Source organism: Arachis stenosperma, chromosome 10, assembly GCF_014773155.1.
Source record: "Arachis stenosperma cultivar V10309 chromosome 10, arast.V10309.gnm1.PFL2, whole genome shotgun sequence".
NCBI classification, from domain to species: Eukaryota; Viridiplantae; Streptophyta; class Magnoliopsida; order Fabales; family Fabaceae; genus Arachis; species Arachis stenosperma.
Genome location: NC_080386.1, coordinates 98,879,191 through 99,023,369, shown reverse-complemented (window position 1 = coordinate 99,023,369; position 144,179 = coordinate 98,879,191). Strand labels below are relative to the sequence as shown.

At 38.3% G+C, this 144,179-nt stretch overlaps 6 protein-coding genes, 2 non-coding genes and 1 pseudogene across 9 annotated transcripts; 3 read left to right on the top strand and 6 right to left on the bottom strand.

Moving 5' to 3' along the window:
* Positions 1-7,169: 7,169 nt before the first annotated feature.
* LOC130957390 (uncharacterized) lies at positions 7,170-7,568 on the bottom strand. The gene has a single exon (XM_057884251.1). It carries the CDS (start codon positions 7,566-7,568, stop codon positions 7,170-7,172), a length of 399 nt encoding a protein of 132 aa, XP_057740234.1.
* A 26,255-nt stretch (positions 7,569-33,823) lies between these two features.
* On the top strand, positions 33,824-36,244 carry LOC130956353 (uncharacterized). Its single transcript, XM_057883392.1, has 2 exons — positions 33,824-35,170; positions 35,684-36,244. Exons 1-2 carry the CDS (start codon positions 34,713-34,715, stop codon positions 35,979-35,981), a joined length of 756 nt encoding a protein of 251 aa, XP_057739375.1. The 5' UTR covers positions 33,824-34,712; the 3' UTR covers positions 35,982-36,244.
* Positions 36,245-59,928: 23,684 nt separating this feature from the next.
* On the top strand, positions 59,929-60,032 carry LOC130958260 (small nucleolar RNA R71). The gene has a single exon (XR_009077392.1). It is a non-coding gene; the product is annotated as a small nucleolar RNA R71 (small nucleolar RNA).
* Positions 60,033-76,104: 16,072 nt separating this feature from the next.
* On the bottom strand, positions 76,105-76,212 carry LOC130959174 (small nucleolar RNA R71). The gene has a single exon (XR_009078269.1). It is a non-coding gene; the product is annotated as a small nucleolar RNA R71 (small nucleolar RNA).
* A 14,286-nt stretch (positions 76,213-90,498) lies between these two features.
* On the top strand, positions 90,499-98,218 carry LOC130957389 (ABC transporter C family member 3-like; annotated as a pseudogene).
* Positions 98,219-112,438: 14,220 nt separating this feature from the next.
* Positions 112,439-112,900, bottom strand: LOC130957388 (uncharacterized). Its single transcript, XM_057884250.1, has one exon. The coding sequence runs from the start codon at positions 112,898-112,900 to the stop codon at positions 112,439-112,441; it is 462 nt and encodes a 153-aa protein (XP_057740233.1).
* A 2,915-nt stretch (positions 112,901-115,815) lies between these two features.
* LOC130957387 (uncharacterized) lies at positions 115,816-117,276 on the bottom strand. The gene has a single exon (XM_057884248.1). The coding sequence runs from the start codon at positions 117,274-117,276 to the stop codon at positions 115,816-115,818; it is 1,461 nt and encodes a 486-aa protein (XP_057740231.1).
* A 1,657-nt stretch (positions 117,277-118,933) lies between these two features.
* LOC130954846 (nodulin-related protein 1-like) lies at positions 118,934-120,661 on the bottom strand. 2 transcript variants are annotated; one of them, XM_057881621.1, is made up of 2 exons: positions 120,343-120,661; positions 118,934-119,270 (listed from the first exon to the last, which is right to left on the bottom strand). In XM_057881621.1, exons 1-2 carry the CDS (start codon positions 120,557-120,559, stop codon positions 119,167-119,169), a joined length of 321 nt encoding a protein of 106 aa, XP_057737604.1. In that variant the 5' UTR covers positions 120,560-120,661; the 3' UTR covers positions 118,934-119,166. The 2 variants fall into 2 exon arrangements, with proteins under 2 accessions (XP_057737604.1, XP_057737605.1); XM_057881622.1 differs by having other exon boundaries at positions 119,068-119,278.
* Positions 120,662-120,772: 111 nt separating this feature from the next.
* Positions 120,773-122,309, bottom strand: LOC130954845 (protein SLOW GREEN 1, chloroplastic). The gene is made up of 4 exons (XM_057881620.1): positions 121,613-122,309; positions 121,392-121,538; positions 121,239-121,319; positions 120,773-121,154 (listed from the first exon to the last, which is right to left on the bottom strand). The coding sequence occupies exons 1-4, from the start codon at positions 122,180-122,182 to the stop codon at positions 120,981-120,983; spliced, it is 972 nt and encodes a 323-aa protein (XP_057737603.1). The 5' UTR covers positions 122,183-122,309; the 3' UTR covers positions 120,773-120,980.
* Between the last annotated feature and the right edge of the window lie 21,870 nt (positions 122,310-144,179).

The following is a 144,179-nucleotide window of genomic DNA, read 5'->3' as shown; positions in this document are numbered from 1 at the left end:
AAAATCAAATAAAATAGTGTGAAGAGATTCTCATATATATTACAATGTTAAATTATTTTTGCATGTGCAATTTCTGTATTTTGGAAGTGTTTATGTTCTTCACTGAATTTTGGATGTGTTTACGGGAGTTTTAGTTGTCTACAAAGAAATATTATGTGTTTACGTTCTTCACTGATTTGGGTTATGTAAACGTATAATTTTGTATGTGTAATACTATAAATTTTGGATGTGTAATAGGAATAAATTTGATTTGGGTTGTGTAAATGTATAATTTTGTATGTGTAATACTATAAATTTTGGATGTGTAATAGGAATAAAGTTGGAGCATTTTGTACAAGAGAACGAAATAGAAGAAAACCGTGTACATAAAAGAAGAAGACAATAACTAACTATGAAGTAGGTAGGAAGTTAGAGAAATTTTAGTTTTTGAAATTTAAATTAATCTTAATTACTAATGTGTACCTAAAAAATAGGAATATGTTTTAATTAAAAAATAATTAACTAATATTAAAGACTAACCAAAGACTGAATTTTATTGTATAAATAGTATTTTTAAATTATAAATAACATCTTACAATAAGTAATTCTACTTGAATTGAACATATTTTTTATTTTATACATAAAATAAATGTTAAATTTACGAAAATAAATAATTTACGAGTATTTACTGTTTTAAATAGTCGTATCATATCATGTTTATACTGTAAACGAGATATATATATATATATATATATATATATATATATATATATATAACAACTTATTGAGCATTTATAAAAGGATGTGTACCCCTTGGTATTCTTAAGATACATTTCATATCCCTTCTGTATCTTGTTTCTCTCAAAAACAAAGTTGAATAGCCAGTAACAATCCATTCATAGTTGTGGAGCTTTATCCGAATTGTCGTATGAGAAATGGTGACAACGGGGTGACATTTGAGTGTCAAGATCCGATATGTTTCGCACTCAGCGTGTGGAGACGTTGTCAGATCTGAAAAGTTTGATATTGAACAAGTTTAGGGGGACACAAGTGAGGGAAGTTGGAAGGGTGGCGTACAGGTTGCTGGCACCCATGGGAAATGGAGTCTTCCGATTTCAGCTGTTTCGACTTCACGGGGACGAGCATGTGCGACTGATGCTTGACATTCACGGGAGGATCATGTGTGAACAGGTAATGGAGCTGTCCGCCGAGGTGGGTCACGGTGGTAGTGGGAGTTCCACACAGGACACGTATGTGCAAGATGACTGACCTCTCGCACCACCACCCATTCATGTCGCGATTCCGAAGAATGAGGCAGAGGAGGGTGAGGAGGAGTCAGACGAGGACTACGTGGCAGAAAGTAGAGACAATGAGTCTTCCGATAGCGTCGATGAGGATGAGTTTGTGCCGGAGACACCTGCAGGGGCTGTGCTGCGCCATGTGCTGCCTCCACCTCACCCGATTCTGGCACTATCGGCTTTGCCAAGTCACTATCACAGTCTAGATCTGGATGCCATGCATGAGAGGATCCCGGTTTCTGACACCTGTTGAGTGGATTACAACCTAGACGGCAGAGTGGAGTTTCGGGTCGGACACATGTTTAGAAGCCAAGAGGCAGTGCTTCAAGGTGTGAAGAACTACAGTATTCGCATGAGTGCTGAGTACCGGGTGATCGAGTCTGACCGGTTAAAGTACCATATGCAATGTCATCAGTTTGACAATGGGTGTCAATGGAGCCTCTGACATACGGAAAAATCATCGATCAAGAGTTTATAGAGAAAACAACATTGCAAGTATAGCTCTTAATCAATGTTGATTCCGCGTATCAATTTAGAAGGGGTTGTCACAAAATTTAGAAATAAAATACTGGGAGTATGAATCCCAGGTCGTCTCCCAACGAGTTGCAGAAAGAGTGCTATTTTATTAATCAGAGATTTTCCAGGGAGTTTTTGAGTTTGAGAAACAGAGAAATAAATGATTGAGAATTTATGTAATTTAAATAAAAGCCTTGACCGGGAGAAGATTAAATGGAAGTTCTATCCCTGTTGAACTCTCTCAAGTGTAATAATAAAAGGGTTGTTATCCTATTTAGTTATCCCTTATATAATAAGGGAAAGTCAAGTACTCTCAAACTAATCCTATCGCTTGCGTCCTAATCCTTTCCTAAGAAAGAATTAGAGTCGAAGATAGGAAAATTAGCCAACAACTTCCAATTAATATTAACACTTGAGTATTCCAACTCAAGGTTTTTCTTTTAATCAAGTCCTAATCAAGTTAGGGAACTACTCCATTATCATGAATATAACTTTCACAGAATTAAGAGAGGAATAAAATAAAGACATGATAATTAATAACTATAAGTCAATTAAAAGTAAAAATAGTTCTTTGCATTAATAAATCCCAAATTCATGAACATACTTATCTAAACAGAGTCAATGGACAATAAAAGAGTGAAGGAATAGAAAAACAAACTAGAATGAAGAAGCTCCAACGGAGATAATGATTCTTTCCAATATTCAAGGCAAAGCACTAAAACTCTAAAACTATGAATGTGAAGAAAACCTAGAGGAAGAAGTAGGATTCTCTCTAGATTCCCCAAAACTCTACTAAAACTATGCAAAATGTGTATGTTTCTTGAGTCTCTGCTATTCCCTGGCTCTAGTCTGTGTTTCTGGGCCGAAAACTGGGTCTAAAACTGGCCCGAAATCGCGGCCAGCAATTTTTGCAGGTCGCGCATGTCACGCGTACGCGCCAGGTGCGCGCGCGCGTCGATTGTGCTTTTTGCTTGTTGCGCGTCCGCGCCAGGTGCGTGTGCGCGTCAATATGTGAATGCGCCAATGTGCGCGTGCGCGCCGCTCCTCGCTGGTCAGCTTCTTTGCTTCCTTGCGTTCCTTCCATTTTTGCAAGCTTCCTTTCCATCCTCTAGGTCATTCCTGCCCTATAAAGCTTGAAAACACTTAATGCACGGATCACGGTATCGAATGGTATAAAGGGGAATTAAAAATATATAATTTAAATGTCTAGGAAGTAAGTTTTCAACCATAGAATAAAATAGGGAAGAAATTGTAAAATCATGCAAATCATATGAATAAGTGGGTAAAGAGTTGATAAAAAACCACTCAAATTAGCACAAGATAAACCATGAAATAGTGGTTTATCAAACTCCCCACACTTAAACAATAGCATGTTCTCATGCTAAGCTCAAGGAGACAAAAAGAGTGAATAGGGAAAGTAAGACTCATGCAATGCAACATATGTACATGAATGCAACTATATGATGAAATGTCCATGCCTACTTAGTTAAGAAAATAAACAAGTCCTCCAAGACAAACAGAAGTCAAATTCCACTAATCCAAATCACACAATAAAAGTCAAGTAAACTTGGGAGGAGACAGCTCATGAAAGCTGAGAACATAGAGTGAAGCTTGAACCCTCACTAGGAGCATATATGCACTCTAGTCACTCAGGTGTATAGGGTAATCCACTCTAGTCTCCTCCGTTCACACCTTCTAAAACCTTGTTCTTCATCTAACTAATCAACAAATATCTAATGCACACATGCAAACATCATGAGGTCTTTCTTAAGGTTGTAATGGGGCTTAGGTAAGGGTGAGGGTACATGTATGGCCAAGTGAGCTGAAAATTGAATCCTTAATTATCCTAAGTTCTCACCTAACACACACACACATTCCCTATGCTTCTGAAATCATGCCTAACTACCCATAGTCCCACTTTGTATGTTGCATCTACTCATGCACTTAATTGTTCTTTTTATTTCACCTCATATGCATTGATTCTTTTTATTAAACTTATCATTTGGGGTGCTTTCATTCCCCTAGATTTAAACTGAAATAATCATCTTTTTTTTTTGAAAGCATTGTAGCACAAATTCATTGGTTTTCATAATTTCACATGAGTAGCATTCAGACCATAGATATTTATCAATTAACATACATTCTTATTAACCCGAGTTCCCATAGTTTCCCCACACTTAGCTTGCACACAATCTCTATCTTAAACTAACCAAAGATTCAATTAAGGTAAGTACTTGTTTTTTCTCTTAAGGCTGGTGATGTGATAATATAGAGAATAACAGGGGATATAGAGGTTCAAAGTGGCAAACAAGGGATAATTAGAATGGTAGGCCATTTAGGATAGTGAGCTGATAACAAATGGTGGCCTCAATTATACATATGCATGAATACATTAAATAATGGACATATAGAATGGAATAAACCATAGATTGCAATCATAGAGGAAAGAAAACACACAAGAATAAAATAATGGTTAAATGATGTAACCATATAATTAGGCTCAAAATCTCACTGGTTTGTGTGTTCTAGCTCTAAACCATGTTCCAATTTACAGTCTTCAAACAAGTTTAACATAGGATTTTGGTTTGAATTAGTGAAATTTTCAAAAATAGGGTCTTTGAAAAGGACTTATTATTTTTCAACCAAGCAGAGTACACATGCAACTAATTATTACTATGCAATCTATTCTATCTAAACAAAAAGAAAATTTATCTACTGGTGCTAAGAGAAAGAAAAGTTATCTCTGGAAGTCAGGTACTGACCGACCTTCCCACACTTAAAGCTTGGCACCGTCCTCGGTGCCATCAGTTAGGAGCAAGGGAATGCTGGAAGCGCTGCCTCCAGTGTCTGTTTTGCCTTGGCTGCCTGTGCTACTGGATGAAGGGGAGTCTGAGGTGTCATGTGGTTCTGGAGGTGGGTGTGTACCAACAATCAGCTCGTTGAGGTATGCAAAACGGCGTTTGTTACGGCGCTCCCTGCGCTTTGCCTGTCGGTCCAACCTCTGAAGTATCTGAAGGAGCAACTGATTTGTTGAAGGTGCTTGTGATATGGAAGGAGAAGGGATATCTCTGGCCGGGTCTTCAGTCCGGCTGGCGGTGACTGCTAGGGGTCTGATGTATTTTCCACTCGGAATATATTGATCATCCCGAGGAAGCATGGCTTTGGTGTCTCCAGCTCTATATGGGACTCCAGCTACCAAGACCAAATCTAAAACCAAGGCGGAAAAAGGTAAGTTGCCCGCAATCTGTACGTGTCCCATGGCTTGTCGGATGTGTCTTGGTAAGTTGAGGGGCTAGTCTGTAAGTATATACCATATGAGAACAACCATGTCTGCAGTGAAGGAGGACTCGTGAGTGCTCAGAAAGACGTAACAGGACATGATCTGTGCCCACACGCGAGCCTCCAAGGTAAGTGCGGAAGACAATATGCCCTTAGGCCTGGATCGATGATAACCGTAGATCCACTTGCTGCCATGTAGTGCTATAATTCTGGGAACGTCGTTCCAATCAAATTGGTATCGCTGGCGCTTGAGAGAGGCTTCTTGAAATGCGTTCAATCCTTCTGGAGCAGGGGGGAGATCTAAAACTTGTTGAATGGCCCTTTCGGAGGTGGGGACTTGCTTCTGACGGATATAGACAGATTGCAGATTTGGCATGTAAAAATTGGAGTATAATTCAACTACCCATGAAAGGTTGACTTGCCTTGGCTGCCTCTGTAAGAATCCCCAATGTCTTTTGTCAATGCGGGGCTCCACCAAATCCACAATGTTGGAGGGGAGGATAAGAAGGTACTCATTGTTGTAGTTCCTTGCCGCCAGAATGAGGAACATCTGCTCACAGAAGCAGTTAGTGAACTGCGCAGTGTTCCTTGTTGGGAAGGCTTTCTCAGTCTCCTTAACCTTAATGATCCTCTTTACCCGCTTTGTTGAAGGTTTGACTGATGTTGAGGGTGATTCTTTTGCCATGGCCCTTTTTGTTCCTCTCCTTGCTGGTGGTTTGGTAACTGCTTTTTTTTCCTTTCTTGGTGGCCATCCTGAAAGAAAAAGAGAAAGGTACATGTAAATCCAAGGGTTGGAGCAAGGAAGAGGACAGTACAAGTGATAAACTTGCCAAGATAAAGAAGGATGTCGTTAGCACATGGTTGCGACTTCATGTAAATAGGACATCAATGAAAATATAGCAAGAAAGATGAAGGCAATTAAATGCAAGATATTTATTGGCATGCCGGCAAAGGCATGAGTATCATAGATCAAGCATCAATTGCGAAAAATGTATTATCACTCGTAACAAACTAACAATCACGTTTGTATTGACAATTATAATTAATTAATAAAATATGATGAGGAATTTGTGAAAAACAGGCATCAGAGTAGAAGAATGGAACAATTAGGAATGCATAATGCCATACGGGTTCTTTTCACAAACACTTGGTATGCATGTTTAACATGATAGGGAAAGAATTAAATTGGAACATGCAAGCATCCCAAAAATAATTAATATTAATTGTCAAACAACTCCACAATAATAATCACAAGCAATTAGAAGAAGGTAGTTACCCAAATAGAGTTATAGCACTAAGTAAAAAAATACAAAGAGAAATAAAGAGAATAAGAAGAAAAAAATAGAAAGAGAGAACCTTGAAAAGAGGATAAAAAGAGAGATAATGGATTATGTGAGTGAGAGAGATGTGAGAGGAGAGAAAGAAGAAGAAGATAGAGAAGATAGGTAGAGAAGATGAAGAAAGGCGGAAGAAAGAAATTAGGATTGTGAAAGATAGAATTAGAATTAGGGAGGGGGAAAGAATGAGAACTGGCGGCGCTGAGATTTAGTGGTGCGGCGCAACCGACGCGGATGCACACTGCGTGCGCTCGCGCGTATTGCACAAAGGGAAAAGGACGCGTATGCACCAGGTGTGCGTACGTGTGGGTCAATTTGTGCTTCTAGCACAGTACCCACCCCAGACCAGCACAACTTTCTGGCCAATCAAGCTTGACGTCGATTTTGACATCGATGCGGATGCGCACTGCGTGCGCTCGTGCAGAACGCCAAGAGAGGCAAAGGCGCGCACGCGTACAGTACGCGTGCGCGTGGGATGGAAGGTTCCCAAGGCACATTTCCAGCCCAGCTCCCGGCAACTCTCTGGTCAAATTCAGCCAATTCACTTTCACAAGGGACGCGGACACGCACTAGGCGCTGGCGCGTCAATCTCCTCTTTTTTTTATGCAAATATGCAGATGTAAATGCAGACTATATGCAGAATAATAAGAAGAGTCATTTAAATAAAGCTAAAAAGAGAAAAGAGAACGATCATACCATGGTGGGTTGACTCCCACCCAACATTTTTCTTTAACGTCCTTAAGTTGGACGGTCCACTAGCTCAGTCTTCTGCTGTGGGTGGATCCTCCAAGAGGAAGATCTCTAGCTCCTTACTTTTCTTCATCTGCTCACCGTGATATAGCTTAAGGCGATGTCCATTTACCTTGATAAATTTAGAGCTCGAAGGATGACTTAGGTGAAAGACTCCATATGGCTCTGCCTTCTCTACTCTATAGGGACCTTCCCATCTAGATCTCAGCTTGCCTGGCATGAGCCTTAGTCTGGAGTTAAAGAGGAGAACTAATTTCCCAGGTCTGAACTCTCTCCTTTTAATGTGCTTGTCATGCACAGCCTTCATCTTTTCTTTGTACAGCCTAGAGTTATCATACGCTTCTAGACGAAGGTTCTCTAATTCTTGTAGTTGCATCTTCCTTTCAGCTCCGGCCCTCTCAAATCCCATGTTGATTTCTCTTACCGCCTAGAATGCCTTGTGCTCTATCTCGACTGGGAGGTGACAAGCCTTTCCATAAACTAAGCAGAAGGGGCTCATCCCTATAGGTGTCTTGTACGCTGTCCGGTATGCCCAAAGTGCATCTTGTAGCCTGGTGCTCCAGTCCTTCCTATGAGGCTTGACTATCTTTTCCATGATACGCTTTATCGCTCTGTTAGACCCCTCTGCTTGTCCGTTAGTCTGCGGGTGGTAAGGAGTTGCTACCTTGTGAATAATGCAATGCTTCTTCAGTAGAGCGGTCAGTCTCCTGTTACAGAAATGGGTGTCTTGATCACTCACGATTGCTCATGGTGATCCAAAGCGACAGATAATATGGTTTCTAACAAAGGAGACAACAGTGTTAGCATTATCAGTACGGGTGGGAATTGCTTCCACCCTTTTGGAAACATAATCTACAGCTAACAATATATATAAGAAACCGCTAGAGTTGGGAAATGGACCCATGAAGTCAATACTCCAAACATCAAAAATCTCACAGAACAGCATAGGTTGTTGGGACATGTCATCCCTCTTGGATATATTACCGAACCTCTGGCATGGAGAACAAGATTTACAGAAGACAGCAGCATCTTTAAAAAGAGTAGGCCACCAGAATCCACAATCTAAAATTTTTCTAGCTGTTCTTTGAGGGCCAAAATGTCCACCACTCTCAGAGGAGTGGCAGGCCTCTAAAATGGACTGGAATTTTGATTGAGGCACACATCTTCTAATTATCTGGTCAGCACCATACCTCCATAAATATGGATCATCCCAAATATAATATTTGGACTCGCTTTTCAGCTTGTCCCTCTGATGCTTAGTAAAATTGGGAGGGAATGTATGACTAACTATATAATTAGCTACAGGTGCATACCAAGGAACTACTTCAGATACTGCATGCAAGCTATCAAATGGAAAAGCATAATTGATAGGAGTGGTGTCATCCTTAATGTGCTCAAGGTGACTCAAGTGGTCCGCCACTGAATTTTGAGAACCACTCCTATCCTTAATTTCTAAATCAAATTCTTGTAGCAGCAGTATCCAACGTATTAGCCTTGGTTTGGACTCTTTTTTAGCTAACAAATATTTGAGAGCTGCATGGTCTGAGTACACTACCACTTTAGTGCCAAGTAAATAGGCACGGAATTTATTCAGAGCAAAAACAATAGCTAAAAGCTCTTTTTCAGTGGGAGTGTAATTAGACTGAGCAGCGTCTAAAGTCTTCGAAGCATATGCAATTACAAAAGGATCCTTACCTGTGCGCTAGGCCAGTGCCGCTCCTACAGCATAGTTGGAAGCGTCACACATAATCTCAAAGGGCTGACTCCAGTCTGGTCCTCGCACAATTGGAGCTTGAGTCAAGGTGATCTTCAGCTTATCAAACGCTTCCATACAGTCCTCACTCAGCTCAAATTCAACATCCTTCTGTAGTAGTCTAGATAAAGGTAAAGCTACCTTACTGAAGTACTTAATAAATCTCCGGTAAAATCCTGCATGACCAAGGAACAAACGGACTTCCCTCACAGATGAGGGGTAAGGTAGGCTAGAAATGACATTTACCTTTGCTGGATCTACAGAAATACCAGTATTAGAGACAACATGTCCTAGAACAATACCTTGTTTGACCATAAAATGACACTTTTCAAAATTCAAAACAAGGTTTAATCTAACACACCTGTCTAATACTCTAGATAAACTATCCAAGCAAAGGCTAAAGGAATTACCGTATACTCTAAAATCATCCATAAAAACTTCCATATAATTCTCAATAAGATCAGAGAAAAGACTCATCATGCACATTTGGAAAGTAGCTGGTGCATTACATAGGCCAAAAGGCATTCTCTTGTAAGCATAAGTTCCAAAGGGACATGTAAAAGTAGTCTTTTCCCGATCCTCAGGAGCTATATGAATCTGAAAATAGCCTGTGTAACCATCTAAAAAGCAGTAATGCGATTTACCTGACAGGCGATCCAGCATTTGATCAATGAATGGCAGGGGATAGTGGTCCTTACGAGTGGCCTGGTTGAGGCGCCTGTAGTCAATGCACACCCTCTAGGAATTCTGCACTCTAGTTGCTATGAGCTCTCCTTGCTCATTCTTTACTATTGTGACTCTAGACTTCTTGGGCACCACTTGCACTGGGCTGACCCATTCGCTATCTGAGATGGGGTAGATGATATCTGCTTCTAGTAGTCTGGTCACTTCCTTCTTGACAACCTCCAAGATGGTGCGATTCAGTCTTCTTTGGGGTTGGCGAACAGGCCTTGCTCCCTCTTCTAAAAATATTATGTGCTCACAAACTTGAGGGCTGATGTCTACTATATCTGCAAGCTCCACCCAATTACTTTCTTGTGTCTTCGCAGCACACTAAGCAACTGCTCCTCCTACTGGGCTGTGAGTTCCCTTGCAATGATAACTGGGGGCTTTTGATTATCCTTAAGGTAAGCTTACTTGAGGTGGGGTGGAAGGGGTTTTAACTCCAATTTCTGCTCCTAACTGGGTACTGGATCGTCTGGAGCCAGTGATGATGGCATAATATCCTCATTGCTTTCAAAGGGGTTCCCCACACATGGACCTTGCTCCATGTGCATCTATTCTACTACTTCCTGGTGAACTGCAACCACTGTCTCATCAATTATGTCGCACTGGAAGATGGAATGGTCTTCCGAAGGATGCTTCATAACCTCATTCAGATTGAAGCTCACTGCTCGGCCGTCTACCTCAAAAGAATAGGTTCCTGAGAATGCATCCAACTTAAACTTTGAGGTCTTCAAGAATGGTCTTCCGAGCAAGATGGATGACGATTTCCCTGAGTCATTTTGGGGTATTTCCAAGATATAAAAGTCAATAGGAAATGTGAGCCCCTTGATGCTCACCAGCACGTCCTCAGTAATTCCAACCACTGTAATAATGCTTTTATCTGCTAACACAAAATGAGCTGCCGACCTTTTTAAGGGAGGGAGCCTCAATGCATTATATATAGACAAGGGCATAATACTCACACACGCTCCTAGATCACACATGCAGTCAGAAAATATTACATCTCCAATGGTACAGTTAACCATGCGTGGACTTGGATCACTACATTTTTTGGGTATATCCCCCATCAATGCAGATATAGAACTACCTAAAGGAATGGTTTCTAATTCATTAATCATATCCTTATGTATGCACAAATCCTTTAGAAACATCGCATATTTAGCTACTTGCTGTATAACATCAAAAAGGGGAACAGTTACCTCAACCTTTTTTAAGATTTCTACCATTTTTGGGTCAGGTTCCATCTGCTTTCTGGGCTTTCTTGCAAGGTGTGGAAATGGGATAGGGGTGGCGTCTTTGGTAGCTTTAGCTCCTTCTGGTGCGCCATTCTCTGGTTGAGTTACTTCTTCTTCAACCGTGTCTTGTACTTCATCTTCCTTTTCAACATCCTCCACTTCAAGCATGTTCTCAGCTGGGACATGTTCTAGTTGGCTTGGCTCCTCAGAATTCCACTCTTGCAGTGTCGTTCTGGATCTCAAGGTGATCGCATTGATGCCACCCTTGGGGTTGGGTAAGGGTTGAGAAGGAATTCCACTGGAGCTTGAAGGCTGGTTGTTGGTGTTATTCAGTGATCCAATCTGTGAGACAAAAGCTTGCAAGGTAGAGTTCAGACCATTTAAAGTAGAAGTAAGGTTGTTCTCCATGGTCTTCTGTCTCTGATCAATAGAGTGTAGCAACTTATCATTGGAAGATGAAGAGGGATAAGTGATCTGAGGGGTCTGCTGAGACGCTTGGGACTGCCTTAGATAAAGTGCTCTGTAAGCTTGGTTCTGGTTCTGCTGTTGATAGGTAGGATTCTGCTGATACCGGTTCTGCTGATTGTTGTTATTATTCCACCTCTAATTTTCTTGGCCATCTCTGCCTCCTCTGTTATAGTTGTCCCTCCAACCTTGGTTAAAGTTCCCACCTTGGTTATAGTTGCCGCCTTGTTGATAGTATCCTTGATTCGGGCGGTCATAGAAATTGTGAGTAGCTGCTACGGTGTTGTCCTCATGTTGGATTTGTGGACATTCATCAATGTAATGATTATAATCAGCGCATATTCCACATACTCTCTGAGGAACCAGTTGTTGACCATGTTGTGGCGAAGGGGGTTGAGATTGTTGTTGGCCCAGATGTATCTGCTTCAGTAGGTTGGTCATCTCACATATTGATTGTGTGAGAGCATTATTCTCATTGCCAAAGGAAACCTCTGCCACAGCCTTGGGGTAGTTGTTCCTGTTGTGCTTGTGATTCCGAGCGGACTCAGCTAAGTCGGCGATCAGTTGCCACGCTTCTTCTGTGGTCTTGTACTTTTTCAGAGAACCATTGCTCGCACCATCCAATGTAGTCTTGTCCTGAGGCTTCATGCCCTGTGTGAAGTAGCTGATCAACACCAACTTGTCAATCATATGGTGGGGGCATGCGTCTAGGAGATTATTGAAGCGCTCTCAATATTCGTAAAGAGTCTCAGATTCGCCTTGAATAATCATTGAAATTTCCTTCCTCAGTCTATCAGTAACTTCAGCTGGAAAGTATTTTTCTAGGAATTCTCTTCGAAGCGTGTCCCAGTTAGTAACAACTGCTTCAGGTTGAGTGTAGTACCATTATCTCGCCTTTCCCTCAAGAGAAAAAGGGAAGGCGGCCAGCAGAATGGAAGTCTCAGTTGCACCATTACACCTGACAATAGAACAGGCTGTCTAAAAATTCTTGAGGTACTTGAGAGGCTCTTGAGCATGTAAGCCATGAAAATTTGGCAGTAGATTGATTAGTGCAGTCTTCAGTTCAATATCTGCACCCAGATTTGGATGACACGCTTGGAAAGGTGGTAGTGTAAAGTCCGAAGCTCCTGCTTCCTGGAGAGTAATCCTCCTGGGAGCTTGGTATGCGAAATTGTGATCACTTCTTTTCACAACTCAAATAATCCCTAGTAATGGCCCCAAAGACTTGGTGCTCAATACCATGGCATAAACACAACTTCGCACAACTAACCAGCAAGTGCACTGGGTCGTCCAAGTAATAAACCTTACGCGAGTAAGGGTCGATCCCACGGAGATTGTTGGTATGAAGCAAGCTATGGTCACCTTGTAAATCTTAGTCAGGCAGACTCAAATGGTTATGGATGATATATGAATAAAACATAAAGATAAAGATAGAGATACTTATGTAATTCATTGGTGAGAACTTCAGATAAGCGAATGGAGATGCTTTGTCCCTTCCGTCTCTCTGCTTTCCTACTGTCTTCATCCAATCCTTCTTACTCCTTTCCATGGCAAGCTGTATGTTGGGCATCACCGTTGTCAATGGCTACAGTCCCGTCCTCTCAGTGGAAATGTTCAACGCACCCTGTCACGGCACGGCTATCCAGCTGTCGGTTCTCGATCATGTCGGAATAGAATCCAGTGATTCTTTTGCGTCTGTCACTAACGCCCCACAATCGCGAGTTTGAAGCTCGTCACAGTCATTCAATCATTGAATCCTACTCAGAATACCACAGACAAGGTTTAGACCTTCCGGATTCTCTTGAATGCAGTCATCAATTCTAGCTTATACCACGAAGCTTCCGGTTAAGGAAAACCAAGAGATATCTACCCAATCTAAGGTAGAACGGAGGTGATTGACGGTCACACGTTCATAGGTGAGAATGATGATGAGTGTCACGGATCATCACATTCATCAAGTTGAAGAACAAGTGATATCTTGGAACAAGAACAAGCTGAATTGAATAGAAAAACAATAGTAATTGCATTAATACTCGAGGTACAGCAGAGCTCCACACCTTAATCTATGGTGTGTAGAAACTCCACCGTTGAAAATACATAAGAATGAGGTCTAGGCATGGCCGAATGGCCAGCCTCCCAATGATCTAAGATAGCATAAAACTACTCAAAGATAGCTACCAAGATGTCTAAATACAATAGCAAAAGGTCCTATTTATAGGGAACTAGTAGCTTAAGAATTACAAAGGTGAGTAAATGACATAAAAATCCACTTCCGGGCCCGCTTGGTGTGTGCTTGGACTGAGAATTGAAGCATTTTTGTGTAGAGACTCTTCTTGGAGTTAAACGCCAACTTTTGTGCCAGTTTGGGCGTTTAACTCCCACTTTGGTGCCAGCTCCGGCGTTTAACGCTGGGAATTCTGAAGATGACTTTGAACGCCGGTTTGGGCCATCAAATCTTGGGCAAAGTATGGACTATCATATATTGCTGAAAAGCCCAGGATGTCTACTTTCCAACGCCGTTGAGAGTGCGCCAATTGGGCTTCTGTAGCTCCAGAAAATCCACTTCTAGTGCAGGGAGGTCAGAATCCAACAGCATCTGCAGTCCTTTTCAGTCTCTGAATCAGATTTTTGCTCAGGTCCCTCAATTTCAGCCAGAAAATACCTGAAATCACAGAAAAACACACAAACTCATAGTAAAGTCCAGAAAAGTGAATTTTAACTAAAAACTAATAAAAATATAATAAAAACTAACTAAATCCTACTAGAAACATACTAAAAACAATGCCAAAAAGCGTACAAATTATCCGCTCATCACAACACCAAACTTAAATTGTTGCTTGTCCTCAAGCAACTGAAAATCAAATAAGATAAAAAGAAGAGAATATGCAATGAATTCCAAAAATATCTATGAAGATCAGTATTAATTAGATGAGCGGGGCTTTTAGCTTTTTGCCTCTGAACAGTTTTGGCATCTCACTCTATCCTTTGAAATTCAGAATGATTGGCTTCTTTAGGAACTCAGAATCCGGATAGTGTTATTGATTCTCCTAGTTAAGTATGATGATTCTTGAACACAACTACTTTATGAGTCTTGGCCGTGGCCCAAAGCACTCTGTCTTCCAGTATTACCACCGGATACATACATGCCACAGACACATAATTGGGTGAACCTTTTTAGATTGTGACTCAGCTTTGCTAGAGTCCCCAATTAGAGGTGTCCAGGGTTCTTAAGCACACTCTTTTTGCCTTGGATCACAACTTTATTTCTTTCTTTTTTCTTTCTTTTTCTCTTTCTCTTTTTTTTTTCGTTTTTCTCCTTCTTTTTTTTTCTTTTTTTTGTATTCACTGCTTTTTCTTACTTCAAGAATCATTTTTATGATTTTTCAGATCCTCAGTAACATATCTCCTTTTTCATCATTCTTTCAAGAGCCAACATTCATGAACCACAAATTCAAAAGACATATGCACTGTTTAAGCATACATTCAGAAAACAAAAGTGTTGCCACCACATCAAAATAATTAATCTGTTATAAAATTCAAAATTCATGCAATTCTTCTCTTTTTCAATTAAGAACATTGTTTATTTAAGAAAGGTGATGGATTCATAGGACATTCATAACTTTAAGGCATAGACATTAAGACACTAATGATCATAAGACACAAACATGGATAAACATAAGCATGAAAATTCGAAAAACAAGAAAATAAAGAACAAGGAGATTAAAGAACGGGTCCACCTCAGTGATGGCGGCTTGTTCTTCCTCTTGAAGATCTTATGGAGTGCTTGAGCTCCTCAATGTCTCTTCCTTGTCTTTGTTGCTCCTCTCTCATGATTCTTTGATCTTCTCTAATTTCATGGAGGAGGATAGAATGTTCTTGGTGCTCCACCCTTAGTTGTCCCATGTTGGAACTCAATTCTCCTAGGGAGGTGTTAATTTGCTCCCAATACTCTTGTGGAGGAAAGTGCATCCCTTGAGGCATCTCAGGGATCTCATGATGAGAGGGGTCTCTTGTTTGCTCCATCCTTTTCTTAGTGATGGGCTTGTCCTCATCAATGAGGGTGTCTCCTTCTATGTCAACTCCTACTGAATAACAGAGGTGACAAATGAGATGAGGAAAGGCTAACCTTGCTAAGGTAGAGGACTTGTCCGCCACCTTATAGAGTTCTTGGGCTATAACCTCATGAACTTCTACTTCTTCTCCAATCATGATGCTATGGATCATGATGGCCCGGTCTAGAGTAACTTCAGACCGGTTGCTAGTGGGAATGATTGAGCGTTGGATAAACTCCAACCATCCTCTAGCCACGGGCTTGAGGTCATGCCTTCTTAATTGAACCGGCTTCCCTCTTGAATCTCTCTTCCATTGGGCGCCCTCTTCACAAATGTCAGTGAGGACTTGGTCCAACCTTTAATCAAAGTTGACCCTTCTTGTGTAAGGATGTTCATCTCCTTGCATCATGGACAAGTTGAATGCCAACTTCACATTTTCCGGACTAAAATCTAAGTATTTCCCCCGAACTATTGTAAGCCAATTCTTTGGGTTCGGGTTCACACTTTGATCATGGCTCTTGGTGATCCATGCATTGGCATAGAACTCTTGAACCATTAAGATTCTGACTTGTTGAATGGGGTTGGTGAGAACTTCCCAACCTCTTCTTCGAATCTCATGTCGGATCTCTGGATATTCACTCTTTTTGAGTTTGAAAGGGACCTCGGGGATCACCTTCTTCAAGGCCACAACTTCATAGAAGTGGTCTTGATGCACCCTTGAGATGAATCTCTCCATCTCCCATGACTCAGAGGTGGAAGCTTTTGCCTTCCCTTTCCTCTTTCTAGAGGTTTCTCCGGCCTTGGATGCCATAAATGGTTATGGAAAAACAAAAAGCAACGCTTTTACCACACCAAACTTAAAAGGTTTGCTCGTCCTCGAGCAAAAGAAGAAAAAATAGAGGAGAAGAAGAAGAAAATGGAGGAGATGGAGGAGGCTGTGTGGTTCGGCCAAAGGGGGAAGAAGTAGTGTTTAGGGTGTATGAAAATGAAGGAGTGAAGATGGGTTTATATAGGGGTGAGGGGAGGGGTAGGGTTCGGCCATTATGGGTGGGTTTGGGAGGGAAAGTGGTTTGAATTTTGAATGGTGAGGTAGGTGGGGTTTTATGAAGGATGGATGTGAGTGGTGAAGAGAAAGATGGGATTTGATAGGTGAAGGGTTTTTGGGGAAGAGGTATTGAGGTGATTGATGAATGGGTGAAGAAGAAAGAGGGTGGTAGGGTTGGTGGGGATCCTGTGGGGTCCACAGATCCTGAGGTGTCAAGGAAAAGTCATCCCTGCACCAAGTGGCATGCAAAAATGCGTTTTGAGCCAATTCTGACGTTAAACGCCGGGCTGGTGCCCATTTCTGGCGTTTAATGCCAAGTGCTTGCCCATATCTGGCGTTTAACGCCAGTCTGGTGCCCCTTTCTGGCGTTAAACGCCCAGAATGGTGCCAGACTGGGCGTTAAACGCCCATCTGCTAGCCTTACTGGCGTTTAAACGCCAGTAGGTTCTTCCTCCAGGGTGTGCTGTTTTTCTTCCTGTTTTTCATTCTGTTTTGCTTTTTCAATTGATTTTGTGACTTCTCATGATCATCAACCTACAGAAAGCATAAAATAACAAAGGAAAATAGATAAAATATAACATTGGGTTGCCTCCCAACAAGCGCTTCTTTAATGTCAGTAGCTTGACAGTGGGCTCTCATGGAGCCTCACAAATGCTCAGAGCAATGTTGGAACCTCCCAACACCAAACTTAGAGTTTGAATGTGGGGGTTCAACACCAAACTTAGAGTTTGGTTGTGGCCTCCCAACACCAAACTTAGAGTTTGACTGTGGGGGCTCTGTTTGACTCTGTTTTGAGAGAAGCTCTTCATGCTTCCTCTCCATGGTGACAGAGGGATATCCTTGAGCCTTAAACACAAAGGATTCTTCATTCACTTGAATGATCAGTTCACCTCTATCAACATCAATCACAGCCTTTGCTGTGGCTAGGAAGGGTCTGCCAAGGATGATGGATTCATCCATGCACTTCCCAGTCTCTAAGACTATGAAATCAGCAGGGATGTAATGGTCTTCAATCTTCACTAAAACATCCTCTACAAGTCCATGAGCTTGTTTTCTTGAGTTGTCTGCCATCTCTAGTGAGATTCTTGCAGCTTGTACCTCAAAGATCCCTAGCTTCTCCATTACAGAGAGAGGCATGAGGTTTACACTTGACCCTAAGTCACACAGAGCCTTCTTGAAGGTCATGGTGCCTATGGTACAAGGTATTGAAAACTTTCCAGGATCTTGTCTCTTTTGAGGTAATTTCTGCCTAGACAAGTCATCCAGTTCTTTGGTGAGCAAAGGAGGTTTGTTCTCCCAAGTCTCATTACCAAATAACTTGTCATTTAGCTTTATGATTGCTCCAAGGTATTTAGCAACTTGCTCTTCAGTGACATACTCATCCTCTTCAGAGGAAGAATACTCATCAGAGCTCATGAATGGCAGAAGTAAATCCAATAGAATCTCTATGGTCTCAGTGTGAGCCTCAGATTCCCATGGTTCCTCATTAGGGAACTCATTGGAGGTCAGTGGATGCCCATTGAGGTCTTCCTCAGTGGCGTTCACTGCCTCTTCCTCTTCTCCAAATTCGGCCATGTTGATGGCCTTGCACTCTCCTTTTGGATTTTCTTCTGTATTGCTTGGAAGAGTACTAGGAGGGAGTTCAGTAATTCTCTTGCTCAGCTGTCCCACTTGTGCCTCCAAGTTTCTAATGGAGGACCTTATTTCAGTTATGAAACTTTGAGTGGTTTTGATTAGATCAGAGACCATGGTTGCTAAGTCAGAGTGGTTCTGCTTAGAATTCTCTGTCTGTTGCTGAGAAGATGATGGAAAAGGCTTGCCATTGCTAAACCTGTTTCTTCCACCATTATTGTTGTTGAAACCTTGTTGAGGTCTCTGTTGATCCTTCCATGAGAAATTTGGATGATTTCTCCATGAAGAATTATAGGTGTTTCCATAGAGTTCTCCCATGTAATTCACCTCTTCCATTGAAGGGTGCTCAGGATCATAAGCTTCTTCTTCAGATGAAGCGTCCTTAGTACTGCCTGGTGCATTTTGCATTCCATTGTTCATAGGATTCCTTTCAGAAGTGTACATGAATTGGTTATTTGCAACCATTTCAATGAGCTCTTGAGCTTCTGTAGGCGTCTTCTTCAGATGAAGAGATCCTCCAGCAGAGCTATCCAAAGACATCTTGGATAGTTCAGAGAGTCCATCATAGAAAATACCTATGATGCTCCATTCAGAAAGCATGTCAGAAGGACATTTTCTGATCAATTGTTTGTATCTTTCCCAAGCTTCATAGAGGGATTCTCCTTCCTTTTGTCTGAAGGTTTGGACTTTCACTCTAAGCTTACTCAATTTTTGAGGTGGAAAGAACTTTGCCAAGAAGGCATTGACTAGCTTTTCCCAAGAGTTCAGGCTGTCTTTAGGTTGTAAGTCCAACCATATTCTAGCTCTGTCTCTTACAGCAAAAGGGAATAGCATAAGTCTGTAGACCTCAGGGTCAACCCCATTAGTCTTGACAGTGTCACAGATTTGCAAGAATTCAGCTAAGAACTGATGAGGATCTTCCAATGGAAGTCCATGGAACTTGCAACTCTGTTGCATTAGAGAAACTAATTGAGGCATAAGCTCAAAGTTGTTTGCTCCAATGGCAGGGATAGAGATGCTTCTCCCATAGAAGTCGGGAGTAGGTGCAGTAAAGTCACCGAGCACCTTCCTTGCATTGTTGGCATTGTTGTTGTTTTCGGCTGCCATGGGTTCTTCTTCTTTGAAGATTTCTGTTAGGTCCTCTACAGAGAGTTGTGCCTTAGCTTCTCTTAGCTTTCGCTTCAAGGTCCTTTCAGGTTCAGGGTCACCCTCAACAAGAATGCTTTTGTCTTTGCTCCTGCTCATATGAAAGAGAAGAGAACAAGAAAGTATGGAATCCTCTATGTCACAGTATAGAGATTCCTTGAGGTGTCAGAGGAAAAGAAAAATAGAAGGAAGAGGTAGAAGAATTCGAACTTAGTGAGATAGAGTTCGAATTGTGCATTGAGGAGGAGTGGTACTCCATAAATAGAAGGATGTGAGAAGAGGGGAAAAAATTTTTGAAAATTAAGTAAAAGATTTTAAAATCATTTTGAAAAAGATTTTGAAGAAGATATGATTGAAAACTTTTTTGAAAAAGATGTGATTGAGAAGATATGATTTGAAAAACAATTTAAAAAGATTTGATTTTAAAAATTAATGACTTGCCTAACAAGAAAAGATATGATTCAAACATTAAACCTTTCTCAACAGAAAAGGCAACATACTTGAAATGTTCAATCAAATCATTAATTGTTAGCAAGTATCTTTGAAAAAGGAAAGAAATTGATTTTGAAAAAGATTTGATTGAAAAGATATGATTTAAAAAAGATCTGATTTTGAAAAACTTTGAAAACTTGAAAAAAAATCTGAATTAAAAACAGAATCTTCCCTCTTGTGCCATCCTGGCGTTAAACGCCCAGAATAGTGCACATTCTGGCGTTTAACGCCCAAAGCTCTACCCTTTTGGGCGTTAAACGCCCAGCCAGGCACCCTGGCTGGCGTTTAAACGCCAGTTTTTCCTTCTTCACTGGGCGTTTTGAACGCCCAGCTTTTTCTGTATAATTCCTCAGCTGCATGTACTGAATCTTCAGTTCCCTGTATTATTGACTTGAAAATAGAACCAAGATCAAATAAACAATGCATGCAAGACACCAAACTTAAAATTAGACACTAGACTCAAACAATAAACATAAAATATTTTTGGTTTTTATGATTTTGTAATTTTTTTTGGATTTTTCGAAAATTAAGTGGAAAAGAAAATAAAGGTATCAAAATTCTTAATGAGAATTCTAGGAATCATGCAATGCTAATCTAAGACTTCGGTCCAGGAATTAGACATGGCTTCACAGCCAGCCAAGCTTTCAAAGAAAGCTTCGGTCCAAAACACTAGACATGGCCAATGGCCAGCCAAGCCTTAGCAAATCAATGCTCCAATAGCAAGATTGATAGAAATCAACAAGCTCTTGTGATGATAAGTTGAAACCTCGATCCAATAAGTTTAGACATGGCTTCACAGCCAGCCAGACTTCAACAGATCATCATGAAACTCTAGAACTCATTCTTAAGAATTCTGAAAAATACCTAATCTAAGCAACAAGATGAACCGTCAGTTGTCCATACTCGAAACAATCCCCGGCAACGGCGCCAAAAACTTGGTATGCGAAATTGTGATCACTTCTTTTCACAACTCAAATAATCCCTAGTAATGGCCCTGGTGGACGAAATTGTGATCACTGTTCTTTTCCAACTCGAAACAATCCCCGGTAATGGCTCCAAAAACTTGGTGCACAAAACCATGGGGTAAAATCATGTACACAAAAACTATTGTGTCTCTTGTTCATTCACAATCCCGTTCAACTAACCAGCAAGTGTACTGGGTCGTCCAAGTAATACCTTACGTGAGTAAGGGTCGAATCCACAGAGATTGTTGGTATGAAGCAAGCTATGGTCACCTTGTAGATCTCAGTCAGGCGGATTAAACATGATACTTGATTAGATTCAAATAATAAAATAAGAATAATAAAAAGGATAGAAATACTTATGTAAATCAAGAGTGGGAATTTCAGATAAGCGTATGGAGATGCTGTGCTCCTCTTTGAAACTCTGCTTCACTATTCTCTCTTCCAATCCTTCTTACTCCTTTCCATGGCAAGCTTTGTGTAGGGCATCACCGTTGTCAGTGGCTACATCCCATCCTCGCAGTGAAAGCTAATGCTCACGCACTCTGTCACAGTACGGCCAATCACCGGTCGGTTCCCTCCCCTACTGGAATAGAATCCCTCTTTTGCGTCTGTCACTAACGCCCAGCAGGTTACAGGTTTGAAGCTCGTCACAGTCATTCAATCCTAGAATCCTACTTGGAATACCATAGACAAGGTTTAGACTTTCCGGATCCTCATGAATGCCGCCATCTATCTAACTTATACCACGAAGATTCTGTTGGGGAATCTAAGAGATACACATTCAAGCTCTGTTGCATGTAGAACGGAAGTGGTTGTCAATCACGCGCGTTCATGAGTGAGAATGATGATGAGGGTTATCCAACTCATCACATTCATCATGTTCTTGGGTACGAATGAATATCTTGGAATAAGAATAAATGAAGTTTATAAGATTATAAATAGTAATTGCATTGAAACTTGAGGTACAGCAGAGCTCCACACCCTTAATCTATGGTGTGTAGAAACTCCACTGTTGAAAATACATAAGTGAAAGGTTCAGGCATGGCCGAGAGGCCAGCCCCCAAAACGTGATCACTAGATCAAAATACAATCCAGGATGAAATTATGATAGTTAAATGTTCTATTTATAATAAACTAGCTCCTAGGGTTTACATGAGTAAGTAATTGATGCGTAAATCCACTTCCGGGGCCCACTTGGTGTATGTTTGGGCTGAGCTTGATCAATCCACGAGCTGAGGCTTCTCTTGGAGTTGAACTCTGAGTTATGACGTGTTTTGGGCGTTCAACTCCGGATCATGACGTTTTTCTGGCGTTTAACTCCAGACAGCAGCATGTACTTGGCGTTCAACGCCAAGTTACGTCGTCAATTTCCGAATAAAGTATGGACTATTATATATTGCTGGAAAGCCCTGGATGTCTACTTTCCAACGCCGTTGAGAGCGCGCCATTTGGAGTTCTGTAGCTCCAGAAAATCCATTTCGAGTGCAGGGAGGTCAGAATCCAACAGCATCAGCAGTCCTTTGTCAGCCTTGCTTTCAGAGTTTTGCTCAGGTCCCTCAATTTCAGTCAGAATTTACCTGAAATCACAGAAAAACACACAAACTCATAGTAAAGTCCAGAAATGTGAATTTAACATAAAAACTAATGAAAACATCCCTAAAAGTAGCTTGAACTTATTAAAAACTACCTAAAAACAATGCCAAAAAGCGTATAAATTATCCGCTCATCACAACACCAAACTTAAATTGTTGCTTGTCCCCAAGCAACTGAAAATCAATTAGGATAAAAAGAAGAGAATATACTATAAATTCAGAAATATCAATGAATATTAATTATAATTAAATGAGCGGGACTTGTAGCTTTTTGCTTCTGAACAGTTTTGGCATCTCACTTTTTCCTTTGAAGTTCAGAGTGATTGGCTTCTCTAGGAACTTAGAATTTCGGATAGTGTTATTGATTCTCCTAGTTAAGCATGTTGATTCTTGAACACAGCTACTTATGAGTCTTGGCTGTGGCCCTAAGCACTTTGTTTTCCAGTATTACCACCGGATACATAAATGCCACAGACACATAACTGGGTGAACCTTTTCAGATTGTGACTTAGCTTTGCTAAAGTCCCCAGTTAGTGGTGTCCAGAGCTCTTAAGCACACTCTTTTGCCTTGGATCACGACTTTAACCACTTAGTCTCAAGCTTTTTACTTGGACCTTCATGACACAAGCACATGGTTAGGGACAGCTTGATTTAGCCGCTTAGGCCTGGATTTTATTTCCTTGGGCCCTCCTATCCATTGATGCTCAAAGCCTTGGATCCTTTTTACCCTTGCCTTTTGGTTTTAAGGGCTATTGGCTTTTTCTACTGCTCCTTCTTTTTCTATATACTCTTTTTTTTTTTCGAATGCTTTTTCTTGCTTCAAGAATCAATTTCATGATTTTTCAGATCCTCAATAACATTTCTCCTTGTTCATCATTCTTTCAAGAGCCAACAATTTTAACACTCATAAACAACAAGATCAAAAGACATATGCACTGTTCAAGCATTCATTCAGAAAACAAAAAGTATTGTCACCACATCAATATAATTAAATTAAATTCAAGGATAATTTCAAAATTTATGTACTTCTTGTTCTTTTGAATTAAAACATTTTTTCTTTTAAGAGAAGTGAAGGATTAATGGAATTTATTCATAGCTTTAAGGCATGGTTATATACTAATGATCATGAAATAAAGACACAAAACATAGATAAACATAATACTAAAAACCGAAAAATAGAAAGAAATAAAGAACAAGGAATGAATCCACCTGAGTGAGGGTGGCGCCTTCTTGAAGGTCCAATGGTGCTCTTTGAGCTTCTCTATGTCTCTTCCTTGCTTCTGTTGAATGATTCATAGTAATTTTGGTGTTCCTCCCCTTAGTTGCTTCCAATATTTGTGTGGAGGACCACTTATCCCCTGAGGTATCTCAGGAATCTCTTGATTTGCAGCCACATGTTCTACCACTGAGCTATGACGGCTTATATTTTAGTCTTTCCATCTCCCATGACTTGGAGGTGGAAGCTTTTTGTCTTTCCTTTTTCTCTTTTTTTTTTTTTTTTTGAGAGCCTTTTTCCTTGTTCCTGCTCATATGGGGAAGAAGAGAACAAGAAAAGAAAGAGGAATCCTCTATGTCACAGTAAAGAGGTTCCTTATTGTTAGTAGAAGAAAGAAAGGGGATAAGGAAAGGAGAATGGTTCGGATTTTTAGATGAAGATAAGTGAAGAGAAGTGTTAGTAAATAATTAATTAAATAAAATAAGAAAAGGGAAGGAGAATTTTCGAAAATAATTTTGAAAAATGGGTTAGTAATTTTCGAAAATTAAAACTAAAATTTGAAACAATTAATGAATTAAAAAGAATTTTTGAAAAAGATGGAGGTATTTTCGAAAATTAGAGAGGGAAAAGTAGTTAGGTGGTTTTGAAAAAGATAAGAAACAAACAAAAAAATTAATTAGTTAGTTGAAAAAGATATTAAATTCAAATTTGAAAAGATAAGAGGATAAGAAGTTAGAAAAGATATTTTTGAAAAGATATTATTGAAGTTAGTTTTGAAAAAGATTTGAATTTTAAAATCACAATTAATGACTTGACTCACAAGAAATCACAAGATATGATTCTAGAACTTAAAATTTGAATCTTTCTTAACAAGAAAGTAACAAACTTGAAATTTTTGAATCAAAACATTAATTTTTGATGCAATTTTCGAAAATATGATGTAAAGATAAGAAAAAGATTTTGAAAAAGATTTTTTTTGAAATTTTCGAAAATGATGAAAAAATAGAAAAGATATGATTTTTGAAAAAGATTTTAAAAAGATAAGATTTAAAAAGATAAGATATTTTTTTTGATTTTTGAATATTTTTTTTATGAGAGAGAAAAACACTAAAAATACTCAATGCATGAAAATTTTGGATCAAAACACATGATGTATGCAAGAACACTATGAATGTCAAGATGAACACCAAGAACACTTTGAAGATCATGATGAACATCAAGAACATGTTTTTGAAAAATTTTCAAGAAAAGAAAACATGCAAGACACCAAACTTAGAAATTTTTCATGTTTAGACTCTATGAATGCAAGAATGCATATGAAAAACACCATACAACACAAAACAAGAAAATATGAAGATCAAACAAGAAAGTTCATCAAGAACAACTTGAAGATCATGATGAACACTATAAATGCATGAATTTTTCGAAAATTTTATGCAAGAAAAAGATGAACATGCAATTGACACCAAACTTATGACTTGACACAAGACTCAAACAAGAAACACAAAATATTTTTGATTTTTATGATTTTTCTAATTTTTTTGTATTTTATTTGATTTTTTCGAAAAATATATAGGAAAAATAAAATAAGAAATTCAAAATTTTTAATATGAATTCCAGGAATCATGCAATGTTAGTCTAAAGCTCCGGTCCAGGAATTAGACATGGCTTAATAGCCAGCCAAGCTTTCAATGAAAGCTCCAGTCCAAAACACTAGACATGGCCAATGGCCAGCCAAGCTTTAACTGAAACATCCTATACAGTAGCCAATTTGCTGAGAAAGACAAAGAAGCTCTTCTATAAGGATGAGTGAAACCTCGGTCCAAAAGAATTTAGACATGGCTTTTACAGCCAGCCAGGCTTCAACATGCTTTATGAAACTCTAGAATTCATTCTTAAAAATTTAGAATAATTTTTGAAAATAGATGAGAAATTTTTTGAAAAATATTTTTGAAAATTTTTTGAAAAGAAAATAAAAAAGAAAATTACCTAATCTGAGCAACAAGATGAACCGTTAGTTGTCCATACTCGAACAATCCCCGGCAACGGCGCCAAAAACTTGGTGTTGTTGCCGGATTAAAAATTTGGCACCATTGTGGGTTGGAAACAATTGTTTGAATTGTTGTTCGAAATTGATTGTTCCCCGGCAACGGCGCCAAAAACTTGGTGGACGAAATTGTGATCACTGTTCTTTTTCAACTCGAAACAATCCCCGGTAATGGCTCCAAAAACTTGGTGCACAAAACCATGGGGTAAAATCATGTACACAAAAACTATTGTGTCTCTTGTTCATTCACAATCCCGTTCAACTAACCAGCAAGTGTACTGGGTCGTCCAAGTAATACCTTACGTGAGTAAGGGTCGAATCCACAGAGATTGTTGGTATGAAGCAAGCTATGGTCACCTTGTAGATCTCAGTCAGGCGGATTAAACATGATACTTGATTAGATTCAAATAATAAAATAAGAATAATAAAAAGGATAGAAATACTTATGTAAATCAAGAGTGGGAATTTCAGATAAGCGTATGGAGATGCTGTGCTCCTCTTTGAAACTCTGCTTCACTATTCTCTCTTCCAATCCTTCTTACTCCTTTCCATGGCAAGCTTTGTGTAGGGCATCACCGTTGTCAGTGGCTACATCCCATCCTCGCAGTGAAAGCTAATGCTCACGCACTCTGTCACAGTACGGCCAATCACCGGTCAGTTCCCTCCCCTACTGGAATAGAATCCCTCTTTTGCGTCTGTCACTAACGCCCAGCAGGTTACAGGTTTGAAGCTCGTCACAGTCATTCAATCCTAGAATCCTACTTGGAATACCATAGACAAGGTTTAGACTTTCCGGATCCTCATGAATGCCGCCATCTATCTAACTTATACCACGAAGATTCTGTTGGGGAATCTAAGAGATACACATTCAAGCTCTGTTGCATGTAGAACGGAAGTGGTTGTCAATCACGCGTGTTCATGAGTGAGAATGATGATGAGGGTTATCCAACTCATCACATTCATCATGTTCTTGGGTACGAATGAATATCTTGGAATAAGAATAAATGAAGTTTATAAGATTATAAATAGTAATTGCATTGAAACTTGAGGTACAGCAGAGCTCCACACCCTTAATCTATGGTGTGTAGAAACTCCACTGTTGAAAATACATAAGTGAAAGGTTCAGGCATGGCCGAGAGGCCAGCCCCCAAAACGTGATCACTAGATCAAAATACAATCCAGGATGAAATTATGATAGTTAAATGTTCTATTTATAATAAACTAGCTCCAAGGGTTTACATGAGTAAGTAATTGATGCGTAAATCCACTTCCGGGGCCCACTTGGTGTATGTTTGGGCTGAGCTTGATCAATCCACGAGCTGAGGCTTCTCTTGGAGTTGAACTCTGAGTTATGACGTGTTTTGGGCGTTCAACTCCGGATCATGACGTTTTTCTGGCGTTTAACTCCAGACAGCAGCATGTACTTGACGTTCAACGCCAAGTTACATCGTCAATTTCCGTATAAAGTATGGACTATTATATATTGCTGGAAAGCCCTGGATGTCTACTTTCCAAAGCCGTTGAGAGCGCGCCATTTGGAGTTCTGTAGCTCCAGAAAATCTATTTCGAGTGCAGGGAGGTCAGAATCCAACAGCATCAGCAGTCCTTTGTCAGCCTTGCTTTCAGAGTTTTGCTCAGGTCCCTCAATTTCAGTCAGAATTTACCTGAAATCACAGAAAAACACACAAACTCATAGTAAAGTCCAGAAATGTGAATTTAACATAAAAACTAATGAAAACATCCCTAAAAGTAGCTTGAACTTATTAAAAACTACCTAAAAACAATGCCAAAAAGCGTATAAATTATCCGCTCATCAGGCCCCAAAGACTTGGTGCTCAATACCATGGCATAAACACAACTTCGCACAACTAACCAGCAAGTGCACTGGGTCGTCCAAGTAATAAACCTTACGCGAGTAAGGGTCGATCCCACGGAGATTGTTGGTATGAAGCAAGCTATGGTCACCTTGTAAATCTTAGTCAGGCAGACTCAAATGGTTATGGATGATATATGAATAAAACATAAAGATAAAGATAGAGATACTTATGTAATTCATTGGTGAGAACTTCAGATAAGCGAATGGAGATGCTTTGTCCCTTCCGTCTCTCTGCTTTCCTACTGTCTTCATCCAATCCTTCTTACTCCTTTCCATGGCAAGATGTATGTTGGGCATCACCGTTGTCAATGGCTACAGTCCCGTCCTCTCAGTGGAAATGTTCAACGCACCCTGTCACGGCACGGCTATCCAGCTGTCGGTTCTCGATCATGTCGGAATAGAATCCAGTGATTCTTTTGCGTCTGTCACTAACGCCCCACAATCGCGAGTTTGAAGCTCGTCACAGTCATTCAATCATTGAATCCTACTCAGAATACCACAGACAAGGTTTAGACCTTCCGGATTCTCTTGAATGCAGTCATCAATTCTAGCTTATACCACGAAGCTTCCGGTTAAGGAAAACCAAGAGATATCTACCCAATCTAAGGTAGAACGGAGGTGATTGACGGTCACACGTTCATAGGTGAGAATGATGATGAGTGTCACGGATCATCACATTCATCAAGTTGAAGAACAAGTGATATCTTGGAACAAGAACAAGCTGAATTGAATAGAAAAACAATAGTAATTGCATTAATACTCGAGGTACAGCAGAGCTCCACACCTTAATCTATGGTGTGTAGAAACTCCACCGTTGAAAATACATAAGAATGAGGTCTAGGCATGGCCGAATGGCCAGCCTCCCAATGATCTAAGATAGCATAAAACTACTCAAAGATAGCTACCAAGATGTCTAAATACAATAGCAAAAGGTCCTATTTATAGGGAACTAGTAGCTTAAGAATTATAAAGGTGAGTAAATGACATAAAAATCCACTTCCGGGCCCGCTTGGTGTGTGCTTGGGCTGAGCATTGAAGCATTTTCGTGTAGAGACTCTTCTTGGAGTTAAACGCCAGCTTTTGTGCCAGTTTGGGCGTTTAACTCCCACTTTGGTGCCAGCTCCGGCGTTTAACGCTGGGAATTCTGAAGATGACTTTGAACGCCGGTTTGGACCATCAAATCTTGGGCAAAGTATGGACTATCATATATTGCTGGAAAGCCCAGGATGTCTAATTTCCAACGCCATTGAGAGCGCGCCAATTGGGCTTCTGTAGCTCCAGAAAATCCACTTCGAGTGCAGGGAGGTCAGAATCCAACAGCATCTGCAGTCCTTTTCAGTCTTTGAATCAGATTTTTGCCCAGGTCCCTCAATTTCAGCCAGAAAATACCTGAAATCACATAAAAACACACAAACTCATAGTAAAGTCCAGAAAAGTGAATTTTAACTAAAAACTAATAAAAATATAATAAAAACTAACTAAAACATACTAAAAACAATGCCAAAAAGCGTATAAATTATCCGCTCATCAGAGCTACCATGTTCTCTGCACGTAAATCAACCAAATCAGTAGAAAGGGAGCTTGTTTCTTCCTTAAATGACGTTTCAGGTTCGTCCTCAGACAAGACTAACCGACGCCGAGCCTGCCTTATACGTGAGATAGTTCTTTCAAGTTCAAGATCAAATACGGGTAGGCTCGGATCAGGTAGTGAACGCGTCATTCAATGAAAGAAACATATAGCTCATAGTAGCAAAATAAAATAAAATACAAATAAATAAATTCCAACCAATAAATTAGCACACTATTGAGTAGTTTTGTATGATATGTTATTTTGGTTAGACATGTTGTGTAAGAATATATTTTGTTGTTGTGAGTAGGGAGGTTTGGAGATTTGGTGGACGACACAACTGTCTGGCACCCACCATGTCTCAATACCATCGTCAGTTAGATAGCAGTCTCATATGCAGGGTGATATTGCCCATGATTCAGTCCAACCCATCTGTCAGTATCCCAGTCTTGCAGGGTGCGGTTCACGCAAGCTATCACTTCAAATCCTCATACAGAAAGGTGTGGATGGCGAAGCAGAAGGCCATTACGACGGATCTACGGTGATTGGAAAGAGTCGTACAACAAGGTGCCAAAACTACTTCAGGCACTGTAGAGTTGTTTCCCCGGCACTATTTGTGACCTACGCGTACGGGCCATATCTCATTTACAGTGTAAATAAGATGACATTGCACGTATCTTGTTTACACTGTAAACGAGATATATACGTATCACGTTTACGTATCATATCTCGTGCAATGCCATCTCGTTTACAATGTAAACGAGATACGCAAGGAGAATTTATTTCAATAATTTCTCCCAAAATTATTTATTTTATTTATAAAAATAAAAAATCCTGAATTAAACAAATCTCCTAACATTGTTAAATATTTTGTGTCAAAATTGAGAAATAATTTTGTAATTCATATTTAATATATTTATGTAAGAGTTTATCATTTTGTATTTATATAGTATATTTTTATTTTTAGTAAAATTTACACTTTATTTTATAACATAATAAGATGATAAATTTAATTACAAATATATAAAGAAATAAATAAATTACTTAGGAATATTCTTTTAGAAATAAAATTTATATAAAATAAAATTCTACATTGTCTATCAATCTTTTAACATAGCTTTTTTCTTTTTGAGTTTAATTTTGATATACTGGAAGTATAAAATATTTTATACAATCGTACAATCGCGTCCGTTTTTTTAGAAAAATAGTCATACAGTCAATATAAAAAATAATTATTTTTGCTAATATGGTATTATATGATTAAATATACGTGTAAAATTTCTTTGTTAAAATTAAATTTTTTTCTATTAAATAAAAGCAATAATGAAGAATGTCTTTTTTTTATTTAAAATGAAGAGTGATTTAAATGAACACAAAAGTAAAATTGTAAAAATGATAGGCCAGCAATCAATTGGGTTCAACTTTTTTTTTTTCTGCACCCCATTTCGTGAATCTTAGCAATGAATTGGGTTTTTCCATTGTTGATTTCTGGCTACGCTATTTCATGGCTCTCATTCCTTTTTTTTCTTGGATAGGATGACTGCCATTTCTGAGATTCCACTTCGTAGGTGCTACCGAAAATACTACACATCCAACAATAATTTAGCCTTTAAAAATATTTTAAATTTAATTATTCTATTATATTAATTTTTTAATTAACTAATTAATTATATTTTCTATTTTAAAAGAACCACTGTCAATTTCATCATTATTATAACTATTTCAGTGAAAAAAAACTTCAAAAACACCAAAAAAAAAAACATTTTTTAAAATAATTAACAGAATTAGAGGCGAAGCTACACATATGGAAAGGGGGCAATCCCCCCCCCCAATTTTTAATTTTTGTTAAAAAAAAGAAATAATATAGCCCTTTTTTTATTTTTTAGCCCTCTTTTTTTTGGTACACTTTTTTAGTCCTCCTTTTATTCATAAAAAAAATTAGTCCATTTTTATATAACATTAATAAAGTATAATAGTTTTAAGCTTAGTCTAATAGTTTACTTTATTTAAAAAATAAAATATATTTTTTTTTTCAATATCTTCATTCACTCAAATTTCCTACTTTTACTTTACAGATAATAATTTTAGTAAATTATTAAACACCGCCCCCCTAAATAGTTAGTCTAGCTCCGCTTCTGGCTACAGCGGCCACGAAGACCAAGCTGGAGGCAGCGAGTTCAAGCTGCACCTAGGGAAGGCGACCATTCTGATATCAAAAGGGTAAGTTCTCTCAAAAAATGAGTAAATTATTCTCTATCTTCATTCTATTTCAATAAATTTAGTTTAATATATATATATATATATATATATATATATATATATATATATGTAATTTTAATTTTAGATGTGTTTATAATTTATTTTATGCACAAATATATTATTTTATATGTATTATGAATATTTGATGTAATATTTTAAATGTGCTTACAACATATCCAAAATAATAAATAACAAAATTAACTTATTAACTAAATAGTATCACATCTTTTTTTTTCAATTATATTCTAGTTGAGAAATGTTATTTGTACACCAAAATCAACCATTAAAATCAGCCACTAATATATTTGTGTATGAATATATGTGTGGTTTAATTTATTTTCAATATGTATTTATATTTCAATATATATTTTATACTAGTGACTGATTTTAGTGTACACGTAGCATAACCCATTTTAGTTCTATAGGCATGTGTTTTAACATTATTTTTTTTCTTTTTCTTGCGTGATTATTTTTTGAATAGTTTTTTTTTATTATTTATATACGTCCATAACACATCCAAAATAATAAGATAACATATAAAATCCTTTTGGCATACATCTAAAATTTATTTAAATTTGTGTTTATATTTTTCTTAATATAAATGATTTTTTTAACACATCTAAAATAGTAAGATAATACACAAAATACTTTTAGTATACATCTAAAATTTGTTTAAATTCGTGTTTATATTTTTCCTAATATAAATGATTTTATAAAATTATAAAATTGTATGCTAAATAATTTCTTAATACATCTAAAATTTATCTAAAAATAATTGTGTTCATTGCTTTTGTTAATTAGAACCAAAAAAATTATATATACCAGTCTTAAAAACAAAAATATTGATTTTGATGGTATTATTTTAATTTTAATTTAGTTAGAATTTAATTTTGATTTGTTATTTTTATTTTGTTAAATCTAAATTTAAATTTAAATATTCTAATTTTAAAGAGATATCATTTTAAATTTTAAATACATGAAAAAATATTTGAAATATAATATCTAAAGAAAAATGATAATTATAATAAATAATAATTGAATAAAAGATGAACTATAGTATAGTAGATAGCAAGTTACACAAGATTTTTGTAATGCTTTTCTCTCGTGCGTATCTTGAGAAACAAAACTTTTTTCATATTTTTTTCGGTCATAAAGCTTTCAAATTCTGTTTTAATTTTTTTTAAATTTGTTATGCTAAAAATCAAGGTTTTAAAAATTAGATCAGAGTGATTGGTTCAACTGGATTAATCAAAAATCGATTTTTTATCGATTCGATTAACTTGCAAAATTATTCTGCAAAACATTAATTAAAAAATTGGTCGAATTGACAATTAACCGATAAATCGATTAAACCAACTTGATTTTTTAAAAGTATAGTTCACTCCTCCACAAATCAAATAACGCCGTCTGTTTAAAAAAGTAAAAACAAAACCCAGTAGAAGCGAAGAACACCCTATTTCTAGGGTTGGCAATGGGTAGGGTTTGAACTCTACCTTTATCCTTAAAATTAAAAGAGGAAGTATAGGGAACCAATAGAATATTTGTACAATATGTACAATGGGGGTTTAGGGATATTCGATTCAGTATTAGAGATATAACTATTAGTGTTACCTTTTTCTACCAGCTTAAGTTTTTGGGATGAGTGTTATCATGACATGATATTAGAGCTCTAGTTCCGAAAGAGTTCAATCCTTGGTGAAACCCAAAATCAGCTTAAATTTTTGGGATGATTGGTTTCATAATATGATATGTTTATTATCCCCGGTACCCGGATGGTTATTTTGGATAGTATGGGTGATGTTCATTTTATTCATATTGGGCCAAAGATTTAGCCCATTGTACACATTATACACTTAGACCATTAGCTCCCTAGCAATACTCAAATTTAAAACAATAAAATCTTAAAAAATCCAACATAAAATTACAAATAATATAATCATCAACTAATTTAGTGATTATTTCAAGTTTTTATAAGAAGAAGATTGTGAGTTCAAACCTCTAAGCAAAAGCAGCCTCCACTTGCCACTCAACCATTGCGCTTCTTATTACTATATGTGACAAATATTAATTATATAGTATACATAAATATCTAATTTAATTTAATTTTTATTTTTTCTATTTTTTAAATTAATTATACACCACTATTAATATAAATATAAATTTTACTAAAAATTTATTAATTTACTTTATCTATTTCAATGCTAGTATTGTGATTAAGGTTATTTGTTTTGATATTAGTGTTAAAATCTACTAATATTATAGTTAGCTGATAGACTTTGTGAATTAATTATTTTTTTTATTGTGTCAAATTAAGATACTATTATAGTATTACTGATAAATTTTATGATTTTTTTTATATTAGTTATTTTTAAAAGTTGAGACTTAATTCTTCATGAAATGTTAGTGAAAATATGTATATTTCAAATTTTAATTTTAAGTTTTTAATTATTTTATATTTTATATTTACGTGAGACCGATTTTATCGGTTCAACTAATAATTTATCGGTTGAACCAATAAATCAGTGAATTAGTAGTTTGATCGATTCGATTATCGGTTCGGTTCTGACAACTATGGCGAGAAGCGCAGCCACCATCCACCATCCCACTTCAGAGCCCAAATCACCGAGCCCTTCTCTTCCTTCTCTCTTTCTGTCTTCCTCGCTGTTTGAGCTCTCTCTGTCGTTGCTTTGCTGTGGGTCGTCGCCGCTTCTCCTCACTCAACCGGTTCAATAATCGGTTCGGTTCTCGCATGCTAGAAATTCTGAAACGGCATTCGGTTTTTTAGGAATTTGAAGAGAGATTCTGAAACCTAACCCTACGTCCGATTGCGAAACAGTCAGCCATAACCCATAACCATCAGTCGTCTCTTGTATCGGTTGGAGATGGAGTCATTATTGTACGCAGTTTCAGAAAAAGATGCATTTGCTTTCCCTGTTGCAGAATTGCTTCGATTAGGGAAGAACGAGATCGATAACTCGCATCCCCCCTGTTCTTCCTGCGTCCATTTGTGCCCAATCAAATTTTGGAATGCAACACATGCGCGCTTTCCATCATTCTAACAAAGCTTTCTTACTGGGCAATGGTGAATCCTGGGAACTCCACTGCCACAACAGCAAGCTACGCAGATCAGAGCCTGACTTCATGCATCCACCACCGAGATCTCTGATCCTTATTTCGTTGCAAATATTAGAGGCAACATTTACTTGTTTGCACGCGTGCCCAGTTTAGGTTTTTGGGTTCTTAAATCCGGGACATGGGATTCTTTGCCCGCTCCACCACTTTCTCCTGTTGATCCAACACTCAGGCGCGCTTATAATCTTAATTCTCCTTGGTGTCAATGGTTCGTTTCTAATGACAAGCTTTTCCTGCTTGCATATCAACCTGGAAAAGAAGAAATAGTTGTCTATGACCCCCAAAGTGACGTCTAGGAGAAAGTGGAGGACAAGGACACCCACTTCCAGTTAAGCTCATTTGGTTTTGATTCAATGAGTACTATCTCAGTTCCAGATGTAGGCAACAATTGCAGTGTGGCACTTACATTTAGGGGGGAAAACATTAGAGGAGGGGAATTTGTAAACATCAAACTATATGCTCTGCTGCTGGATAAGCAAACTAACCTTGTCCGTTGCTGTCAATCGCTTGACGAGTGTTCTAATGAGATCCAAGTCCAACAGTCCAAAGTTTGGTGGTATTCCCCAAGCATGAAATGTGTTGACCTTGGCAATGGCATGGTATGTGCTCTCATCATTGGGAGCACAAAATTAAGGTGTCATGCTGGTCTAGAACCTCTCCTTTGGATATTGGTATTTACCCTAGCCTGGACACAAGAGGACCAAAGATTCCTATCTGTTGTTGATGTTTCTGTGAATCAAGTCTACACCAGGCACCTCGCCAATCCCAAGGAGCCTGATTGTCTGCACAGTGCCTTTATTGTAACACCCAAGTAAACTTGCTTTCTCTCACTCAAATTGTATGGTCATTTATGCATTTTGTCTTGTGCTTTCCTAGTCTGATTTCCCATATGTATTCTATAGAATAGTAATTGAAGCACGAAGGTTCCAGTTGGAAATTAGGTGGCTTTAATGGGTTGGGTGGATTCGGGGATCATAATTCAAGTTATGTGAATAGGAGAGAGATTGGGGTATTGAGTTTCTATTTCTCTTTTGGATAACAAAATAGTCTCAAAGTCTTAATATAATGATATATTTTGGTTTATTGAAGGATAGATTAAGGTGGTGTGAAATGATAGAGGAGTTTTGAGAGCAGGCTTAGAGAATATATTGCTATTGTGAGAGTTTAATACTTATAGTTCAAAAGATAAATTAGTTATATATTACAAAAATAATTACTATTTAGAAAGAGGGCGAAAGGGGGAAAAAAGGCAGGGGACTTTGATAAAATTATTCACGATGGCCAACCTACTCGATCATCTGATATGTATATGTTTGTTTTACAGGGATTTTAGCACTGTATTTGTGGAGCAGAAAGACTCACTGAATTGGCCGGGTGACAAGACAAAGAAGGATAGCTCTTCTACTGTGACAAATCTTGATCGAATGGAAGCCGAACAAGAGAATGAAGGCCAAGCTCAACCGCCACAAACATACACCATGAAGGACATTTTGGGGGAACTTCAAAACATGAAGATTATATGGAAGGAAGATTACCAAGTATTGAAGCAAGTCTTGCAAGGCAACAAGATGCTATTGATAATCTCTGCACGCATTTCGGGATTCCGAATAGGTGTGGCATAATCGCTGAACCGCGCACAAGTCAAGGTGACGAGCAATGAAGAGAAAGATGATTGATCATTTTTGGTTTCACATGAGGATTTTTTTCTGATCACTATTATTCTGATCTAACATTAGTAAGCATAGAATTATATAGCACTTAGCTTATGTTTAGGATTTATAACTGGTGGATTATGGCTGTGAATACTATGCATAAAATCATGAATGTTCTTTTTAAAGAATGACTTAAATGTGTGGACTTGGTATCTGTACACTTATTAACTTTCTACTTGAGGGGAATACTACAGTATAGATAGATAAAACTATCTATCTATACCTATAAAAATGACGTGGCCTAGTTTTTAAGTGACAAGTGGTGTTTTATATACTACTTTTGCCAAGCCCAAATAAAAAAACTGTTATGCCTTTGATTGATAACTAACAACACACGAAATAATGTCTACTTAAAATGTAATTAATAATTAGAGTTACTTTCTTCTTTTATATTGAGTCAAACAAAAATTAGACCAATCATAAATTTTAACTAAAAATCTAAAATAATTAAATGTTTTAGGACTACACACAAAAAATGGGATTTTCCCATCCTTCGCTTAAACATAAGCGAGGCACAGTAAAAAGAATGAAATTAAGAAGAAAGCAAAGTTAGAATCATAGATTCTGTTTGGTAGCAATTGCCAGAAGTTCTTCAGGATTCAGAGTGGCGTTCGAACATCCTCCTACACCTTTCTTTCCATATATGCCAAGCAATAATCAAAGCAAAACAGGCCGAGTTCTTACGCACAGATCGGTAACCCGGGACAATAAATTGGAGTCTCCACCAATTGAAAACGGAGATGCATTTCGGATTTGGGGTCAGTTACATTATTGGACTCTTGCTCCAAGTTTCTGAAGCATCTGGACAGTTGAAGATGCAATGTAACAAGGATTCTGGTTCAGCATTGCAAATGGGACAAGTTGGTAAAGTACTTGGGAATCGCTAATTTATGAGCTGCATGACAGGGAGTTTTTCATGGAGGAACTTCTACCCAAATACCTAAATCTTGTGTGGGGCTGTCAGACTCCAAAGAAAATTCTAGATTTTCGGTTGTTGCATGATATTTGCAAAAAATTCTAGACAAACATGGTGGAAAAGGAAGCAACACTATATCCTGAAGCTACATCATATATCTTGTATAAGACTCAGAATTTTCGAAAAATATTATTATGAGTTAATTTCGATTTATTTATTCGTTAAGTACTTTAATCTCGGAAATTATTTTATTAAAGATAATTAAAGTTGATTAATTGAGTTTAAAATAATTTAAGGTTTTATTTGATTTTATAATTATCGAATTATTTTTTATATTAAAATTATAAAGTTTAGTAATTATAAAATAATAAGAATTTTACATGATTTGGTTGAGATTTCAGAATTTAATACTTTAATTTTTTGAGCAAAAAAAGTAATTATATTATTTCTAATTTTAAATTAAAATACTTGGTTAAAAGTTAATTCACAAATTGATAATTAAATAGTACTTTTATAGATATTATTATTGAATTAAGATTGATATCAAATTAATCTATTACCTATAATTTTATTAAAATTACCTAAACTATCGGAAAAAAGATTCCCAAATTGGATCCACTAACCCTAACCTAACTCACCACTGCCTCACCGCCATTCACCAACCACCTTACCCCTTCTTTGCATACACGCTACACAGCTTCAAAAAAAAGAAAGAAACCAAAGGAAGAAAGAAAGGGGAAGAGAGATTGAGATCTGCAGAGAAGGAAAAACGGGGAAGAGAGAGATCTGAGTAGAGAAACCGTGTCCAGCTGACGTGCTTCTCGTCGTCGCCATTGAAGGGAAGAGGGAGATAGAGTGCCGTCACGAATTAGAGCTGAGCCAAGAAAAGAGACAGTGTAAGAGGGAGCTCGTCGCCGCCAGCTTTGTCAGATTTTTGGCGCCGAACTTGTCCCTGCCATCGCAAGCTGTAGCCGTCACAGTGGAGACCAACGCCATCGCAGCCACGCTCGCCGTCGTCCCTGAGCATCAAAGAAAGAAATAGAGCTCGAGGAAGAGAAGGATGCGATGGAGGTGAAGAACGTTGTTCCGCTATGCACCGTCGAGGTTCTGCACTGCGCCGCCGTGGCTATGACCGCCGAAAATTGCCACTGGAGCCCCTGCCTTCTTGGTAAGCATTTTTATTTTCGGAACCTTTTAAAATCAGTATTTCAATATAAGTTGTTAGAGATTCTGAGCTATTTGCTATAACTACTATCTATACCTAAGCTTTTCTTGTCTGTTTTGCTTGTGTTTGTTCTGATGTGGTACTTTCGAGATTATTGGTGATGAGATGATTATTGTGTTGATTGATTATGTGATAAGTTGAAAGCTGTGATTGATTTCTGATTGAGTTATTAGTAAAGTATGAAAAATCAAACTGGTTCAGCATAGACTTAATGAACCTATGCTTGGAACAGGTTGGTCATTCAAACAGTTTAGGAAACTGATTAAGATTCTCTTACAAGAAAAGAAAGGTTTTGTATTTTCTGAAAAATAAATATTGTTTCTTTGAAAAGTTTTAGATTATTAGCCGTTGATTTTTAAAAGATTCATAGGACGAACAATAATCACTACCTTGAAACCAATTCTTTTCTTTATACGTATGTTCTTATAACAATTCTTAAACCCTCTACTGAGAATCCTTTCGAGGATGATGTTCTCATCCCCTACAGAATTTCTTTTTCAGTGACAGGTTCAAGAAGCTTTGGTATGAAGCCGCGATTCGAACTATGGAGCTTTGCATATATATATATATATATATATATATATATATATATATATATATATATATATATATATATATATATATATATATATATATATATATATATATATATATATATATGTTTTCCTTTTCTGTTTATGATTTAGTTTTAGATTTTATTTTACCCCTTGTCATTTGTCATTTGGAGAATTTAGAGGGGCAGGACTTGTATATTAAGAAGTTTTGGATAAGTTTATGTAATTATTATTACACGAATGTGATATGTGACTGCGTGATTTTTAAAGTAAAGGCTTTTCGCTTTCATAATTAAAAATTGGGTTCATATTTACGAAGGCTCAATATTAAATAAATATAGTATCAAAATAAAGGATTAAAGGTAAGTAACATCTGAACTTTTAATATGATCATGAGGTGTTAAAAGTAAGGGTGTTACATTATAGTATCAGAGCAGTTCATCCTGTTTAGAGCCTTGGGAGTGGACTGACTATGCTTCATTGTATATTCTGAGTGTTTGTCATGCTGTAGGTCTTGTCTAGATAACAAGAATTTTGATCTTTAAGCACATGACTATCTTTTGATTAACGATGTTAGCTTACCATTGCATAACTGCTGATGTTAAGTCTAGCCAACTTAATGTTGATGGTTTTTGTATACGAAAAAGTTATCAGGTTATCATAGGCGAAATGGAAGTAATAGGATCGAGCGGTTTGGGGACATTAGGAGCTAATTCTCAAGGTTACTCTGTGATGTGTCTTGAAATTCTGTTGATAACTTGTACCTTATTCTTTCATGATATACCTTGAAAGTCTTTATTTGAGATTATCTTCCAACCCTACCTTCGTTTATATGTATTCTCATTTCATCCTAATTGCATATGTCTGCTTCATTTCCTTGAGGTATCTGCCTTTATCTGTTTAAACTCTTCTTTTTGGTTCACGTACTCTTGATGTAGTTTTGAACTTGTTCGATTGGTCATGTATTGTGAATCCTGTTTGAACTTTTTGACTTAAGTTTCTTTCTCATAATGTGAGTGGATTTCCTTCCTTGTGTCTTTCAATCTGCCTGAATATCCTTATGAGGTTTCGATTTCAAGAATACACTCAAAATTTTAGTTTTAAACATTTTTTTAAAGAAATTTTGGATTCTCTCTGAAGAAATTTCAAGTAAATCTTCTCTTACTTGATTGTATCCATAGTCATTCTTTAAATTTGACGAAAATGTTTTGAGTTTGGCATGCTCATATTTACATGAATTTTTGAAAGCTTATGTATTTAAGACCTTACCTCAAAATCCTCCTTTTTGAACAGGATTTGAATTCTTTTCAACTTTACCACAATTTCATTACGTACCTTTAATTAAATAAATACCTAAATGCCTTTTGAATTTTTTGAGAAATTACTTTTGGTCCTTAACCCAATTAAATTCCATCTTTCAACTTCGCATATTCTATCTTTATCTTAGAAATAGTTCTGACGAAAAACAACTTGATTTTCTTCCGATCCTATTACAATTTTATGCATACCTTTGTTTGGTCATAAACCTAAGCATGCTCTGATATTTTTGAAGGAAAATTTTGTTTATATTCTAAATAACCCTCACTTTACAAACGTCATGTAACTTATTTCAACCTGAATATGTTTCAAAATAATGCAGACATTCATACTTTTGTTAATTCCTTTAAAAGTTTATTTCATGTTTTCTCTTTTTATAAGGTAAGATGATCCTCCACTTAAATTTATTTATTCTTTATGGACATTTCATTCGATTGCATTCTTAAACAATTTCTCGTGAACTTTGCAAATAATGTCTTGACTTTAGTCACTCTCTTCTTATAAATCTTGTACTTTAATTCAGCTTAAATTCAATTCTAACGAAAGCACAGTTTTCTTCTCATGGTCTCCATTGGAGTTCTTTAAATTCTCAATATGTCTGCCTCTTATTCGTAAATTACCATTTGAATCTTTGAGAACGTCTATCCTTGTCATTATACTTCTCTTCATGAATCCTATACTCTTGACATGACATTGAAATTGTCTTGGTGCCACACCAATCTTTAAATTTTGAAAATGTTAAGTGCTTATTTTAATTAGGCAGTATTAGCTTATGCGTTCTAATCGTGTCGTGCAATTTAACGTGTCGTTTATCCTTTTTCTTTTCTTGAGGTGTAAATTTAGATTTCTTTGCTTCACAATCTATACCTTATGTATATCTTGATCTGCTTATATTTTCAACTATGTTAAGACTTGCAACATGGTTGTTGACCTCATATTTCTCTATGAGCTAAGAACCCCTTGTGGTAATCTGAAGTTGTTCTGATGCGATGCGTTGCTATTGTCTTTAACCATTCTTCCTCTATAAAATCTCATACCTCTTCAATTTCAGCTTGAATCTGTTTTAAACTAATACATTGTTTTCCTTATTGATCCTATCAAATATCTTTGATTCAAGAGTTATCCTCAAAGTTTCCAATTGATTCCTTTCCGGCAAACTTCATTGCTTGTGCATCCTTGTATACTTGCAATTTTGTTCATTCTTCCAAAATTCTTATGAGTACTATCTTTGTCACTTGTCCTTCCTTTCTAAAATCTCGTGACCTTTTGAGTGAACTCGAGATGTGTTAGTATCATGTGCGACCTTTAGATATCGCAAGCGATACATTAGTTCTTAGAATACGGTTGGTGGATGCGGAAGGCGAAGCTTCTAAATATGCGATGCCACAAAATGTCGTAGAGCTTTGTTTTACACGAAAGAGTTTTGTTGATATTAAACTTGTGATCGGTAGTGAGTTTGCGAAATAATTGATGAGGTCGAGAATTTTTGAATAAATTGTGCGATAAAATACAGTTGGGAGTTATGATAGTAAGCTATGTTAAAGCCTTTGATGTTGACACCATGTAACCTCTTTGTTTTGAGCCTATCTTGTAACTTTTGTTTTACACCACATTCTTCCCTTATATCCAAGTCTTATGGCTTATCTGGTATATGAAAATTTATATATGTGCCAAAACTTCTTGCTTTTCTAAAGTATTCAAAAGTATGAAATATCTTGTGTATTACTTTAATTTTCGAGGACAAAAATTTGTATAAGGTGGGTAGGATGTAAGGCTCAGAATTTTCGAAAAATATTATTATGAGTTAATTTTGATTTATTTATTCATTAAGTACTTTAATCTCAAAAATTATTTTATTAAAGATAATTAAATCAAATTTTGATTAATTGAGTTTAAAATAATTTAAGGTTTTATTTGATTTTATAATTATCGAATTATTTTTTTATATTTAAACTATAAAGTTTAGTAATTGTAAAATAATAAGAAATTTACATGATTTGGTTTAAATAATTGAGATTTCAGAATTTAATACTTTAATTTTTATGAGCAAAGAAAATTATTTATATTATTTATAATTTTGAATTAAAATACTTGGTTAAAAGTTAATTGACAGATTGATAATTAAATAGTACTTTTATAGACATTATTATTGAATTAAGATTGATTTTTAATTACTCTATTACCTATAATTTTATTAAAATTACCTAAACTACCCAAAAAAAGATTCCTAAATTGAACACACTAACCCTAACCTAACTCACCACTACCACATCGCCATTCACCCACCGTCTTACCCCTTCCTTGTGTACACGCTACACAGCTTCAAAAAAAAGAAAATAAAAGAAAGAAACCAAAGGAAGAAAGAAAGGGGAAGAGAGATTGAGATCTGCAGGGAAGGAAAAATGGGGAAGCGAGAGATCTGAGGGGAAAGAAACTGTGTCCAGTGCCGCCGCCGCCGCCACGTCTAGCTGACGTGCTTTTAGTCGTCGCCATCGAAGGGAAGAGGGAGAGAGAGTACCGTCGCGAATCAAAGCTAGGATGAGAAGAGAGACAGTGCGAGAGGGAGCTCGTCATCGCCAGCTTCGTCAGATCTCCAACGCCGAACTTGTCCCTGCCGCCGCAAGCCGTAGCCGTCGCAGTGGAGACCAACGCCATCGCAGCCACGCTAGCCGTCGTCCCTGAGTGTCAGAGAAAGAAATAGAGCTCGAGGAAGAGAAGGACGCGATGGAGGTGAAGAACGTTGTTTCGGCATGCACCATCGCGGTTCTGGACTACGCCGTTGTGGCTGTGACCGCCGAAAACTACCACTGGAGCCCCTGCCTTCTTGGTAAGCATTTTTATTTTCAGAACCTTTGAAAATTAGTATTTCAATATAGGTTGTTAGAGATTCTAAGCTATTTACTGTAACTGCCATCTATACCTATGCTTTTCTTTCCTGTTTTGCTTGTGTTTGTTCTGATGTGGTACTTTCGAGATTATTGGTGATTGGATGATGATTGTGTTAATTGATTATGTGATAGTTTGAAAGCTGTGATTGGTTTCTGATTGAGTTATTAGTAAAGTGTGAAAAATCAAACTGGTTCAGCATAGACTTAATGAACCTATGCTTGGAACAGGTTGGTCATTCATATAGTTTAGGAAACCGATTAAGATTCTCTTACAAGAAAAAAAAGGTTTTGGATTTTCTGAAAAATAAATATTATTTCTTTGAAAAGTTTTGTATTATTAGTTGTTGATTTTTAAAAAATTCATAGGACAAACAATGATCACTACCTTGAAACCAATTCTTCTCTTTATACATATCTTCTTATAACAATTCTTAAACCCTCCACTGAGAATCCTTTTGAGGATCATGTTCTCACCCCCTATAGAATTTCTTTTTCAGTGACAGGTTCAAGAAGCTTTGGCACAAAGCCACGATTCGAACTACGAAGCTTTGCATATATATATATATATATATATATATATATATATATATATATATATATATGTTTTCCTTTTTTGTTTATAATTTAATTTTAGATTTTATTTTACCCCTCGTCATTTGTGATTTTGAGAATTTAGAGGGGCAGGACTTGTATATTAAGAAGTTTTGGATAAGTTTATGTAATTATTATTACATGAATATGATATGTGACTGTGTGATTTTTAAAGTAAAGACTTTTCGCTTTCATAATTAAAAATTGGGTTCATATTTACGAAGGCTCAATATTAAATAAATATAATATCAAAATAAAGGATTGAAGGTAAGTAATACCTGAACTTTTAGTACGATCATGAGGTGTTAAAAGTAAGGGATTTTACATCTTAGATCTGTTGAGTGTCCATTGAATTTCATCCTCCCCTTCTCCTGGTATTGTAGATAGAACTCTCTAGGCTACATCTTGAGAGAATATTGAAAAATTAGGGACTGATTCCATTACTTATGTGCAAAGAACAGATCACGAACTAAGAAGATTGAATGTCCAGCTTGGGACTGACTTGTAAGAGCTTGTACTAAGAATGGATACGAAGGTAGGAGTTATGGATCTCTAAAGATTCGGATTGCTGTTCTAGAACCAACTCTCCAGTTTAACCCCTTTTCAACGACACTTCTACCTGCAAGGATACTCCTCCATCCCCAAGAACGTAAGGACCCCAACTCTGCATCTAGAATAGAATTATATCTAAAATATTTTCCTTTTAAGATTCTAGATAATAAAGAATTAGAATTAGTGGCAATTCTCCAACATTATTTACTTAGGAGAGCCAGATTTTGTGCACGTAGATCTTTAAATCCAAGCCCTCCTTCTTTCTTAGCCATTGTCATTGTATCCTAACTAATCCAAACGATACGATGTTCTACAGCTTGTTGACTGACGATCAGATTTCTATCGGTAAAGAAATTCACAAATAAGTTCGTGTTGTAAGTATAGTTTCTAAACCAACAGAGAATCCTTTCGTATAAAAGTTTGGTTGTCACAAGTAACAAAACTGAATAAATTTATAAACCGAAGTATTCAAACCTCGGGTCGTCTTCTCAAGGAATTGCAAGGAAGTATGATTTATTATTGGTTATGTAAAAATATATATTTTTGGGTTTTTGAAATAGAGAACAGGTAATTTAAATAGCAGGGAAAATAAATTAATAATTAGAAAAACTCATGGCAAGGTATGAGAATTAGAATTCCTATCCTAGTTATCCTTATCAATAGTGATGAGAATTATATTTTTGCTCCCACTAAGTCAAGTGGTTAAATTAAATTAACACCTAAAGTCATAGTCAACTCCTAAGGAAAGACTAGAGTTATAGGAATCTAAATCAATCAGCAAAGATATCAATTATCAATCACAATGAGTCTGACAATTCAAGTGTTACTAATTAATCAACCAAAGCCAAAAATGTAGAAAGCTAAATAAAAATCATATATCTGAAAATACCTCAAATTACATTAATTAAGAAAATCCTAACATGAAAAGTTCATAAGCCAATTTGGCAACATAAATCAAATAAAAGCATTAGAGTATCTAAGAATGGAAGAGAAACATAAATTAAAGTGACATTGAACCTGTAATTGAAGAGGAAATAATCCTAAATCCTAAAACTAAGAGAGAGGAGAGAACCTCTCTCTAAAAACTACATCTAAATTATGAAAAGTGAATTATGAGTGTTGTATATGAATTGTTGTTGATGAATGGATGGATTCCCCAATTTATTGGCTCTAATCTGTGTTTTCTAGGCTTTGATTTGGACCAAAAAGGGTCCAGAAGTCGCTGGGACCGACTTCTGTAAATTCTGCATATCGCACACGTCACGCGTCCACGTGGGTCACGCGGTCGCGTCATCTGGAGTTTTGCTTTTACACGCGGCCACGTCAGTCACGCGTCTGCGTCAGTTGTGTTTCGCGTGAGTCATGCGTTCGCTTCATGCACGCGTTCGCGCGGTTGCCAGTTTACGCAAAGCACACGTTCGCGTTGTCCACGTGTTCGCGTTGCTTCCAGTTTCTTCAAAATTCCATTTTATGCTTTCCTTCCATTTTTGTATGTTTCCTTTCATCCTTTAAGCCATTCCTGCCCTATAAAGCCTGAAAGTACTCAACACACAGATCACGGCATCGAATGGTAATAAAGGATAATTAAATTTAATATTTCTAAAGCATAGGAAACATGTTTTCACATATGTCATATCATAAGGAAGGAATTGTAAAACCATGCAAATTCATATGAATAAGTGGGTGAAGAATTGATAAAATCATTCAATTGAGCACAAGATAAATCATAAAATAGTGGTTTATCAACCTCCCCACACTTAAACATTAGCATGTCCTCATGCTAAATCCAAGAGAAAAGAGTAAAGGTAAAATGGTGGAATCTTATGTAATGCAATCTATTCTAAATGCAAGCTACCTACATGAATCATGCAATTCTATATATATATATATATATATATATATATATATATATATAGCTTTCATGTGGTTAATTTTGCTTCATATCTTCAAGGAACCATATATGTATAATTAAGGTCAAACCATATTAAAGCACAGTCACAATTGAGTTGGGTTAAGATAGGTCACAAACTTGCAAGACAATTAATAAATTAAACATGGATATATGAGAATGAGATGTTGAACCCTCACTGGATTTTTGTGTTTTACTCTCTAATCACTCAGTGTTTGGGGTTAATCACTCTCTTCTTTTCTAGTCATGCTTTCTAAAACTTTGTTTTTCATCTAACCAATAAACAAATATTGAATATAGACATACAAAAATCATGAGGTCTTTTCCCAGGTTGTAATGGGACTGAAGTAAGGGTAATGGTGTATATATAAGGCTAAGTGAGCTAACAAAGTGAATCCTTGATTAATCTAAGATCTCACCTAACATACATACTCTATATAATTTCAAAGTTCTTCACCTAGCTATCCAAATTTTTTCACTTTTTGTGTTACATGCTCATGCACCAAATTTATTTTTTTACTTTTGTCCCATGTGCATTGATTCTTTATAATTGCATTGGGGTAATTTTTGTATCCCCTTATTTAAATACTATTTTTTTTCAATGCAGATGGTAATTTAATTATTTTTTATTCAATGAGGATGCTTCCAAAATTTTTGAAATAACTTATTCAATTTATTTCCCCTTTCTCCTATCATCCCATGTTTCCACAAAATTCCTCATACTTAAATTATACACAATATCTATCTTAAGCTAACCAAGGATTCAACTTGGGATTTTTATCTTATTTTTCTGCTTAAGGCTAGTAATGTGGTTATAAAACAGAAGAGGGGGTCAAAAAGCTCAAGGGGGTTAACAAGGGTGATTGAAAGGGTAGGCTATTTGGGATAAGTGAGCAAAAATAATTAATGGCCTCAATCATCTCTTGGTATGTATCTATATTCTATATTGGACATATAGATTAAAACAAAATAAAGATTGCAAGCATAGAAAAGAAGTGCAAAATACACAGGAATAAAATTTATGGTTTGATGTAACCATACAATTAAGCTCAAAACTCACAGGTTGTGTGTTCTCTAGCTCAGAAATCATAATCATACATCAGTTATATATGTCATGCAAGTAGAAATCAAGAGTTTTCATTCAACTCAATGTGAATCTTAGGGTGGCCCTTAAAATCTTAGTGTTCTTCCTTGATGAAATGTTGTTAACTAACTCACATTTGTTGCTATATATATACAAGGTGTGTGGATTGTTTTTATTCTGTTATACTAAAGTTTCTAGTTTACTCTTTTATTTTCAATTAAACCAACTTATCATATGCTAAAAGGGTAAACTATACTAATTAATCCACTTAATATATAACTAGTAAGCTATAAGTGCAAATCAAGCTAAATATCTAAGATATGTACAGCCCAAAGTGCAAAATACAAAAATAAAATAAAAATATAGCAAAAGCAAAAGAAAAATGTGCAAGTACTGAAAGATAAAATAAAATACAGAAAATGAACAAAATAAGATAGAAGAGTCTTATAGTGGTTTACCAAAAAATATATGCCAAAGATGGCAACCTCCCCACACTTAAATAATAGCATCATCCTCGATGCTCACTCAAACTGGGTGTGAAGAAATGTCATCTCCGGAAGGATGGGCTGCCGATGTCTCTGCAAGTGGAAGGGGGTCTGTCTGCTGAAGGGGAGGCTCAGTCTGTAGAGGGATCTCCGGGTCAGCTGGCTGGATCGGATGGGGCTCCTCATGGCGTGGTGCAGCCTGCTCAGGAGCTGCCTACGCAGCCTTGGTATGTACCTCCTCCTCATGATCGCTCGCTTCCTCTTCAGATGTCTCTGATAGTGTGTCGGGCTCGGAGGGGATGTCGCCACCGGATCGGATCATCAACTTGAGGTGCTCATAGCGTCGCTTGTGGCAACGCTCAGACCTCTCATAACGTCGCCTGTTGCGACGTTTAGACTTCTCAAATTTCTGCTGGTGGCGGCGCTCCATCTGGTCTAAGTAGTCATAGAGTCGGTGCACCAGAAGATAAACGGGCTCAGGAGCAGGTGGGGTGCAGTGGATGGGGCTGGGGCAGTGGATGCTGAAGAGGCAGCTGAAGACGTAGCTGCCTCAGCAGAGTCAGTAAGAAAAGGAGGTCGGTAGCCTAGAGCCTGAAACTTCCTACTGTGAGGGATGATCTTCCTGCAATCCGCGACGGATGGCTTTTCATCAGCAATTTTCCAAGGCACCTCAGCTCGGCGACCCAACTGAGTAATCAGGAATGGAAACGAGAGGGTGCCTCTGACATGGACCCTGGCCATGTAATACCGGATGAAGCGGGGCAGATATAGGTCCTTACCCTCCATCACACACCAGATGAGGGTAATCATAGCAGCTGGCACCTCTGTCTCATGAATGCTCGGCATTACGTAGTTACTCAGAATCTGCTACCAAAGTCGAGCCTCATCATTTAGATACATCAGCCTGATTCCCTTAGGTACCACTGTGCTTTTTCCCATGACCCATAGGACAGTATGATCAAGAGCTATAGTCCATTTTACTGCATCCCAGTCAAATCTCATGAATCTCATATCCTCTTCAGCGAGCTTTGGTAACCGTCTGGCTGATCTGATTTAGGTGGGAGCTGGAGGATGTCTTCTATGGCTTCCTTAGTAACCCGAATTTGTTTGCCTCTGAGCTATACTGCATCCAGGGATGTTTTAAAGTAGTTACAGTAGAATTTTCTGACCAAGGATGAGTTGATCTCAGTCAAGTTTCTCTCCAAGAAGAACCAGCCTCTCTGTTTAATTTGGTCTGAAGTGTATTGCTTGAGTTCTTCTGGAATTCTGAGTGTCCTTTCCAGGTATAGGTTCCTGGATGTGGCAAAAATTGGGTACTTCAGCTCACAATATTTATTTGCAAAATTTACCGGGTCAGCCGCAGGTACCAACTGATCAGCCTTTTCCTGCGGGGTAAAGTTCTTCTCCCGCCAGGAATCATCATGCAAAATATCAAGGATGGTCATAGAAGATTCGCCACTTTTCCTTTTGCCAGTGGTTGCTTTGCCTTTTCCTTTGCTTTGAGGGTCAGACATCCTAAAAAGTAGAAATTCCAAGATATAATTGAAGAACAAAAGTAGGAAAATAAGTAGGCAAATAGAATAATAGCAATATAAGCATAGAGTGGAAAAAGAGCAAGAGAAGCATGGAATGAGTTAAATATATGTGCATATTGGATTGTATGCGAGTGAAAAAGTCTGAAAAGAAAAGTACAATCCAAAATATATGATAAGCGAAATTCAAGTTAATTAGGAAAAACAATGATCATGCCCTAAGTTAGAAAGTTAAAGTAGTCAGGTAAAAGAGAAGTCAGAAAGTTGAAATGGTTAATAGGTTAAAAGGAAGCTAGAAAGTGAAAGCAGTGAGTTAGTAAAAAGAAAGTTAAAGTAAGTGGCATGATAATGGGTTTCCTAGGTAACAAGAAATTCACAAATTTAAAGAATAATCAACTCATATTCAAGCAAAGATTTCAGTTTATTGATGATAATCCAGATAGATACAAGAGTTGCAAATTAAAATAAAATCATCAATAATGCAGTCTATTAACCAGGGAACCAGAAAGAAATAAGAATGTTAGCCCATGCATTCATGAATTGGTTTAGTTATAGCTAAGTAGTGCAAATCTAAATCACCAAAACCAATACATGAATGCATAGTTGTAAAAACCGGACCGGACCGGCCGGTTCGATCGGAAAACTGGTGAACCGAACCTTGTACCGGTCCGGTTTGGTATATTGACCGCTTAAGGAAATGAACCGGTCAAAACCGGTACGAACCGATCAAACCGGTGCAGTCAACGGTCAACCTGTGTGCCGATGACGTCACGCTGACGTCAGCATGCGGGTTGAGAAATTTGGAAAAATGCATTGTAGGGAGTAGGAGTCAAACTTGGGTCTTCTGAATTGAAGACCAAGTTGACAACCACTACATTAAACCGTTTCTTTAGTATTGCTAATGTGTTTTATAATATATATTTTAATTTTTTATAACTAATACATACATATATATATATATATATATATATATATATATATATATATATGAAAATACTTAACTCAATATTTTTTAAATTAATTATTTTTTAATTGAAGTACAATATAAAAATAAAATAAAAATTATTTATTCTGAGAAAAAAATAATTTATATAATTATTTAATTATATAAAAATATTTAGATCTTGAAATTATTCTTTGGATATAATTCATAGATTATTATTCTTATTGTGTCTAATTAAAATACTATATAGTAGTATAAACTAATTATATGTCTATTTTTGTATTAGTTATTTATAGAATTCGACTTAATTATTTTGAAAATGTTAGCAAAAATATGTATTTTTCAAAATTTAATTTTAGGTTTTTGACTATTTTTATTTTTTATTTGCATAGTACCGAGTCAACCGGTTCAACCAGTGACCCACCGGTTGAACCAATGATCCAGTGACCCAGTGACTTGACCGGTTCAATTATCGGTTCGGTTCTGACAACTATGCATGAATGGGGTAAAAATGAAATAATTTGCAGAAAATTGGGCAGCATTCCTGCTAAAATTGGATGTTCCCGGGAAATAAACGGCAGGAAAAATCAGTTCATATGAGATTAAAAAGTGCTGCAAAGAGTCACAAACAGTAGGAATATTAAAGAACAGTGTAACAACAGCATGAAACATGAAAGAACAGCATATGAACAGCATCATCATTAGAGCAAATTCAGAATTGCGAAATAGATAAAACAGGTAACAAGAACGGCACAATTATCAGGCCTAAATCCACTAACCACATCTTAGCTACCTAACCAACTAGAATCCACTACAATCATGCATCTCTAACTATCCTAATTTGAACAGAATCTGAAAAATATGCAACTAACTAACTAATGATAAAGGAATCAGTGTTCGGCGGAACATGATATGTGTATAAACAGAGGTATGGATCAGAGAGATGGTGGGAGTGTGGTGGTGGTGGTGGCGACACGGCGGCGTAGGTAGGCAGCGTGGCTGCGGTCCGTGGTGGAGGCAGGGGCGGCTCGGTTCTTGGGTTAGGGTCAAAGGAGGTATGGGGGGGAAAGAGGGGGGTGACGGGTTGGGGGTGGTGGATTGTGGGTGACCGGCGGTGATGGGGGCGGCTCGGGTAGTGGCGGCTTGGGTAGGGGCAGTGGCGGAGGGGTGGAAGAGAAAAAAAGGAGGTAAGGGGAGAAGAAGAGACGAAAGAAGGGAGATGAGGTGTCACGGTGGTAGCGAGATGGGGCGGCGCAGCGGGCAGGTGGCTTGTAGGTGGTCGTTGGTTGGAGAGGAGGGGGTGCAGAGGAGGAAGGAAGGGGGGTTCAGGACGCGATGGGGTTAGGGTTCGCGTGATTTGGGTTTAGTGATTTCAAATCCACGCGAATGCGTGGAGCATGCGATAGCGTGATTTGGGGCGAAAGGGGGTTGATGTGGTCGCGTTATTGACGCGATCGCGTTAGTTGGGTAGAGGATAAGTGACGCAAACGCATAAAGCACGCGAATGCGTCGCTGTGAATTGTGCTAGACGCACAGTTCCAGCGTCGTTTTGGCGCAACTCTCTATTTCCATTTAGGGGGCCATAATAACCACGCGTCGCTCACGCTTTCGCGTGGGATGATTGTTGTGCAAGTGACGCGTTCACGTCAGGAACGCGAACGCATGGGCCGTGTTGTGCTAAACGCACACCAGCCGCACGATTCCAACCCAACTTTCTGGGCATTGGATCTATGCGCTGATTTCCATTCGACGCCCACGCTTGGCCTGCGCGCTCGCGTGGGGTGATTTTTTTTATGCAGTATGCAGAATGCAATGAATGTTATGCACAATTCTAGGTTCAATCATAATTCAAAAATAGACTAAACTGAAAAAGGAACGATCATACCATGGTGGGTTGTCTCCCACCTAGCACTTTTGGTTAAAGTCCTTAAGTTGGACATATGATGAGCTTCATGTTATGGTGGCTTGTTCTTGTATTCATCCAAAAATTTCTGCCAATGTTTGGAATGCCAACAGCCTCCGGGGTCTCAAACAAGGTATGTAAAGCCCTTAGGTGAGTTCAAACAGGCTTCAAGGCTCCCGGGGTGTTGAATGTCAGAATAGATTCCAGGATCGCAAACTTTACTTTTACACCCGTTTTTGTCTTGATCTGCATTTTTCCAGCTGGGTGGTGAGCAATCTGAGCTTCCGAGACCCAATCAATTGAGCTTGACACCAATCCTTGCACTTCAGATTGAAGCGTGGAACCTTATTGGATTTTGCATACCAACTCTGAGTACGATCCATTTTCCTCTTACTCTTGAAGCCACAGAGAGCTCTAAGCTAGCCATCTATTTCAAGCAAGCCATATTCAAGTGGAAAAGTAAAGATAAAAGTCAAGGATTTTACCCACTTGAAGTAGGAGTTGGGTGGTAGTGGCCTTAGGGTAGGTGTTTCCAGTGGTTCTACAAGCTCTACTCCCTTGTATTCCTCTATAAATTCCTCCACTTCTTTGCAAACTTCTTCAATTTAAACCATGTCTTGATCAAAGTCCTCGATTTTTTCCTCATCACTAAAGTCATAAGTTGGAGGTTGAGAAAAGTCTACCTCAGCATCGTATTCGTATTCACTTGGGGAAGGTTCTTCTGTCTCAAAGAAGTCACTTGCGGATGTAAGTTCATTACTAGGAGAACTTGACTCGTGATTATCATTATCAAGGAAACTCGCGTCTTGGGTTGTTCCGTCCAGTTCTTCATAAGATACCTGCTTTGGGGGTTGTGCACTGTCCTCCTTAGCATCAACTGGAATTTCCTTGACAAAATTTTCCACAACTCTGGATTCCCATGGAGGTTCAGCATCTCCTAAGTCTTCAACCAATTCTACTTCTTCTTGGATAATTTGGGCTTCCTTCAGTTGTTCCAGTACAAATTCATGCTCCTTACTGTCCACCGGAGTTTCTAGGATCTCCTTCATGCTATGTTCTTCATGAGATTGCCCACATGAAGCCATGGGGGTTCCTTGAGTATCCGAACGTCAGGGACGTAATCGACTTATCGCTTGGTCCAGTTGGCGAAGGGTTGCATTAAGTTTTTCCACTGTTTCCTTGAAACGCTCCCTTGATTCTTGAGGTGATGGGTATGGATATGGTACATAGGGAAGTGGTGGTTCTTGGGAGTAATTGGATTGTAATTGGGGTGGATAAGGGTTATACGAGGGTGAATGGTGAAAAGGGGCTTGTGAGTATGGTGGTCCAAAGCTATGTTGAGGAGATGGTTTATAAGCATAAGGTGGGGCTTGTTGGTAACTACAAGGGGGTTCACCATATCTATTGTCTTGGCATGCATTGTAGAATGGTCTTCGTCCATGGTGTCTGGTGCACGAAAATTACACTCACACTATGTAATTCCGCACAACTAACCAGCAAGTGCACTGGGTCGTCCAAATAATACCTTACATGAGTAAGGGTCGATCCCACGGAGATTGTTGGCTTGAAGCAAGCTATGGTTATCTTATTATTCTTAGTCAGGATACCGATAGGGTTCTGGTGCACGAAATTGTGATCACTACTTTGTCCATATTCAAATAATCCCCGGTAATGGCTCCAAAGACTTGGTGCTCAATACCATGGCATAAACACAACTTCGCACAACTAACCAGCAAGTGCACTGGGTCGTCCAAGTAATAAACCTTACGCGAGTAAGGGTCGATCCCACGGAGATTGTTGCTATGAAGCAAGCTATGGTCACCTTGTAAATCTCAGTCAGGCAGACTCAAATGGGTATAGTGATAAACGAATAAAGCATAAAGATAAAGATAGAGATACTTATGTATATCATTGGTGAGAGCTTCAGATAAGTGTATGAAGATGCCTTCCCTTCCGTCTCTCTGCTTTCCTACAGTCTTCATCCAATCCTTCTTACTCCTTTCCATGGCAAGCTCATGTAGGGTTTCACCGTTGTCAGTGGCTACCTCCCATCCTCTCAGTGAAAATGTTCCCATGCTCTGTCACAGCATATGGCTAATCAGCTGTCGGTTCTCGGTCAGGCCGGAATAAAATCCATCGATCCTTTTGCGTCTGTCACTAACGCCCCGCCTGCTAGGAGTTTGAAGCACGTCACAGTCATTCAATCATTGAATCCTACTCAGAATACCACAGACAAGGTTAGACCTTCTGGATTCTCTTGAATGCCGCCATCAGTTCTCGCCTATACCACGAAGACTCTGATCTCACGGAATGGCTGGCTCGTTTGTCAGGCGAGCACTCATTTGTCAGGCGATCAACCATGCATCGTGTATCAGGAATCCAAGAGATAAACACTAGAGCCTCATATGCTTGTAGAACAAGAGTGGTTGTCAGTCACCTTGTTCATGAGTGAGAATGATGATGAGTGTCACGGATCATCACCTTCATCAAGTTGAAGAACAAGTGATATCTTGGACAAAGAACAAGCGGAATTGAATAGAAGAACAATAGTTATTGCATTAATACTCGAGGTACAGCAGAGCTCCACACCTTAATCTATGGTGTGTAGAAACTCCACTGTTGAAAATACATAAGAACAAGGTCTAGGCATGGCCGTGAGGCCAGCCTCCCAGTGATCTAAGATAGCATAAAACGAAGATAGCTACCAAGATGTCAAATACAATAGTAAAAGGTCCTACTTATAGAAAACTAGTAGCCTAAGGTGTACAAAGATGAGTAAATGACATAAAAATCCACTTCCGGGCCCACTTGGTGTGTGCTTGGGCTGAGCAATGAAGCATTTTCGTGTAGAGACTCCTCTTGGAGTTAAACGCCAGCTTTGGTGCCAGCTTGGGCGTTTAACTCCCATTTTGGTGCCAGTTCCGGCGTTTAACGCTGGAATTTCTTGAGGTGACTTTGAACGCCGGTTTGGGCCATCAAATCTTGGGCAAAGTATGGACTATCATATATTGCTGGAAAGCCCAGGATGTCTACTTTCCAACGCCGTTGAGAGCGCGCCAATTGGGCCTCTGTAGCTCCAGAAAATCCACTTCGAGTGCAGGGAGGTCAGAATCCAACAGCATCTGCAGTCCTTTTGAGTCTCTGGATCAGATTTTTGCTCAGATCCCTCAATTTCAACCAGAAAATACCTGAAATCACAGAAAAACACACAAACTCATAGTAAAGTCCAGAAAAGTGAATTTTAACTAAAAACTAATAAAAATATACTAAAAACTAACTAGATCATACTAAAAACATACTAAAAACAATGCCAAAAAGCATACAAATTATCTGCTCATCACAACACCAAACTTAAATTGTTGCTTGTCCCCAAGCAACTAAAAATCAAATAGGATAAAGAGAAGAGAATATGCAATGAATTCCAAAAACATCTATGAAGATCAGTATTAATTAGATGAGCGGGACTCTTAGCTTTTTGCCTCTGAATAGTTTTGGCATCTCACTTTATCCTTTGGAATTCAGAATGATTGGCTTTCTTTAGGAACTCAGAATCCAGATAGTGTTATTGATTCTCCTAGTTAAGTATGATGATTCTTGAACACAGCTACTTATTGAGTCTTGGCTGTGGCCCAAAGCACTCTGTCTTCCAGTATTACCACCGGATACATACATGCCACAGACACATAATTGGGTGAACCTTTTCAGATTGTGACTCAGCTTTGCTAAAGTCCCCAATTAGAGGTGTCCAGGGTTCTTAAGCACACTCTTATTGCCTTGGATCACAACTTTATTTCTTTCTTTTTTCTTTCTTCTCTCTTTTTTTTTCGGTTTTTTTTTCGCCTCTTCTTTTTTTTCTTTTTTTTTTGTATTCACTGCTTTTTCTTGCTTCAAGAATCATTTTTTTTATGATTTTTCAGATCCTCAGTAACATGTCTCCTTTTTCATCATTCTTTCAAGAGCCAACATTCATGAACCACAAATTCAAAAGACATATGCACTGTTCAAGCATACATTCAGAGAACAAAAGTGTTGCCACCACATCAAGATAATTAAACTGTTATAAAATTCAAAATTCATGCAATTCTTTTCTTTTTCAATTAAGAACAATTCTTAAGAAAGGTGAAGGATTCATAGGACATTCATAACTTTAAGGCATAGACACTAAGACACTAATGATCATAAGACACAAACATGGATAATATAAAGCACTAAAATTCGAAAAACAGAAAAGCAAAGAACAAGGAGATTAAAGAACGGGTCCACCTTAGTGATGGCGGCTTGTTCTTCCTCTTGAAGGTCTTATGGAGTGCTTGAGCTCCTCAATGTCTCTTCCTTGTCTTTGTTGCTCCTCTCTCATGATTCTTTGATCTTCTCTAATTTCATGGAGGAGAATGGCGTGTTCTTGGTGCTCCACCCTTAGTTGTCCCATGTTGGAACTCAATTCTCCTAGGGAGGTGTTTAGTTGCTCCCAGTAGTTTTGTGGAGTAAAGTGCATCCCTTGAGGTACCTCAGGGATCTCATGATGAGAGGGGTCTCTTGTGTGCTCCATCCTTTTCTTGGTAATGGGCTTGTCCTCATCAATGGGGATATCTCCTTCTATGTCAACTCCAACTGAATAACAGAGGTGACAAATGAGATGAGGAAAGGCTAGCCTTGCCAAGGTGGAAGACTTGTCCGCCACTTTATAGAGTTCTTGGGCTATAACCTCATGAACTTCCACTTCTTCTCCAATCATGATGCTATGAATCATGATGGCTCGGTCTAGAGTAACTTCGGACCGGTTGCTAGTGGGAATGATTGAGCGTTGGATGAACTCCAACCATCCTCTAGCCACGGGTTTGAGGTCATGCCTTCTCAATTGAACCGGCTTGCCTCTTGAATCTCTTCTTCCATTGTGCGCCCTCTTCACATATGACTGTGAGGACTTGGTCCAACCTTTGATCAAAGTTGACCCTTCTAGTGTAAGGATGTTCATCTCCTTGCATCATGGGCAAGTTGAATGCTAACCTTACATTTTCCGGACTAAAATCCAAGTATTTCCCCCGAACCATAGTAAGATAATTCTTTGGATCCGGGTTCACACTTTGATCATGGTTCTTGGTGATCCATGCATTGGCATAGAACTCTTGAACCATCAAGATTTTGACTTGTTGAATGGGGTTGGTAAGCACTTCCCAACCTCTTCTTTGGATCTCATGGCGGATCTCCGGATACTCACCCTTTTTGAGTGAAAAGGGGATCTCGGGGATCACCTTCTTCAAGGCCACAACTTCATAGAAGTGATCTTGATGCACCCTTGAGATGAATCTATCCATCTCCCATGACTCGGAGGTGGAAGCTTTTGCCTTCCCTTTCCTCTTTCTAGAGGTTTCTCCGGCCTTGGATGCCATAAATGGTTATGGAAAAACGAAAAAGTAACGCTTTTACCACACCAAACTTAAAATGTTTGCTCGTCCTCGAGCAAAAGAAGAAAGAAGAGAGTAGAAGAAGAAGAAATGAGGGAGAAGGAGATGGCTTATGTATTCGGCCAAGGAGGGGGGAAGTGGTGTTTAGGTATGGTGAAAATGAAGGAGTGAAGAAGTGTTTATATAGGAGAGGGGGGGTGGGGTTCGGCCATTATGGGTGGGTTTGGGAGGGAAAGTGGTTTGAATTTGAAGGGTGAGGTTGGTGGGGTTTTATGAAGGATGGATGTGAGTGGTGAAGAGAAAGATGGGATTTGATAGGTGAGGGGTTTTTGGGGAAGAGGTATTGAGGTGATTGGTGAATGGGGGAAGAAGAGAGAGAGTGGTGGTGGGGTAGGTGGGGATCCTGTGGGGTCCACAGATCCTGTGGTGTCAAGGAAAAGTCATCCCTGCACCAAATGTTGCTCAAAATCACGTTTTGAGCCATTTCTGGCGTTAAACGCCGGGCTGGTGCCCATTCCTGGCGTTTAACGCCAGGTTCTTGCCCTTTTCTGGCGTTTAACGCCAGTCTGGTGCCCCTTTCTGGCGTTAAACGCCCAGAATGGTGCCAGACTGGGCGTTAAACGCCCAACTGCTAGCCTCACTGGCGTTTAAACGCCAGTGAATTCTTCCTCCAGGGTGTGCTATTTTTCTTCCTGTTTTTCATTCTGTTTTTGCTTTTTCAATGGATTTTGTGACTTCTTATGATCATCAACCTACAAAAAACATAAAATAACAAAAGAAAATATATAAAATATAACATTGGGTTGCCTCCCAACAAGCGCTTCTTTAATGTCAGTAGCTTGACAGATGGCTCTCATGGAGCCTCACAGATACTCAGAGCAATGTTGGAACCTCCCAACACCAAACTTAGAGTTTGAATGTGGGGGTTCAACACCAAACTTAGAGTTTGGTTGTGGCCTCCCAACACAAAACTTAGAGTTTGACTGTGGGGGCTCTGTTTGTCTCTGATTTGAGAGAAGCTCTTCATGCTTCTTCTCCATGGTGACAGAGGGATATCCTTGAGTCTTAAACACATAGGATTTTTCATTCACTTGAATGATCAACTCTCCTCCATCAACATCAATCACAGCCTTTGCTGTGGCTAGGAAGGGTCTACCAAGGATGATGGATTCATCCATGCACCTCCCAGTCTTTAGGACTATGAAATCAGTAGGGATGTAATGGTTCTCAATCTTCACCAAAACATCCTCTACAAGTCCATGAGCTTGTTTCTTTGAATTGTCTGCCATCTCTAATGAGATTCTTGCAGCTTGCACCTCAAAGATCCCTAGCTTCTCCATTACAGAGAGAGGCATGAGGTTTACACTTGACCCTAAGTCACACAGAGCCTTCTTGAAGGTCATGGTGCCTATGGTACAAGGTATGGTAAACTTCCTAGGATCTTGTCTCTTTTGAGGTAATTTCTGCCTAGACAAGTCATCCAGTTCTTTGGTGAGCAAAGGAGGTTCATCCTCCCAAGTCTCATTTCCAAATAACTTGTCATTTAGCTTCATGATTGCTCCAAGGTATTTAGCAACTTGCTCTTCAGTGACATACTCATCCTCTTCAGAGGAAGAATACTCATCAGAGCTCATGAAGGGCAGAAGTAAGTCCAATGGAATCTCTATGGTCTCATTTTGAGCCTCAAATTCCCATGGTTCCTCATTGGGGAACTCAGAGGAGGTTGGTGCACGTCCATTGAGGTCTTCCTCAGTGGCGTCCTCTTCCTCTCTTTCCTCTCCAGATTCGGCCATGGTTATGGCTTTGCACTCTCCTTTTGGATTTTCTTCTGTATTACTTGGGAGAGTACTAGGAGGGAGTTCAGTAACTTTCTTGCTCAGCTGTCCCACTTGTGCTTCCAAATTTCTAATGGAAGACCTTGTTTCAGTCATGAAACTTTGAGTGGTTTTGATTAGATCAGAGACCATGGTTGCTAAGTCAGAGGGGTTCTGCTTAGAATTCTCTGTCTGTTGCTGAGAAGATGATGGAAAAGGGTTGCTATTGCTAAACCTGTTTCTTCCACCATTGTTATTGAAACCTTGTTGAGGTCTCTCTTGATTCTTCCATGAGAAATTTGGGTGATTTCTCCATGAAGAATTATAGGTGTTTCCATAGGGTTCTCCTAGGTAATTCACCTCTTCTATTGAAGGGTTCTCAGGATCATAAGCTTCTTCCTCAGATGAAGCATCCTTAGTACTGCCAGGTGCATTTTGCATTCCAGACAGACTTTGAGAAATCAAATTGACTTGTTGAGTCAATATCTTGTTCTGAGCCAATATGGCATTCAGAGTATCAATCTCAAGAACTCCTTTCTTCTGACTTGTCCCATTGTTCACAGGATTCCTTTCAGAAGTGTACATGAATTGGTTATTTGCAACCATTTCAATTAGCTCTTGAGCTTCTGTAGGCGTCTTCTTCAGATGAAGAGATCCTCCAGCAGAGCTATCCAAAGACATCTTGGATAGTTCAGAGAGACCATCATAGAAAATACCTATGATGCTCCATTCAGAAAGCATGTCAGATGGACATTTTCTGATTAATTGTTTGTATCTTTCCCAAGCTTCATAGAGGGATTCTCCATCCTTCTGTCTGAAGGTTTGGACTTCCACTCTAAGCTTACTCCATTTTTGAGGTGGAAAGAACTTTGCCAAGAAGGCATTGACTAGCTTTTCCCAAGAGTCCAGGCTATCTTTAGGTTGTGAGTCCAACCATATTCTAGCTCTGTCTCTTACAGCAAAAGGGAATAGCATCAGTCTGTAGACCTCAGGGTCAACCCCATTAGTCTTGACTGTGTCACAGATTTGCAAGAACTCAGCTAAGAACTGATGAGGATCTTCCAATGGAAGTCCATGGAACTTGCAATTCTGTTGCATTAGAGAAACTAATTGAGGCTTAAGCTCAAAGTTGTTTGCTCCAATGGCAGGGATAGAGATGCTTCTCCCATAGAAGTCGGGAGTAGGTGCAGTAAAGTCACCCAGCACCTTCCTTGCATTGTTTGTATTGTTGTTGTTTTCGGCTTCCATGTCTTCTTCTTCTTTGAAGATTTCTGTTAGGTCCTCTATAGAGAATTGTGCCTTAGCTTCTCTTAGCTTTCGCTTCAAGGTCCTTTCTGGTTCAGGGTCAGCTTCAACAAGAATGCCTTTGTCTCTGCTCCTGCTCATATGAAAGAGAAGAGAACAAGAAAATATGGAATCCTCTATGTCACAGAATAGAGATTCCTTGAGGTGTCAGAGGAAAAGAAAAATAGAAGAAGGAGGTAGAAGAATTCGAACTTGATTAGATAGAGTTCGAATTGTGCATTAAGAAGGAGTAGTACTCCATAAATAGAAGGATGTGAGAAGGAGGGAAGAGAATTTTCGAAAATTAATTAGAGAGATGTCAAAAACATTTTGAAAATTGATTGATAATTTTTTGAAAATTCAAAGTGGAAAAGAAATCAAGTGATTTTTGAAAAAGATTTTGAAATTAGAAATTAAAAAGATTTGATTGAAAACTATTTTGAAAAAGATGTGATTAAAAAGATATGATTGAAAAGATTTGATTTGAAAACAAATTTAAAAGATATGTTTTGAAAACAATTTTAAAAAGATTTGATTTTAAAAATTAATGGCTTGCCTAACAAGAAAAGATATGATTCAAACATTAAACCTTTCTCAACAGAAAAGGCAACAAACTTGAGATGTTCAATCAAATCATTAATTGTTAGTAAGTATCTTTGAAAAAGGAAAGAAATTGATTTTGAAAGCATTTGATTGAAAAGATATGATTTGAAAAAGATTTGATTTTGAAAAACTTTGAAAACTTGAAAAAAAAATTTGATTTGAAAAACAAAATCTTCCCCCTTGTGCCATCCTGGCGTTAAACGCCCAGAATGGTATCCATTCTGGCGTTTAACGCCCAAAATGCACCCTTTTTGGGCGTTAAACGCCCAACCAGGTACCCTGGCTGGCGTTTAAACGCCAGTCTGTCTTCTTCACTGGGCATTTTTGAATGCTCAGCTTTTTCTGTGTGATTCCTCTGCAGTATGTTCTGAATCTTCAATTCTCTGTATTATTGACTTGAAAAGACACAAATTAAAAATATTTTTGGATTTTTAATAATCAAAATGCAACAAGAATCAAATACCAATGCATGCAAGACACCAAACTTAGCAGTTTGTATACTACTGACACTATATGAGACACATAAACACTCAAGTCAAAAGAATTCAAAGATCAGAGTAAGAAATTATCAAGAATTACTTGAAGATCCTTAAGACACATGAATGAATGTATGCAATTGACACCAAAATTAAGATAAGACACTAGACTCAAGCAAGAAACATCAAATATTTTTGGTTTTTTTATGATTTTTTTTTTGTGATTTTCGAAAATTAAGTGGAAAAAGATATCAAAATTCTTAATGAGAATTCCAGGAATCAGTGCAATGCTAGTCTAAGACTCCGGTCCAGGAATTAGACATGGCTTCACAGCCAGCCAAGCTTTCAAAGAAAGCTTCGGTCCAAAACACTAGACATGGCCAAAGGCCAGCCAAGCCTTAGCAGATCACTGCTCCAAAAGCAAGATTGATAAAAAATCAACAAGCTTCTGTGATGATAAGTTGAAACCTCGGTCCAATGAGATTAGACATGGCTTCTCAGCCAGTCAGATTTCAACAAATCATCATGAAACTCTAGAATTCATCTTCAAGAATTTCGAAAAAAATAAATACCTAATCTAAGCAACAAGATGAACCGTCAGTTGTCCATACACAAACAATCCCCGGCAACGGCGCCAAAAACTTGGTGCACGAAATTGTGATCACTACTTTGTCCATATTTAAATAATCCCCGGTAATGGCTCCAAAGACTTGGTGCTCAATACCATGGCATAAACACAACTTCGCACAACTAACCAGCAAGTGCACTGGGTCGTCCAAGTAATAAACCTTACGCGAGTAAGGGTCGATCCCACGGAGATTGTTGCTATGAAGCAAGCTATGGTCACCTTGTAAATCTCAGTCAGGCAGAATCAAATGGGTATAGTGATAAACGAATAAAGCATAAAGATAAAGATAGAGATACTTATGTATATCATTGGTGAGAGCTTCAGATAAGTGTATGAAGATGCCTTCTCTTCCGTCTCTCTGCTTTCCTACAGTCTTCATCCAATCCTTCTTACTCCTTTCCATGGCAAGCTCATGTAGGGTTTCACCGTTGTCAGTGGCTACCTCCCATCCTCTCAGTGAAAATGTTCCCATGCTCTGTCACAGCATATGGCTAATCAGCTGTCGGTTCTCGGTCAGGCCGGAATAAAATCCATCGATCCTTTTGCGTCTGTCACTAACGCCCCGCCTGCTAGGAGTTTGAAGCACGTCACAGTCATTCAATCATTGAATCCTACTCAGAATACCACAGACAAGGTTAGACCTTCCGGATTCTCTTGAATGCCGCCATCAGTTCTCGCCTATACCACGAAGACTCTGATCTCATGGAATGGCTGGCTCGTTTGTCAGGCGAGCACTCGTTTGTCAGGCGATCAACCATGCATCGTGTATCAGGAATCCAAGAGATAAACACTAGAGCCTCATATGCTTGTAGAACAAGAGTGGTTGTCAGTCACCTTGTTCATGAGTGAGAATGATGATGAGTGTCACGGATCATCACCTTCATCAAGTTGAAGAACAAGTGATATCTTGGACAAAGAACAAGCGGAATTGAATAGAAGAACAATAGTAATTGCATTAATACTCGAGGTACAGCAGAGCTCCACACCTTAATCTATGGTGTGTAGAAACTCCACCGTTGAAAATACATAAGAACAAGGTCTAGGCATGGCCGTGAGGCCAGCCTCCCAGTGATCTAAGATAGCATAAAACGAAGATAGCTACCAAGATGTCAAATACAATAGTAAAAGGTCCTACTTATAGAAAACTAGTAGCCTAAGGTGTACAAAGATGAGTAAATGACATAAAAATCCACTTCCGGGCCCATTTGGTGTGTGCTTGGGCTGAGCAATGAAGCATTTTCGTGTAGAGACTCCTCTTGGAGTTAAACGCCAGCTTTGGTGCCAGTTTGGGCGTTTAACTCCCATTTTGGTGCCAGTTCCGGCGTTTAACGCTGGAATTTCTTGAGGTGACTTTGAACGCCGGTTTGGGCCATCAAATCTTGGGCAAAGTATGGACTATCATATATTGCTGGAAATCCCAGGATGTCTACTTTCCAACGCCGTTGAGAGCGCGCCAATTGGGCCTCTGTAGCTCCAGAAAATCCACTTCGAGTGCAGGGAGGTCAGAATCCAACAGCATCTGCAGTCCTTTTGAGTCTCTGGATCAGATTTTTGCTCAGATCCCTCAATTTCAGCCAGAAAATACCTGAAATCACAGAAAAACACACAAACTCATAGTAAAGTCCAGAAAAGTGAATTTTAACTAAAAACTAATAAAAATATACTAAAAACTAACTAGATCATACTAAAAACATACTAAAAACAATGCCAAAAAGCATACAAATTATCCGCTCATCAGGTTCTTTAGTTTCAGTTGTAAAAGGTAAAAGAGCATGAAATTAGTAATTGTTACGCAGTAATGGAGAATATGTTGGAGTTTTGGAGATGCTTTATCTTCTGAATCTCTGCTTTCCCCTGTCTTCTTCTTCACGCACGCAAGGTTCCTCTTATGGCAAGCTGTGTGTTGGTGGATCACCGTTGTCAGTGGCTACCATTCGTCCTCTCAGTGAAAATGGTCCAAATGCGCTGTCACCGCACGGCTAATCATCTGTCGGTTCTCGATCATGTCGGAATAGAATTTATTGATCCTTTTGCGTCTATCACTACGCCCAACACTCGGGAGCTTGAAGCTTGTCACAGTCATCCAATCCTTGAATCCTACTCGGAATACCACAGACAAGGTTTAGACTTTCCGGATTCTCAAGGATGCTGCCAATGGATTCTAGCTTATACCACGAAGATTCTGATTAAGGAATCCAAGAGATATTCATTCAATCAAAGGTAGAACAGAGGTGGTTGTCAGGCACGTGTTCATAGATTAAGAATGGTGATGAGTGTCATGGATCATCACCTTTATCATGGTTAAGTACGAATGAACATCTTAAAGAGAAACAAGTGTGTTTGAATAGAGAACAGAAATATTTGCATTAATTCATCGAGACGCTGCAGAGCTCCTCACCCCCAACAATGGAGTTTAGAGACTCATGCCGTCAAAGAGTTCAAAGTTCATATCTAAAAATGTCATGAGATACAAAATAAGTCTCTAAAAGTTGTTTAAATACTAAACTAGTAACCTAGGTTTACCAAAAATGAGTAAACTAAGATAGATAGTGCAGAAATCCACTTCTGGGGCCCACTTGGTGTGTGCTGGGACTGAGACTTAAGCTTCTCACGTGCCTGGGCTGTTTCTGGAGTTAAACGTCAGGTTGTAACCTGTTTCTGGCGTTTAACTCCAACTTGCAACCTGTTTCTGGCGTTCAACGCCAGAATGCAACATGGAACTGGCGTTGAACGCCAGTTCACGTCATTTATCTTCGTGCAAAGTTTGGACTATTATATATTACTGGAAAGCCCTAGATGTCTACTTTCCAACCCAATTAAGAGCGCACGAATTGGACTTCTGTAGATCCAAAAAATTTATTCCGAATGCAGGGAGGTCAGAATCCAACAACATCAGCAGTCCTTTTCAGTCTGAATCAGATTTTTGCTCAACTCCCTCAATTTCAGCCAGAAAATACCTGAAATCACAGAAAAAAACACAAACTCATAGTAAAGTCCAAAAATATGAATTTTTCCTAAAAACTAATAAAAATATACTAAAAACTAACTAAAACATACTAAAATCTATATGAAATTACCCCCAAAAAGCGTATAAAATATCCGCTCATCACAACACCAAACTTAAACTGTTGCTTGTCCCCAAGCAACTAGATAAATAAAATAGGATAAAAAGAAATCATGAAGCAATAATATCTCAGGGTTTTAAGTGAAGCTCAGATTCTAATTAGATGAGCGGGACTAGTAGCTTTTTGCTTCTGAACAGTTTTGGCATCTCACTTTATCCTTTGAAATTCAGAATGATTGGCATCCATAGGAACTCAGACTTCAGATAGTATTATTGATTCTCCTAGTATAGTATGTTGATTCTTGAACACAGCTACTTTATGAGTCTTGGCCGTGGCCCTAAGTACTTTGTTTTCCAGTATTACCACCGGATACATAAATGCCACAGACACATAACTGGGTGAACCTTTTCAGATTGTGACTCAGCTTTGCTAATATCCCCAATTAGAGGTGTCCAGAGTTCTTAAGCACACTCTTTTGCTTTGGATCACGACTTTAACCACTCAATCTCAAGCTTTTTGCTTGGACCTGCATGCCACAAGCACATGGTTAGGGACAGCTTGATCTAGCCGCTTAGGCCTGGATTTACTTCCTTGGGCCCTCCTATCCATTGATGCTCAAAGCCTTGGATCCTTTTCACCCTTGCCTTTTGGTTTAAAGGGCTATTGGCTTTTTCTACCTCTTTTTCTTCTCTCTTTTTTTTTTTGCTTTTTTTGCTTCAAGAATCAATTTCATGATTTTTCAGATCAGCAATAATATTTCTCTTATTCATCATTCTTTCAAGAGCCAACAATTTTAACATTCATAAAATTCAATATCAAAAATATGCACTGTTCAGACATTCATTCAGAAGACAAAAAGTATTGCCACCACATCTAAATAATTAGAATTTTCCTTATTAAAAACTCGAAAAAATATTGCCTCTTTATTCTAAAAATCTACTATTTTATTTATGTTTGATGATGATGAGAAAAATAAATTATAGCTTAATTGGAGATAAAATCAAGATAGATATACTAATTACTACTACTAATATATAACTTCTAAGGTAGATTCCTAATAAGAACAATTATCACAGAGTTAAGGCAAAGATTAGGACTCAACAACCTTTATTTTGGGAGGTGGATGCTCCTTTAATCTGTGGGGTTCTTGACCCTTCAAGAGACAGCTTCTGATGCTTCCGTTGCTTCAGTTCACGCCCTTGCTCTTCTTATTCCCTAAGCAGTTTGCAAAGCATGCTATTTTGATTTTGCTATTCTTTCATTAGTTGCTCCATAGCTTCTTGTAACTTGGTGACAGATGCTTCAAGATGCTCCCAGTATTCAATTTGAGGGATTTCCAGGAGGAACTCCTGTGCTCTCCTCTTGATGGGGTCGTCCTGCACTTGTTGTCCTTCCATTGACTTTTTGGTGATTGGTCGCTCAACTGAAATATACTCAGTTACTCCCATCTTCACCCCAGCATCTTTACATAGCCAATTTGGCATCTTTGGAGTTCTTGTTTGCAATTGTGTAAAGTTCACAAGAAATCAGCTGATGAACTTCCACTTCTTTTTCCAACATAATGCAATGGATCTTACTGCTCTTTTGATGGTGACTTCAGAGCGGTTGCTAGTGGGCAGTATAGAACGCCCAATAAAGTCCAGCCAGCCTCTGGCGACTGGTTTGAGATCTTCTCTCTTGAGTTGATTTGGGACATCCTTTGTGCTAGTTGTCACTTAGTTCCAGGGAGGCATATGTCCTCTAGAATTTTGACCAAGCCCTTATTTGTTCTCATCATTCTCCTATTAAAGGAGTCTGGGTCATCTTTCAGTTGAGGTAGCTTAAAGACCTCCCTGATTTTGTTAGGGTGAAGGTGAACAATCTTTTCTCTGACCAGAGTTCGATAGTCATAGAAGGCGGCTCCAGCTAATCTCTACCTGTCTGTTTGCCACAGATTAGAGTAGAATTCCTGAACCATGTTCCTTCCCACCTTTATTTTAGGATTAGCTAGGATTTCCCAGCTCCTGTTTCGAATTCGCTCTTGGATCTCTGGAAATTCGTCTTCTTTCAGATCGAATTTAACTTCTGGGATCACTGATCTTAGACCCATTATTTTGTAGTAATGGTCTGAATGTTCCTTGGTTAAGAACTTCCCTTGATTCCAAAGTGGTTTTGGAATATTCTCTTTCTTGCCTCTTGGAGTGGTTTGTTTTCCCTTAGGAGACATGATCTTAGTGGGTATTGGTTTAGTGATCATGGATAAACACACCAAATTTAAAGGTTTGCTTGTCCTCAAGCAAAAGAAAGGAAAGGAGAGGGATAGAAGGAGAGCCTATTTTTTGAATTGTGGAGGAGAGGAGTGAGGCCAAACTAGGATTTAAAGGGAAGGGTGGGTGGGTTTTTTTTCGAAAATTTTGAAGGAGATATGATAGAAGATAAGTATGATAGGAAAAAGATGCAATTTAAAATTGAAAAGATAGGAAAGATGTTTAAAAAAATAAATCTGAATTTTGAAAAGAGGATATAATGAATTTAAAAGAAAAGATTTGAGAAGAAAAAAGATAATTGAGTTTTGAAAAACATTTGAAAAGAAGTTGGAGAGGATTTAAAAAGGATTTGTGTTTCTGAATTAAGATACATTTGATATCTTTGAAAAATGATTTGAAAAATTAGGATTACAAATTTTTGGAATTGAAGTTTGGAATATGAGAGTTTGTAACATGTTTATGCAAGAAATCATGAATTGAAACATAAAAAATGGAAAAAGTTTGAATTGAAAACGAATTTACCTCCTCCCCATAATCTTGGCGTTAAACGCCCAAACGCTGCATGTTATGGGCGTTTAACGCCCATTTGTAGCTTCTCCTGGGCGTTTAACGCCCAGCTGTTGCTTCTGGCTGGCATTAAACGCCAGGAACTCCTTTGTCACTGGGCATTTTTCTGAACGCCCAAGACGCTGTAAATCTGGTGTTAAACGCCCAGAAGATGCTTCTTTCTGGCGTTTAACGCCCAGATAGCTATCTCTACTGGCGTTAAACTCCCAGTAAATGCTTCTTTTGGGCGTTTAACGCCCAAAACAGCTCTTACTGGCTTTTTCGCACCAATGAGCTTCTTTTTGCTGTTTTATCCTCTGAATCCTTTTGTAACTCTATAAACTCATGCAATTGCTATTTTCCCTTGAAGATAATTAACATGAACCTGTAAAATTCAATTAATTAACAAATAAGCTTTGTTAATGGCTGGGTTGCCTCCCAGCAAGCGCTTCTTTATTGTCTTTAGCTGGACTATTACTGAGCTTTAATCAAGTCTCAGTTTTGAGCATTCTTGCTCAAAATTGCTTTCAAGATAATGTTTGACACTCTGTCCATTAACAATGAACTTTTTGTTAGAATCATTATCCTGAAGCTCTACGTATCCATATGGTGACACACTTGTAATCACATATGGACCTCTCCACCGGGATTTCAATTTCCTGGGGAATAATCTGAGCCTAAAGTTAAACAGCAGAACTTTTTGCCCTGGCTCAAAGACTCTGGATGACAACTTCTTATCATGCCATCTTTTTGCTTTCTCTTTGTAAATTTTTGTATTTTCGAAAGCATTGAGTCTGAATTCCTCTAGCTCATTTAACTGGAGCAATCTTTTTTCTCCAGCTAACTTGGCATCAAGGTTTAGGAATCTGGTTGCCCAGTAGGCCTTATGTTCCAGTTCCACTGGCAAGTGACAAGCTTTTCCATACACAAGCTAATATGGAGAAGTTCCTATAGGAGTCTTGAATGCTGTTCTGTATGCCCACAGTGTATCATCCAAGCTTCTTGCCCAATCCCTTCTACGATTAATCACAGTCCGTTCCAGGATTCTTTTAAGTTCTCTATTAGAGACTTCAGCTTGCCCATTTGTCTGTGGATGATATGGAGTAGCTACCATGTGGTTAACTCCATATTGAACCAAAGCAGAGTAAAGCTGTTTATTACAGAAATGAGTGCCCCCATCACTGATCAGTACTCTAGGGATACCAAATCTGCTGAAGATGTGTTTCTGGAGGAATTTTAGCACTCTCTTAGTGTCATTAGTGGGTGTTGCAATAGCTTCCACCCATTTGGATACATAATCCACTGCCACCAGAATATAAGTGTTTGAGTATGATGGTGGGAAAGGCCCTATAAAGTCAATACCCCATACATCAAACAACTCAATCTCCAAGATCTCTTGTTGAGGCATGGCATAACTGTGAGGCAGATTGCCAGAACTTTGGCAACTGTCACAATTAAGTACAAACACTCGGAAGTCTTTATAGAAAGTAGGTTAGTAGAAGCCACATTAGAGGACTCTTGTGGCTGTTTGCTCACTTCCAAAATATCCTCCATACTGTGATCTATGGCAGTGCCAGAGGATCTTTTGTGCTTCTTCTTTAGGCACACATCTACGGATTACTCCGTCTGCACATCTCTTGAAGAGATATGGTTCGTCCCAAAGATAGTATTTTGCATCCGTGATCAATTTCTTTGATTGCTGCCTACTGTACTCTTTGGGTATGAATCTCACTGCCTTGTAGTTTGCAATGTCTGCAAACCATGGCACTTCCTGGATGGCAAAGAGTTGCTCATCCGAAAAGTTTTCAGAGATCTCAGTAAGAGGGAGGGACGCCCCTTCTACTGGTTCTATTCGGGACAGGTGATCTGCTACTTGGTTCTCTACCCCTTTTCTGTCTCTTATTTCTATATCAAACTCTTGCAGAAGCAACACCCATCTTATGAGTCTGGGTTTTGAATCCTGCTTTGTGAGTAGATATTTAAGAGCAGCATGGTCAGTGTACACAATCACTTTTGATCCTACTAAATAAGATCTGAACTTGTCAATGGCATAAACCACTACAAGTAACTCTTTTTCTGTGGTTGTGTAGTTCTTCTGTGCGCCATTTAGAACACGACTGGCATAATAAATGACGTGCAGAAGTTTGTCATGCCTTTGTCCCAACACTGCACCAATGGCATGGTCACTGGCATCACACATTAATTCAAATGGTAGTGTCCAGTCTGGTACAGAGATGACTGATGCTGTGACCAGCTTAACTTTTAGAGTCTCAAACACCTGCAGACACTCCTTATCAAAGATAAATGGCGTGTCAGCAGCTAGCAGATTACTCAAAGGTTTGGCGATTTTCGAAAAATCTTTTATAAACCTCCTATAGAATCCTGTATGCCCCAAAAAACTTCTGATTGCCTTAACATTGGCAGGTGGTGGTAATTTTTCAATTACCTCTACCTTAGCTTGATCCACCTCTATTCCCTTGTTCGAAATTTTGTGCCCAAGGACAATTCCTTCAGTCACCATAAAGTGACATTTTTTCCAGTTTAAAACTAGGTTAGTCTCTTGGCACCTCTTTAGAACAAGTGCTAGATGGTCAAGACAGGAGCTGAATGAGTCTCCAAATACTGAAAAGTCATCCATGAAGACTTCCAGAAATTTTTCCATCATATTAGAGAAAATAGAAAGCATGCACCTTTGAAAGGTTGTAGGTGCATTGCACAGACCAAATGGCATCCTTCTGTATGCAAATACTCCGGATGGACATGTGAATGTTGTTTTCTCTTAATCCTGGAGATCTACTGCAATTTGATTATAACCTGAATATCCATCCAAGAAGCAGTAGTATTCATGACCTGCTAGTCTTTCTAGCATCTGGTCTATGAATGGTAAAGGAAAATGATCCTTTCTGGTAGCTGTATTGAGCCTTCTGTAATCAATACCCATACGCCACCCTGTAACTGTTCTTGTAGGAACCAGTTTATTTTTTTCATTATGAACCACTATCATGCCACCCTTCTTAGGGATGACTTGGACAGGGCTTATCCAGGGGCTATCAGAAATAGGATAAATAATCCCAGCCTCTAGTAATTTAGTGACCTCCTTCTGCACCACCTCTTTCATGGCTGGATTCAGCCGCCTCTATGGTTGAACCACTGGCTTAGCATCATCCTCCAATAGGATCTTGTGCATGCATCTTGCTGGGCTAATGCCCTTAAGATCACTTATGGACCATCCAAGAGCTGTCTTGTGTGTTCTTAGCACTTGAATTAGTGCTTCCTCTTCCTGTGGATCTAAGGTAGAGCTTATGATTACAGAAAAAGTGTCACCTTCTCCCAGAAATGCATATTTCAGGGATGGTGGTAATGGTTTGAGCTCGGGTTTAAGAGGTTTCTCCTCTTCCTGAGGGATTTTCAGAGGTTCTAGTATTCTCTCTGGTTCCTCCAGATCAGGCTGAGCATCTTTAAAGATATTCTCTAGTTCTGATTCAAGACTCTCAGTCATATTGGCCTCTTTTACCAGAGAGTCAATAATATCAATGCTCATGCAGTCATTTGGGGTGTCTGGATGCTGCATAGCTTTGACAACATTCAACTTAAACTCGTCCTCATTGACTCTCAGGGTTACTTTCCCTTTTTGGACGTCAATGAGGGTTCGTCCAGTTGCTAGGAAAGGTCTTCCTAGAATGAGAGTTACACTCTTATGCTCCTCCATTTCCAGCACCACAAAGTCAGTGGGAAAGGCAAATGGCCCAACCTTGACAATCATGTCTTCAATCACGCCTGATGGGTATTTAATGGAGCCATCAGCAAGTTGGAGACATATCCGGGTTGGTTTGACTTCTTCAGTCAAACCAAGCTTTCTGATAGTAGATTCATATTAGCCATTCTTGTGTCTTGTAGTATCTCCTTGAATTCGGCTAGTTGTTTTGTTAAAAAATCTAATTGCTGATTGAATTCAGTAACTTGTTCTGCAGGATTGAGTTCGACAGTTACTGTTTTAGCCTCTTCTTTCATGGAAGGTTCACTGCTTAGGTACAGATGTTGATTTCTGGCAACTGTATCAATGAGCTCTTGAGTTTCTTGAATTATCTTTCTCATATGGATAGATCTACCAGCTGAGTGGTCTAGAAAAATCTGAGCTTTCTTTGTAAGCCCATAATAGAATATGTCTAACTGCACCCACTCTGAAAACATTTCAGAGGGGCATTTTTTTAGCATCTCTCTGTATCTCTCCCAGGCATCATAAAGAGATTCATTATCTCCTTGTTTAAAGCCTTGGATGCTCAGCCTTAGCTGTGTGATGAGCGGATAATTTATACGCTTTTTGGCATTATTTTTAGTATGTTTTTAGTATGTTTTAGTTAGTTTTTATTATATTTTTATTAGTTTTTAGTTAAAATTCACTTTTCTGGACTTTACTATGAGTTTGTGAGTTTTTCTATGATTTCAGATATTTTCTGACTGAAATTGAGGGACCTGAGCAAAAATCTGATTCAGAGGCTAAAAAGGACTGCAAATGCTATTGGATTCTGACCTCCCTGCACTCAAAGTGGAGTTTCTGGAGCTACAGAAGCCCAATTGGCGCGCTCTCAACTGCGTTGGAAAGTAGACATCCTGGGCTTTCTAGCAATGTATAATAGTCCATACTTTGCCTAAGATTTGATGGCCCAAACTGGCGTTTTAAATCAGCTCAAAATTGCCCGGCGTAACGCCGGAACTGGCACAAGAATGGGAGTTAAACGCCCAAACTGGCATAAAAGCTGGCGTTTAACTCCAAGAAAAGTCTCTACATATGAAAGCTTCAATGCTTAGCCCAAGCACACACCAAGTGGGCCCGGAAGTGGATTTTTATGTCATTTACTCATTTCTGTAAACCCTAGGCTACTAGTTCTCTACAAATAGGACCTTTTGCTATTGTATTTTCATCTTGGGACATCTAGTTCTTAGATCAGGTCTTTCGATCTTTGGATCTTTTGATCATGTTTTTATGATTGAACCCTCTTTGGGAGGCTGGCCTCTCGGCCATGCCTAGACCTTGTTCTTATGTATTTTCAACAGTGGAGTTTCTACACACCATAGATTAAGGTGCGGAGCTCTGCTGTACCTCGAGTATTAATGCAATTACTATTGTTCTTCTATTCAATTCAGCCTATTCTTGTTCTAAGATATTCATTTGCACCCAAGAACATGATGAATGTGATGATTATGTAACGCTCATCATCATTCTCACTTATGAACGCGTGCCTGACAACCACCTCCGTTCTACAAGCAAACAAGGCTTGAATGTTTATCTCTTGGATTCCTTAATCAGAATCTTCGTGGTATAAGCTAGAATTGATGGCGGCATTCAAGAGAATCCAGAAGGTCTAAACCTTGTCTGTGATATTTTGAGTAGAATTCAATGATTGAATGACTGTGACGAGCTTCAAAGCGTTAGTGACAGACGCAAAAGAATCAATGGATTCTATTCCAACCTGATTGAGAACCAACAGATGATTAGCCGTGCTGTGACAGAGCGCGTTGAACATTTTCACTGAGAGGACGGGACTGTAGCCACTGACAATGGTGATGCCCAACATACAGCTTGCCATGGAAAGGAGTAAGAAGGATTGGATGAAGACAGTAGGAAAGCGGAGAGACGGAAGGGACAAAGCATCTCCATACGCTTATCTGAAATTCTCACCAATGAATTACATAAGTATCTCTATCTTTATTCTATGCGTTATTCATAAATCAGCTATAACCATTTAAATCTGCCTGAATGAGATTTACAAGGTGACCATAGCTTGCTTCATACCAACAATCTCCGTGGGATCGACCCTTACTCGCGTAAGGTTTATTACTTGGACGACCCAGTGCACTTGCTGGCTAGTTGTGCGAAGTTGTGATAAAGAGTTGAGATTGCAATTGAGCGTACCACATTGATGGCGCCATTGATGATCACAATTTCGTCCACCAAGTTTTCGGCGCCGTTGCCGGGGATGATTATGTTTGGACAACTGACGGTTCATCTTGTTGCTTAGCTTAGGTATTTTTTTTTCAGAGTTCTTAAGAATGAATTCTAGTGTTTCAAGGTGATGTTCTTATCATCACCAAAGCTGATTGATTTTCATCAATTTAGCTCTTGAATGCAATGTCCTGCTGAAGCTTGGCTAGCCATGTCTAATTTCTTTAGACTGAAGCTTTAGACTAACATTGCATGATTCCTGGAATTCTCATTAAGAATTTTGATATCTTTATTTTCTATTCCACTTAATTTTCGAAAAAAACCAAAAAAATTACAAAATCATAAAAACCAAAAATATTTTATGTTTCTTGTTGAGTCTAGTGTCTCATTTTAAGTTTGGTGTCAATTGCATGTTTCTGTTTTTCTTGCATTTTTCGAATTCATTCATGTTTCTTAATTGATCTTCAAGTTATTCTTGATGATTTCTTGCTCTGATCTTTAAATTCTCTTGTCTTGTGTGTTTTGTTATTTCTCATATGCATTCTCATTTTGTTAGTGTCAATAGTATACAAACTTCTAAGTTTGGTGTCTTGCATGCATTGTTTATTTGATTTTAGTTGCATTTTGAATATTCCTCATTATTAAAAATCCAAAAAATTTTTAATTTGTGTCTTTTCAAGTCAATAATACAGAGAATTGAAGATTCAAAACATTCAGCAGAGGAATTACACAGAAAAAGCTGGGCGTTCAAAACGCCCAGTGAGGAAGGAAAACTGGCGTTTAAACGCCAGCCAGGGTGCCTGGCTGGGCATTTGACGCCCAAAAGAGTAGTATTTTGGGCGTTAAACGCCAGAATGGATACCATTCTGGGCGTTTAACGCCAAGATGGCATAAGAGGGAAGATTATGTTTTTAATTCAAATTTTTTTCAAGTTTTCAAAATTTTTCAAAATCAAATCTTTTTCAAATCATATCTTTTCAATCATATATTTTTCAAAATCAATTTCTTTCTTTTTCAAAGATACTTGCTAACAATTAATGATTTGATTCAACAATTCAAGTATGTTGCCTTTTCTGTTGAGAAAGGTTTAATGTTTGAATCATATCTTTTCTTGTTAGCCAAGTCATTAACTTTCAAAATCAAATCTTTTTAAATTGTTTTTCAAATCATATCTTCTCAATCACATCTTTTTAAAAAACCATAACTTTTCAATCATATCTTCTTAATCACATCTTTTTCAAAATAGTTTTCAATCATATCTTTTTGATTTCTAATTTCAAAATCTTTTTCAAAAATCACTTGATTTCTTTTCCACTCTTAGTTTTCAAAAATCAATTATTATTTTTCAAAATGTTTTTAAAATCTTTTTAACTTATTTTTGAAAATTTCTTCCCCTCTTCTCACATCCTTCTATTTATGGACTAACACTATTCCTCAATGCACAATTCGAACTCTATCTTTCTTTGATAAGTTTGAATTTTCTACCTCTTCCTTCTATTTTTCTTTTTCTCTGACACCTCAAGGAATCTCTATACTGTGACATAGAGGATTCCATATTTTCTTGTTCTCTTCTCTTTCATATGAGCAGGAACAAAGACAAAAGCATTCTTGTTGAGGCTGACCCTGAACGTGAAAGGACCTTGAAGCGAAAGCTAAGAGAAGCTAAGGCACAACTCTCTGTAGAGGACCTAACAGAAATCTTCAAAGAAGAAGAACCCATGGCAGCCGAAAATAACAACAATGCCAACAATGCAAGGAAGGTGCTGGGTGACTTTACTGCACCTACTCCCGACTTCTATGGGAGAAGCATCTCTATCCCTGCCATTGGAGCAAACAACTTTGAGCTTAAGCCTCAATTAGTTTCTCTAATGCAACAGAATTGCAAGTTCCATGGACTTCCATTGGAAGATCCTCATCAGTTTTTAGTTGAATTCTTGTAAATCTGTGACACTGTCAAGACTAATGGGGTTAACCCTGAGGTCTACAGACTTATGATATTCCCTTTTGCTGTAAGAGATAGAGCTAGGATTTGGTTGGACTCACAACCTAAAGAAAGCCTGAACTCTTGAGAAAAGCTAGTCAATGCCTTCTTGGCAAAGTTCTTTCCACCTCAAAAATTGAGTAAGCTTAGAGTGGAAGTCCAAACCTTCAGACAGAAGGAAGGAGAATCCCTCTATGAAGCTTGGGAAAGATATAAACAATTGATCAAAAAGTGTCCTTCTGACATGCTTTCTGAATGGAGCATCATAGGTATCTTCTATGATGGTCTATCTGAACTGTCCAAGATGTCATTGGATAGCTCTGCTGGAGGATCTCTTCATCTGAAGAAGACGCCTGCAGAAGCTCAGGAACTCATTGAAATGGTTGCAAATAACCAATTCATGTACACTTCTGAAAGGAATCCTGTGAACAATGGGACCAATCAGAAGAAAGGAGTTCTTGAGATTGATACTCTGAATGCCATATTGGCTCAGAACAAAATATTGATTCAGCAAGTCAATATGATCTCTCAAAGTCTATCTGGAATGCAAGCTGCACCAAGCAGTACTAAAGATACTTCATCTGAAGAAGAAGCTTATGATCCTAAGAACCCTTCAATGGAAGAGGTGAATTACATGGGAGAACCCTATGGAAACACCTATAATTCTTCATGGAGAAATCATCCAAATCTCTCATGGAAGGATCAACAGAGACCTCAACAAGGTTTCAACAACAATAATGGTGGAAGAAACAGGTTTAGCAATGGCAAGCCTTTTCCATCATCTTCTCAGCAACAGACAGAGAGTTCTAAGCAGAACCACTCTGACTTAGGAACCATGGTCTCTGATCTAATCAAAACCACTCAAAGTTTCATGACTGAAACAAGGTCCTCCATTAGAAACTTGGAGGTACAAGTGGGTCAGCTGAGTAAGAAAGTTACTGAACTTCCTTCTAGTACTCTTCCAAGCAATACAGAAGAGAATCCAAAAGGAGAATGCAAGGCCATTAACATGATCCACATGGCCGAACTAGGAGAGGAGGAAGAGGCAGTGAACGCCACTGAGGAAGACCTCAATGGACGTCCACTGGCCTCCAATGAGTTCCCTAATGAGGAACCATGGGAATCTGAGGCTCATAATGAGACCATAGAGATTCCATTGGATTTACTTCTGCCATTCATGAGCTCTGATGAGTATTCCTCCTCTGAAGAGGATGAAGATGTCATTGAAGAGCAAGTTACTAAATACCTTAGAGCAATCATGAAGCTAAATGACAAGTTATTTGGTAATGAGACTTGGGAGAACGAACCTCCTTTGCTCACCAAAGAACTGGATAACTTGTCTAGGCAGAAATTACCTCAAAAGAGACAAGACCCTGGGAAGTACTCAATACCTTGTGTCATAGGCACCATGACCTTCAAGAAGGCCTTGTGTGACCTAGGGTCAAGCATAAACCTCATGCCTCTCTCTGTAATGGAGAAGCTAGGGATCTTTGAGGTACAAGCTGCAAGAATCTCACTAGAGATGGCAGACAATTCAAGAAAATAAGCTTATGGACTTGTAGAGGATGTTCTAATAAATATTGAAGACCATTACATCCCTGCTGATTTCATAGTCCTAGAGACTGGGAAGTGCATGGATGAATCCATCATCCCTGGCAGACCCTTCCTAGCCACAGCAAAGGCTGTGATTGATGTTGACAGAGGTGAACTGATCATTCAAGTGAATGAAAAATCCTTTGTGTTTAAGGCTCAAGGATATCCCTCTGTTACCATGGAGAGGAAGCATGAAGAGCTTCTCTCAAAACAGAGTCAAACAGAGCCCCCACAGTCAAACTCTAAGTTTGGTGTTGGGAGGCCACAACCAACTTCTAAGTTTGGTATTGAATCCCCACATTCAAACTCTAAGTTTGGTGTTGGGAGGTTCCAACATTGCTCTGAGTATCTGTGAGGCTCCATGAGAGCCCTCTGTCAAGCTACTGACATTAAAGAAGCGCTTGTTGGGAGGCAACCCAATGTTATATTTATCTATTTTCCTTTGTTATTTTATGTTTTCTGTAGGTTGATGATCATGGGAAGTAATAAAATCAATTGAAAAAGCAAAAACAGAATGAAAAACAGAAAGAAAAATAGCACACCCTGGAGGAAAGCCTTGCTGGCGTTTAAATGCCAGTAAGGGCAGCAAATGGGCGTTTAACGCCCAGTCTGGCACCATTTTGGGCGTTTAACGCCAGAAAGGGGCACCAGACTGGCGTTAAACGCCAGGAAAGGGCAAGAAGTTGGCGTTAAACGCCAGAAATGTGCACCAGCCCGGCGTTTAACGCCAGAATTGGCATGAAGAGCATTTTTGCTCGCCACTTGGTGCAGGGATGAATTTTCCTTGACACCTCAGGATCTGTGGACCCCACAGGATCCCCACCTACCCCACCACCCTCTCTGTTCTTCACCCATTCATCAATCACCTCAACACCTCTTCCCCAAAAACCCCTCACCTATCAAATCCCACTATTCTCTTCACCACTCACATCCATCCTTCATAAAACCCCACATACCTCACCATTCAAATTAAAACCACTTTCCCTCCCAAACCCACCTATAATGGCCGAACCCTACCCCTCTCTCCACCCCTATATAAACCCATCTTCACCCCTTCATTTTCACACAACCTAAACACTACTTCTCCCCCTTTGGCCGAACCACAAAGCCATCTCCATCTCCTCTATTTCTTCTTCTTCTACTCTCTTCTTTCTTCTTTTGCTCGAGGACGAGCAAACTTTTAAGTTTGGTGTGGTAAAAGCATTGCTTTTTGTTTTTTCATAACCATTTATGGCATCTAAGGCCGGAGAAACCTCTAGAAAGAGGAAAGGGAAGGCAAAAGCTTCCACCTCCGAGTCATGGGAGATGGAGAGATTCATCTCAAAGGTGCATCAAGACCACTTCTATGAAGTTGTGGCCATGAAGAAGGTGATCCCCGAGGTCCCTTTCAAACTCAAAAAGAGTGAATATCCGGAGATCCGACATGAGATCCGAAGAAGAGGTTGGGAAGTTCTTACCAACCCCATTCAACAAGTCGGAATCTTAATGGTTCAAGAGTTCTATGCCAATGCATGGATCACCAAGAACCATGATCAAAGTGTGAACCCGAACCCAAAGAATTGGCTTACAATGGTTCGGGGGAAATGCTTAGATTTTAGTCCGGAAAATGTAATGTTGGCATTCAACTTGCCCATGATACAAGGAGATGAACACCCCTACACTAGAAGGGTCAACTTTGATCAAAGGTTGGACCAAGTCCTCATAGACATTTGTGAAGAGGGCGCTCAATGGAAGAGAGATTCAAGAAGGAAGCCGGTTCAACTGAGAAGGCATGACCTCAAGCCCGTAGCTAGGGGATGGTTCGAGTTTATCCAACGCTCAATCATTCCCACTAGCAACCGGTCTGAAGTTACTATAGACCGGGCCATCATGATTCATAGCATCATGATTGGAGAGGAAGTAGAAGTTCATGAGGTTATAGCCCAAGAACTTTATAAGGTGGTGGACAAGTCCTCTACCTTGGCAAGGTTAGCCTTTCCTCATCTCATTTGTCACCTCTGTTATTCAGTTGGAATTGACATAGAGGGAGACATCCCCATTGATGAGGACAAGCCCATCACTAAGAAAAGGATGGAGCAAACAAGAGATCCCACTTATCATGAAATCCCTGAAATACCTCAAGGGATGCACTTTCCTCTACAAAACTATTGGTAGCAAATCAACACCTCCCTAGGAGAATTGAGTTCCAACATGGGACAACTAAGGGTGGAGCACCAAGAACATTCCATCCTCCTCCATGAAATCAGAGAAGATCAAAGAATCATGAGAGAGGAACAACAAAGGCAAGAAAGAGACATTGAGGAGCTCAAGCACTCTATAAGATCTTCAAGAGGAAGAACAAGCCACCATCACTAAGGTGGACCCATTCTTTAATCTCCTTGTTCCTTATTTTTCTGCTTTTCGAAAATTATGCTTATGTTTACCTATGTTTGTGTCTTATGGTCATTAGTGTCTTAGTGTCTATGCCTTAAAGTTATGAATGTCCTATGAATCCATCACCTTTCTTGAATAAAAAATTGTTCTTAATTGAAAAAGAGAAGAATTGCATGAATTTTGAATTTTATAATAGATTAATTATTTTTATGTGGTGGCAATACTTTGACTTCTGAATGTATGCTTGAACAGTGTATATATCTTTTGAATTTGTTGTTCATGAATGTTGGCTCTTGAAAGAATGATGAAAAAGGAGACATGTTACTGAGGATCTGAAAAATCATAAAAATGATTCTTGAAGCAAGAAAAAGCAGTGAATACAAAAAAAAAGGAGAAAAACGAAAAAAAAGGGGAAGGAAAAGAAAAAGAAAAAAAAAAGAAAAAGAAAAAAATAAAGTTGTGATCCAAGGCAAAAAGAGTGTGCTTAAGAACCCTGGACACCTCTAATTGGGGACTCTAGCAAAGCTGAGTCACAATCTGAAAAGGTTCACCCAATTATGTGTCTGTGGCATGTATGTATCCGGTGGTAATATTGGAAGACAGAGTGCTTTGGGCCATGGCCAAGACTCATAAAGTAGCTGTGTTCAAGAATCAACATACTTAACTAGGAGAATCAATAACACTATCTGGATTCTGAGTTCCTATAGAAGCCAATCATTCTGAATTTCAAAGGATAGAGTGAGATGCCAAAACTGTTCAGAGGCAAAAAGCTAAAAGCCCCGCTCATCTAATTAATAATGATCTTCATAGATGTTTTTGGAATTTATTGCATATTCTCTTCTTTTTATCTTATTTGATTTTCAGTTGCTTGGGGACAAGCAACAATTTAAGTTTGGTGTTGTGATGAGCGGATAATTTATACGCTTTTTGGCATTGTTTTTCGTATGTTTTTAGTATGTTTTAGTTAGTTTTTATTATATTTTTATTAGTTTTTAGTTAAAATTCACTTTTCTAGACTTTACTATGAGTTTGTGTGTTTTTCTGTGATTTCAGGTATTTTCTGACTGAAATTGAGGGACCTGAGCAAAAATCTGATTCAGAGGCTGAAAAGGACTGTAGATGCTGTTGGATTCTGATCTCCCTGCACTCAAAGTGGATTTTCTGGAGTTAGAGAGGCCTAATTGGCGCGCTCTCAACTGCGTTGGAAAGTAGACATCCTGGGCTTTCCAGCAATGTATAATAGTCCATACTTTTCCCAAGATTTGATGGTCCAAATCGGCGTTCCAAATCAGCTCAAAACTGCCCGGCGTTAAACGCCGGAACTGGCACAAGAATGGGAGTTAAACGCCCAAACTGGCATAAAAGCTGGCGTTTTAACTCCAAGAAAAGTTTCTACACATGAAAGCTTCAATGCTCAGCCCAAGAACACACCAAGTGGGCCCGAAAGTGGATTTTTATGTCATTTACTCATTTTTGTAAACCCTAGGCTACTAGTTCTCTACAAATAGGACCTTTTGCTATTGTATTTTCATCTTGGGACATCTAGTTCTTAGATCAGGTCTTTCGATCTTTGGATCTTTTGATCATGTTTTTATGATTGAACCCTCTTTGGGAGTCTGGTCTCTCGGCCATGCCTAGACCTTGTTCTTATGTATTTTCAACAGTGGAGTTTCTACACACCATAGCATCTGCCTGACTGAGATTTACAAGGTGACCATAGCTTGCTTCATACCAACAATCTCTGTGGGATCGACCCTTACTCGCGTAAGGTTTATTACTTGGACGACCCAGTGCACTTGCTGGTTAGTTGTGCGAAGTTGTGATAAAGAGTTGAGATTGCAATTGAGCGTACCATGTTGATGGCGCCATTGATGATCACAATTTCGTGCACCACTGTGTCATCTGTTTTGGAGGGAAATATTGATTCAGAAATTTTTCTGACAGCTGTTTCCATGTTCTTATGCTAGCCTTAGGTTGGTTATTTAACCACCTCTTAGATTGGTCTTTTACAGCAAATGGAAACAGTAATAATCTGTAGACATCCTGATCTATTTCTTTATCATGTACTGTGTCAGCAATTTGTAAAAATTGTGCCAGAAACTCTGTAGGTTCTTCCTGTGGAAGACCGGAATAGTGGCAACTTTGCTACACCATGATAATGAGCTGAGGATTCAACTCAAAACTACTAACTCCGATGGAGGGTATACAGATACTACTCACATATGAAGCAGTAGTGGGGTTAGCATATGACCCCAGAGTCTTTCTGGACTATTCATTTCCACTTAGGTCCATGATGGAGAAAGAGAGATGATGTGGATTTATTTTATTTATTTTATTATATAAGAAAAATAATTTTCAAAATAATAAAATAAAATAAAATAAAAACTAAAATAAAAAAATTAAAAATAAAAATAAAAATAAAAAAATTTGAAAAATATTTTGTGAAGATTTTCGAAAAAGTGAGGAGAGAGAAAGTGGTTAGGATATTTTTGAAAAAGATGTGATTTTTTTAAAAATCTTAAAAGGATAAGATTTTGAAAACTTTTGAAATTGAAATCTGAATTTTTATGAAAAGTTTCGAAAAAATTGTTTAAAAATAGTTAAAAAAATAATTTTTTTTTTAATTTTATTATGAAAGAGAAAAACACACAAAAGACACAAGACTTAAAATTTTTGAATCCAATGCTCCTTGTTTTCGACAATTTTGGAGGAAAAACATCAAGGCACACCAAACTTAAAAATTTTAAGATTAAAACACAAAGAAGACTCAAGAACACCTTGAAGACTCACAAGAACAACAGAACAAAAGAAAGAACACCAAACTTAAAATTTTTAGAAAACCAAAAATAAATTTTCGGAAATTAAAGAAAATTAACAAGAGAACACCAAACTTAAAGTTTAGCACAAGATTTAATCAACGAAAAATTATTTTTAAAAAAAAGTTTTAAACGGAAGATACCCAATTGCCAAGAACATAAGCCAACGCTCTAGCCAACTGAGCTATAAATTTAACGTGTTTTAAAAGGGTATTTAATAAATAAAAATTTTTTGAAAACTAAAAATTTGAAAAATGCACAAGAAAAACAAGAAATAACACAAAACAAGACAAACCAAAGATCAAACAAGAAAAATTGACAAGAACAATTTGAAGATCAAGGAAGAACAAAGAACATGCAATTCGAAAATTGAAAGACAAAGAAAAGCATGCAATTGACACCAAACTTACACAAAAGACTCCAAGAAAAATTAAAAACTAATAAAGAAAAATAATATTTTTGAAAGATTTTTAAAAGGAATAATAGAAGATGCAATCCTAGTGACTCTAAATAAAAAAAAAAAGATAAATTTTTCCTAATCTAAGTAACAAGATAAACCGTCAGTTGTTCAAACTCGAACAGTCCCCGGCAACGGCGCCAAAAACTTGGTGCACGAAAATTACACTCACACTATGTAATTCCGTACAACTAACCAGCAAGTGCACTGGGTCGTCCAAGTAATACCTAACATAAGTAAGGGTAGATCCCACGGAGATTGTTGGCTTGAAGCAAGCTATGGTTATCTTATTATTCTTAGTCAGGATACCGATAGGGTTCTTTAGTTTCAATTGTAAAAAGTAAAAGAGCATGAAATTAGTAATTGTTACACAGTAATGGCGAATATGTTGGAGTTTTGGAGATGCTTTGTCTTCTGAATCTCTGCTTTTCCCCTGTCTTCTTCTTCACGCACGCAAGGTTCCTCCTATGGCAAGCTGTGTGTTGGTGGATCACCGTTGTCAATGGCTACCATCCGTCTTCTCAATGAAAATAGTCCAAATGCACTGTCACTGCACGGGTAATCATCTGTCGGTTCTCGATCATGTCGGAATAGGATCCATTGATCCTTTTGCGTCTGTCACTACGCCCAATACTCGCAAGTTTGAAGCTCGTCACAGTCATCCAATCCCTGAATCCTACTCGGAATACCACAGACAAGGTTTAGACTTTCTGGATTCTCAAGGATGCTGCCAATGGATTCTAGCTTATACCACGAAGATTCTGATTAAGGAATCCAAGAGATATTCATTCAATCGAAGGTAGAACGGAGGTGGTTGTCAGGCACGCGTTCATAGATTAAGAATGGTGATGAGTGTCACGGATCATCACCTTTATCATGGTTAAGTACGAATGAACATCTTAAAGAGAAACAAGCGTGTTTGAATAGAGAACAAAAATAATTGCATTAATTCATCGAGACGCTGCAGAGCTCCTCACCCCCAACAATAGAGTTTAGAGACTCATGCCATCAAAGAGTACAAAGTTCAGATCTAAAAATGTCATGAGATACAAAATAAGTCTCTAAAGGTTGTTTAAATACTAAACTAGTAACCTAGGTTTACCGAAAATGAGTAAACTAAGATAGATAGTGCAGAAATCCACTTCTGGGGCCCACTTGGTATGTGCTGGGGTTGAGACTTAAGCTTCTCACGTGCCTGTGCTGTTTCTGGAGTTAAACGTCAGGTTGTAACCTATTTCTGGCGTTTAACTCTAACTTGCAACCTTTTTCTGGCGTTCAACGCCAGAATGCAACATGGAACTGGTGTTGAACGCCAGTTCATGTCGTTTATCTTCGCGGAAAGTATGGACTATTATATATTGCTGGAAAGCCCTGGATGTCGACTTTCCAACCCAATTGAGAGAGCGCCAATTGGACTACTGTAGCTCCAAAAAATCCATTCCGAATGTAGGGAGGTCAGAATCCAACAACATCAGCAGTCCTTTTTCAGCCTGAATCAGATTTTTTCTCAGCTCCCTCAATTTTAGCCAGAAAATATCTGAAATCACAGAAAAATACACAAACTCATAGTAAAGTCCAGAAATATGAATTTTGCCGAAAAACTAATAAAAATATACTAAAAACTAACTAAAGCATACTAAAATCAATATGAAATTACCCCCAAAAAGCGTATAAAATATCCGCTCATCAGTGTCGTGGAAGGTGTTGTTGCCTAAAGGGTTGATCAAATCCTCGCGGCTCCGTCCATCTTTGATTGTCTTGACCTTGATGCATGTTCCTATTATAGCTTCCATTCCTTTCAACAAAATTATAACCAAACTCAAAACGAGAGGGGTGAGAACTCATAGTAGCTAATAGAAATAAAAAGGGAGAACAAAAACAAATAAACAAGTAAAAAAAAATATTTACAATAACCAATAATAAGGCACACGTTTGCAACTCCCCGGCAACGGCACCATTTGACGATCGAATTTCTATCGGTAAAGAAATTCACAAATAAGTTCGCGTTGTAAGTATAGTTTCTAAACTAACAGAGAATCCTTTCGTACAAAAGTTTAGTTGTCACAAGTAAAAAAACTCAATAAATTTATAAACCGAAGTATTCAAACCTCGGGTCGTCTTCTCAAGAAATTGTAGGGAAGTATGATTTATTATTGGTTATGTAAAAAGATATTTTTTTGGGTTTTTGAAATAGGGAACAGGTAATTTAAATAGCAGGAAAAATAAATTAATAATTAGAAAAACACTTGGCAAGGTATGAGAATTAGAATTCCTATCCTAGTTATCCTTATCAATGGTGATGAGAATTATATTTTTGCTCCCACTAAGTCAAGTGGTTAAATTAAATTAACACCTAAAGTCCTAGTCAACTCCTAAGGAAAGACTAGAGTTATAGGAATCTAAATCAATCAGCAAAGATATCAATTATCAATCACTATGAGTCTGACAACTCAAGAGTTACTAATTAATCAACCAAAGCCAAGAATGTAGAAAGCTAAATAAAAATCATATATCTGAAAATACCTCAAATTACATTAATTAAGAAAATCCTAACATGAAAAGTTCATAAGCCAATTTGGCAACATAAATCAAATAAAAGCATTAGAGTATCTAAGAATGGAAGAGAAACATAAATTAAAGTGACATTGAACCTGTAATTGAAGAGAAAATAATCCTAAATCCTAAAACTAAGGGAGAGGAGAGAACCTCTCTCTCTAAAAACTACATCTAAATTATGAAAAGTGAATTATGAATGTTGTATATGAATTGTTGTTGATGAATGGATGGATTCCCCAATTTATAGGCTCTAATATGTGTTCTCTGGGCTTGGATCTGGACCAAAAAGGGTCCAGAAGTCGCTGGGGCCGACTTCTGTGAATTCTGCATATCATGCACATCACGCGTCTGCGTGGGTCACGCGGTCGCGTCATCTGGAGTTTTGCTTTTACACGCGGCCACGTCAGTCACGCGTCCGTGTCAGTTGTGTTTTGCGCGAGTCACGCGTTTGCTTCATGCACGCGTTCGCGCGGTTGCCAGTTTACGCAAAGCACGCGTTCGCGTCGTCCACGCGTTCTCGTCGCTGCCAGTTTTTTCAAAACTCCATTTGTGCTTTCCTTCATTTTTGTATGTTTCCTTTCCATCCCTTAAGTCATTCTTGCCCTATAAAGCCTGAAAGTACTCAACACACAGATCACGGCATCGAATGGTAATAAAGGATAATTAAATTTAATATTTCTAAAGCATAGGAAACATGTTTTCACATATGTCATATCATAAGGAAGGAATTGTAAAACCATGCAAATTAATATGAATAAGTGGGTGAAGAATTGATAAAATCATTCAATTGAGCATAAGATAAATCATAAAATAGTGGTTTATCATTGATCCCACCAAAATTGATTAGGAATGCCATGGATTTCCTTGATTAGATTATCTGGAAGTTTGAAACAAGACGGGGTATATATCAGGATTGCTTTTCCTACTACCCTTAGTAATACTTGTCTTCCTCCATTAGATAAAAGACATCATTTTCAACTTTCGACCTTTTTGATAACCCTTTCTTTGACAGCAGAAAAGGTTCCATTTTTTATTTATTTACTAAAGAAGCTAGTCCCAAATACTTGTCTTGAGCTCCAATGTGTGAAATATTCATAGTAATAGTAAGTGGTGTACGTATATCATGAGGAGTGTTATTGCTGTAGAAGATCATAGATTTATTAAGGTTAAATCTTTTGCCACTGAAGCTTTTAAAGTCCCCTAATAAATCTAAGATCCTCCCACAATTGTCTTTTGATGCCTTACAGAACAATATAAAATCATCTGCAAAAAATAAATGATTAACCTTAGGACATCTTCTTGTAATATGAATCCCTTAAATTTTCCAGTTTTGCTCTGCTTTGAGTAGCGAGGAGAGGCCTTCTGTACAAAACAGAAAAAAAAAGGAGATAGAGGGTCACCCTGACGGATGCCTCTATTTGGTTTAAAAAAATAATATGGTTGGCCTTCCACAACTACAGAGTAAGCCAATTCATGAATCCAACCTATCCACGTAGAATCAAATCCCATCTTCTTCATGATAAACCACAAAAACTGCCACTCAACCTTGTCATATGCTTTACTCATGTCAGGTTTAAGGGCCATCTTATACTCTAAACCTCTCTTTTTCTGCTTGAGGTAGTGCATGCACTCATATGCTATCAGGATATTATCTTAAATGAGTCTCCCCTTTAGGAATGCGCTCTGATTATGGCTAATAAGTTTATTCATACGCCCTTGTAATCTATGAACTAGTATCATAGAGATGATTTTGTAGAATACAGAAGATAAACTAATGGTTGATACTTGGGACATATCACAAGCATCAGGAATCTTAGGAATGACGTAAATGTTAGTGTGGTTGAAACTCCTTAAAATACGCCCTCCTCGAAAGAAACTTCTAACTACCTTGAATATATCCTCGCCCACAGTATCCCAATAAAATTGAAAGTATTTAGCTGTCATCCCATCTTCCCCTGGAGCACTCTGCGGGTGTACACTAAAGGTATCTTTCTTTACTTCCTCAAACGAGATCAGACGTTGTAGCCTATGATTCATGCTAGCTGTAACCTTAGGCTTAAAGTCTGAGAAAAAAGCCCAGGATTCGCCTGATTGGTGGAAGTAAATATGTCCTTGAAATACTCCTCTGCCACCCTTGCGATGGCTGCATTAAAAGTATCCCACTCTCTATTCTTAGTCTTGAGTCTCCAAATCTTGTTCCTCCTAGATCTAGCCTTAAATTTTCGATGGAAGAAGCTAGTGTTTTTGTCTCCTTCCAATAGAGCTCTTCATTCAAGTAGACCCTTTCTAATTTTTGCTCAAGTTCCATGATTTTAGGACCTCCCATTAAACCCGATGCCCTCATTTCTTCTAGCTATCCTATAATTTCATCAATATATTTTATAGAGTTTGAAAGACTACTCCTCTGCCATATGACCAGTCGATGTCGAACGAGTTTAAGCTTTTGAGCTAGTCAAAACATGGGGAAGCCTTCAATTTCTGTGTTCCAAACCTCACTAATAAAAATTTGGACTAAATCCTCCTCACACCATCGGGTCTGGAATTTAAATCTTCTTTTTAAATGTTCAGTTTGTGGATTAGTGTCAAAAAGGAGAGGGGCATGGTCTGAACCCGTCTCAGATAATCTAAGAACCGTTGGATTAGGGAACAGTTGCAGCCATGTTTCTCCCACTAAAATTCTATCCAATCGTTCTTGACTCAATTCCCCTGCTCTCTGCCTATTACTCCAAGTGAAAGGTCTACCAATCATTCGCAAGTCAAGTAAAGCATTATCACCAAAAAAATAATTAAAATCTGCTATTGAAGACTGTGATTTAAGACTACCTCAACTTTTTTTACTTTGATCAACAATAGCATTAAAGTCTCCCAAAATACACGAACTACGTTGTTGCTGCTGTAAGATTGCTGACACCTCTTGAAATTGTGTTGAACAGATCTGTTCATGGTTGCTGAAATAAACACCAACGAGATTCCATTCCACATTAACGGATGTGTCTTTCACCAAAGTCACGATGAAAAAATCTGAACTATCAATTATTTGCACTACCATATTGTCACTCCAAGCTAGTGCCAAGCCTCTGGTGCTACCCACTGGATTAATAATCTTCCAATTTAAAAAACCACATGACCTCAACTTCATTTCTACTTGTCGAGATTGGTTTTTAGTTTCGCATAAAAAAACCATCTCGGGGGAGTGGGATTGTGACATCCCTTTGAGATTGTGAATTGTTAGGGGTCTCCCCAAACCTCGACAATTTCACGTAATGAGCTTCATATTTCTTCGGATGCCGACTGGCACCCTCCACCCTCATTTCAGCAATCATATCATCAACCATACAGATATTCTCAGCCTTATTTTCATTTTTCTTCCCTTGATTTCTTCTTTTTATTCCTCCGAACAGCTTACTTGAATTAGTCCCTTGTCTAGCAAGTTGTTTCCACTTAGAATCCCTACTGGTCATTCCTTCATTAGGTAAGTTCTATGGGACATATCCATCAGTGTTCATAGTACTAGTAATATCTTGCATGACTAATTCCTCACTAGTCTTCTTAATTGACTACCAAACCACTTCTGGAAAATTATCATCCTCCTTATTACCTTCAGATGTCTCCATAGAGTTATCTTTTGTCCCTTTGACACTCAAGCTGACAAAATTATCTATCAACCAGTTTGGGGTTGGTTTTTTTTTCGGTTGAGGAGTGCTTGAGTTTGAGTTATTGAAACTGAAGTTATCACTAGTTCCTCCACATTCGATCCTCTTGCCTACTTGATCTACTTTGACCCACTCACCAATACGATCCTGTTTAATAGTGCCTGCTGATGAATCCTTCATGAATTTAGAACAATGTTTGGAATCATGTCCTGAATGAGCACAGTAGATACAGAAAATTCCAATCCTCTCGTATCGCAATCCAATTTTCAGCACCTTACCATTTAGTTCAGCCATACGAATACTGTCTTTCACCTTTTTATCACCATCCAGCCAGAGTTTGATCTTGAGAATTTGAGATTCTCTTCCATGAACAGAGAAAAAATCAATGTCTATCACCTCTCCAATTTCTCCCCAAGTCTTTTTTCAACCTGAATAGTTTCGAACTGCTCAGATAGACCCTAGAATTGGATCCAGATTGGAAAACAAGTAATGCTTTTCTTGTCCTGTTCATCCGATTCAACCCATCTTCTCACATGCAAGATATAATCCTTAAAGAATCAAGGAGATCCTTTTTCAATTTTGAGAACATCAAGATCATTCTCAAAGAAGAATTAGAATTGATTAGGACCTCTCTCAATCAATCGGAAGCCCTCTGGTTTATCCCATAAAGGGCATTGTCAATTGTGCCAATTGAAAACACCTTATCTACAAAGAGTCTCCCCGAGAGACTCTTAATACAAGTCTCCAACCCCTGAGAATAATCTTCCGTCTCCAATACCACAATATCCTTTTCATCCTCCTCACTACCTGGATCAATTTTAGAATTTCTCCCTTCACCGAAATTCATATTGGATTGAGAGTGCTAATTGAGGAGTAGTTGATTATAAGGTAACGATAATTAGGAGTACAAATTGTTGTGATCAAAGAAGAAGATAAAAATAGAAAAGTAGAAAAGAGGTGGAAAGATCAAAGCTCTAAATAGAGCACTGATAAAACCCTAGCAGAGCCGTGCTGTTGGAAGTGTTACGCTTATGGCTGTTTATGCTGCTTTAGCAATTGGAAGTTGCATTGGCAACCTTTTCAGATCAATGCTTACTATGATATCTGGATATGAGACTGCAACCATACTCTTCAATAAATTGTATATGTGCCTTTTTCGAGCACCAATGTCATTTTTTGATGCCACCCCAAGTGGGTGAATCCTTAATAGAGTATATCCTAATAATTGATAATGCTTTGCTTGCTATTTTTGAGGAGACAAGTTCTTTGCTATGTCACAGTTTTGTTGATTACTTGACCTTTTTGATGTATCTATCTCTTCTTTTTAATTCTTGAATAGAATTGTTTGCCTAAACTTTAGTTCTGATTTTTGTTGTAGGCTTCAACAGACCAAAGTGCAATAGATATTAACATTCCAAATGTATTATGCGCAGTTACCTACAATCTGGCTTTCGTCTTGGGAAGTATTGCAGTGATGTCTCAAGCTGCATGGCAAGTGTTTATTGTATTTATTCCGGTGGTCGCAGCATGCATTTGGTACCAGGTAGTTTTCTAAATTAGCTCAAAACAAACCTGATGTTTATTTTTATTCTTATTCCTCCTCCATGTTTTTCTGAAGTACGTTTGGATCATGAATCAAATGTTTAAAAGTGCATTGAATTTTATTGCTTGTTCTTGAAAGTTCTTAGAGGTAGAAAAAGAAAAATGCATATGAATATTACTGATGATATTGTGCAGCAACACTATTCAGAATCGGCACGGGAATTGGCACGGTTAGTTGGTATATGCCAAGCTCCAGTAATACAACATTTTTCTGAAACCATTTCTGGATCAACAACCATAAGAGCTTTTGAGCAAGAATCAAGATTCGGTAACATAAACATGAAATTGACAGATAGATATTCCCTACCAAAGATGTTTTCTGCTATAGCAATGGAATGGTTGTGTTTCAGATTGGATATTTTATCCTCCATCACATTTGCGTTCTGTTTGATTTTCTTGGTATCTTTTCCAAATGCAATTACTCCTGGTGAGTTGTTCAAAATTCAAATTACATACATACAACAATCCTTATGACACTTTGGAAGGAAACCTCATTTTACTAATTCACTTTTATCTTTTGTCAAGGCATTGCGGGGTTGGCTGTGACGTATGGGCTCAATTTAAATTCACAAGTGGTTAATATAGTTTGGTTTCTTTGCAATTTGGAGAACAAAATTATATCTGTAGAAAGAATTTTTCAATACACCTCCATCCCAAGTGAACCTCCTCTTGTCATAGAAGACAACCAACCTGATCCTTCATGGCCACCATTCGGGGAGGTTCATATCCAAGATCTACAGGTACCCACAAAGAGTTACTCATTTGTTTTGTTTCAAAGCGACTGCAACTACTCGTCATGAATCATATCTGTTAAAAGTTTTAAAATTTTTGGTAGAAGCATATGAATGAAGAACTGGAAGCGGAAAAACAACTCTAGTGCAAACACTTTTCCGGCTTGTTGAGCCGCTTGCTGGAAAAATATTGATTGATAGATCAATGTATCTTCAATTGGAATTCATGATTTAAGATCCAAACTAAGCATTATTCCACAGGATCCAACAATGTTTGAAGGGACTATAAGGAACAACTTAGATCCATGGGAAGAATACACAGATGAACAAATTTGGGAGGTAATATGGTTTGCCTGACACTTTGAAGAACTAACCTTTGTATTAGTATATACATACTAATATGCTTCGGAAAATATTTTAGGCTTGAAGAGAAGCTGGACTCCATAGGTTTGACTTCTCAAAACCTAAAAGATGAATAAGATCTTACAAGTCAAATTGTTATGTATATTTATAGCAAGAATATATTATAATCCTTTCTGTTGTTAATACTTGTCACGGTATATGCACATTGATTAAGAAGCACATTATCAATATTTGACTATAAATTTGTTTACTTAATAACTAGTTTATGGTGTAAATGCTTTGTTGTTTATTGTGCTTAACATTGTGTGAAGGGTACATTTGGAAAATACTTAATAGATGTGACATTGAAATATGAGAACAATGGATATATTGAACTAAGTTACAGATATTATGAATCAAAAAAATTATTATATTATATTATATTGCATAACATTATGAATTTTACAGTTACCGAGAATGGCGAAAATTGGAGTATCGGTCAAAGACAGTTGGTCTGCCTTGGCCACGTCTTAATAAAGAAAAGCAAGATCGTAGTGCTTGACGAGGCTACAGCATCAGTTGATACAGCCACGTCTTACTAAAGAAAAGCAAGATCCTAGTGCTTGACGAGGCTACAGCATCAATTGATACAGCCACAGATAATATTATTCAGCAAACAGTTAAGCAGATTTTTTCAGACTGCACAATAATACAATTGCTCATAGAATAACTTCAATCCTTGACCGTAACATGGTTGTTTCTTAATCAAGGCAAGAACCACTTCCCTTCTCTTTCGTTGCATTTCTCTTCTTTATTTGCCATACTTTTTTCTCTTGCCGGGAATGAGTTATGTTAATATTAATCCTTCAAGACTTATTGAGGAATATGACTCACCAAAAAAGTTGCTTAAGAACAAATCTTCAGCTCTTGCTCAACTAATTGATGAATACACTCGAAGGTCAAACTCTGGTTTTATTCTAGTTTTGAAAGTTGAGACACCACTCTTGTGTGGAACCAAATGTCCCGTGGCCTATATTTTAGTAATCTTCACATATTTCATTGTTGTTGAGACTTGTATAGGAATGAATGCTTATGGCTGTAGTAGAAATGTAAAATGAGTAAAAGTTCTATTTTATGTGTTATTAATTAATAATAAATTTATATAGTAGTGACATATGTTAAACCATATACACGTTTATCACATATGTATGGAGAATGAAAAATTGAACTAACATCATAGCAAAGCTAAGTAAAATGGCTATCGGTTCCAACTCTTCTTTATTTGAAAATTCTGAATGAGTTTATGAAAATCCTTAATACAATACAATACCCATAACAAACACAATATCAGACATTACATGTATCCTTCTATACTTCTTGAGTCACCACTCTAATATTGCTATGAAGATCATTAGTGATACATTATAATATTACATGCTTTACGCACCAAAACATCTACATATTCTATACCCTCTGTATTGTAAAAACCTATCAAATCAAACTTGTTAGTTTAAAAACTAACATTATGGGGGTCGAAGTTCACAATTGAAAACAGCGTAAATTAAAAACTAACACAGATCGCACCTTCTGAATGCCAATTGCAAAAAAATAAGAATCCCACGCTGACAAGATCTGGAAGGTAATGGGTGTAATGTAGGCAATCTATCTTGATCTAACTGTCAATGACTGATTCTGTAACTTGAACCCGACCTTGAGATTCCACAGAGAGAACGTAACTGTTTCTTCAAGGCTCCTCCTCTACAACTGAATACAACTCACAAAACCAACAACATTAGCAAGCTATGCACCATCATGTAGAGTTTCCATCCTTCCCACATTCATTAGCTGTGGATTTTGTTGCTTAGTTGAGGCAAAAAAGTATAAAGATCACCTGTTGTATACTTAAGATAGCATGCCAGTATATCTGAGATGTGAAAAAAAAATGCTATAGGTTCACCATGTATATGTACCATTTTACCACCTAGACGTATTCACCCAAGAAATTCAAGCAAAAGGGAGAGAATACTCCCACACTACTTCAGTTTTAGTAAAACCAAGACAAATAGGAATACTATAAGAGAAACACACAAGAAGGAAAATTGAACCTTCCCCACCAAGAAGGACATTGTAACATGTGATAGACCAGATTTATATCTAAACCATCAACATCTAAACCTATGGTCCCTAAGTCTCCCCCAATCTCTAGCCATTAGACTATCCCCCATCTGATCCGCTCTCCTTACTAGGTTTTGTAAAGACCTTCTATGAGAAACATACGTGACTCTGAAAAACCATAAGAAACTCCATATTTTTTCCATGTACATTCCTCTGAAGAAATGATGGAAAAACAGTCAAAGAGAAGCTTTCAGCACAATCCATCCCAAATTCATGGCCTCTGAATAGCCACTGAATCACGAGTTCAACTTTAATATCATTTAAAGTCCACAACCACATGCCTCATTCCAGATAATTTTTCATATAACAATGGCACTTAGCAATAGAAAAATTAGAACAACAGAGTATGCAAACTGTAACCAACTAAAGACTCGAAGAAAAGTCAAAAGATATAAAGCAGAAAATCTCAGTCAGAAAATCAAGGCTAACAACTGCGTAAATTCCTTTACAAGCTAGAATATCTTATAACACATAGCTCCAAACCTCTTCCTCCTACTCAATCTTTCCAAAAGAAATTTTCAACTTGACAAACAAAAATTAGCAATCACAACAAAAGAAACAAACAACAAAATATATCTGAGTCAACCGAATGTTGCTGAATGCACCACCCATATCCAGTGCGATTGCAGGAAAAATTGAAAAACTAAACCTAAAACATTTTTCACGATCATCAATAAAGCGCGTTCACTGCATATGATTTCTTTTAAATCTTGAATATGATTTCTTTTCATTTGATCCTGCCAGCTTGTTAGGGAATATGATTCACCAAGGAAACTACTTAGAAAAAATCTTCAACTCTTGCTAAATTAGTTGTACACATGGAAACCAAACTTCTGTTCATATAATTGGTTTAGATGTCCTGGTTTTATTGATTACACAATATATTAATGTATCAAACATCTTAGTGAAATAACGTATTAAGTTAGGATCAAATTTTCATGTACCTCAATGTGAGAGTTATTGCTTCTTCCCTTATGCAATTCATGTTTGTTACGGTGGGTAACCGGAGATTGATGGGCTGGATGGAATTGGTTGGCCCAAATGTGTGAAGGAGGAGGATTCCGAATGGATCTGCAACTCGGGAGGCTCCGTCCGACTTGTTTGTGCGAGGAGATGGGGGTGGTACCTGCAAAGACACTCTGATGCCTAAGTTAGCAAGAGTGTGAGCAGGTCTAGAGAGTATTGGACTTAGAGATACCTGAGGGGTGTCAGTGTATTTATAGCGGTGAACCAATAACCACCGTTGGAGTAGTGCCATATTTTTAGGGTGTTAACCATCCCATTATCTTAGGGAGGTTAAGATATGGCTCGTGGAAGTGGTTAGAGAGATTCTAGGGGCAGTTACTCATTTGAATGAGTGTTTATCCGCCAGCTAATCTCGTGCCCGACTTCTTTAGAATAGGTCGTGGTGAGTACTGACTTCATAGGATGAAGATTAGTACTGGTGAGGCCCAACCCTCTGGATTAGGTCTTTTGCTTGATCTTGGGCCTTTATTATTGGGCCAGGGTATGAACAGTGCCCCTACTCGAGCCCAATTTTTTCAAGATTTGGGTTCGAATATTCTACTCGGGGTCGTAGCCGACTTGTTGGAGGACCGACGTGATTTTCTGAAACCGACGTGACTTTCCGTGTCCTTTTGGTTCTGACAGTTACGTCTAATCAAGCGTCGTGTCCGTTAAGGATGTGCGTAGGTCTTGGTAACGGTGCATTCTCATTAATGACTGCCCCGCTTATACCATTATGCCCCTTAGCATGTTTATAAATACTTTCTCTCTCTTTCATTTTTTCATTTCTGCAATTTTTCAAATTTCTTCTTTCTTCGTTCGTGCTGCATTCTTGTGTTTCGGAGACTACTGCTTCTTCCAACCTTAATTTTTGGATAAAGGTTAGGTTTTCTTCTTTCGTAACATGCTTTGTGTTTGCATGCTTTTATTTTGTAGATAGATAGGTTGGTTTGTAGATTTTGGTTCCGTATCTCCTCCCTTTAGAGACCATGTTTTTGATTTTCCTTTTCTTCTTCTTTTGTAGGTTTTTGTCACCCTTTATAAGAAAAAGAAATGACTTCCGTAGATGTTCTTTCTCAATGGGTTGATGAAACGGTCCTAGGGGAGGAACCCTTGGTTGATGCTGAGTTTATTACCCATCTTCGTACTCACCACAGAATTTGTACTTCTGAGGAGGACGAGCCAAAGTATGAGTTGGTAGTCCCGAGTCCAGAAGACCGGGTTTGTTTTGGGAGGGCCAATAAGGCGGCCCCTCATTTTTTCTTTATGTATGAATGTATGATCACCCGTTTAGGTGTTTTTCTTCCTTTTTCGAATTTTGAGATGTCTGTTTTGCACCACTGTCGAGTTGCCCCTACCCAGCTTCACCCCAATTCTTGGAGTTTTCTAAAAATTTACCAATTTATAAGCCACGCTTTGGACTTTCCGACCTCTTTGAGGATTTTCTTTTATCTTTTCCACATGACTAAGCCCTTCAGTGGGCTAAATAACAAGCAACAATGGGTGTCTTTCCGAGCCATACAAGGTCGGAGAATTTTCACCATTTTTGACGAATCCTTCCACGACTTCAAAAATTATTTTTTCAAAGTGCAAGCTATAGAGGGTCACCACCCCTTTTTCTTGGATGAGAATTCTTCCCCTCGCTTTCCCCTCTATTGGTTGGAGGCCTCCCCCTATGAGAAGTACGGTCTGGACGACCTGGATGAGGTGGAGGCGGCCATTGTGGGGTTTTTCCGAGAAGTGTAGGGGAGAGCCCCATACTTGGATACTAGGAAATTCCTCCAGGGATCGCCGACTTTTGTTCGGTCGCAACTAGGTAGCTTATATATATGTATATATATATATATTCCTTACTTCCGACTTATATCTGCCGTTTTTGAGGTAATGACGACTTGTTGTTTTTGCTATTTGTTTCTTTTGCAGATATGACAAGGAAGAATGCTCAAGAATCTTACCAGAGAGTTCAGGAGGCTAAAGCAAAGTCCCGGGCCAGGGCTGGTGGCACCAGGGCAATCATATCTCCTCCTCCTCCTCCTCCTCCTCAGAACGTGGGGACTCCCTCTCAGCCCATTGTGATTTCTTCTTCAGCTTTACCTCGGCCGCTCCCCTCCGCCCGACTTCTTTCTGAGCCAGAGAAGAAGAAGCGCAAGACTTTAGAGTCTAGCTCTTCTTTCGATGGTGGGGTTAAGGCGGATGCTCTTGCATTCGTCCGAAAAAACATCTATCCTCATATAAGTATGGATGATGTTTCTGTTCGAAACCACCTCACCACTCTGGCTGAGGAGAGTTTTAGGGCGGCAGGTGTTTGTGACAAGCTTTTGGATATTTTTTAGAAGACTCCTCTCAGCTCTTTGGGGTTAACCTCGAAGGTTGAGGAGCTGGAGGGGAGGCTTCTTTCTTATCAGGAGCATGAGAGGGAGTTGAAGGAGGAGGTCGCCAAGCTGAGGGCGGAGAGAGATAGCCTTCGGGAGAAGGAGAGTAAGTTGCGAGCCAATGCAACATGGAGGCGAGTTTGAGGAAGACAGCACAGGAGAGTTATCAGAGTTTATTTCAAGATCTTGTGTCTGTGAAGAAGGATTTGCTGAACTCTCGAAATGCGTATGCCGAGTTGGAGGACTCTGTCGCTGATGGTGCCGAGGAGGCTTGGAGGATTTTCAAGGAGCAGGTCGGAGTTATTGCTCCTGACTTGGATCTTTCTCATTTAGATCCAGACAAGGTCATCATTGATGGTGCTATTGTGGATCCTCCTGCCCCCGTAATCGTTTCCGAATCAGAATTGAAGACTCGGGGGCAGAGGATTATTGAGTCCCCTCCTCGTTCCAAGGACGCTTTGAGTTCTTCTGTTGTTCCTCCGACTTCCTCTTCATCTCCCGTGGTTGCCTCTCTTCCTGATCCTGGTGGCGCTCTTCCTGACTCTAGTGGTGGTGATCCGTCTACTCCTTTGCAGAAATAACTTTTTATGGCTATATGGGGGCTCGGCCTGTGAGTCCCCCCTTTTTTAAACTCTTTGTTTGTTGGTGGCGTTTGGACGATTTCTTTTGGCCTTTTAAGGCCGTAAACAAAATATTTTAAAAGTACCCTTTTTAATAAGGGTTTTAACTTAACAAAATAAATACCCTTTTTTGGATAAGGGTTTAAGTTACCTTATGCGTGTATGCTTTTCTGATTTTTTGAAGTCCCCTTGATCTTTTTCTGAAAACCTTTCTCTTTGGCTTGTCTGTTTTTCTGAACCCTTTTGTTTAAGGACTTTTTGACAGCCTTTAATCTCTTTTTTGTCATCCCTTATACTCAACTTTGTTTTATTGAGTTCTTATGACTTAGGTTATTTTTGCGATTCATTTTCTTTTCTACTCGATTTTTTCCTTTCGACTTATGAGTCGGGATGTTCCCTAGTTCTTTACGATCAACTTTTATAACCTCATTACACCGACTTGTACCTCGTCGTTTTATCCTGACAACCATCTAAGTCGGTTCATGGGATTTTCACGTTTTGTCGAGCTTAAGTCGGCGCGTTTCGTAGAAAGACTTAGAAAATAGAAAGGAGTTTATAAGAGATATTGTAAATGAAAAAAGATCTTTATTGATTGGGGAGGTACCTTCTTGCTACTAAGGGTTTTTAATAGCCTTTTTTCCCTTAGCCTCTACTATGATGCCTCGTTAAAAATCCTTCTCCAGAAAAAACCCTTTGATTTTGGGAAAAAATCATGAAGTTGGGAAAAGAGTACATCAGGGAGTAGAGTTCGCTTTTTAACTGTAGTACCTTTTCATATTACAAGCATGCCACGACCTTGGGAACTCAGTGTCGTTCAGGTCGGTTACTTTATAATAACCTTTTCCTAAAACTTCATTAACTTTGTATGGTCCCTTCCAATTAGCAGCGAGTTTTCCTTCCCCTGATTTGTTGACTCCAATGTCGTTTCTGATTAAGACCAAGTCATTCGGGGCAAATGTTCTTCGAATGACTTTTTTGTTGTACCTTGTAGTCATCCTTTGCTTCAATGCTGCTTCTCTTATCTGGGCATCTTCTTGGACTTCGGGGAGCAAGTCGAGCTCCTCTTTGTGCCCCTGTATGTTTCCGATCTCGTCATGGAGAATTACCCTTGGGCTTTGTTCATTGATTTCTATTGGTATCATTGCTTCTACGCCATAGACTAGTCGGAAGGGTGTTTCTCCAGTGGCGAATTGGGGCGTTGTCCTGTAAGCCCATAGCACTTGGGGGAGCTCTTCAGCCCAAGCTCCTTTTGCTTCTTGTAATCTTTTCTTTAGCCCTGCCAGTATGACTTTGTTGGCTGCCTCGGCTTGCCCATTGGCTTGCGAGTGCTCCACCGAGGTGAACTGGTGTTTGATTTTCATACTGGCTACTAAGCTTCTGAAGGTGGAATCGGTGAATTGGGTTCCATTATCTGTAGTAATGGAATAAGATATCCCATATCTTGTGATAATATTTTTGTAGAGGAACTTCCGACTTCTTTGAGCGGTGATGGTGGCCAGTGGTTCTGCTTCTATCCACTTTGTGAAGTAATCTATTCCCACGATTAGGTATTTGACTTGTCCTGGCGCTTGGGGAAAAGGGCCTAACAAATCCATTCCCCATTTTGCAAAGAGCCATGGAGAAGTGATACTGATGAGCTCTTCTGGTGGAACCACGTGAAAATTTGCATGCATCTGACATGGTTGACACTTTTTCACAAATTCTGTGGCATCTTTCTGCAAGGTCGGCCAGTAGAATCCAGCTCGGGTTACTTTCCTGGCTAGTGACCTTGCTCCGAGATGGTTTCCGCAGATCCCACTATGTACTTCCTCCAATACCTCGGCAGTTCTTGAGGTCGGTACACACTTTAATAATGGTGTTGATATCCCCCTTCTGTAGAGAATATTTCTCACCAAGGTGTAGTGTTGTGCTTCCCTTCGGATCTTTTTAGCCTCTTTCTCCTCTTTAGGGAGGATGTCGAATTTCATGTATTCAACCAAGGGGTTCATCCATCCGAGGTTTAAACCAACTACCTCAAGTACTTCTTGTTTGTCTTCTATTTTTACTACTGAGGGTTCCTGGAGGGTTTTTTGGATCAGGCTTCTGTTGTTCCCTCCTGGCTTGGTACTTGCTAACTTGGATAGGGCGTTGGTGCGCGAAATTGTGAACAATACTTTTTCACAACTCAAATAATCCCCGGTAATGGCTCCAAGAACTTGGTGGCTCAATACCATGGCATTACACAACTTCGCACAACTAACCAGCAAGTGCACTGGGTCGTCCAAGTAATAAACCTTACGTGAGTAAGGGTCGATCCCACGGAGATTGTTAGCATTGAAGCAAGCTATAGTCATCTTGTAAATCTTAGTCAGGCAAACTCAAATATATATGATGATGAACGAAAATAACATAGAAGATAAAGATAGTGATACTTATGTATATCATTGGTGTAAGAGCTTCAGACAAGTGTATGAAGATGCCTTCCCTTCCGTCTCTCTGCTTTCCTACTGTCTTCATCCAATCCTTTCTTACTCCTTTCCATGGCAAGCTTGTGTAGGGTCTCACTGTTGTCAGCAGCTACCTCCCATCCTCTCAGTGAAAGCGATTGCATATGTCCTGTCACGGCATAGCGGAATTCAGCTGTCGGTTCTCGTTCAGGCCGGAATAATATCCATTGATACTTTTGCGTCTGTCACTAACGCCCTAGCCTGCTAGGAGTTTGAAGCACGTCACAGTCATTCAGTCATTGAATCCTACTCAGAATACCACAGACAAGGTTAGACCTTCCGGATTCTCTTGAATGCTGCCATCAGTTCTTGCCTATACCACGAAGACTCTGATCTCACGGAATGGTTGGCTCGTTTGTCAGGCGAGCACTCGGTTGTCAGGCGATCAACCATGCATCGTGCAATCGGAAATCCAAGAGATATTCACTAAGCCTCAAATGCTTGTAGAACAAGAGTGGTTGTCAGTCACCTTGTTCATAGGTGAGAATGGTGATGGGCGTCAATCATCACCTTCATCATGTTGAAGAACAAGTGATATCTTGGTAAAAGAACAAGCGGAATTGAATGGAAGAACAATAGTAATTGCATTAATACTCGAGGTACAGCAGAGCTCCACACCTTAATCTATGGTGTGTAGAAACTCCACCGTTGAAAATACATAAGAACAAGGTCTAGGCATGGCCGAATGGCCAGCCCCCAAATGATCTAAGAACTAGATGTCCAAAGATGATCAAAGGATCAAAAACAATCCAAAAGATTTCCAATACAATAGTAAAAGGTCCTACTTATAAGAAACTAGTAGCCTAAGGTGTACAGAAATGAGTAAATGACATAAAAATCCTCTTCCGGGCCCACTTGGTGTGTGCTTGGGCTGAGCAATGAAGCAAATTTCGTGTAGAGACTCTTCTTGGAGTTAAACGCCAGCCTTGGTGCCAGTTTGGGCGTTTAACTCCCATTTGGGTGCCAGTTCCAGCGTTTAACGCTGGGATTTCTTGAGGTGACTTTGAACGCCGGTTTGGGCCATCAAATCTTGGGCAAAGTATGGACTATCATATATTGCTGGAAAGCCCAGGATGTCTACTTTCCAACGCCGTTGAGAGCGCGCCAATTGGGCTTCTGTAGCTCCAGAAAATCCGCTTCGAGTGCAGGGAGGTCAGAATCCAACAGCATCTGCAGTCCTTTTTGGTCTCTGGATCAGATTTTTGCTCAGGTCCCTCAATTTCAGCCAGAAAATACCTGAAATCACAGAAAAACACACAAACTCATAGTAAAGTCCAGAAAAGTGAATTTTAACTAAAAACTAATAAAAATATACTAAAAACTAACTAGATCATATCAAAAACATACTAAAAACAATGCCAAAAAGTATACAAATCATCCGCTCATCAGGCGTCCGCTCTGTTGTTCAGATCCCGAGTTATGTGTTTAACCACGGTTTCTGCAAAGCGCCCAAGGTGCTCCAGAGTTTTCTCCAAGTACCTCTTCATATTTGGGTCCTTTGCCTGATATTCTCCGCTTATCTGGGAGGTCACCACTTGTGAGTCGCTGTATATCATCACCTTTGTAGCACCGACTTCTTCTGCCAGCTTTAATCCAGCAATCAAAGCTTCATACTCTGCCTGATTATTTGAAGCTGGAAATTCAAATTTTAGGGAAACCTCTATATGGGTTCCTCTTTCATCTACCAATATTATGCCTGCGCCGCTTCCTGTTTTGTTGGAAGATCCGTCTACATAGAGTTCCCATGTAGTTGGTTTTTCCTCCTAATCCCCTGCGTATTCTGCAATGAAGTCGGCGAGGCATTGGGCTTTGATCGCCGTCCAAGTTTCATATCTTAAGTCAAACTCGGAGAGCTCTATTGCCCATTGAACCATTCTCCCTGCAACATCCGTCTTTTGGAGGATTTGCTTCATGGGTTGATTCGTACGAACTCTTATTGTGTGAGCCTGAAAGTAAGGTCGTAGCCTTCGTGAGGCTATTACTAAGGAGTAGGCAAACTTCTCTAGTTTGTGGTATCTTAGCTTAGGGCCTTGTAGAACTTTACTGATGAAATAAACTGGATGTTGTCCGACCTCATCTTCTCTTATCAGGGCTGATGAGACAGCCTTGTCCGCTACGGATAAGTACAGGACGAGGTCTTTTCCAGATACTGGTCGGGTCAGAATAGGAGGTTGGCTTAAAAACTTTTTGAACTCCTGGAACGCCTCATCGCATTCAGGAGTCCATTCAAACTGACATCCCTTTCTCAATAAGGAGAACAGTGGAAGGGATTTTAGTGCCGATCCTGCCAAAAATCTGGAGAGGGCTGCAAGTCGGCCATTCAGCTGCTGGACTTCTCTCAAACAAGTCGGGCTTTTCATCTCTAGGATGGCTCTACACTTATCGGGATTGGCTTCGATCCCTCTTTGTGTTAGCATGAATCCTAGAAATTTCCCTGCCTCCACCGCAAAGGCGCACTTTGCGGGATTTAGTCTCATCCCGTGCAACCTTATGGTGTCAAAGACTTGTGAGAGGTCTGACAGGAGGTCGACTTCTTTCTTGGTCTTTACCAGCATGTCGTCGACGTATACTTCCATTAGACTCCCAAGGTGAGAGGAAAACACTTTATTCATTAACCTTTGATATGTGGCTCCTGCATTCTTCAATCCGAATGGCATGACCACGTAGCAGAAATTAGCTCTGGGTGTGATAAATGATGTTTTCTCCTGATCTGGTTCATACATTGGGATTTGATTATATCCCGAGTAGGCGTCCATAAATGATAAGTATTGATACCCCGAGCTGGAGTCCACTAGGGTATCAATACTTGGCAGTGGATAAGGGTCCTTGAGACATGCCTTATTTAAGTCGGTATAGTCGACACACATTCTCCATTTGCCATTCTATTTTTTGACTAGCACTACATTGGCTAGCCATGTTGGGTACTTGACTTCTCTGATGAAGCCAGCTTTCAGGAGCGCCTGCACTTGTTCTTCTACTATTAGGGCTCGTTCTGGGCCGAGTTTGCGTCTTCTTTGTTGTATAGGTCGGGATCCCGGATAAACCGAGAGCTTGTGGGACATGAGCTCGGGGTCTATCCCAGGCATGTCAGAGGCCTTCCAGGCGAAGAGGTCGGAGTTATCTCTTAGGAGCTTAGTCAATTCTTGTTTTAAGGTTTCCCCTAGGTTGGCTCCTATATGAGTATTTTTCCCTTCTTCTTTACCGACCTGTATCTCCTCGGTTTTTCCTTCCGGTTGTGGTTGCAGCTCTTCTCTGGCCCTTGCACCGCCGAGCTCTATTGTGTGAACTTCTCTGCCCTTTCCTCTCAGATTTAGGCTTTCATTGTAGCATTTCCTTGCCAACTTTTGATCCCCTCTTACCGTTGCTATCCCTGCTGAGGTCGAAAATTTCATGCAAAAGTGGGGAGTGGATACCACGGCTCCGAGTCAATTAAGGGTAGCTCTGTCGATTAAAGCATTATATGTTGACCCCACATCAATGACTATGAAGTCTATACTCAGAGTCTTTGATTTTTCTCCTTTTCCAAAAGTGGTGTGGAGGGGCAAAAATCCCAGTGGTTTTATTGGCGTGTCCCCTAATCCGTATAGGGTGTCGGGGTATGCTCTTAATTCTTTCTCATCCAACCCTAGCTTGTCAAAAGCGGGCTTAAAAAGGATGTCCGCTGAGCTTCCTTGGTCTACTAGGGTTCTGTGGAGATGGGCATTCGCCAGGATCATAGTTATTACTACTGGATCATCGTGTCCAGTGATTATTCCTTGCCCATCTTCTTTTGTGAATGAAATGGTAAGGAGGTCGGATGACTCTTCTCCGACCTGGTAGACTCTTTTGAGATGTCTTTTGCGAGAGGATTTGGTGAGTCCCCCTCCCGCGAACCCTCCTGAGATCATATGGATATGTCTCTCTGGAGTCTGCGACGGTGGGTCTCTTCTATCCATATCGTCTCGCTTTCTCTTTCCATGACCGTCCGACCTTTCTATGAGATATCTATCAAGCCGACCTTCCCTAGCCAGCTTTTCTATCACATTTTTAAGGTCGTAACAGTCATTTGTGGAGTGACCATATATTTTATGGTACTCATAGTAATCGCTGCGGCTCCCCCCTTTTTTATTTTAATGGGTCTAGGGGGTAGCAGTCTTTCAGTGTTACAAATCTCTCTGTATACATCCACTATAGAAACTTTCAGGGGAGTATAAGAGTGATATTTTCTTGATCTCTCGAGACCGAGTTCTTCCTTTTTCTTGGTTTCCCTTTCCCTCTCTTTTGTTGAGGGAGGGGGCCCAAGTCGCCAACTCAGGTCTCTCAACTTAGCGTTTTCCTCCATATTGATGTACTTTTCAGCTCTTTCCTGTACATCACTTAGAGAAACGGGGTGTCTTTTAGATATGAATTGTGAGAATGGACCTTCTCTGAGTCCATTGACTAACCCCATTATGACTGCCTCTGTGGGCAGGTCTTGAATCTCTAAACACGCTTTATTGAACCTTTCCATATAGGCTCGTAAGGATTCTCCGACCTCCTATTTTATTCCCAGGAGACTCGGTGCATGTTTCACTTTGTCTTTCTGGATAGAGAACCTCATCAAAAACTTCCTTGAAAGGTCTTCAAAGCTAGTAACCGACCTCGGGGGGAGGCTATCGAACCACTTCATCGCTGCTTTCGATAGAGTGGTCGGGAAAGCTTTGCATCGCGTGGCGTCGGAAGCATCGGTTAGGTACATTCGACTTTTGAAGTTGCTCAGTGATGCTTTGGATCCGTGGTTCTGTCATACAGGTCCATATCAGGGCTTTTGAAGTTCCTTGGAACTTTTGCCCTCATTATGTCCTCTCTGAAAGGGTCCTCCCCTCCTAAGGGCGGCTCTTCTCGTTCGCCACGGGAGTTGCGACCTTTGAAGGTGATTCTAACGTTAAGAGTTTTCTTTCTAACTCTTTTCGTCGTTCCATCTCCTCTTTTAGGTTCTTTTCAGTTTCCTTTTGTGGCTCCCGTTCTTGTTCTAACTGTTCCAGGCGACTGTGGACTAATCTCATGAGTTCAGTTACATGGGGTGGTCCCTCTTTCTCTGATTTGCGCCCTTCTGAAGAGTTTACCTTCGGATTTTTTACTCCGGAGGTACCTTCCCTGTGTTGATCATTAATTTCCTGTTGGAGGGTGAAGTCCGCATCGTTATTGCCTGTGTCTAGATTCTCTTGTTCAGAATCTGTCTCCACATGACCTTCTTCGTGGGATCTGTCCGCCATCAGTGGTTGATCTCTCGGGTCCCCGGCAACGGCGCCAATGTTACGGTGGGTAACCGGAGATTGATGGGCTGGATGGAATTGGTTGGCCCAAATGTGTGAAGGAGGAGGATTCCGAATGGATCTGCAACTCGGGAGGCTCCGTCCGACTTCTTTGTGCGAGGAGATGGAGGTGGTACTTGCAAAGACACTCCGATGCCTAAGTTAGCAAGAGTGTGGGCAGGTCTAGAGAGTATTGGACTTAGAGATACCTGAGGGGTGTCAGTGTATTTATAGCAGTGAACCAATAACCACCGTTAGAGTAGTGCCATATTTTTAGGGTGTTAACCGTCCCATTATCTTAGAGAGGTTAAGATATGGCTCGTGGAAGTGGTTAGAGAAATTCTAGGGGCAGTTACTCATTTGAATGAGTGTTTATCCGCCAGCTAATCTCGTGCCCGACTTCTTTAGAACAGGTCGTGGTGAGTACCGACTTCATAGGATGAAGATTGGTACTGGTAAGGCCCAACCCTCTGGATTAGGTCTTTTACTTCATCCTGAACTTTTATTATTGGGCCAGGATATGAACAATGTTCAAGCAAAATCTCTACAATCTCCAAGCATATATAGTTAAATTTCTTCAAAAACTGAAGACTATATTAGAAATGCAGACCACAAAAGACACATTATTACAAATTCAAAATGATTCAAATATATATGGTTCAAATATATAGGATTTTTAACACAATTAATGGAGTATAAATTAAAAACAAAAACAAAAAACAGATTAGGGAAAAGGGAAAAAAATTATAAAAAAAAAAAGAAGCCTAGAATTTTAACCTGAATTTTCAAAGCTTCCATGTAATAGCAGGACAATAGTAAAGTGAATCAAGGTATATCATACTTTCTTTATCAGAGAAATCAGAATTCTTACCAACATGAATGTCATTTCACAATGCAGAAAAGAAAATATTAAAATAACATATAAACTCTCTAGGTCAACATAAATAACACTAAATTCAACATTATTATAACAGTAATAACTCTATCACATTAATAAACACAAGTGGCAAAATAAATAGAACTATTATGGCTGATTATTAATGGCATCAAAACATAGTAAATTCAACATGAACCTATCATTTTGATCATCAAACAAATTTGAAGTAAATGCTTACAAACAAGAGTTGAAATCTTAAGCCCCTTGCGGGAATCTGTATTATAAAGAAAATACCGAAATCAAAAATTGCAATTCCAATTTTCTTCAAAATCGAATATATCGACCATTCAAATCCAATCATCATGATCGCAGATAAATCATCAACACGTCCATAACTAAAATACCAATATATATATATATATATATATATATATTATATGTAAAGTTGGAAATTTAATTGCACTCTATTAATTTGAGTTTGAACCCTATCTAAACAATTCTAACAATTCTTTTGCACATATAATAAAAAAAAGTACTACAAAGAGCACGTCGATCTACACATCTAAACCACTCTAAATACTATAGCCGAATAACCGCCTCTGAAAGAAGAAAAATCAGAAACCAAGGAATGTTTTCAATTGGCCATGATGAAGTCACTGCCGAAGGAGTCAATGACCAGATCGGGAGAGTCCGCGGCGGGACTGACTGGAGCGAACATAACGGACTTGGCGGCCATGAGCTTCTTCCGCTGCGGACAGCGAGGTCCGTAGATCCTGGCAACGAAGACCGGGAAACCGTCCAAGGAATCGGCAGCGTTGGCCTGAGGCTGAGCGGTGGCGGTGTCCCGCGGCGCATGCAACGGGGAGGAAGGAGGAGAAGTGCGACGGAGATGGATCCGGTAGATGGAGCCAATCCGGTGAGATCTGGCGCTGATGATGCGCAAATCGCGGATTCGAGCTAGGGCACCCGGTTTTAGGTACTTGTGGAAGCTGTGGTGGTGTTGGGGGATGCTTGTTCTAACCCTTCGGTTCATGGCAACGGCTGTGTGTGTGTGTGTGTGTGTGTGTGTGTGTGTGTGTGTGTGTGTGTGTGTGTGTGTGTGAGAGAGAGAGAGAGAGAGAGAGAGAGAGAGAGAATGGTGAAGAAACAGAGGAATTAGGGATTTTAAGGAAGAGAAGGGGGAAGAAGAGAAAGAGAGGGAGAGGCGGGAAAGGAATGAGGGGGGATAGGGAAAGAGCGGGGATGGGATAGTGAGAGAGGCGGGATTTTACATTTTAGATATTTACCTTTTTTCCTTATAAATCATATGCCACCTTCTAGACCGTCAATTTCATATAAATGGCAGTTTAACTTTTGACAATTCTGATACACTAATAAATCCAATTCTTATATGCATTGATTTGTGAGTGTACCAAAAATGTCAAGGTTACAACCCACAAATAATAAAGATACACAATAATGGTTTAGTATGATGAATAATTTCCAGATAGAGTGCAATGTACATTAAAACGAAAAAGAACCTTCAAATGCAGATCAAATATCTAAGTATTGGAGGGATAAAAAATATACCAGCAACAAATAATTGTGTAATGTCAATAGCACCAACACAAATTCATTGTGCAGTTTCAGTACCGAAAGCAACCGGAAGAGACTGTGCATATTAGATTGGCAATAGAAAAGGTTAGAGCATCAACTTCAGCGTTAGTGAATTTGCAAGACCAAAATTTCTGAAAAAAATTGAAAACATGACCAATTGAAAAAGGAACCCCCCCCCCCACCCCCAAACAAAGAAAGAAAAAATGTTAAGAAAAACATGACCAATTGAAAAAGGAACATCAAAATGGTAACTCAAGAAAGCACAAATTACCATTATTTGTATCGGTTTCTGTTGCTCTAATAGTTAATCTCCTCCCTGAAATCAATTTTCACACAAAAACACCAAAACCATTAGTCCCCATGAAGCCACAAGCACCAAAAAAGCATAAAAATAACAAAATTCGGTGTCATTTGATTCATGCAAAACTAAACCTAAGCAAATTAGTACATGTTACATAAGAACACTAAAAATAGTACTTTGCAAAACCCAATGTTGTACTCTTTCAACAACCAAGAAAACCAGAAAGTGATGTGGTGAGTCAACCTACTAGTGAATGAGAAAGGAAGTGAAGGCACCCTTGTTCTTGTGCATGAGATTGTTATTGTTCTTGGTGGAACTGAAACCATGTTGAGAGAAAGTGAAGCCATTATTTTAGAAAGATAGGAGCTTGTAATTCTGAAACTGAGGAAGAAGCTTCAAAGGTTTCACACCCGGAACACTCTAGAATACAAGCTGTGTGTTCTATGCTGTAAGTGATAAAGTTTTTGTTTTTGTTTTTCTTTATTTATTTATTTTAGGTAGACATTATTCACATTAAACAAAACTTTTAGGCTATGTTTGGTTGGAAGGAAAGAAATAGAGAGGAAAGAAATAGAAAGGAAAGAAATGAAAAGAAAGAAATTGAATGGATTTTTATTTTCTTTAGATGTGTTTGGATGAAAGGAAAATAAGAAGGAAAGAAATGGTATAAAAAGACATATTTACCCTTATATTATAAAATATATTGAAAAAAGTAAAAAGGTAATATTGGAAGTAGAGAGAGAGAATTAGTTTTCTCTCCATTGTTGGAGGGAAAAAAATTAGTGGACCCCACCAATATTTTTCCATCCATTTTCCTTCCTCTCCCATTTCTCTCCTCAACCAAACAAAGAAAAATAATTATTTTCCTTCCAATTTCTTTCCCTTCCTTTTCCTTCCTCTCATTTTCATCTCAAACAAACACACCATTAATGAAAGGGTAAGGTACTTTGAAGTGTACCAGATTTGTGGTGTTTATGCTTATCTGGCGTCATTTGATTGCTTTGTTTATATATACTAAAATTAAATATTAATATAAAATATATATTAAAAATAAATTAAATATATATTAATATATAATAATTAATTTTAATATCTATCTATCTATTTATTTCTATCTATCTACTTAATATATTAAAATTGAGTTTTTTCCCAACTAATAAAAATGAGGTGTTATTTTCTCATGAATTTATTTTCCCTCCAAAATGAATGCATTTAATGAATAATGCATAATTATAAAATATCTTTATTTTAATTATATAAAATTAATATTTAATATATTATTAAACTACTTATCAATTATTAATCAGAAATATTTTTAATTATTTTAATAAATAATGCATAATTATACTAATTTAGGAAAATATCTTTATTATAATTATATAAAATCAATATTTAATGTATCATTAAACTAATTATCAATCAAAAATATTTTTAAATATTTTAATTATATTCATTTTAATTATATTCATATCCTTTTAATTCTTATTCATTATCCAATGATTTTATTAGTAGCAAGTTGTTAACCCATTTATATTGATAATAATAATAATTTTATTAGAATAAATATCAAATTCTATTCCTAATATAAAAAATATAAAATTTAATTCCTTCCATTTTTATTTTATCACTATAAAAGACCATGTATGCTAGAAGAAAATATCATTCGTTTACCAATTACTCTTTCATTTGATGGGGCTGATTTGTTGGTCCTAACTATCTTAAGGACTCACGTTAGTCATTTAGTCTAATTTTTAATTTAAATTGTTAGATCATTTTAATATTATATCTAACGATGTAGATTAAATATAAATTTATATATTTAATTTTATTAAATACTCCCTAATATTTAACATTTTTATAAATAAACCTTTTCATCTTTCTTTTATTATTTTTTTTGCAGATGGGTCTCTTCTTCTTCTTCTTATTCACCATTGCAATGAACCCTTCTTTACCACTGCAATGAACTCCGGCACTAACAGCAACTACCAAATCTGAATTTGTCTTCCTCTTATTATTTGTTTTGCAGATGGGGTCTCTTCTTCTTCTTCTTCTTCTTCTTATTCACCATTGCAATGAACCCTTCTTCACCACTTCAATGAACTCCGGCACTAACAGCAACTACCAGGGTCTGGATCGAGACTACCCACGAACGCATACAACTGTCAAATCCTGGATCGAGATTATTTCGCACCCCTATTCACCCTGCCACTAAAATTTGTGATGTTCTTCTCATTTGTTTGGTCATCGACGTTGTGTGGTATTTTTTGAGGAGGAGGTATTTTTCATCGAAACTACCTCACATACATACACAGAGACATACATTTCACACTTGAGACAGAAAAATCAAAAAAGAAGAAACATGAAAAAAAATATTTGTTGAAGAGAATGGCTTCAAAGGAGACCCACGACTTCCAACCATTTGCCAAGCATCAGAGTCGTTCCTTACTTCCCCAAATAAGGTTTTCTTTTTTCTTTTTTTCTTACAACATTTTTATTTTTATATTTTTTAGAATAACATAAAAAAATATTTTATTGTAATTTCTTTAATTTTTTAACCTTCTTCATCAATAGATCTATAGCTGTAGCTGTTTGGGTTCATAAGATGCTTAAAAGTCTGAAATTGATGGTGTACCGCACAAAAGATCAATGAAAAGATATGCACGAGACTAACTATAAGCTAATAGAATAAATCTAGCCATGAAACAAAAAAAGTTAGTAAATAATCTTGCATTTTTTTTAATGTTGTTGAAACTTATGGTTGAGCAGGACATAATTGAACTTTGTTAATTAGAGGGAGTGAGTGAAGGATTGTTGATGAATTTTTTAATAGCTAATTGGTGTTAAAAATACATTCATGAAAATACTCATATCTCTTTAAAAAGAGTTACTTAATGATAATAATTGAACTTATTTAACAGGGTAAATATGCATGATGTCAATTTTTACTCAATTTAATCTCAAATATGACATATATTGTCCTATTTTATGCATCGAATAGCTTGTATTCACTCATAGATTTTGCTTCTATGCTTACGGAGAAAATGATTGTGAAACTAATGAAAAAAAATAAAGCAAATAGAATCCTAGAAAGACTATTTATAGCTCAAAATATGTTCATACCACATAGAAAATAATGTTAGCACTATGGTTAGGACAACAATAAAGAAAAAGTGATTTTACTAGAATTGGTTTTACTAGAATTGAGTGAAAAAATTTGTATTAAAAATTTGACTGTCTCTGGAGATAGTTGTGATAAATACAACATGTGCTTGTATAATAAGAAAACTGTCAGAGTTCTTTTTAAAGAGTTCATTAATGAGAATAATCAAACCTCCTTATTTATGAGTGAAGGGTGTTCTCTTATATGATAACTGGATTGATTTTAATAGCAACCGGTTAAATTAGTATTTATTCAAGTTCCACTTACTAATATATGGATCCAATTTTTTAAACTGTTAATGAGTTTAGTTCAAAGGAGCTCACGGAGGCAGTTCTATTAAATCAAACTTATGAGTTAGCCAAACTTGTTAGAATAAATGTGTTAAAGTAGTTTTATATTTTATAATAGAGTAAAATATTTTTTACATATATGAGTTAAATTTGTACTTGAGATTAAAGTAGAAAAAAGAAGTTACAATATTCATAAATTTAGTGTGTTATGTTAAATTTATCACACCAAAATAGAGCTCGCAATACCCCTTTAGCATCAACTATGTGCTCATAATAGAGGCTTGTATCTTCAGCTTTCTGGTTTTTGAGGTATTGCAATGCCGCTCTAGCATCACCCAAGACATGATGCCTTCGCCTAGCAATCTCATTATACATATCCCTTAAGGTATAATTAACATTTTCATAACCACCTGCTTGATTAGCTAACATAGCATATATATAGGGTGTGCTAATACCTGCATCCTTCATGTTGTTCATTTGACTAGCATTTCTATGTGTAGGAAGAAAACCAACTAACCTAGGATCAAGACAAACATAATTGTGCGATTCAACAAACAAAGCCATATGCCATTTTTCAGTGTAAGCCACAAAACGAACTACAAATCTAGCCAGGAAACCACAACGAGTCTCAGATTTTGGCTTCCTTTTTCTGTTTTTCATATTATAATATTTTGGCTTCCTTTTTCGTGAGTTGTCTTTGTCGTGTCGTCGTTTCCATGATTGTTTATTCTTGCCATTGTACTAATTGCTAACTTGTTCATTCCTTGTTTGTAGTGGGACTTTTTGCCGAAGTGACCGGCATGGAAAACTTGTTTCAAACTTTCCTTCAGGAGGATGACGCCGAAGAGGCCGGGGGACAATCGGCGACGGTCCCTGAGGTCGAGGCGACCCAGACGGCACCCACACCTCCCGACGTCCCCATGATCACGAGTGTTGCCACTCCGACGTCTGCACCCCCCATTCCTCAGGAAGTGGCCGTTCCAGGGCACTCATTTTCTTCATGTCGGGAGGAGGAGGAGGAGTTGTCTGTCATTCCCACCCCCAAGCGACAGAGGTCGCAGTCTAGTCCCGAGGGGGTCCTTACAGTCATGGAAAGGAACTTTGATGCTGGAGCGTTCATAGATGCTCAGCTGCTCCCTGGCACGGAGGAACATTTCCATGGTACCGACCTCTCTGGGCAGGCACGATGGATGTACCGCACCCTCCTTCGCGGCGCGGCCATAGCCCGGAAGGCTGAGTTCGAGCTTTCGGGTATTGCCTTGCTTCGTCGGAAGCTTGAGTCCTCGGTCGCCGCTAACAACAAGTATAAAACTCAAGTTGAAACACTCCAAGGGCAGCTAGTCGAGGCGGGGAATAAGCTCGAGGCCGCCGAGAAAAAGACTGCGTCGGCCGAGAAGTTAAAAACTGCCGACGCGTCTGTGTCTCGTCTGACGGAGCAAGAGATGACCCTGAAGAGTCAGTTGAGCGCCGCGCAAAGTCGGATGGCCGCTTTGGAGAAAGAACGGGACGACGCGGTTGCGGTTGCTAAGACTGCTCGGGACGAGGCCGATGTGTTCAAGAAAAGGCATAAGGAGGTCAAAGAGCAGGGCAAGAACGCGATTTTCATGACTGAGGAGGCCCTCAAAGCTCAAGTGAAGATTATTGTTCCTGATTTCGATGTGTCGGCAATTGGCGTCTTCAAAACCATCAAGGATGGGAAGGTTGTCGACATGCCGAAGAAATGATATTTGTAATTTTGAACTTTTTGTAGAACCGTTGTTTGGATCGAAACTTTTTGCGCCCGTTAGTGGGTTTGCCGATTTGTTTGCGCATATGTTTGATTTGCTTCTTATTTCGATGTTCGTTGATATGCTCGCCTTTACCGTTAAGTCGGCACTTATTTGTGGTCGCGTTTTTTTTCTGTTATGGCCATTTATTATGTCCTTGGCCTAGGGGGCTCCCGGGGTGATCAGCCCCGAGGCCGTGTATCCTTGTTTGTACGGTGGTCGCTTAAGAGAAAGTAAACATGAAATAACAAAAGTATAGACAAGCATAACGAAAGTATAGACAAGCATAGCAATCTAAGCAGATCTTATTACTGTAACAAAGGTATTGAGGTGTTGTTGCAAAGTAAGTGACTTAGGAGTAAAACCTTCTTAAGTTATCTGCGTTCCATGTCCTCGAGATCTCTTTGCCATTGAGTTTTTCCAGCTTGTATGCGCCCTTGCCGATCACCTCTTTGACTCTGTAGGGTCCTTCCCAGTTTGCCGCCAGTTTGCCCTCTCCCGGGGTCGGCAGGCCGACGTCATTGCGCCTTAGGACGAGGTCGTTTGCTTCAAACTCTCTTTTGAGTGCTTTGGCGTTGTAGCGCAGGGCCATTCTTTGCTTTAGCGCTGTTTCAGCCAAGTGGGCCATCTCCCTGGCTTCATCTATCAGGTCCTTCTCTACAGCTTCCTCTACTCCCTTCAGAAGTAGTCATGGGCTCGGTTCCCCGATTTCCACAGGCATCACCGCATCTAGCTCGTACGTTAGTCGAAAGGGGGTCTCCTAAGTGGAAGATTGCTCGGTTGTGCGGTAGGACCAGAGGACCGAGGCGAGCTCGTCGGCCCAAGCACCCTTCTTATTGTCCAGCCGCTTCTTAAGTCCTAGCAGGATGATCTTGTTTGCGGACTCGACCAGTCCGTTTGTTTGGGGGTGTTCCACCGAGGAGAACCTCTGTTTTATGCCCAGGCCGGTGAGGAATTGTGTGAATTTCTTGTCTGTGAACTGTGTTCCGTTGTCCGAGACGACGGCTTCCGGGATACCGAACCGTGTTATCACTTGCCTCCACATGAATTTCCTGCAATTGGACGAGGATATGCTGGCCAGCGGTTCGGCCTCTATCCATTTGGTGTAGTAGTCAATAGCGACTATGAGGTACTTGACTTGTCCGCGGCCAACCGGGAAGGGCCCTAGGAGGTCGACTCCCCATTGTGAAAATGGCCGGGAAGACGTTAGCAGGCTTAGCTCGGAAGCCGGCGCTCTATGGAAATTGGCGTTTTCTTGGCATTTGACACACTTCCTAACGAATTCCTTCGAGTCTGCCATCATTGACGGCCAATAGTATCCTGCCCGGATTAATTTTCTCGCCAGGGCTTTGCCTCCTATGTGATGGCCGCAGCACCCTTCATGGACTTCCCTGAGGACGTAGTCCGTTTGGTCGGGGTGGAGGCATTTCAGTAGGGGCTGGTTGAATCCTTTTCTGAACAACTGACCCTGGATGATTACATACCTGGTTGCTTCCCTTCTCAGCTTCTTGGCATCGTTTTCATCGTCGGGAAGTTTACCTTTTTCTAAGAAGTCAGCGATGGGGTCCAACCATGAGGGGTTTAGCTTTGAGAGGTGCAGGGTGACTGCCGGCTCCTTCATCATTCCTTGGATGAGAGATCGGTTACCCTCTCCCGGTTTTGTGCTAGCCAACTTCGATAAAAGGTCTGCCCGTGTATTCCTTTCCCTCGGAACGTGGTAGATCGTGACTTCCTCAAACTTCCGGCTTAAATCCTTGACTTTCTCCAAGTACTTTTGTAGTAGCGAGTCCCTGGCTTGGTAGCTCCCGTTCACTTGGGAGGTAACAACCTGTGAATCGCTACATATTTCCAACTTTGTCGCTCCGACCTCCGTTGAGCCTGTCCCACTGAGATCGGCAGGGATATTATTCCATCAGGTTTGATGAAGTGGTCGCCCAACCCAATGACCCCGTGCTGGTGAGTAGATAGGTCGGCGTCCCTTAGCCCCAGTGCGTCAAACACGTTGCGGAACATGATATTCGAATCTACCCCCGTGTCGACAAGGATTCTTTTGACGAGACCGGTTCCCACTCTGGCCGTGATGACCATGGGTGGGTTTTCAGGGGCCTCGTCGAACCATTGGTCTTCCGGGCCGAAAGAGATGAAAGGGGGCTTCTTGGAGCTTCGCACCAACGAGGAGGAGATCGCCAAGACCTTAGCATCTTTTCTGTGCGCCGATCGTGACCTTGGCGCGGCATTTTTGGCCGTCACTACGTTTATCACGGTGAGACCGTGATCTCTGTCCTCTGGCTCCTGTCGCCGCTTTGCTGACCGGGTTTTGCCTTCCTCGTCTTGGTCGCGATGACGCCTCCTCGGCTCCCTTATAAGATGGGAGAATTCTGTTAGCTTACCCTCCCTTATCGCTTGTTCCAGTGCATCTTTCAGGTCAAAGCAGTCGTGTGTTTGGTGACCATAGCCCTTGTGATAGTCACAATAGAGGTTCTTGTTTCCCCCCGTACGGTCCTTGAGTGGTCGAGGCTTCGGCAGGATTCCTTTCTCGACAATTTGCTGATAAACTTCCATGATGGGAAGAGTGAGCGGAGTGTAGTTGGTGAATTTTCCGACCCGGGGGAATGGCCTAGGTGCCTTGCTCGGCGCTCCTTCCCTGGCTTGTTCTTTTTGTCTTTCTCCATTATCTTGCTGCCTAGGTTGGTTGTAGCCGGAGTGCCGTTTATTGGCAGCCACGACTTGGCTGACCTCCTCGTCATTTATGTACTCCTTGGCTACTGTTTGGATTTCATGCATCGTCCAAACTGGTTTCGTGGTAAGGTGCTTTCGAAAGTTCTTGTTGAGGAGGCCGTTCGTCAGACAAAGACTGGCCACCGAATCGGTTAGGCCGTCAATTTCCAGGCATTCGTCGTTGAACCGGTCCAAGTATTTTCTGGTCGGCTCTCCTTGTCTCTGGGTTATCCCCAGAAGGTTGATCGAGTGCTTTGCCTTTGCTATTCGTGTTGTGAATTGGGGTAGGAAGGCACGACTGATGTCCGAAAACCCATGGATGGACCCCTGCAGGAGGCCGTTAAACCATCTGATCGCGGGTCCTGCCAGAGTGACCGGGAAGGCTCGGCATCTCACCTCGTCCCCTACTCCCTCCAGGTTCATCCTAGCTTCGAAGGTGGTGAGGTGTTCCAGAGGGTCTTGAGTTCCATCGTACCTCATGTCCGTCGGTTTGTCGAAGTGCTTCGGCAACCGGACTTTGAGGATGGATCGATGGAATGGGGTGGCGCCCATTATCACGGGTCGCCGTGTCCTCTCGGACCTCTCTCCCTCGTCTTTGCGACCTCGCCCCGCGTAGCGCGTTTCCTTGCCTCGGGAGTAGATGATTGTGTCGTTTCTTCTTCTCGGGATGGGTGACTCTTCGCGAGTGCTCTCCGCTTCCGTTCGGGATGCGGAGGCGCGTCGTAGACGACTTAGGTGGGAGTCTCTCTCTTGGTTTTCAGGAGATGGGGAGTAGCTTGGATCAGTGGTTCGTCGGTCGTGTTCCTGGTCGGCCAGCTACCGTTCCAGGTTCTGGACCCTGTGGCTAGCTCCTGCATTATTATGGCGCTGTCGCCACCAGTTCCCCCGAAGGGTCGCGTCCTTGTGTGTGGTTCAGTGCGTTGACGGGGGGACCTTCGCCGTCCTCTTAGCGAGGCGACGGAGGCTGCCCCCTCTGCTCCGGCTCCCCGGCCTTGGTCTCCGGGGCCCGGCACGATGTCCATTTAGGCGTCCCCACAGACGGCACCAATGTTCGGTTGTTCGGATACCGGACGGTTCGGGTGGAGTAGGGAGCGCTTCGGTCACGGTCGTGCTTGGGTCTGGTCTACCGGGTAGCCGAGCTCTCGTTGTGAAAGGAGGGGGTATCACCTGCAAAGACACTCCGACGCTCTAGTCAGTTAGTGTGCAGGTGAGAAAGTGAGTTAGATGGAGTGTGTGACGTACCTTGGGGAAGGGCAGGTCCTTCCCCATTTATACTGTGTCAGAGGTGGGCCCTGAGGGAATGGGCCCACTTTCCTCGAAGCTTCCTCACAGCTGTGTTGGGGGGCTGGTGAGGACGCGTGTCTAGTCATCATGGCGCATGCGGAGTACCCGACCGCTCGGGTCGGAGCCTCAAGGGGTCGGGTCGGCCGGTGTATATTTTGGGCCAGGCCGTAACACAACCCTATCATTCTGGAAGTCTTATGCTTTCATTAGAGGTATCTTTCCTAATAATCAGTGGTATTCACTCATCCAAATTTAAAATGATAGACAAACTTTGAACCATTTAACTCATAACAAATAAAATTTCGATATACTACATGATCTTGTATCATTTCGTGAGTGCTTTAAGAGTAAAATATTAACTCCAAAAATCGACCTCAATTCACACTCATATAGGTAGACTTTATGAAAAATATCCTATAATTAAATACTTCAACAATAATATACTTGCTATAAGTCTATTAAGAGTAAAGCTCATCCTATTTCTTTGTACCATTATAGTTCCAAGTACTTTTTATCTTAGGATGAAAGAAATAATTATGAGTACTTATAATTACTCTAATAGTACATGCGTATCGTAATAAGTTTTAAGAGAATGAATCAAAGAGCCTAGATAGAACTCAGAACACCGTCACTGACCATCAATCTGATACATATAGACAAAGCAATCATCAGAAATGGATGGCGGTAAGATAAAACAAATTATGATCATGTTTGTGCTTCTTAATGGCTAATTTTAGATTCTAAAATTTCCTTATAAGTCTTCATTAAATATTCAATACAATAAAAACAACGTTAAAAAGTAAAATGGACATACGCTATGAAGAAGCTATTTTATAACACAAAAGAAAGCATTTTTTTTTAGAGATATCTCCATTGCATACAATGCTTTTCCACTTAAGCAAAAAACTGGATTTAATAATAATCACGAGGCACGTGAGAGAAATAATGTTTACAAGGGCACATTCTCTAAGCATTGTACTCAACAATCTACATCTCAATGTATGCCCAAAAATCTGCAATTCTATTATTCTAAGCATCCAAATAGAATTAACAGAAGTACTTTACACCAAAAGTTGATACAGAGAACGAGAATTATTCACAACGATAAAGCAAAGATGACTACAAACTAGATACATACAAATTTCAGACCAAGCAGCTTCAATTCAAACAGGTCCAAAGTCCAAACCTTCTATCTAGGTAACTAATAATTACATGGGCCTTATTCATCAAGATCTGATTCTTCATCAGTTTCTTCAAATTCACTGTTTTCCTTCAGAAATTAGTCAAAAGATTTGAAATGAACGCCAGCTGATGTATTTTAACACAAAAAGGAGTGTCTCCTCAAAGGCACAAATTGCGTGTCACAGGGTCTAATTAAAATATAAATAAATGTTCTTGCACAGTTTAATGAAGAGCTCTGTTAGGAGCGTATAAATCGTTTCTAATGTGACTAGCACCAAAGATCACAGCCATAATAATGCAATTCAGGCAAAATCAGAAAAGGAGAGGCTACATTAAACCTAAACTCATAAGTCATTGTTTTTCATTTCTCTCTACATGGCTTGCCAATCTGAACTAACACAGGAAGGATCAATTACCAAAAGGAAATGCATTAATATACAAATAATAATAAGTAACAACAGCAGCAGCAACAATAATATAGTTGACGTTCATGCAAAGTATACAAACATTTTGCAAATTCTCATGTCTAAAAATAACAGACAATTTTTTAAAAGAAGCAGTGATCACATTATATGTTGTATTTGGAATTTTAGAAATTATAAGAATTTCTAAAATAATTAATTGTGCAAACAAATACTATCTTGCTCCCAGACAAACTAAAAAGATAAACTAGATTAGAAGAAATACTGCTACAATGGATTTTATACATACATCTCGCATTGACTTGCCATCTGGGTTCTGCTCTTGAAATTCATTACAAAAATCTTCTCTTAAGAATCACAAAGGACTTCAAGTAAGCGCAATAAATTTGAAAATTTAAAAGACCTTCCATCAGTGGAAATAAAACAGTTGCTTTATGTACACAATGCTCAAGTAAATTGCGATATATTGAACAAAGAACATTAAAACAAGTTAGAAGCAGGGGAAGGAAACTATGGCAGCAAAATCATGATTAAATGACTTGTGATAAACATGTCTTTTAATATGAATGATTGTCTTGACTCTTGAAAATAACGTACTGATGCATCTAATCGGACTTGTATGCGCACAAACTTTCCATCAAGGGATGGTCATATTATTCATTATTGGTTGAAAATGTTAATGAGAAAGAAAAACGATTTAAAAGGAGAACTTACTAGGGGTGGTACCTACCTGAAGCTAAAAAAGTGATAATCTGATAATCAAGCTTGCCATACTGGCCAGCAGCGTCAAGAAGGTCTCTGGCCGCATTGGCAGCTTTTGCCTTGTCCACCTTGTCTGCCTCCCCACTGATGTTTGCCTGAGCCGTCTCTGCCACCACCTTGGCGCTCGAGAACAGCTCGCTTGTCGAGTGCTGCTCCTCCTTCTTCTCTGGGATCTCGGAAGCCATTGCTGAGTAACTGTTCTTTTTTAATAAGATGCCAAATGATTCAGGTTTTGTGATACTGTTGATGGAGGAGTTGTTATCCGAATTCACAGCTGTGAGGAAGATTTTTACTCTGGAAGTTGTGGTTGCAAATAATGGGACAATTATTCACTTTTGATTTCTTTTCTAGTTCATTTTGATAACCCGAAAGTTTTATACTGTCGTCTAATTCATTCATTTGGATGTAAAAGAAATTATTTTAGTTAATATAATAATACATAATTAACTAAATAATACAAGAAAAAAGACACTGCCGTAATTGTAACTACTAATTAGCTAGCTAATCAATAACGAAACAGTAAAGAGAAAGGTTGTGACATGAAAACAAAACCGATGCTTGCTATACATTGTAGTTCATCACAAAAGCCAGTCAGAAAAGAAGTTTCTATTTCCGATATGAATATTCCTTCATAAACTGTTCTCTGGAAGTTGCTTTTGCTGATAAGGCAACATCATCAAGGAATCCCCTCTGTGGAAACTCTTCAGGCACAAGAGATTGATATGTTTCAAACTGCTGTGCAGCTTCCTCCTTTTTATCGAGCAGACTGTATATAATTCCCTACAGATAGATACAAAAGGGAATAATATTGCAAAAGATAACACAACAATGGCATAGCATAACACAGATAATAAATAAACTTACCTGGCAAAGATAAGGCCTGAAATCTCGAGGATTTTCATTAACCAAATCTTGAAACCTTTTTAAACCCTCCTCCAAATCACCCTAGAATGCTGAATTATTAGCAATGTACCATTACTAATTTTACTATAACAAGCTGAAAGATGAAGAATTCACCTGCACAACAAACATTTGTGCAATTAAGATTCGTATATTCCTCTCCTCTGTAACTCTCTCTTGACGCGAAGCTAGCTCCCTAGCCTTATCCAGCATTTCAAACACAGCACGCCCTTCATGGTTCTTGTGCATCACCATAGCCAAACCCTGTTGAAGAGATAGCAAATTAGCAACCATTGTTCCTTGTATGAAATACACGCAAGAGGATGAGAAAGATTTACGTGGAGAGCTCTGAGAAAAAGAGGCCTTTGGCGCAAGATTTCCTTGAAGAGTCTCTTTGAAGTAGTGAAGTGGCCCATGGTTTCGTAACAGAGGGCCAACAAAAGCCTCCATTCAACTTCGTTTGGCTCCACCTTAATCAAACTCTCTACCAACTTAACCGCCTCTTTGGCCTTCCCTCTCCTAATCTTGCCGTACAGAACCACCTTCAGAGCCTCAACGTTCTTCGGGTCATTCTCCAGAATCTTCTGGCACATCTCCTCCTCCGTCTCCGTCTTCTCCTCGGTGTGTACAGCAGCAGGCGGAGGTGTGAGTGCTGCCATGGCGGCTCTGTTGGAGAAGGAGCCGACGAAGATGAAGGAGCCGATGAGGAGAGAAGCTATGTTTTGTTTCACAAAACTTGATAAGACCCTTGGTGCGGAAGAAACAAGTGCTGGAAAATGTGTGGGGAGTTGAAATGAAATCCTAGGAAGGGAATTGGAGAAGGCATAGCGTGAAGATTTGGAACTGAGAAATTCTGACTGGGAATTCGAACAGATGGTGAAACCAGAGATTGAAGTAGAAGAAGCCATGGTTGTTGCTAAGGTTAGAACTTAGAAAATAAGAAAACACTCTTTGCCGGTAAAAAACACCTCTCCGCCACTCTCCATTACAATCATATCCAACAACTTGCCACAATTTTCTTTCTTTTTGTGTTTTTGGGGAATAACTTGCCAGTTGCCGCAACGCATCCAACAACTTGCCCTAGCAGAAACGGGCCTGCTTCTCTATCATATAGGCCCATTTGAAACAGTTAGCTTACTTTTACTTTTTTCATTGTTAGTAATAAAACTAGTGTATGTCGCGTGTTACACGGGATAATACATAAAATTATATAAAATTTTTTATTAAAATTTAAATAAAAATATATATAATAATTATTATTATAAATATTTTATAATTTAAAAATATTAAAAATAATTAATATTTATTTTAATCAATTTAAATTTATTGAATGGTCATCTCATTTGTTGGCTTAAGTAAGTATTTAGAGTTCGAATCTCACTTTGTGTGTATTACAATCCATTAGTTAGCGACAGGTCCTTAATAAATAGAACATCAATATGTGGTGGATTAATTCTCGACTTGCCAAGTTAAAAAATTTATAGAAAAAAAATTATATTTGTCTTTAAAATAGATTAATTTTTCATTAATAGAAATACTTATGAATTTTTGTCTTTGTTAAAATTTACCTGGGACAATTTTATTTATTGCTATAGTATTCATTCTTGAAATCAAAACAATATGATCAACATTGTTACTTGTTAAAACTTCACATTTTATGAAATAATTTTTAAATTTTCAAATTCATAAACTTATGTCATTACAAAAGTAATTAGATCGATTAATGTTTTTTGGTAATATGGTGTATCGAAACACCATCGTTGAGTATTAGTTAGTTTGAAAAGAAACCGATAACAACTTTTGTTATTCAATATATAATTTATTCTATTGAAAAATAAATTAATATTTTCTAAACTTGTAAATACATTTTCTTTTAATTTCTTACACTATTTTATTTGACCATATTTACCATTAAAAAATAGCAAATGACCATACTATCTTACAATATATATGATGTAAAAAGTAATTTCTTATCTTAAAATTAATTTTGGTTAGTGAGATAAAATTTAAAATATTTTTTTATTTTCTTACTCAAATTTAAATTTAAATTTAGAATTGATTAACAACTCATCATTTTTTAATTTCAATAAAAAATAAATTGGTTAGATACAAAATATTCATCATTTAATAATTTCAATCATTTAAATTTTAATTACCGAAAATTGGATTAAAAATTAATTATAAACTTAATAATCGATAATATATATATATATATTAGTACGTAAATAATAATATCCAATGTATTGATTATTTTTATTTTTTGACAGAATTAATGTATAATCTATTGAGGATTGATTTATTATCCAAAATTTTTTTTATAAACTTTGTAATATGTGAAAATAGTAATCTTATTTTTTATTATTATTTAATATAGTTAATTTATCGTAATAACTTATAGTTAATGAGTTAAAAGAAATAAATCGGAAAACATTCTCAGAAGCATGTTATGTCAGCTTCATCATTAAATATAAAAATTCGATTTTTATATAATAGAATAGGTAAATTTAAATGCATAATATTATTCATATTAAAATTATCTAATTATATTTATGCAACTTAAACTTTTAGAGAAGATTATTAATGACATCTTATTGGTCAAAAAACTTATTAATGACTCTAGAGTCTAGATAACTTGATGTGAATTTCTTTTTATTTTTTACATTAACTTTAGATAAAAAAAATTAGTTCTGACATATATTTGAAAACTTAAAATGCAATTAATAAACAAATTGTATCTATAATTGTTAATGAGATGTAATCTATATATAATGAGAAATAAATCATATAAATAAAAATTTTGCATAATAGATAGAGTTAAATTCAAGGATAACGATGTTTTTTAATTAATTTTTTAATTTATTCGATGATAATAATAATAATAATAATAATAATAATAATAATAATAATAATAATAATAATAATATATTTGTCTAGCTTAATTTAACTTTCTCGTAGACAATTCTTAATCTATTTTATATTCATCTACATTAAAAAAAAGAAAGAAATGAAGAATATACAATCTTTAACACGGTGTTCTTTTAGGTATTTAGAAATCTAGAACAAAAAAAGCCTTGAAAAATCAAATAGCCACCTAACTTTTCCTGCCCTCAATTCTTGTGACCTCACTCCCAAAAACCCAGAAGAATAGAATATTACTTGACTTGCTTTCGAATGTAGTAGAGAAGAACATGCAACTTCTATTTCGTCGCAGTTATTCCACCTACCCAGTCACTACCGTTGTCGTGTCTGCTCTGCCGCCGTGTGCGATGCTATGCGTCATCCAATTTAATGAATTTAATTAGAATAAATAATAAATTATTTATTTTATTTTAGACTTCATAAATGAGAAAACCAATTCACTGATACAATAAATTACAATTAACGTAGTCCAATTAATTAAGTAATATAAATTATAATAAATTATATTAATATTTAAATATCTAATCAAATCAATTAGTTGATATAATTAAGTCATTGTAATAAATTGTATTGAATGAGTTAAAATAATTAGATCGGGAAACACTCTATGGAGCATGCTACGTCAACTCTATCATTAAGTGCATAAATCTAATTTTTATATAATAGAATAGATAGATAAATAGAATAAATAAGTAAGTAAATATTTGCACTATTATACTTCTTGTTCTACATGATGACTTAAGATATTTGTTTTGTATGTTAAATAATATAAAAAATATTTTGTATCTTATATTCATTAAATATTGATATTAAGAGGAGAAAATTATGTAATAAATTTTATAAATAGTAATTATAAAAAATAAATAATTATTTATTATATATAATAATTCTTGGTATACATAGGATCATGTATATATTAGGATATCTATTTTAATTATGTGAGTAATCATTGTTATTTTTACTTTTTTATTATATTAGTAAATAATATTTAAAACTAAAAGAAAGAAAAATAACTAAAAAATTTTCTTAATTTGAATAAAAACTCTCTTATAAATATAGTAAAAATATAAGATATGATCTAGAAAAAAAGCTAAAAGCGACATAAAACTTTACTAAAAATAAAAATATTTTTTTGTTTATTTTTTTAGACACATATCTATTTTGTTCAAGGTATAAATTTTAATTGATATAAACTAATGATAGTTAAGTATACCAAAAAAAAAGTAATCAATAAAAAACTAAAACTTAAATAAGGCAAATATGTTCTGAAAAAAATTAGAATAAAATAAAAACTCCAATTATAACCATTAATCATAATCAGATATATTTATTTTAAGATTTATACTTCAAAAATTCAGAATATTAATATTTTATATTTTATATTTTTTTCAATTTTAGACTATTATAAATATTAGTTGTTCTGTAATAATAGCAATCCTTTTAAAAGAATAAACATAATTAAATAATTTTAAAAATATATAATGATTTTTAAAATAACAAAAAATATACAGTTATCTAAAATATATTATTTTTGTGTAGCAATTGAAATTTAATTGCCAATATAAAAGTTATATATAATATCCTATCATAAACAAATAAGTGTGTAATCAAAGAATTTAATATTTATATAATATAAAAAATAAATTAAAATTTGAGCTTAATCATAGTAAACGCTCAATTTTAAATTTTTATAATTCAAATTTTATCATTATTGATACTCAAATAATAGAAATAATATGTTAATAAATAAAAAATATTATTAAAAGTTAAATATACAGATAAAAAATTATAACTTGCAAAAATATCTCTAGAATTTATTATATAAATATTAAAAGTCATGTATTTATATAAATTAAATTATATTAAATTGTAAGATATTTAGATATTTAATTAAATTTAAAAATAAATAGTATGCCAATTCAAATAATTTAGATTGAAGATAAAAAAGATATATAATCAAATTATATCATATAACATAATATTTCTATAAGTTTCTTTTATAAGAGATTTAATATAAAAATATTTATCATCATCTGTTTAACGTAACAATTTAAATTTAGGTGAATTGTTCCAAAAAATACTTTTTTCAAATTATTTATTGTTGATATCGGGTCAATTTCATAACATTTAATAATGACATAAATGATTATATTTGAACTACAAAATTAGCCTAAAACAAAATATAGAAATGGATGAGAACAAAATATTAAGACAAAAAATGATTAGAAGCGTAAAAATAGAAAAAAAAATCAAATTTAAATAATGTCAAAAAGAATCTAATATATAAAGATGTGAATTGTAAAAATAGAGGGATGCATATATAAAGAAGAATAGCATGCATGCATAAAACGTTTTTTCACTATATCATAATTTGCTTCAGCTATACAATGAATTCAGCGGCAGTCGGCAGCTCCAAAAGTTTGCATCGGTGCATCTCGAACACATGACCTAATTTCTTAAGCCGCAAGTATGCCGAGCACATTGTCATCCAATTCCATTAGCAAGCAATGGTAATGCTTAAATTGAGACATTTTCGAGTTATAAACAAACAATCAACAAAACATTATTTATCCATACCTTCTCATTTATCCATAAAAGAAATTTTACATAAAGAAAAAAAAGAAGAAAAAGAAGAGTTGAAATAGCAAGAGCGATAAAAAAGATGATTCTTATCATTTTGTTTGGCCGTCTATATACAAAAGACCAGAAAATCATGATTATCTAACAAAATTAATTTGTATTTATTGCATTTAATTTGAATAAGCAAGAAATAATCATATTTTATTTTAATATTTAATTCACATGATTTGAATTAGACTCAATACATATAATTTAATTTGATTTAATTATTAGTTAAAAATATTTCAATTGCTTATTTTATTTATAGATTATTATTTTAATTATTAATAATTTAATTAAATCAATTAATTAATATACATAATTTATACTAAATTTGATTTAATAAATTAAAAAATACTATCAGAATATTAAAAAAATAAATTAAGAAATACTATTAAAATAAATTGATATAAATTATAATAATTATGTAATATTTAAATATCTAATCAAATCAATTAGTTGATATAATTAATCTTATAATAAATTATATTTAATGAGTTAAAAGAAATAAATCGAGAAACACTCTCAGAAACATGTCACGTCAACTCCATCATTAAGTGTAGAAATCCAATTTTTATATAATAGAATAGATGTTAATTCATATATAGTATATAAACAAATTTAATTAGAATAAATAACAATTTATTTATTTTATTTTAGACTTTATAAATGAAAAGACTAATTCACTAATATAACGAATTATAATTAATGTAGTATAATTAATTAAGTAATATAAATTATAATAAATTATATTAAGAAAAAAATATTTAAATATCTAATAAAATCAATTAATTGATATAATTAAGTCAGTACAATAAATTGTATTGAATGAGTTAAAGCAATTAAATCGAAAAACACTCTCCGAAATATGCCACGTCAGCTTCATCATTAAGTGCAGATATCCGATTTTTATATAATAGAATAAATAGATTCAAATCTCATACACTATCTTAAATTTCTCACCATTAGCGTTATATACTTATATTATTCATACTTGAACAAATTTCCTTCCCATGGATGGATGCTTTAGTTGTTAAATTGCTAGGGAGGAATGTAATCTTTTTTTTTTTTTTTGGTAAAAAGGAATGTAATCTCTTTGACGCTCAGAGATTATCTTTGAAAGGCTGTGGAAAGTCCATGAAGGATTTGAGATGGTAAGCATAGAAAGTGGTTATCACATGGTCAAATTTGATAAGGAAACTCACAGAGAGAATTATTAGTGGTGGCCCGTGGATGGTTTTTGATAGTTACTTGGCGGTAAAGGAATGGACAATAGAGTTTGATCCATGCGAGAATTCGTTTAGCCAAACTATAGTTTCGGTGAAAATTTCGAGCCTCAATCCGGCATACTTTCAAACAAGTACGCTCAAAGCTATCGTATCATCTATTGAGAAACCAATACGAGTGGATATGATTACAAAGAACATAGGGCATGAAAAATTAATCAGAATTTGTATGGAAGTGGATTTGAACTATCCTATAGTGCAATAAGTTTGGATTCATGACCATTGGCACAAGGTGGACATTGATAGCTTACACCTTCTATGTAAATCATGTAATTGCTTTGGACACTTCACCCGTGATTACAATGTTATCTAACTTAGAAGGAGACAACACATACACTCAGCTGATGTAAAGGATAACTCAAGCAGTCTTAGAAGTGATAAAGTTCCTATAGCAATAGTGATGCCGGAGAAGGAAAAAATTCTAGCAAACAACTTTCCAAAAAAGATCCTAAATCTCTTTATCAGGAATGGCAAGTGGTTAAACATAAATCAAAATCGAAAGTGGGATGAACAAAGAAAAAGAGAAAGTGGGATCCAACAATCATGTAAATTATCAACAAGTTGATCCAAATCCGAGACATCCTAAGTCTACACATATGCAATCAAAGCCTTTAAATGTAAAACCAACAACTCATAAAAATGTCACTACCAAAGGTGTAGGTAATAAACTGCAAATTCTAGATGGTGTGAAGACACAAGTGGAGAATATGATTTTCACATTAAAGGTGCCTAATAGGCAATCTGCTAGTGCTACGATGGACTTAGCAATTGAACCATTAGCACTACATGAAAAATGATGTGTACCGTTGAATTTTCGTTAGAAAAAGCAGAAAAGTATACGCACAATTGAGTGTCGATAACATGTTTTCACAACGTTTGATCAATGTTTTCTAGAAAAACATAGAGACAATTCCAAAGATGGTATATAATAGTAAACAATTGCAATCGTACCTAGTTCATATTTGCAATTAAGAGGGTAGAATTATGCAATGGATAGAAGCCATACACGTACCAGATTTATTTGAACAATCAAAGTCATGATTTGGACTGGGTTTGTTGATTCGGCTTATCGCATGGAGTATGAAATTGAGTTCGAGGCTCTTTCAAATGAGAAACTTTAGGGAAAATGGTATGGACAACATGTAAAGTTGAACTTAGCAATGAGGTTATTGATGAAGGGGAGGCCAGTGTTCACAAGGATTTGCAATGAGATGGACAAGATTGAGCTTGTACCCGAACACTGATGTGGTTTGTAGACAAGTCAGTCACATAAGGCGTTAGTGTACTGTAGGAACTGCGCCTAATCATCCAACCGAAAGCCATACTTGCCTTTTTTTTTATTTGTTAATTTTTCATGTACTTGTTAGTTAATTTTCTTTTCTTTGTTTCATTGTACTCGTTCTTAGTTAATTAAGTTCGTACGTTTTCTTACAAGTTCATTTATGGTGCAACTACAAACAAATGTAAAACGTATGAGAATGAGGTGGGATTTGTGGCTGTGATGGTTGTGGCTATTGTAATGACATTGTCGTTGTGGTGGCTGTGGGTGGAGGTCTAACTCAGGTTGCGGTGAGGAAAAGAAGAATAAGTATACATCAATCAATAAAGACTCAGGAATTAACAAAATGACCCAAAAGCCCCCAATGATCACACTAGGTAGTGATAAGAATAAATCAACTGAAAAATCTAAAAAAATAAAAAATTGTATATTTGTTGTTTTCAAATCAATTCGATTCAATTTTCAGTTTTGAAATTAAAAATCTATACCAAATCAAATCAAAGTATCAAACTACAATTAGAAAGAAAAACCTAAAATATCCTATACCCTAACACATTTCTGATAGTCCTGACTATACTCACTCACTAAGACACCATCACTCACATTCTAATACTCTCACTTTCTTAACCAAGCCCTATTATCGCTACTTGCTTACTCTCTAACCTCTCTACTGTCTTTCTGGTATTACATTCCTTCCACATTCTTCCATCCTTTCTGTCGATCACCCCTTGCCTCCTCTTATCTGCTTTCCTTTCCTCTCCCTCACCCAGCTAGTTGTCAATATGACCAATGACCATCATCAGAAGCACCACAAAACACAACACAATATCATTTGATCCATCATTTTCTCAATTTGCAATGTTGTCATCTTCTCCTTCATAATTGTCGTCATCTTCTAACTTCATCACATCCACTATTGACTTCTGACTTCACTATCGTTGTTGTCTTTGTAATTCCTGACAATAAAGCACAGTCGTTGCTCTCATAGTTTGCAGTTTTAATGAACTTTCCAACTTTGACCAATGTATTTTTCACTATCCCAAGTGAGAATTTCATTGACTGGTCGGCTAGTTGCAATAAGATCCTTGTGGGATTCACTTCTTCAGTATGTAACCTCTTCATGTAACACCCTATCACATTAAGCTTCATCCTATAGCCGTGAAGCAAAGGAGATAAAGTATCACGACAGTTCTAAAGCTCATACAGTAATATATATATATATATATATATATATATATATATATATATATATATATATATATATATATATATATATATATATATATATATATATATATACACACAGAGAGAGAGAGAGGGGAAGGGGAGGGAGAAAGAAATAATAATACTAGAAGTCGATGAAGGAATAAAAACTCAAAGTCGCATAAAGTGAAATTACAAGGCGTGAAGCGTTTACACACGATAACTAAACGCGTTGGCACGAAAAGGACAAAGCAGAATATATATACATAAACCTTGCAAATAACTCTAGGATATACAAGGTAATAGATAATAAAAACGAGTTATATATACAATATACAAAAGGGAACTAGCCACAACCCACAGAGATTAATACAGACACAACAGAGTTTTGAAGTTTAAAACAACAACGTCCTATCTCTCAAAATTTTTAGAAATAAAGTCTCTAAGGCAACAAAGTTATATATAAAAAAGATGAGAGAATAACTACAATAAAAGTAAAGCAGAATCAAAATAAAGAAAAGGCATCGTCCTCTCTGTCACCAATCTACAACTCATCGAGGTGGGTTGCGACCTGCATCTGAAAAATAACAACAAATGGTATGAGAACTGGAGGTTCTCAGTATGATAAGAGTGCGCAATATATAATATATAAGGTTTCGGGATGCCAAAGGCAATCCTAGAACTTCACATCGATACAAGTATTCAAGCTTAACGAAATATAAAATATAAACCATAAGTAGGGTATTCTAACTGGTGCACGAAATTGTGTGGCCAATATTAATGGACTATTTAACACAGCTTCGCACAACTAACCAGCAAGTGCACTGGGTCGTCCAAGTAATACCTTACGTGAGTAAGGGTCGATCCCACGGAGATTATTGGTTTGAAGCAAGCTATGTTTATTTTATTATTCTTAGTCAGGATATTAATTAAAATTATCAGTTGGAATTATTAGATTGGAAAAATAAAAGAGAATAAAATCGTTACTTGTTGTGCAGTAATGAGAATTATGTTGGAGTTCTGGAGATGCTTTGTCCTCTGAATTTCTGCAATGTAATATTCAACTCAATTGTTTGTAAAGCACGTCTACGGCAAGCTGTATGTAGGGTGTCACCATTGTCAGTGGCTACCTCCCATCCTCTCAGTGAAAACGGTCCAGGTGCTCTGTCACAGCACGGCTAATCAGCAGTTGGTTCTCGATCATGTTAGAATAGGATCCATTGATCCTTTTGCGTTTGTCATCACGCCCAGCAATCGCGAGTTTGAAGCGCGTCACAGCCATTCAATCCCGGAATCCTACTCGGAATACCACAGACAAGGTTTAGACTTTCCGGATCCTCAAGAATGGCCGCCATCAATTCTAGCTTATACCGCGAAGATTCTGATTAAAGAATCTAAGAGAAGCTCATTCAATTTGATGTAGAACAGAGGTGTTTGTCAGGCACGCATTCATGAGTTGAGGAAGGTGATGAGTGTCACGGATCATCACCTTCCCTATAATTAAGCGCGAATGAACATCTTAGATACGAGCATACAAACGTTTGAGTGGAGAAATAGAAACAATTGCATTAATTCATCGAGACGCTGCAGAGCTCCTCACCCCCAACAATGGAGTTTAGAGACTCATGCCGTCAAAGTGTATAAAATTCAGATCTAAAATGTTATGAGGTACAAAATAAGTCTCTAAGGTAGTGTTTGTTTTGAGTTACTGAGACAGAGACTGGAAGACTGAGATTCAGTATCATGTTTGTTGGTTCAGAGACTGGTACTAAAATTTCTGTCTCTGTCCCTAAAATTTTAGTATTTTAGTACTTCCAAAATGTAGAGACACAAGGGACTAAAATTTTTAAGAATGGAGATTAAAACTTTAATAACATTTTATAACTAAAATATCCTCATTTCAATTAATTAATTCCCAATTTTACCCTTTGTGCAAATTAAATTAGAGTTTTATTCTTGTTTTAATTTTTGTCTCCCACTTTGTACCAAACAAAATACTGAAATTTATTTCAATCTCTGTCTCTTAGTCTCTGTCTCTTAATCTTAGTCTTTCTGTCTCTATCTCTCCACCAAACGCTACCTAAAAGTTGTTTAAATAGTAAACTAGTAACCTAGGTTTACAGAAAATGAGTAAACTAAGATAATTGGTGCATAAATCCACTTCTGGGGCCCACTTGGTGTGTGCTGGGGCTGAGACTAAAGCTATCCACGAGCTGAGGCTTTTCTTGGAGTTGAACTCCAAGTTATAACGTGTTTTGGGCGTTCAACTCCGGATCATGACGTGTTTCTGGCGTTTAACTCCAGACAGCAGCATGTACTTGGCGTTCAACGCCAAGTTACGTCATCTATCTTCGCACAAAGTATGGACTATTATATATTGCTGGAAAGCCCTGGATGTCTACTTTCCAACGCCGTTGAGAGCGCGCCAATTGGACTCCTGTAGCTCCAGAAAATCCATTTCGAGTGCAGGGAGGTCAGAATCCAACAACATCAGCAGTCCTTTTTCAGCCTAACTCAGATTTTTGCTCAGTTCCCTAATTTCAGTCAGAAAATACCTGAAATCACAGAAAAACACACAAACTCATAGTAAAGTCCAGAAATATGATTTTTGCCTAAAAACTAATAATATTCTACTAAAAACTAATTAAAACATGCTAAAATCTACATGAAATTACCCCCAAAAAGCGTATAAAATATCTGCTCATCACAACACTAAACTTAAACTGTTGCTTGTCCCCAAGCAACTAGATGAATAAAAGAGGATAAAGAGAAATCAAGAAGCAATAATATCTCAGAGTTTTAAGTGAAGCTCAGTTTCTAATTTAGATGAGCGGGGCTGGTAGCTTTTTGTTTCTGAACAGTTTTAGCATCTCCCTTTATCCTTTGAAATTCAGAATGATTGGCATCCATAGGAACTCAGAATTCAGATAGTATTATTGATTCTCCTAGTGTAGTATGTTGATTCTTGAACACAGCTACTCTATGAGTCTTGGCCGTGGCCCTAAGCACTTTGTTTTCCAGTATTACCACCGGATACATAAATGCCACAGACACATGACTGGGTGAACCTTCTCAGATTGTGACTCAGCTTTGCTAAAGTCCCCAGTTAGAGGTGTCCAGAGCTCTTAAGCACACTCTTTTGCTTTGGATCATGACTTTAACCACTCAGTCTCAAGCTTTTCACTTGGACCTTCATGCCACAAGCACATGGTTAGGGACAGCTTGATTTAGCCGCTTAGGCCTGGATTTTATTTCCTTGGGCCCTCCTATCCACTGATGCTCAAAGCCTTGGATCCTTTTCTTAATCCAATGATTTCTTGTAAAGCTAAAAAGTTTTTTTTCTTTTTCACTGCTTTTTCTTGCTTCAAGAATCAAATTCATGATTTTTCAGATCATCAATAGTATTTTTCGTGTTCCTCATTCTTTCAGGAGCCAATATTCATAAAATTCAAGATAAAAATTATGCACTGTTCAAGCATTCATTCAGAGAACAAAAAGTATTGCCACCACATATAGTTAATTATAATTTTTATTATTAAGAACTCGAAAAAGAAAAATTACTTCTTTATTCTAATTATCTACTATTTTATTCATGCCTGATGATGATGAGAAAAATAAATTATAACTTAATTGGGAATAAAACCAGAATAGATATACTAATTACTACTACTGCTACTACTACTACTACTATATATATCTCCTAAGGTAAATTTCTATAAAAACACTATCACAGAGTTAAAGCTAAAAATTGGAACTCAACAACCTGTGTTTTGAGAAGTAGATGTTCCTCTAATCTGTGGGGTGCTTTTCAAGGATTAATTTCTGGCGCTTCAGCTCCCTTAGATCACGCCCTTGCTCTTCCTGTTCCTTGAGCAGTTTGCAAAGCATGCTACTTTGATTGTTCTGTTCTTCCTTTATTTGGTCCATAGCTTCTTGCAATTTGGAAATAGAAGCCTCAAGATGTTCCCAATATTCGAATTGAGGGAGTTCTGAGAGGACTTCCTGTGCTCTCCTCTTGATTGAATCATCCTGCAGCTGTTGTCTGTCCATTGATATTTTAGTGATTGGCCTCTCAACTGAGATATACTCTGTTATTCCCATCTTCACTCTGGCATCTTTGCAGAGCATAGAAATTAAGCTTGGATAGGCCAATCTGGCGTCCTTGGAATTCCTGTTTGCTATTTTGTATAATTCACACGAGATCAGTTGATGGACTTCTACTTCTTTTCCTAACATGATGCAGTGAATCATCACTGCTCTTTTAATAGTAACTTCAGAACGGTTGCTGGTGGACAATATAGAACGCCCAATGAAATCCAGCCAGCCTCTGGCTACTGGTTTTAGATCTTCTCTTTTGAGTTGATTTGGGATCCCAGTCGTACTGGTGGTCCACCTGGCTTCAGGGATGCATATATCCTCTAGAATCTTGTCCAGACCTTTATTTACCCTCATCATTCTCCTATTAAAGGAGTCTGGGTCATCTTTCAGTTGAGGAAGCTTAAATATCTCCCTGATCTTGTCAGGATGGGTATGAACAATCTTTCCTCTGACTAAGGTCTGATGGTCATAGAGAGCAGCTCCAATTATTCTTTGCCTGTCTGTCTGCCATAGATTAGCATAGAACTCCTGAACCATGTTCCTTCCCACTTTCGTTTCAGGATTGGCTAGAATTTCCCAGTTCCTGTTTTGAATTTGCTCTTGGATCTCCGGATATTCATCTTCTTTCAGATCAAATTTGACTTCTGGGATCACTGATCTGTGACTCATTATTTTGTAGTAATGGTCTGAATGTTCTTTAGTTAAGAACTTCCCTTGATTCCAAAGTGGCTTTGGAGTATTCTCTTTCTTGCCTCTTGGGGTGGGTTGTTTTCCTTTAGGAGCCATGATCTTAATGAGTATGTTTTTGTGATCACGGATAAACACACCAAACTTAGAGCTTTGCTTGTCCTCAAGCAAAAGAGAAGAAAGGAGAGGAATAGGAGGAGAGCAAGTGTGGCATGGTGATGATGAGAGGGGCGCCGAATTCAATATATAGGGAGGGGGTGGGAAATTTCGAAAATAAGAAAAAGATCAGATAGAAGATATGATTTATAAAAGATAGATATGATAAGAAAAAGATATAGTTTAAAAAGAGAAAGATATGAATAATATTTAAAAAGATAAATCTGAATTTTTAATTTTGAAAAAGATTTTAAAAAAAGATAATTGAGTTTTGAAAAACTTAGAAGAGTTGGATTGGATTGGAAAACAATTTGTCTTTATGGATTAAGACATATTTGATATTTTTGAAAAAGGGATTTTAGAAATTAGGGTTCTTAGAAAACTAATTTGATTTTGAAGGATAACATTTTGAAACATGTTGATGCAAGAAATCATGAATTGAAACATAAAAATTTAGAAAAATTGTAAAGAAAAACGAATTTTACCTCCTCCCTACCATCCTGGCGTTAAACGCCCAAACGCTGCATGTTTTGGGCGTTTAACGCCCAAATGCTGCTTCTCCTGGGCGTTCAACGCCCAGCTGATGCTTCTTTCTGGCGTTGAACGCCAGGAAGTCCTTTGTCACTGGGCGTTTTTCTAAACGCCCAGGATGCTAACAATCTGGCGTTAAACGCCCAGAAGGTGCTTCTTTCTGGCGTTCAACGCCCAGACAATGCTCCTTTCTGGCGTTTAACGCCCAGATGGCTACCCTTACTGGCGTTGAACGCCCAGTGGGTGCTTCTTTTGGGCGTTCAACGCCCAAAATATTTCTTACTGGCTTTTTCACGCCAGTGAGCTTCCAAATTTCCCTGTAACTCTGTGAATTCAATCAATTGCTATTTTTACCCTTTGAAGATACTTGGACACATACCTGTAAAAAAAGGAAATTTATTTAATTAGTAAATAAACTTTGTAAATGGCTGGGTTGCCTCCTAGCAAGCGCTTCTTTATTGTCTTTAGCTGGACTACCACTGAGCTCTAATCAAGTATCAGTTTTGAGCATTCTTGCTCGAAGTTACTTTCAAGATAATGTTTAATTCTCTATCCATTAACAATGAACTTTTTGTTAGAGTCATTATCCTGAAGCTCTACGTATCCATATGGTGATACACTTGTAATTACATATGGACCTTTCCACCGGGATTTTAATTTCCCGGGGAATAATTTGAGCCTAGAATTAAATAGCAGAACTTTCTGCCCCGGCTCAAAGACTCTGGATGACAATTTCTTATCATGCCATCTTTTTGCTTTCTCTTTGTAAATTTTTGCATTCTCGAAAGCATTGAGTCTAAATTCCTCTAGCTCATTTAGCTGGAGTAAACATTTTTCTCCAGCTAACTTGGCATCAAGGTTCAGGAATCTGGTTGCCCAATAGGCCTTGTGTTCCAGTTCCACTGGCAAGTGACATGCCTTTCCATACGCAAGCTGGTATGGAGAGGTCCCTATAGGGGTCTTGAATGCTGTTCTGTATGCCCACAGAGCATCATCCAAGCTCCTTGCCCAATCCCTTCTACGGTTAATTACAGTCCGTTCCAGGATTCTTTTGAGTTCTCTATTTGAGACTTCAGCTTGCCCATTAGTCTGTGGGTGGTATGGAGTAGCTACCCTGTGGCTAACTCCATAATGAACCAAAGTAGAGTAAAGCTGTTTATTGCAGAAATGAGTGCCCCCATCGCTGATTAATACTCTAGGGGTACCAAATCTGCTGAAGATGTGTTTCTGGAGGAATTTTAACACTGTTTTAGTGTCATTAGTGGGTGTTGCAATAGCCTCCACCCATTTGGATACATAATCCACTGCCACCAGAATATAAGTGTTTGAGTATGATGGTGGGAAAGGTCCCATGAAGTCAATGCCCCATACATCAAACAACTCAATCTCCAAGATCCCTTGTTGAGGCATGGCATAACTGTGAGGTAGATTGCCAGATCTTTGACAACTGTCACAATTAAGCACAAACACTCGGGAATCTTTATAGAGAGTAGGCCAGTAGAAGCCACTTTGGAGGACTCTTGTGGCTGTTCGCTCACTTCCAAAATGTCCTCCATACTGTGATCCATGGCAATGCCAAAGGATCTTCTGTGCTTCTTCTTTAGGCACACATCTACGAATTACTCCGCCTGCACATCTCTTAAAGAGATACGGCTCATCCCAAAGATAATACTTTGCATCCGTGATCACCTACTTTGATTGCTGTCTACTGTATTCTTTGGGTATGAATCTTACTGCCTTGTAGTTTGCAATGTCTGCAAACCATGGCACTTCCTGGATGACAAAAAGTTGCTCATCTGGAAAGTTTTCAGAGATTTCAGTAAGAGGGAGGGACGCCCCTTCTACTGGTTCTATTCGGGACAGGTGGTCTGCCACCTGATTCTCTATCCCTTTTCTGTCTCTTATTTCTATATCAAACTCTTGCAGAAGCAAAACCCATCTTATGAGTCTGGGTTTTGAATCCTGCTTTGTGAGTAGATATTTAAGAGCAGCATGGTCAGTGTACACAATCACTTTTGATCCTACTAAGTAGGATCTAAACTTGTCAATGGCGTAAACCACTACAAGTAGCTCTTTTTCTGTGGTTGTGTAGTTCTTCTGTGCGTCATTTAGAACACGGCTGGCATAGTAAAAGACGTGCAGAAGCTTGTTATGCCTTTGTCCCAACACTGCACCAATGACATGGTCACTGGCATCACACATTAGTTCAGATGGCAATGCCCAGTTTGGTGCAGAGATGATTGGTGCTGAGACCAATTTAGCTTTCAGAGTCTCAAATGCCTGCAGACACTCCTTATCAAAGATAAATGGCGTGTCAGCAGCTAACAGGTTGCTTAGAGGTTTGGCTATTTTTGAAAAATCCTTTATAAACCTCCTATAGAATTCTGCATGCCCTAGAAAGCTTCTAATTGCCTTAACATTGGTTGGTGGTGGTAATTTTTCAATTACCTCTACCTTAGCTTGATCCACCTCTATTCCCTTGTTCAAGATTTTGTGCCCAAGGACAATTCCTTCAGTCACCATAAAGTGACACTTCTCCCAGTTTAAAACCAGGTTAGTCTCTTGGCATCTTTTTAGAACAAGTGCTAGATGGTTAAGGCAGGAGCTGAATGAGTCTCCAAACACTGAAAAGTCATCCATGAAGACTTCCAGAAATTTTTCCACCATATCAGAGAAAATTGAGAGCATGCACCTCTGAAAGGTTGCAGGTGCATTGCACAGGCCAAATGGCATCCTTCTGTATGCAAATACTCCAGATGGACATGTGAATGCCGTTTTCTCTTGATCCTGGGGATCTACTGCAATTTGATTATAACCTGAATATCCATCCAGGAAGCAGTAGTATTCATGAATTACTAGTCTTTCTAGCATCTGTTCTATGAATGGTAAAGGAAAGTGATCCTTTCTGGTGGCTGTATTGAGCCTTCTGTAATCAATACACATGCGCCACCCTGTAACTGTTCTTGTAGGAACCAGTTCATTTTTTTCATTATGAACCACTGTCATGCCACCTTTCTTAGGGACGACTTGGACAGGGCTTACCCAGGGGCTATCAGAAATAGGATAAATAATTCCAGCCTCTAGTAACTTAGTGACCTCTTTCTGCACCACCTCCTTCATGGCTGGATTCAGCCGCCTTTGTGGTTGAACCACTAGCTTGGCGTCACCCTCCAGTAAGATCTTGTGCATGCATCTGGCTGGGCTAATGCCCTTGAGATCACTGATGGACCACCCAAGAGCTGTCTTGTGTGTCCTTAGCACTTGAATTAGTGCTTCCTCTTCCTGTGGCTCTAAGGTAGAGCTTATGATTATAGGAAAGGTATCACCTTCTCCCAGAAATGCATATTTCAGGGATGGTGGTAATGGTTTGAGCTCGGGTTTAGGAGGTTTTTCCTCTTCCTGAGGGATTTTCAGAGGTTCTACTATTCTCTCTAATTCCTCCAGATCAGGCTGAACATCTTTGAAGATGTCCTCTAGCTCTGATTTGAGACTCTCAGCCATATTGACCCCTCTTACTCAGGAGTCAATAATATCAACACTCATGCAGTCATTTGGGGTGTCTGGATGTTGCATGGCTTTAACAACATTCAACTTGAACTCCTCCTCATTGACTCTCAGGGTTACTTCCCCTTTTTGGACGTCAATAAGGGTTCGGCCAGTTGCTAGGAAAGGTCTTCCTAGAATGAGAGTTGCACTCTTGTGCTCCTCCATTTCCAGCACCACAAAGTCAGTAGGAAAGGCGAATGGCCCAACCTTGACAATCATGTCTTCAATTACGCCTGATGGGTATTTAATGGAGCCATCAGCAAGTTGAAGACATATCCTGGTTGGTTTGATTTTTTCAGTTAAACCAAGCTTTCTGATAGTAGATGCAGGTATTAGGTTGATACTTGCCCCAAGATCACATAAAGCTTGCTTGGTACAAGTATCCTCTAATGTGCATGGTATCATAAAGCTCCTAGGATCTTTAAGCTTCTCAGGTAAGCTTTTCAGAATGACTGCACTGCATTCCTCAGTGAGGTAAACTTTTTTAGTTTCCCTCCAATCCTTCTTATGACTTAAGATCTCTTTCATGAACTTAGCATAAGAGGGTATTTGCTCAAGTGCTTCTGCAAATGTAATCTTTATTTCAAGAGTCCTGAGATAGTCTGCAAAGCGGGCAAATTGCTTATCCTGTTCCGCTTGGCGGAGTTTTTGAGGATAAGGGATTTTGGCTTTGTATTCCTCAACCTTAGTTGCTGTAGGTTTATTACCTACAGAAGTGGGTTGGGAAGCCTTTTTAGAAGGGTTGTTATCAGCACTTGTATGTGACTGATCCCCCATTGGCATTTGAATGCCAGGGGTGGAAGCTGGAGTGGCGTTAGACGCCACCTCCATATTTGTTACTGGCGTCTGAACGCCAGAACCATGCTCCCTTTGGGCGTTCAATGCCGGATTCATGCTTGTTTCTGGCGTTGAACGCCAGGAATGAGTGATGAGCGGATAATTCATACGCTTTTTGGCATTGTTTTTAGGTAGTTTTAGTAAGTTCAAGCTACTTTTAGGGATGTTTTCATTAGTTTTTATGTTAAATTCACATTTCTGGACTTTACTATGAGTTTGTGTGTTTTTCTGTGTTTTCAGGTAATTTCTGGCTGAAATTGAGGGACTTGAGCAAAACTCTGAATAAGGCTGACAAAAGGACTGTTGATGCTGTTGGAATCTGACCTCTTTGCACTCAAAATGGATTTTCTGGAGCTACAGAACTCCAATTGGCGCGCTCTCAACGGCGTTGGAAAATAGACATCCAGAGCTTTCCAGAAATATATAATAGTCCATACTTTATTCGGAAATTGACGACGTAACTTGGCGTTGAACGCCAAGTACATGCTGCTGTCTGGAGTTAAACGCCAGAAAAACGTCATGATCCGGAGTTGAACGCCCAAAACACGTCATAACTTGGAGTTCAACTCCAAGAAAAGTCTCAGCTCGTGGATAGATCAAGCTCAGCCCAAGCACACACCAAGTGGGCCCCGGAAGTGGATTTATGCATCAATTACTTACTCATGTAAACCCTAGGAGCTAGTTTATTATAAATAGAACATTTAACTATTGTATTAGACGTCTTTTGACCACGTTTCATCTTTGGTTTCAGTTTTGTTTTATTCTTCATCTTAGGAGGCCATTGAGCACGTTTTGGGGGGCTGGCCATTCGGCCATGCCTGAACCTTTTACTTATGTATTTTCAACGGTGGAGTTTCTGCACACCATAGATTAAGGGTGTGGAGCTCTGCTGTACCTCAAGTTTCAATACAATTATTATTACTTTTTATTCAATTCTCTCTTATTCTTATTCCAAGATATACGTTGCACAACACTTTGATGAATGTGATGATCCGTGACACTCATCATCATTCTCACCTATGAACGCGCGTGACTGACAACCACTTCCGTTCTACTCTAGGCCGGACGCATATCTCTTAGATTCCCCAACAGAATCTTCGTGGTATAAGCTAGATAGATGGCGGCATTCATGGGGATCCGGAAAGTCTAACCTTGTCTGTGGTATTCCGAGTAGGATCCCGGGAATCCGGAAAGTCTACCTTGTCTGTGGTATTCCGAGTAGGATTCTGGTATTGAATGACTGTGACGAGCTTCAAACTCCTGAAGGCTGGGTGGTGGACGAAATTGTGATCCATGTTCTTTGTATTTGTATGAAATCATTATTATGGCACCGGTTGAATTCACAACTCCGTTCAACTAACCAGCAAGTGTACTGGGTCGTCCAAGTAATAAACCTTACGTGAGTAAGGGTCGATCCCACAGAGATTGTGGTATGAAGCAAGCTATGGTCACCTTGTAAATCTCAGTTAGGCGGATTAAATTGGTTTATGGTTTCGAAAATAGAAATAAGAAAATAGAAATAATAAAAGGGATAGAATACTTATGCAGATTCATTGGTGGGAATTTCAGATAAGCGAATGGAGATACTGTATGGCTCAAGAACGCCTACTTTCCTATTGCTTCAACTTAGTCCTTCTTACTCCTTTCCATGGCAAGCTGTGTATAGGGGTTCACCGTTCGACGATGGCTACTTTGTATTCTCTCTGGAAAATGGTCCTCTGCGGCTGTCACTCGCATGGCTAATCGTCTGGAGGCATCACACTGGCCGAAGGCTACATCCCATCCTCGCAGTGAAAACTATGCTCACGCGCTCTGTCACAGCACGGCTAATCACTGGTTGGTTCCCGCTCCTATTGGAATAGAATCCCTTGATTCTTTTGCGTCTGTCACTAACGCCCAGCACTTGCGAGTCTGAAGCACGTCACAGTCATTCATTACCGGAATCCTACTCGGAATACCACAGACAAGGTTAGACTTTCCGGATTCCCAGGATCCTACTCGGAATACCACAGACAAGGTGAGACTTTCCGGATCCTCATAAATGCTGCCATCTATCTAGCTTATACCACGAAGATTCTGTTGGGGAATCTAAGAGATACACATTCAAGCTCGGTTGCATGTAGAACGGAGGTGGTTGTTAATCACGCGCGTTCATAGGTGAGAATGATGATGAGCGTCACATAATCATCACATTCATCATGTTCTTGGGTGCGAATGAATATCTTGGAATAAGAATAAGAGAGAATTGAATGAAAAGTAATAGTAATTGTATTGAAACTTGAGGTACAGCAGAGCTCCACACCCTTAATCTATGGTGTGCAGAAACTCCACCGTTGAAAATACATAAGTAAAAGGTTCAGGCATGGCCGAATGGCCAGCCCCCTAAACGTGATCAATAGCCTCTTAGGATGAAGAATAAAACAAAACTGAGACCAAAGATGAAACGTGGTCAAAAAGACGTCTAATACAATAGTTAAATGTTCTATTTATAATAAACTAGCTCCTAGGGTTTACATGAGTAAGTATTTGATGCATAAATCCACTTTCGGGGCCCACTTGGTGTATGCTTGGGCTGAGCTTGATCAATCCACGAGCTGAGGCTTCTCTTGGAGTTGAATTCCGAGTTATGACGTGTTTTGGGCGTTCAACTCCGGATCATGACGTTTTTCTGGCGTTTAACTCCAGACAGCAGCATGTACTTGGCGTTCAACGCCAAGTTACGTCGTCAATTTCCGAATGAAGTATGAACTATTATATATTGCTGGAAAGCTCTGGATGTCTACTTTCCAACGCCATTGAGAGCGCGCCAATTGGATTTTTGTAGCTCCAGAAAATTTATTTCGAGTGCAGGGAGGTCAGATTCCAACAGCATCAGCAGTCCTTTTGTCAGCCTTTTTCAGAGTTTTGCTCAAGTCCCTCAATTTCAGCCAGAAATTACCTGAAATCACAGAAAAACACACAAACTCATAGTAAAGTCCAGAAATGTGAATTTAACATAAAAACTAAGGAAAACATCCCTAAAAGTAGCTTGAACTTACTAAAAACTACCTAAAAACAATGCCAAAAAGCGTATAAATTATCCGCTCATCACAACACCAAACTTAAATTGTTGCTTGTCCCCAAGCAACTGAAAATCAAATAGGATAAAATGAAGAGAATATACTATAAATTCCAAAATATCAATGAATATTAATTCTAATTAGATGAGCGGGACTTGTAGCTTTTTGCTTCTGAACAGTTTTGGCATCTCACTTTTTCCCTTGTAGTTTATAGTGATTGGCGTCTCTTAGGAACCTGGAATTTCGGATAGTGTTATTGATTTTCCTAGTTAAGCATGTTGATTCTTGAACACAGCTACTTATGAGTCTTGGCCGTGGCCCTAAGCATTTTGTTTTCCAGTATTACCACCGGATACATAAATGCCACAGACACATGACTGGGTGAACCTTTTCAGATTGTGACTTAGCTTTGCTAGAGTCCCCAGTTAGAGGTGTCCAGAGCTCTTAAGCACACTCTTTTGCTTTGGATCACGACTTTAACCACTCATTCTCAAGCTTTTCACTTGGACCTTCATGACACAAGCACATGGTTAGGGACAGCTTGATTTAGCCGCTTAGGCCTGGATTTAATTTCCTTGGGCCCTCCTATCCATTGATGCTCAAAGCCTTGGATCCTTTTTACCCTTGCCTTTTGGTTTTAAGGGCTATTGGCTTTTTCTACTGCTCCTTCTTTTTTTTTTTCCGC

Coding starts and splice junctions, on each gene's coding strand:
- LOC130957390 (XM_057884251.1), bottom strand. CDS start 7,568: ATGGGATTTGAGAGGGCCGGAGCTGAAAGGAAGATGCAACTACAAGAA.
- LOC130956353 (XM_057883392.1), top strand. CDS start 34,713: ATGAGTACTATCTCAGTTCCAGATGTAGGCAACAATTGCAGTGTGGCA. Junction 35,171..35,683: donor GCCTTTATTGTAACACCCAA/GTAAACTTGCTT, acceptor TTTGTTTTACAG/GGATTTTAGCACTGTATTTG.
- LOC130957388 (XM_057884250.1), bottom strand. CDS start 112,900: ATGAAAAACAGAAAAAGGAAGCCAAAATCTGAGACTCGTTGTGGTTTC.
- LOC130957387 (XM_057884248.1), bottom strand. CDS start 117,276: ATGGGCGCCACCCCATTCCATCGATCCATCCTCAAAGTCCGGTTGCCG.
- LOC130954846 (XM_057881621.1), bottom strand. CDS start 120,559: ATGGCTTCCGAGATCCCAGAGAAGAAGGAGGAGCAGCACTCGACAAGC. Junction 119,271..120,342: donor TATCACTTTTTTAGCTTCAG/GTAGGTACCACC, acceptor GAAGGAAAACAG/TGAATTTGAAGAAACTGATG.
- LOC130954845 (XM_057881620.1), bottom strand. CDS start 122,182: ATGGCTTCTTCTACTTCAATCTCTGGTTTCACCATCTGTTCGAATTCC. Junction 121,539..121,612: donor TTTTTCTCAGAGCTCTCCAC/GTAAATCTTTCT, acceptor TCTCTTCAACAG/GGTTTGGCTATGGTGATGCA. Junction 121,155..121,238: donor TCAGGCCTTATCTTTGCCAG/GTAAGTTTATTT, acceptor ATCTATCTGTAG/GGAATTATATACAGTCTGCT.